General features: G+C 41.4%; 10 protein-coding genes and 1 pseudogene across 15 annotated transcripts in view; 5 read left to right on the top strand and 6 right to left on the bottom strand.

Annotated features, from left to right (window-relative positions):
• Nucleotides 1-24,062: 24,062 nt before the first annotated feature.
• LOC131696107 (uncharacterized) lies at nucleotides 24,063-24,671 on the bottom strand. The gene has a single exon (XM_058984638.1). The coding sequence runs from the start codon at nucleotides 24,669-24,671 to the stop codon at nucleotides 24,063-24,065; it is 609 nt and encodes a 202-aa protein (XP_058840621.1).
• Nucleotides 24,672-25,683: 1,012 nt separating this feature from the next.
• Nucleotides 25,684-27,768, bottom strand: LOC131696106 (uncharacterized protein K02A2.6-like). Its single transcript, XM_058984637.1, has one exon. The coding sequence runs from the start codon at nucleotides 27,766-27,768 to the stop codon at nucleotides 25,684-25,686; it is 2,085 nt and encodes a 694-aa protein (XP_058840620.1).
• Nucleotides 27,769-30,565: 2,797 nt separating this feature from the next.
• On the bottom strand, nucleotides 30,566-31,591 carry LOC131696101 (large ribosomal subunit protein uL22). The gene is made up of 3 exons (XM_058984632.1): nucleotides 31,567-31,591; nucleotides 31,172-31,265; nucleotides 30,566-31,110 (listed from the first exon to the last, which is right to left on the bottom strand). The coding sequence occupies exons 2-3, from the start codon at nucleotides 31,250-31,252 to the stop codon at nucleotides 30,631-30,633; spliced, it is 561 nt and encodes a 186-aa protein (XP_058840615.1). The 5' UTR covers nucleotides 31,253-31,265; nucleotides 31,567-31,591; the 3' UTR covers nucleotides 30,566-30,630.
• A 3,045-nt stretch (nucleotides 31,592-34,636) lies between these two features.
• On the top strand, nucleotides 34,637-35,396 carry LOC131696098 (mitochondrial import inner membrane translocase subunit Tim29-like). The gene has a single exon (XM_058984630.1). The coding sequence runs from the start codon at nucleotides 34,753-34,755 to the stop codon at nucleotides 35,371-35,373; it is 621 nt and encodes a 206-aa protein (XP_058840613.1). The 5' UTR covers nucleotides 34,637-34,752; the 3' UTR covers nucleotides 35,374-35,396.
• Nucleotides 35,397-37,685: 2,289 nt separating this feature from the next.
• LOC131696108 (mucin-17-like) lies at nucleotides 37,686-69,322 on the bottom strand. 6 transcript variants are annotated; one of them, XM_058984640.1, is made up of 9 exons: nucleotides 69,205-69,322; nucleotides 55,656-55,921; nucleotides 55,520-55,596; nucleotides 55,272-55,457; nucleotides 54,800-55,207; nucleotides 49,828-54,720; nucleotides 40,739-40,852; nucleotides 39,381-40,668; nucleotides 37,686-38,773 (listed from the first exon to the last, which is right to left on the bottom strand). In XM_058984640.1, exons 2-8 carry the CDS (start codon nucleotides 55,820-55,822, stop codon nucleotides 39,743-39,745), a joined length of 6,771 nt encoding a protein of 2,256 aa, XP_058840623.1. In that variant the 5' UTR covers nucleotides 55,823-55,921; nucleotides 69,205-69,322; the 3' UTR covers nucleotides 37,686-38,773; nucleotides 39,381-39,742. The 6 variants fall into 6 exon arrangements, with proteins under 6 accessions (XP_058840623.1, XP_058840622.1, XP_058840625.1 ...); XM_058984639.1 differs by having other exon boundaries at nucleotides 68,915-69,295; XM_058984642.1 differs by having other exon boundaries at nucleotides 39,677-40,668; nucleotides 68,915-69,295.
• A 2,202-nt stretch (nucleotides 69,323-71,524) lies between these two features.
• LOC131696103 (protein asteroid-like) lies at nucleotides 71,525-73,405 on the top strand (annotated as a pseudogene).
• A 1,414-nt stretch (nucleotides 73,406-74,819) lies between these two features.
• Nucleotides 74,820-81,144, top strand: LOC131696105 (uncharacterized). Its single transcript, XM_058984636.1, has 2 exons — nucleotides 74,820-75,079; nucleotides 75,180-81,144. Coding segments are annotated over exons 1-2 (5,967 nt in total). The 5' UTR covers nucleotides 74,820-75,077.
• A 4,977-nt stretch (nucleotides 81,145-86,121) lies between these two features.
• LOC131696099 (Fanconi anemia group D2 protein homolog) lies at nucleotides 86,122-90,709 on the top strand. The gene is made up of 2 exons (XM_058984631.1): nucleotides 86,122-90,487; nucleotides 90,550-90,709. The coding sequence occupies exon 1, from the start codon at nucleotides 86,239-86,241 to the stop codon at nucleotides 90,481-90,483; it is 4,245 nt and encodes a 1,414-aa protein (XP_058840614.1). The 5' UTR covers nucleotides 86,122-86,238; the 3' UTR covers nucleotides 90,484-90,487; nucleotides 90,550-90,709.
• A 1,582-nt stretch (nucleotides 90,710-92,291) lies between these two features.
• Nucleotides 92,292-94,173, bottom strand: LOC131696102 (NAD-dependent protein deacetylase Sirt6-like). Its single transcript, XM_058984633.1, has 3 exons — nucleotides 93,982-94,173; nucleotides 93,026-93,694; nucleotides 92,292-92,968 (listed from the first exon to the last, which is right to left on the bottom strand). Exons 1-3 carry the CDS (start codon nucleotides 94,075-94,077, stop codon nucleotides 92,669-92,671), a joined length of 1,065 nt encoding a protein of 354 aa, XP_058840616.1. The 5' UTR covers nucleotides 94,078-94,173; the 3' UTR covers nucleotides 92,292-92,668.
• An 8,953-nt stretch (nucleotides 94,174-103,126) lies between these two features.
• LOC131696097 (RNA polymerase-associated protein CTR9 homolog) lies at nucleotides 103,127-107,361 on the top strand. The gene is made up of 6 exons (XM_058984629.1): nucleotides 103,127-103,330; nucleotides 103,502-103,600; nucleotides 103,654-104,162; nucleotides 104,224-104,647; nucleotides 104,709-105,647; nucleotides 105,721-107,361. The coding sequence occupies exons 1-6, from the start codon at nucleotides 103,289-103,291 to the stop codon at nucleotides 107,107-107,109; spliced, it is 3,402 nt and encodes a 1,133-aa protein (XP_058840612.1). The 5' UTR covers nucleotides 103,127-103,288; the 3' UTR covers nucleotides 107,110-107,361.
• Nucleotides 107,362-128,389: 21,028 nt separating this feature from the next.
• Nucleotides 128,390-136,004, bottom strand: part of LOC131696104 (gonadotropin-releasing hormone II receptor-like) — a 13,368-nt gene continuing 5,753 nt past the window's right edge. Inside the window, exon 4 of the mRNA XM_058984635.1 lies at nucleotides 128,390-129,185. Coding sequence (XP_058840618.1) covers nucleotides 128,867-129,185 — 319 coding nt within the window. The 3' untranslated portion in view covers nucleotides 128,390-128,866. The remainder of the gene's footprint in view (nucleotides 129,186-136,004) is intronic.

The raw sequence follows: 136,004 nt of genomic DNA, 5'->3' as shown, positions 1-136,004 counted from the left end.
GCACGATTTTATATAGTAAAAAATCACGTTGTAAATTACTAATGGACTAATCCTCGGTTATATCGAACTGAAACATCGTGCGGGCGCGAAAGGTTATCCATCAAAAGTTGAGCAGGAGAAAATGAAACGAAAAAATCACTTGTAAAAACCATTCACCCACAACTTTCGTTCTTATTCTCAAAGGCATCGATTGTTGTAGTTGTACTGAAACCAGACCAGAACACAACCAAAGCTAAATTAGTATTGCATGTTCCAGTTCAATTACAGTCAGTCTGGAACTTGCCTCTTGTCTTTCGACTAGATCGATTGCTTCAACCCGGATTTTGGCGCCGGAAGCACCAGTTAATGGGGTCAGTTCTTGGCAGTGCGCAGCGATTTGCTTGCCCTGATAAGAAGCATATTTAGGTCGAGCGTCATAAAAATTAAGGGGAAGTAGGCACTACCAGCACTGTCCAAAGCAAACCCCAAGGTAGTCAAGGTTACAAAAAATAATGTAAATCGGTAGTTTGTTTTATTATAATATAGATGGCAAATATCATAGCACCACCTATAATTTGGACTTAGGACGTCAACCATATAGCCGTGATTCCGAAATTAGAAGAATGTTTCCTGTTTCTAGGGAACTTCACTCTATTTTCGTTTTCACTAACGTCGTTCAAATATTATCAGCATCAAGATTTAAATATTTCTATTGTTATGATGAATGGCTTATGAAACAAGCACCAGAGTTTCAGGAATCAGCATATATTGGCACATTCCCCATGTTATTCGGAGCTTTGTGCACCAGGGTAACGCATACAGAAAGACAGATTCCAACATGCCCCCTGTATATCTAAAAAACTGAAATATATTATTTATTTTTCCTTTCGGTTTCGCTATAAATCTTTTCAGTACAATATATTATGCGAAGAGTCAAGGAGTAAATATTAAAGCAATTAAAGCATTAAAGAGAACTTAAAAAGTATACAAAAAGAGGTTCTCTAAGTGCTTATGCCCTATTGAAAACGTTCCTAATGAATACTACCTACTAATGAATACAGTCCAATAATAAAAAACAGCAAACCGAGAAAAACGATTTAGGTTTTTTATTGACTATTAACAAACTAGTGTTTTATTCGTAATATTTTCCAAACAACACGGTTAGTTTTAACTGTGCATTGATATTTTTAGGGGAACTCAATTTTGCCAAAAAATTATATGGGACTGTTATGCTTTAATGGACAGAATAGTTGTAAAATTTATATGAAAATGTTGTGTAATTAAATATTTAAGACATTTTATGCAAAAAGCATTGCGTAAAATATTTCAATACTTTAACTGTTCCTACCTAAATAATCGATGTTTCAAAATCGTTCAATAAAGGTCCTTAATAGGATAAATTTTGGACGATGATCAACAGATCGTTTAAAAAACTCCATTACTGGACGATTTGGTGACGTTTCATTGGGCTTCTCATTGGAATGTCTTGCAAAAGCTCTTGAAAACTCATATTGTTCTATCTATGTTTTATGCGCTATACTAAGGTATATATTTTAAATATATGGCAATACCCACAAGAGGTGTAGTTTCAATAGAAATATGGATATAATTCAATAAATAAATTTATTGGTCGGGGAACGTTTCCATTATCAATAAATTTTAACTGGAATTAAAAATGTTTTTAGTGAATCTCAAAGTATATTGTTTTAATTTTCAGACTAAAAAGTTGTTGGTTGAAGCAATAATAATAAATGATAGAATTTGGTATTTGTAATTCGTAGTTTTATTAATTTATTAATTTGTAGTTTTATTAAATACAATTACACAAATTTTTGGTTTAAACATGCTAAACTTTTTTGAGCGTGGCTTACTTTTGTCACTTAGTGTCGAATTCTGGTAAAACGAAGTCGAAACGCAAATTCCTTAACTAAATTAGCAACAAGAAAAACATCGATTGCTTAAAAACACGTTCTAACTCGTAGCGTGAACGAAGAATATCATTTTACCGAAATCATCGAAGAAATGAAGCATTCGTCACCTTAATTTGCCATAAAATGTCTTCCAGTTTCCATCAAAAGAACATGTATATTGTTAAGCTAACATTAATATTATAAAGATATTCTTGGGCGATTGTCTTGAAAAAAACTAAACAATTTTGTCGATTGTCACTGCGTGTATCGCCCTTTTAGAAAAAACGCTGAATCACCACTTCGAGAGCTCAAAATATGGCAGCTGCTGGCAGCATTGCATGCTTAAAAAGACAGGCAAGCAGCGCGGGGCATAACGTGAGAACGCCAATTTTATGCCGGGAATGACCTTGAATGTATTAGTAGACGGGTTAGCGGGGCTAGCAGGCTGCAAATCCCTGTTCACCTTTACGATTCTAATCAGAATTGAATCGATCAATTGAATTGTCACGAGCCACTTCCCGCCGCAATTCATGTTGTAGCAGATTTCTAGCAAATTCGAATCTCGCGTACATGAAAATAATCTGCTACTTTTGCATGAAAAATTAACCATGATAACAAAAACTCAGCAACATCAACTGCTTGCGCTTACCTGCTAAAAATATAGCTTTATTCCGATTTTACCGCGATAAATCCTACCAAATTCACAGGATCACACTCGTTTTTCAATCACTTCCGACCGACCGAACTAATTCGTGTCTTTGACCCGGTTTTCCGAAATTCGCGATTCACGTAACACTTTCTATATTTTCGAGCGAAACGCAAAGCTAAATTTTGTATTTCACTATCCGTCGCCTGCCAGGATTGCACGAAATTGTGGAATCAAAAATTCTACTACCGTTTGTCAATCGATGCTGCTGTTCAACTCACCAACTTTAGCACTTTTGATCCTTTTCGCTGTGATGTGTTTGCTATGCAGGCCGTTTCTGCCAGGCGGTTTCTAGCAGCCGAATGTCGCGTGTGAAAATAGTGGAATCCATCGCTGTGAGCCGAATAGCTGGCATAGGTAGATCGAAATCGAAACAGCACAAAAGTCGAAAGCGAGATGTCGCGCAACATATTGTACGGTTGCATGTAGCGGTGGGATAACCGGGAAAAGCAGACCTCGTGTATTCGCAATTGAATGCAGATTGAAATTTTGATTTTTACAAGACTACGATACGAATGAACCTATGATGAAATTCAAATTTAATAATACTCGGTGGTTTGTTTGCTTTGTCAGGTTATTCGCAACGCTGATATCTTCTATATTCTATTATATTTTACATCCAACTAAAACGGATCAATCGCAAAGCTTGTCCAGCACTATTTTGAACAGGTTTAGAACTATGAGTATTTTTTAGGCTCTATGAGTATTTTGTCGGTTACATTGTGAGGGGAAATTTTAGACAAATCGTTAGTTTCTTCACTACGCTATATTTCTCCTTAGTGGAGAAAAGAGGAATAAGCCTATTTTCTTCCACTAAGGAGAAAATTGATTAAACCACATTTGCGTCTTTAATTTATAACTAAATTAAATCTTAAATTAAAAATGCTCCGTCCGAATACAGTGTTGGTGGACTTCAAATTTTGTCGTGTTCAACCCACAATTGTATCATAAAATTCTCGACAAACATATGATTACGGCCTAAAAGCCAACTGTCACAATCCACTTTGAATAGAAATTCCGGACTATAATCAAATATAATATATATGCTTCACGGAAATTACGAATAACCATCCAAGTAATTAAAAGGAACAATATCGAAGCTTTAAAGTTACTAGATTATTGGAGTGTTGTTAATGCAGGACATAGTATTCTTTATATAAATTTAAAATAATTCTGTATAGAACAGAACGCCTTAAAATAGGTCCAACATTTATTGTTAAGGGGCCTGCCAATTAATGGTAGTTTTAGAAATCACCCACTTAAAACAACCAACTTGACCAAATAGCCCGATAAACCCAAAAAATGTTCCAAAATCGTTCAACACAGTTCCAATGATGGACGTCTGTCACGCTGCCACGCTGACCGGGTGTCAGAGACATAACCCCCGGTCAGCGTGGCAAGCAGAAAGTTAGCAAAAGTTGAGCAAAGCGAAATTGATGCTGACAGAGTTTCTGCGATCATTTTGTGCGAGAAGTCTGGCAACGAATTCGCTCAAATGCAACAACCGTTTCTGACAGAAGCGGTTAAACCAACCGATGCTGCTCACTTTTATCCAGAATAGAACGAGAAATGTACGGCCAAGATTCGTGCTAACTTCTACCAGGTAGGAATTGACACGATCTTTACACAGTTTATGTCCGAGTTATGCCAGGGTTTATCTCGGTTCCTGTCAAAATTTGCCAGAAAACGCGAGCGAAACCGAGTTCGCCCTAGCTCAACTAACCCGACAGGATACGCGCAGAAATCTGACAGGGCTGCCAAAACAAGACTTACAGAAATCTAGCAGAGTGGTCTCTGCCAGAAAATTTGCTCACTGGGCCGGAGTGAAGTAGAATAAACTTTAGACTGGTTATACAAATGCTACAATTTTCACTATCTTTTAATAGGTTGCATTTAAAGCAGTTAATTCGTTATTTCTAATGGAAATACCGAAATATCGATACACGTAAATCGAAATCTAAAATATTCTAACATATTTATCCTCATATGGTAACCCCAAAAAGAGCATTCAATGAATCTTTTTGTAAATTGAATCATTAAACGAAACTGTCAATAAATCACACAAATGATAACTTTTTACTTTGTGCCATTCTACGTGAAAACACTGAGAACTGACATACAAGTAAAGTTTTCAACTAATGTAAGAAATTAAACTGTCGCCTTGAAATGACAACAGCAAGTAGCAACTTGCCACTGGTCGGCACTTCGATCGGCCAGCAATGGCCATACGGGACTTGTATGCAAACTTGGATACAATGGTAACTCATGCATGCAAACCTGTATGCGATGGTGTTTTTCAACGTATTTTCATTTAAATGTTTACACAGGTTTTTCGGGAAAGTTTGTTCTAGCTTATATGTCTGTTCTCTGTGGTGAAAGCGACGATATTGTTCACAAGTGACTCACTTACCATCCAACGCTTTTGGCAAGCCTCCTTCTTATGCTTGTAATAACAAAATTTCAATTCGATTCTTTGTTGATAAATTGATGGCCCTGAAAAGGGTTTTTTGTTTGGGCAGTGGTCGGAATTTACTTGGAGCTGGTGTGTTTGTGCCATCTGAGACGGCGTGCTTGGCGAACTTTTCTGACAGCTGCAAACGGACGGCCACTTCTTCTTGTACACTTTGACAATGTTCGGATCGACGTATATGGTACGACGATACAAACAAACTGATATTGAGCAGCAGCATACTAAGTTTTTATACCTGACAGCAGCACAATGTAAACTCGTCCTTTTTTGTGTTGTCCTCAATATGTAATCTCCGTAACTCCTCATCTTCGTTGATCGATACACAAGCAAATTGTGCTGAACGCGTCGGAGTGCCGTTTACTTAATAGCTGTAATGGAATACCTTGCTGTTAAAGTGTTGAAATTGGAAGAAAATGCTGTCCGTGACAAGAAGAAGACGAATTATCCCACGTCTTCAGCAGCTGGCTATTCGTAGCAACAAAAACAAGGGACCATTACTCAAGGTGGTGTATTGCAAAACATCCAATCAGTAGTACTGCCCAAGAAGACCGATCATTTTATTGCGAATGTTTCATAGTTTATGCTGTTCCACCGTTACCATCTTTCCCCTACGGGCATAAAATGGAAACAAAGGGGAATGTTGGGGTACGCTAGCGAAAGTTTAATTGTTTGAGCGCTTCTCTATTGCATTGTCGGTAAAGAAGGGAAAAATTATTTTCAAACATAGTGATTCGAATCACTTGTTACTTTATATCACCATTATTGATTGATTATGCTACTACTGAACTAACATTACACTGGCACGCTATTTCGTTTTCGTTAGACCTATGAAATCGTATAGAATATGCTCTGTGTGCGAATATCGAGCATATCTAGAACCATTCAATGTTTCATGGTTACTTGAGATACTGAACAACTCAACTAATCACGAAGTATTAATTAATGGCTAAATATATGTTCTGTATTTTTGCGATATAAATTTAGTACTAATGGCACTAGCGGGATTGAGTGCGTCTTATTGAACATACCTACGTATTTTAAATGTATAATTACTAGTTCTAAATACTTTCATTAATGAAAGTATTTAGAATTAGTTCTGTTGTACTTATTAGAATACTTAATGTAATTAATTTTTTGGGGAAGTACTTGAAGTATTTGAAGTACATATTGACGGCATTTAAAATATTTTGCGAATTTTTAAAGTTTTAAATAAAAAAAATTAAATTTTCTGTAGTTACTTGGGGAATACTGTACTTCCCAACACCATGCGAGAAGTCGTGTCTAATAAATAAATTTAAAACCAAGTCCCTCATCTCAAAAATGTAATTTCTGTATACCACTAAAGATTCCTATTTATATTTTAAATTGGTCACTTACCAACGTATTTTGATTTTGATGTGCTCGGAAAAGGTTGCCTTGACAGTATTGCTCATTAAGTCATATTTTTCTATCGAATGAATAATGATGAAAAAAGCAATGACGAACACTGATGTGACGGAAGACCATTCCAATGTTAACTGAAAATAAGTAAAAAGATATATAAATAAACATACCACTCTCGGTTTATCGCACATACATATATTAAATTCAATGAATAACTAAACCAACTGAGAAATGTTTTCAAAGTAGAGTTCTTTAGTTTAGACAAAAATTGCTCATTTTTCCACATGCATCGATAGAGGCCATTTATGTCATTTTTAGCTTAGCTGATAAAAGGTTTACAGAGTGAATATCTGTTAAGATGTTCATTCGTCCTTTTATTACTTTTCTATAGATGTTTAGAAAAATTATCAAAAATGCCTGTTCTACAACTTTATAGAACACATCATTTTAACCATTTTCGGTTGAAAAGTTTGTGTTGGGGCCGTCTGCAAACAAATTTGGAGCTATGGAACCATTTTATGACTAAAACAAGATTTATATTATATAATAAAACTCAAGATTCAGATTATGCAGTAAGATTCTTCCAAATATACAGCTAAACCCAACCATTATTTCGCAAAAATTCCAAGTTCGTAAGAATCTAATACTGAAACAGATATCACTTATAGTAAAATAACACCTCCTAACAAAGTTGTATTGATTTGCAGTCTTCGACAAAGTTGTATACTATCAAATTATCTTCCTTATTTTCGTATGCAGAAAGCTCAGGCCCGTAGTATGAGGGTGACCAACCTTAGAGCGGCGCTGAAATCTTGATCTGTTTTATAAAATAAGTGAAGATAAATCATAAATTATTGCTCGAAAATTGGCCACCTCCTTAATGTTGTAGAAAAGATCGCGAAGAAAATTAGATCGTTCCTCATCGTGAAGAAAACTCCATCCCGTACCGTGAATATTGAAGTTTCCTCAGTGCCGAGAGAAGTCCCCAAAATCATAACGTTCTCGGCTCCTTCTTTCATATTAAATTTCCAAGACCAGGAGCTGTTTTCTACAGATTCATACCAGCGCTTCCTCGAGCTGGCGTCTTAAAAAAATGATAGCCTTTACAAAGAATTTCATGTTCCTATATTTTAAAAGCAGTAAAAGCTGTCCCCACAAGGGGATCGTTTTCTTGTATTTAGTACAAAACATGGCGCGCGGTACGAACACGCAGACAAACCTTGTCAAAAAAAACATTTAATTAGGCAGCACAATCGCATGCGCAATACGTTTAAAAGCACATATAATTTCTTCCCTTGAACCCCATTCACCCCATGCATGATCAGATCGAATCAGTAACCACACCGTTGATCTCAACTATGTGAACGGACATGTAGACATAGTAGTCTTTCATATAAAACTTGTTAGTAATGTCAGTTGTTTGCTTTAAACAGGGGCTCACTATTCTGAGTTTATTTGGTCAAACATTCGAGGTATCTGTAACGGCTGCATTTTTTTCGAAAGATTTAGAGTACTTATCTTTGATCCGAAAGAAGATCGGACATTGCCCAATGGAGTTCAATGCGTATGAATTTTTGAACGAGAATCGGACTCTTGACAAATCTTGTTCGACATCCATTCCACCCGCTGGTCTTTTTCAAGAGAAATCATTTATACGCAAGCCTCAAACCCAGCGCAAAGTAGAAACATGAAGAATAAAAATGGTGGGACAGAAATTCCGGGAGATACAAGAACTTCAAAGACGAAAGAAAATCGCCTATCGTTACTCGATGTATGGCTTTATGCTAATTAATATTAACTCCAATCTAATGATTTGGACCGTACTCATCAATTCACTAACCAATTAACCGATCCTAAAAATTGTCTCCGCAGCATACTGGTCTTGATATACAGTCTCCTGTATAGATGCCCCGTCCGTCACAATCAAACACCTACCGTCAACTGATTCCACGAATGTACAGTTCAAGATTTGCGTCTAGAATTAACATAAAATTAACGAGAGTCAAACACGAGCGATTTGCGATGGAATCTTTTGGATATCGAGTTTTTCGGTAACAACCAGTTTTCAACCATCGGAAATAAATATAACGGTTGGTGAAAAAACAACTAGTCAAATAAATGCTTCCGATTGATGTATTATAGAGGCAGGTTGTATTTCCTAATAAATTGCTTGGTCAGTTAACCGATCCGCACGTCGAAAAAATACGTCCGTCGCCTTTAAGCATCTAGCGTTAACTGATTTCACGAAGTGTTCTAAAAAACGCCTCGTCAACCGCCTTCAAACATATGACTACGAATGATATTACAAATAAAACCCACATTGTTCTCCTTCTACTCTATATTGAAGTCTTTTTTTCGGGGAAATTATATTAAACATTACTACCCGGTAAGATTTGCCTTACAGACACTTAACTTTACGTCGATCGAGGAAGCTGTACACCACTATGCTGACGAAATTAAACGCGTAGTAATGGACGACGAATTCGCGTAGAAAAATCTGGTTTGCCAGGCAATCTGTATCTGGGGCTCAAAACTGATACATTCATTGCAGCCGAGACCGCCAACCAGGAAGCTTGCGTAAACGAGTGTTTGTAAGAAAAATAATGTTTCTTGAAACAACAGGATTGTTCCGTTCTATTTTGGACGAAATTGGCATTAAGGTTCAAAGAACTTTGGGTGAGCGTCTACACGAATTGAACGCTTGATAGTATGTGTTGGAAAAATGCGTTCAACTTTATAACCGGTTTATCCATATAAAGCATTTATTAAACTCTAAAAGACAAAAATCAGTCGATTTGTTAGATTATCACTATTCAAATTATGCAAAACAGTTGGCGGAAAACAATTGACCGGGCGGAATGGTGCTTTTGAAAAAGTGGCGGTGATCTTTTTGTAGCACTACCACACTGTGCTGGGAAACGCAACACAACTGCGTAGTGAAAAAACCACAGCCACTTTACCATTCAGCCCGGTCAATTGCTTTTCCACCAACTATTTTGCATAAATTCAATCGTGATAATCCTATAAATCGACTGATTTATTTTCTTCTTTTAGAGTTTAATAAATGCTTTATATGGATAAATCGGCGGGAAAGCTGTACACAATTATACCAACGCATACCACCAAGCGTTCAATTCTTACACATGCTCAAAATAAGTAACTCTTAAGGCAAAAAGGTCATGGCGTAATATGCAACCAACGGCGTGCATGTGTTGCTGAAGGAGAAGGGAGCGAGAAGCAGTTCTAAGCAAACTGGTATTCTGAGGCAAACAAAGTGCACGAGGTGGATGTACAGAATCTATTACTGTGGTTGCATTTAAACGCAGATGGATTTATTCTGATTCGGTCAACCGGAAACTTAGCTGAATATTTTTCTAATTTCAAAAAGAACAATAATTTTATTTTTTTTAATAAAATGTCAATCAATTTGCACGTATTTTTATTTGACCAAAATTTAATCGAAATACCCTTTATATATTCAATTAGGTTTCTGACATTTCAGCCAATATCGCTGTGAATATTACCAGTGAGCTACCACTTATCTAGGCCATCTTCTCGTTATAGGGTTTCTGCATTTTAATTCTACTCAAATCATCTATCTATCTAACGCATTAATACGTAGAGTAGAGTGGTGTCAAATAGGTATAGGACATTATCTTTGCTATGTTATTACAGAGGTCGCTCATCTTGTGTGAATTGGATCGTGAATCTACCGTGTGTAGAGAACATCGTTGACGACAGTCATTTTGGCTGTTACCGTGGATCAGCTGTATTAGTTACGGCCTAGGTTATGTTTTCGCGAGTTGTTCTGCGAAAATAGCATTGTCTCTCGTCCTTAGTACAGTACATTTGACCTGCGTTAAGCCAAAGAGAACTGAGCGTCATAGTTTTAATTTGGTATTTTTATTGGAAAAATTCATTTTTCGATAATTTACCATTATCATGGAAAGTTTAAGGGTTTCGATTACCATTTGAGTTCTTAGTAATAAATTGATATAGGTGTTTATAGTACTACATTGGATGCAATAGCGATTTTTAGGCAGGTACCTCCAACCCGGTCAAACCATTCGGAATTTGAATCGGAATCCTGAATGGAGTCGGTATGGATTCCAAATCAAATGCAACAACCGATTCTGAGTAGGAATCGGTTGTTGCATTTGATTTGGAATCCACAATGACTCCATTCAGAAATCCGAGCCGGTTCTGGAATGAGCTTAACTGTGAAATGGCGTTTGGTCTTCTTTGGCTTGATACTGTTACCGTCCCTTTTGTTCGTAACAAGTAAGAGACATCTGGGTTGGAGTTTTTTGGTAGTTTGTAAGAATTAGCGTGGAAGTATATAAAATTATTTTCCATTTGTTTATCTGGCTCTGTGTTTATATATTATCGTTAGTATAATTTTCTTGCTATAATTTTTGTATTTTTGTTTAACTTGGGATAAGTTTACTAACCCCGATAAAAAAATTAATAAACCCATAATTAGGCAGCGTAAGTTTTCGGAACACCATTAAATTGTTACCATTACCGTTTGAGAAACTACGGATGCACTGCTATATACCGATCTAGACCTCAAAAAGAGACCTTTTGCGTCCACTCCGGAACATCCATACCAGGTGTTGGGGCTTAGCAAAGGTTCCCTTAAGGAACCGTGATAAAGTGACTGGGCCAGTAGCAGCCGTACTTTTCAAACGGTAATATAAAAAAAATAAAACCCCCTTTTGTAACGGGAAAACCGCAACGCCCAAAAGACGGAAAAAGACCGCACTAATAGCCAGACCATATAAAATGTTCCCGAAATATTTGAACAGCCAAAATTATACCACCTCGAAGGGATATTTTGGCTGCTCATCACTACTGCATCCTGCACGTCAACGGGAGCGGGAGAGAATGATCGCAGAGTAATGGTAAGTGAGGATGGATATGAAAAGTCAGTTGATGATAGATCATCAGAGATAATGAACGGGAAAAAAGCCAGGCCCTCGAAAACCCGATCGAGGACGGCGGCGAAAAAGTGACCTTTGCCGTGAATAATATTCAGTTACTATAAATTGCCACAGTGCTAGTTTCCTTCGAGAACCCACGGGATCGAAACAGTTAGTGAGGGACACGCCAGAATAGGTATCCGATAACATCACCCATCGGAACCACACCGTCAGTCCCATCGGGGCACAGCGTTCAGCTACCGGCACGGTTTTGAAGCAGTCGCTGATGCTTGGGAACGAACCGAAGTACCCCAAATTCCTAACCACCACCTTCAGCAAGAACTGAATACGACGTGACACCCCTCGCTGCGGTGAATTGACGCGCATCTCCCAAGTGGTGGGAGCATCTGACCGACGGAACGTGCAGCTCTTCAGGCGGCACACTAGTCGAACAGCGTTATCTTACGGCGGTTGAACCGTCACATCGAGTAAGCAAGAAGGTACGATTCTCTCCTCTCCCACCCCAACGTTCATCAATGGGCCTCATCGATCAACCGACAGTGCGGTACCGATATTCCGGAATCGTGAAATAAAAAAGTTCTGTTATGTTAATTCTGTTTCTTTCCATTAAGAGTCAGTACTCCTTGCGTAGTTGTCTCTCGCTAATTTCACCTCGTAAAAGGGTAAGTTTCGGGTTGTTCGAGTCCTCCCTGATACGGTTGCCGACCCTAAGAGAAATAAAATTGAGCTAGTTGGGTCGAGTGTGTTAACCCGCACTTACAACACAGGCCATTTATTCAATGTAAGAACATATCAAGTAGGTTTTTTCTTACGAATAAATTAATGCTGAGCACGAGTTTTGTGTTGGTTTTTCGATATTTTTGTTTTTGAAAAAATGCGGAGATCAACATGGAACATACGCTTGGGGGCACGATAGGTCAGCCGTTAGGGGGCACCATGATCATTTCACAGCTAAGTAACCACGTGAGCCGGAATGAACAACTTCGATTACACACTCTGGGGACGACGAGGACGCCTAAAAAGTCATTCGAGAGTACAGCCAGACGCAGCTGCCGAAAAAACATGTTTTTTCAACATTTCCTTTCGCAGATTCACGATTTTTCGCATCATTTGCCACTTATCATGTTCTTACCTGAATGACGTTAATTTAATTCTTAAATAATCTGCAGTATTGATATTCTTAAAATAAAAGTTGAATCGATGAGTTTCTAGACGTACCCCCAGATTTTAAAAACATCGAAAAAAGTACCTTCCCCTTATTGGGTTTAGCTAGAAAAAAATTTAGCCACGCATAAAACCATTATTGCCAAAACGTTGCCAGATGTATAATCTTTCCAACGAGTGCTTGTTTGTCAAAATCAGTGCAAAAATACTATCGCACGTGTTCGCCAAAGAAAACTGATCTACTTGACCTCACTCTACTCTATTAACTGAAGTAGAAGGATAAAAAGAAGTGGTTTCGAATGAAACATTAACTTCACTCAATCATATATTTTGACATTTTCCACACCAGTTTAACTATTGTACTGTTTCTGAAGAACAAAGCAAAGAGATTGACACCGAGTGTAGGCCGAGTAATCAATGAAATTGTTATATTAATGTACTGAATAAAGTGTCAAAATATTTTTCTACATTCGTAGTTCTATCTTTTTGTTACTGTCGAATTAGATCTATCTATGCAGTTACTGACAGTTTTTAATTTCGTGACAAAAAAGTTCTCGCACCGGTTACAAAAAAGTTCTCGCACCGTGCCGTGTGTTATTGAATAATTGTCAAAACTCCTCACAGGATGCAATTTCGCGATATACTGCAATGAAACAAAACAATGGAAAAGTTCAATGTTCTCATTATAATTTGTTGGCTAAAAATACTCTTTCATTATTTATGTACTGCATCTCCTCTCCGAGGATTTTGTTGTCTGTAGTCGGTATGCTTACTAGAGAACCTCATATGCAGCAGTAATAAATCTTGTTTGCCGAAAAAGCGCCAAAGAAATTGATTGTCGGTTGGCTGACATGCAAGAATAGGTATAATCAGTAATCACATAAGAACAAAATCTTTCAAAAATTCAACGTATAGTCATTAGATGAAGAGCCAGCTTGGCAGAGCGCCCAAATTTATGTAACGTTTTCGGTAAGCGTGACTTATTATACAGAATAGAACAAAGCTGTAAAAACGCGAATTGTAGTCGCATCGAAGATAAATGTATGCCGGGTCAAAACACTCACCTTTCTAGCTCATGTACTACTGACTCAACAGTAGATAGATAAGAATAATATAACAGAAGGGTGAAGTATCAGCAGGGAAAAAGATTCAGCCTTCAATTTGACAGTGGCACGCATACACTTGTACTGCAACGTGTAGCATATATTTTGCAACTTGCCGGAGCACGCAGAGGATTTATATTTCAACCCATGCTACCACAATCAAAACATTCGAATGGCAAAGCTATTATCAGCCGTCTACTGAGAGAAAACCCCAATACTCATTCTCTTCAATGGCACAGCGAGGATTGTATTCTCTTTGCCCCCCAATGAATGCTGTGTGACCGTTGAAGAATGTGTCGGAATGTGGAAGCATGCAAACAGGGGTATATATTTCAAGTTTTCTCGCATTGGATTCTTTACGCACTTCCACTCATTCACAGAACCCCAAACTCTTCTTCCTAGTACACCACTTTGTATGACTGAGATGTAACAGTTCTGTGTGTTACGACTCCAGTGATATGATAAATATTTTGCTCCGAATGATTTCTAATAAGTAAAATAGCAAATATCCCCACACCGCCCTAATGTATACTATACAAATGCACTACGTAAACCTCTAATACACTTTTCAATTGCAAAACCTAGATAATTTGTTACCGTAGTTTAACTTTTCAAGGACGTGACATATTTTCTTTACTTTATACACTTCACTAGCAAACTATTTTCCCGATAAATTAAATTTTCCTAAATAATATAAGCCATCGAAGCATTCACCTTTATAATGCTTGTATTACTACGAACGGCTTTCAAAACTGCGAGATCATTGCTGCTAGGATGTAGAACAGATATCTCTGGTTTGCTGGCACTATTGCACACTACCACTGGAAAAGGGTTTTAGCTAGAACAAAACACACTGAAACCGGATTGTATGGTGAATTCTACATTGAGAGAGGTCTTTTTGAGGCGAGAGAGCATCTACAGAGTCGGCAGAAAATTACAACTATAGAGATGTATCTATCCTAGCGAGAGCGGACCTATCCAGTGTGATAACTGGCATAAGTTACTGAAGAGTCAATTATCCTAGGTCAACTATGCGAATATTACGCAGCAACGGAATACTTGAACATCAATAAATTGACAGTAGTTCTTTTAATAAATGTATCTACCATGGTTTAACATGGAAGCTTTGCTAATCAAACCGGTTAATTTTGAAGTAGAATACTTCTAATAGTTCAATACAGGGGTTCCGTTTCAAAACTTTTACGAATAACTTTCGCTGTACTGACCGAAGTAAATAGATTTTTGCGCTATCTGATCGGAAATATGTGCAACGAATTTGTATTCAATTCAATTGGGATGGATTTTATGAAAGCAATTATTATCTACACCTGTAAAATACCTGTACAGCAGTCGACAACAAAAAAGCGGTCTGCTCTCTGGGTCTGGGTCACAAATACAGTGGATAAAGAATTTGATTGAAATTTCTTACCGACTTAATTTTACAATTTAAGTTTGCCTGAAATCTGTTCCAATTTGTTCTTTCCCACAAAAATCAGATCTTATGTGTAGTATATAAGATAAATTCTGACGAAGAACATACCGCCGTTCGTTCGCTGTTGCTGGGAGAAATGCCCAAATACATCGTTTCGAAATCAACCAAGTATCCCAGTATGAAAAAAACTTCTTCTGTCTATGGAATCATATCGGTTCTCTTCAGGACTACCAACACAGTTTTATGCTTAACGATTCCGTTTCACAATTTAAACTTAACAAAAAAAAATTGATTTTCAAAAAAATCTGTATTGAATTGTAAAAAAAATGGTGTAATGTAAAATACATAACCGGAGTGAAGAAGAATGTCTGAATGTATCATCTTTTGTTATGCTAGGATATTTACGGGCCACAAAAGCGGTCAACTCTGTCTTGTTCGTAATATTCTGTTGAAGTTTACCTAGCTTTTTTGAGTTGATGTCTCTTTTGTTTAAGTCCACCAAACTAGCGCAGCATACACAGAAAACTTGCATTACCTAGCAGTAGGTAATTTTAAATCTGTGCATCCCACTTTCTCCAACGAAAAACGAAAGAGAGGGAGTCCAAATTTACCCAAAAATAATGAGATATTCCCCAAAGCCGACTAAACTTCATCCCATTAATTTTGAGTAAAAAAATCATTCCCTCTCCCTCGTTTTCCGGCAGTGAAATAAGGACAGCAAATTAAAATTACCTACTGGTAGGTAATGGATTTTAAGTGTGTATGTTTTTCTTGGTTTGACAATTGTGGAGTATAACCAGTAAACTATTCTACACTCAAAAAAAATGTAAGCGTTATGCCTATTGATTTTACACATAGATTTTTGCAATTAGCGGAGGCAGATAGACACTATTTTGTGGCACATAAACCTAATATGTGTATTTATAAGACATATTAATCTTACATTCACATTTCATAACTATAGGGCACATAGAACCCGATTCTATAACAATACGCACATATAACTTATGTGTGCGCATACATAGTTTATACAGTTGACACATAGAAGGCATGTGTGCGCGTGATAACATTAGCTTTTTTTTCTTCATATGGATTTTAAGTGGTTTGAAGCAAATAGAATTAACGTTTAGTTTTTTTCGGTGTAGGTCTCAGACCCCATTTTTTACGAATGTTCTACTGCACACCCAAAGAGCACTAGTTGCCTTGCTTATAACCTGCTCAATATGTGCATTCCTGTTTAGTTTTTTATCTAGCATCAATCCCAGATATTTTACCTCAGAGGACAATTCAATTATTATTTCGTTGAGCAAAAGTGTTTATAAAGAATATTTCCTTTTTCGATGGGATTATGATTGTTTTGGAGGGATTTATGTTCAGACCCTCCTTTTTACACCACTTCAAAGTGAATCTTAATGCAGATTGCATTCTATTTGAGATAACAGTGTGAAATTTTCCCCTCACAAGGATTACAACATCATCTGCAAATCCAATCACTTCGTATCCCATTTCAGTTAATAATTTCAATAGGGGCGATAGAACTCCACCTTGAGGGCATCCCTTATTTGTTTTCATAGTCAGTGTCGTGCTTCAGAGCGTGCTAGTTACTTCATGCTTTATAAGCATCGAGTTGATCCAATTTATTGTGTACCGTAAACCGGGGTGACTTTGATCATCGGGGTGACTTTGATCACTCGAAACTTTTTTCGTAGATCGCTTATTAAACCAGAATAGTCTACCGAAACATTTTCATTTAAAATGATTTTTACTCTAAACTTATAAAATACTGATTTGTTATACTTTTTGAGTATATTGTTCGGTTTTTGGGTACAAAAACTACAAAAAACCGAAATTTGACTTTACCTTATTTTTACGAAGCTTCGTAAAGTGTCTATTTTTTATAAAACAAATGAATCTCAGATTTGAGCAAGAGTAATAAATTACAAATTATTTTTCTTTAGAGTGGGATGTGTCAAATATATTTTTAAGAGTTTGCTTATTTTAAATACAATTTTTTGTGAAACTAGTCGGCAATTATTTCAAATTATTTCAAGCTAAAATTCGCAATATTTTTTATTGTCTAACAGTCCAACGTGTTAAAATGGATGAAACTTTTTGTACAGCACTGAAATAAAACAATTTAAGCAGTTATAAAGATTTTCAGAATCTTTTATTCTAGTTGGACACAAATACGAATTTTGGTTACTCGAATTTTACAGTATATTGAAATACTTTGTATAATACTAATTAACATCTATTTAACAATGAGTATCTTCCAGAATTAGTTTAAACAAACATTTGAATGAAAAACATTGACATCAATAACTTTATGTGAGTGAACATGCAGGTTATCAAAGTCACCCCGGAATACGAAAACGGACTTCAATTTGAAATCATTTTTGAGAAAATAGCTGGAAGCGAAGAATTTTAGGTAAAACCATCCAATATTGTTCTCCATATATCAGTACATGGTTTAAAAATGTTAAACTTGAAAAAAATGTATTGCGTCTAAAAATATGTAATGATTACTTCGAAAAGTGATCAATGTCACCCCGGTTTACGGTACCCAAGTAACCATAAGCATTAAGCCATTGCACTATATTGGCTATACATTTGCACTAATGTTGCATTGAAACTCCATTACAGCATTAACAACGCAATAAAGCTCTTTATTAGCATCAATAATGCATAACTGCACAGTCGACATATAGCATTATAGCTTGCTCTATATGCGTATATAAAGCTGATATAACGCGTACATGCTTCAAGGATCTTTAAAGCATGTAAGCTTTACAAGTGCATTTAATGCCATTATAGAGCCAATAAAAAGCTGATATAATGCTATTGTAATGCTGTGGGTTTATTTGTTATGCAACTCTTCTTGAAGATTATATTCGGCATATTTCATTTCAATCGAACATATGCAATATGGTCCACGAAGCAAACGCAGCGCACTTACCGTGAAGGACGAGGCAAGGTACCTCAGTTCGAGACTTACTAAAGGTAATTTTCGTAAACATTCATATCATGTGAGAACGAAAACCCATTAAGGATATTCATTACAATGCATTAGGACAGAGTCAATTACGGTTTTAAACAGAATATTTTATTTTAAAATTTTTCCTTTTTGCTCATCATACCGAAAGGAAACATAAGAAATGGTTTTAAAACCATGGCGGACAATGACAACCAACTGAAGCTTTTTAATAGCATTAGTAGTGCCAATATAAGGCTTTCAAATTTGACATTTGTACGCTTTTGCTATATAATAGCATTAGTACTGCAGAAACGAGCTGTCAATCTCCGCACAGTAATAGCACTATATTTCGCCTTTTCTGGCATAATATCGGCATTAAATAAGTATTTAGGGCTTCACGGCTTTTTAGGACAGCTTTATATGTGGATCTAAAGCAGATATTAGGCTACGTTATAATGCTTATTGGTTACTTGGGTAGATATCGAACCCATGTTTCCTCATAGCATTCCGCATTGAGCTAAGAGATGCATTGTCGAAAGTTCCCTCTATGTCGAGAAAGGCAGCCAGTGAAATTTCTTTTGTTACGATAGAATTATCCAGTTTTCCGACCAGGGGACCATTCATAAATTACGTAACGCAAAAATTGCCCAAAATTGACTCCCCCCTCCCCCTATGTAACAAATTGTCACAAATTTTTCCATCCCCCCCTCCACTGTTACGTAACAAATTCCAAGAAAAAAATTTTTTTCTTCGATGAAAACATGTTACGTAACGATCTAGTTAACACCCCCTCCCCCCTATGTCACAACTTGTCACAACTAGTCGTACCCCCTCCCCCCCCTAAAAGCGTTACGTAATTTATGAATGGTCCCCAGCATGTGTAACGCATCTACTGTTGATTTGTTATTTGTGCGAATTGAAACTTGCTCAGTCGAGATTGTTTCAAATTATTTCTAGGAATTCGGAGGTCAAGCTGATTAGTCTAAAAGATTTTGGAAGTAATCTATCGCGCCTTCCAGCTTTTGGTATAAATATTACCCTTGTTTGTCTCCAGCTCATAGGTATATAGTTTAGTGCTAGACTTAGCCTAAAGATTTTCGTCAGGTGTGGAATAAATACCCGGAGATTTGAATGGTTCAAAGGAATCAATCACTCATTCAACTTTTGCTTCTGTAAATATAGCACTACAGCATATATTTCATGAGCTTCGGTATCAGCTTCATTTGAGTCAGGCTCTGCTTACATTTGATTTTCTGCTTGTGTATTATTTATGGGAAATTAACCAGGAAAAAATGTTTCTCCATCATGATTCTGAGTGTTTCTTGGGAATCGATAGTGAAAGTTCGATCGTTTTTCTTCACATTACCTAACCCGTTTGTATGATCTTTAGAGAGAGCTTTTTGTAGCCTTGCAAAGACGGGAGTTTGTTCAACCCGTTGATAAATTAGTCTCCAACTCTTTCTTCGAGAATTTCTAATTTCTACGTTATAAACCGTTAGGGACTTTTTATACTCATCCCACCCACATCCTGCCTGTTTGACCCCGTTGAAGAGGTTCCTAGTAACTTTTCAAAGTTTCTCTAAGGTTTTGTTCCACCATGGCGCATACATCCTTATTGGATGTAGGAGTTTTAGTTGGACAGCTTCTATTATATGCATCTATAAGTTTAGACGTTAAAACCAACTTTTGCGAGGTCTGGGAGGGAGGAGGTGTTAGACATAACACTTTGCTCTGATAGAATTTTGCATGAACTGGGAAATTGGCAGGTTCCAAATGAAACTATCCGATCATAAATATATTTTTTTCGAGCATTTTGATGTCACCTTCAATGTGGTGACATATCGTAATCCTAAGTCTACAAACTGGGACCTCTTTTTGGAAAACTTAGCGACTAAATTTCATGGATATTTTCCAACAATTAGTCAACTAGACGACTTAGATGACGTCGTGGATACGACAAACTCATTCATATTAGCATCCTACGAAGAAGCTTGTCCACTTCGTACTGTTAAATCGACTAGGGGAACCCCTTGGTGGAGGGCTGAGCTTGATAGAATGAAGAAAGTTATGAGAAGAGCTTGGAACCGGCGTCAGCGTGATGACTCCAGGGCTTTCAGGTCAGCTCGTAGTGCATATAAGAAATGTCTTAGATCTGCAGAACGGGCTGGCTGGCAAAGCCTATGCACTAATGTCTCTAGTCTGAACGAGGCTAGCAGATTAAATAAAATTCTCTCCAAATCGAATGATTTTCAAATGAACTCCTTGAAAACCAGAGATGGTGTTTATGTGACAGACGAAAAAGATGTTCTTAATTGTCTCTTAGACACACACTTTCCAGGTTGTATCGATCCGGAGTTGATCAATGTTCACAGATCTCATTCTGGTGATTCGGACTCGTGGGCGCTAGCACGCACATTGGTTTCCACTGAATCGGTCAAGTGGGCAGTTGACAGCTTTGCTCCATACAAATCACCCGGAAAAGATGGAATACTTCCCGTGCTACTGCAAAAGGGATTTGATATTCTTAAACATGTCTTGAAAAAGATTTTGCTTTCCAGTCTTGCTACCGGGTATATCCCGAAAGCATGGCGAGAAATAACTGTTAGATTTATTCCCAAAGGGGGGCGCTCAAGCTATGAAGAAGCCAAGAGTTTTAGGCCTATCAGCTTAAGTTCTTTTCTTCTGAAAGCTTTGGAACGGATAATCGATCATCACATCAGGAACGTTAGTTTAGTTGAATATCCTCTGCACAAAATGCAACATGCATATCAGTGTGGGAAATCCACGATCACTCTGCTTCACGATGTTGTTTACAACATTGAGAAAGCCTTCTCGCTCAAGCAATCTAGCTTGGGTGTATTCCTAGATATTGAGGGTGCTTTTAACAATGTGTCCTTCCAGTCTATTCTGGAAGCGACGCGCGGTCATGGGATACCTGCATGTATCTCAGGTTGGATAAACACAATGCTTAGTAACCGCATACTTTGCTCGTCACTGCGACAGGCTGAGATACGGAAGTTGAGTATTTGCGGTTGTCCTCAGGGCGGCGTTCTGTCACCTTTGTTATGGAACTTAGTAGCTGACGGCTTGTTGAAGAAACTCAATGAGCTTGGATTTCCAACCTACGGGTTTGCTGACGATTACCAAATACTAATTACTGGATTTTGCATCGGAACAATCTTTGACTTGATGCAACAGGCATTAAGAGCTGTCGAACAGTGGTGTCGACAAGTTAAACTATCAGTTAACCCAAGCAAAACTTCAATGGTTCTTTTCACGAAGAAGCGAATAACAACCGGGGTTCGTCCCTTGCAGTTCTTTGATTCTGAGCTGCTGTGTGCAGATCAAGTCAAATACGTTGGAGTCATATTGGATTCCAAACTGAATTGGTCTGCTCACATTGAGTTCAGAGTCAAGAAAGCGTGCATGGCCTTCGGGCAGTGCAGACGAACTTTTGGAAAGACCTGGGGTCTCAAACCTAAATACATCTTTTGGATTTACACGACAATTGTACGTCCAATACTGTCATACGGATGCCTTGTGTGGTGGCAGAGGGGAGAGGTGGTGACAGTCCAGTCAAAGCTAAACCATCTGCAAAGAATGGCGCTCATGGCGTTGACTGGTGCTTTCACCACGACTCCGACTGCTGCTCTTGAGGCACTTCTAAATATCAAACCATTACACATACACTTAAAACAAGAAGCACTATCATGACTGCAGGTTACTGGGCTTTGGAACAGTAATCATGTTGATCTTGCTACCAGTCATACACGATTGTGGTCACAAATGGTTACATGGGGTGAAGATATTCTTGCTCCCAGCGATATTACACTCACTTGTAGTTTTCCTTACAGGACATTCCATGTTAAGATTCCCTCTCGAGAGGAGTGGTTGTCTGGCTTTATGGAAAGACAACAACAAACGCAAGTGGTTTGTTACACTGACGGTTCTCTGATGGAGGGACGTGCTGGTGCTGGTGTCTACTGTCGTGAAATGAGACTGGAACAATCTCACTCACTAGGTAGATACTGTACTGTATTCCAAGCAGAAATCTTTGCGATTATGTGCGGGGTGCAATCGGCCCTTCAACTGAGTTTGTCCGGCAGAGTTATAAACTTCTGCTCCGATAGTCAGGCTGCAATCAAGGCCCTTAGCTCAGACAAATCCCGGTCCAAGCTAGTGATCGCGTGCCGAACCCAAATCGAAGAACTAAGCATTGTCAACACTATCTACCTTGTCTGGGTGCCCGGACATTGCGGTATTACTGGAAATGAATGGGCTGACGAATTGGCCAGGGCAGGTTCAGCGATTGACTTCGTTGGTCCTGAGCCCGCGCTGCCAATTTCGACAAGTTGGATAAGGGAAAAAATACGGTCCTGGGCTTCGTCCGAGCACCGCAATTATTGGAGAAATCTACAAACGTGTCGCCAAACAAAGGCGTTTCTAGAACAACCATGCCCAGTGGTTTCGAAAAATCTCTTACATTTTTCGAAGCTCCACTGCGGCATGCTGACCAGGGCTTTAACCGGCCACTGCAAACTCAATTATCACATGGCAACTATTCAGCGCGCTGAGTCTTTTTCATGTGATCTTTGTGAATCCGACTACGGAACTTCATATCATCTGATATGCAACTGTCCAGCGCTAGCGCAATTGCGATTACGAGTCTTCAGCCGTCCTTATATAGACGAAACCATGTTTGGTCGACTGAAACTCAGAGACATACTAAAGTTTCTTATCCAATGTGGTAAAGAGCTTTAGGCTTATTCGCAGGCAAGTTGAACTACTTGTGAGTTTAATTTACCTGTTGTTTATTTTTTGTTTTGTGCTGTTTTTCCCACCCTTCCAAGTCTACTTCCCCACACCTCCTTGTCCTTTCCTTCCGCTCAGGAAATGATGAAAACACACGGCAAGGCACAAATCCCCGACTATGTACGGGGAACGTGCCATTTGAGCCAATATATTCTGATTCCTGATTCCTGATTCCACCATGGCGCATACATCCTTATTGGATGTAGGAGTTTTAGTTGGACAGCTTCTATTATATGCATCTATAAGTTTAGACGTTAAAATGTTTGACGAGATCGCCAGTGCTTCTTTAGTTAGTATTTCTACTTCAAAGCATGCTTTTTCACCCTGCAGTTGGGATAGTGCATGCATATTTGCGAATAGTGCTATTGACTCATGTCCGAGCTCACAACTCGCAATATGTTTGCGTATTTCGCAAACTGGATACAAGCAATGCTTAGCAACCGACATCTGTGTTCATCGTTAAGACAATTAGCTATGTGTGTCTGCGGGTGTCCTCAAGGTGGTGTGCTGTCACGACTTCTATGAAACCTTGTCGCTAATGGTTTGTTGAAGAAACTTAATCAGCTTGGGTATCCGACACATGATTCCGCCGATGATTATCATATAATGATCACCGGTATTTGCATTAACACACTTTTTATATGATGCAACAAGTCCAATACTGGCGTACGGATGCCTAGTGTACTGGCAGAAGGTAGAAGTCATGACAATCCCATCAAAGATAAACCATCTTCAGAGGATAGTCTAAAGAACGACCAACCCAATATATGTGTATCTGAACCAAGATGCACTTTCTTGCGCATACAAGCTTAAGGGTACTAAGCTGTGGAACTGTAACCGAATAGATCGAATCACACAATACTGTGGCCCCAAATGTTTTCTTGGGATAAGTATACACTTGCTCTCAGGTACCTTACTGTTGTGGGCCGTGTTCGGAGGTGACCGATAGAGAAGATTACACGACCCACACGTTAAAACATATACTTTATTAAAATATTACGCGGACGAAACAGAGTGGTAAAAATACGCTATATAACATTCTGACTAGCTAACCGGATGCTGTTCGGTGCGTCAACTGAGTGATAGGCGGGCTGCCACCAGTGAGCCCAGCAATTCCTATTGAGTTGTAGGGATGTCCACGTCTCCAACATCTCCCCTCCTAATACAGCTGATAGGGGTCGAACCATTACGGAGCTCTTCGGACACGCGAAGAGCGGCGAGGTGCCTGAACAGCTGAATCGGCTTCATTTGCAGATTGAAATTCTGATGTCGAACTTGGCGATGTTGAAGATGAAGAAGACGATACTGATAACTGTGACGATGACTCCGATGATAAGGTAGGCCTTCTCACCAAAGTATTTGGTGTTGACGATGGTCTCAAATTAGAGCAGCCTGTAAGAGGTGCTACTGGCGTTGAGTGTGCTAATGGATCCGTTGTGCGACGAACTGGGAGATTCCAAGCATCAAGTAGAATGTTGAGTGGAAGTTTCGTACTATCTGTCGATGTCGATACGTTGAGATCCTCCGATACAGCGCGATCTCGAAGCTGGTTAACATGGGACCGAACAAGCCTTCTATTGTCGAGCTGAACGTTGTACATTACACGACCTATACGTTCCAGTACTGTTCCTGGAGCCCAGTGCCATTGATTTTTAATGAAGACTTTTGCGTATACCGGATCTTTAGCTTTGAACTCACGCTTCAAGGGTCGGCTCTCGCTAGGCTGTTCAAACTGCACAGAATCTGGTGGAGGACGGAGTAGATCCAAACTGGTACGGATCGGACGACCGAACATGACTTCTGCTGGTGATTTTCCATCCGGAGAAGAAAAACAAAGTGTGCTCCGGTAATGTCAGCAAAAATGTACTGAGTGCTTCACGCATTGTCGCTCTCCCCTCCTTATTTGACCGTTTGAATGTATCCACAAACCGCTCAGCTTGACCGTTCAATTGTGGGTGAAACGGCGCAGTTGTGAGATGCTCGATACCGTTATCCGTACAGTAGGATTGAAATTCTGCACTGGTAAACTGTGAGCCGTTGTCGCTCACTAGTGTCTCTGGCATTCCCAAGCATGCGAACAGTTCTCTGAAGATTTTGATTGTAGCGGCTGTAGTGATGCTGCGAGTCTGCACAATCTCAGGCCACTTCGAAAAAGAATCCACGACGACCAAGTAGTATTCCCCGTCGATCGGTCCAGCGTAGTCAAGATGTACACGCTGCCACGGTTTTGTTGATTTAGGCCAAGACAAAGGCGCTGACTTCGGTGGTGTTTTCGCAGCCATCGCACATTGATGGCAGGATTTAACATAATCAACAATGTCGCTATCGAGAGTTGGCCAATAAACGTAAGACCTGGCAATCGCCTTCATTCGCTGGATTCCAGGGTGGCCACGATGAAGCTGCTGAAGACTGCGCTTGCGATGAGGCGAAGGAATAACAAGTCGATCGCCAAATAGTATGCAGCCTTATACCGTGGTAAGTGACTCACGTCGTGCATAAAACCGCTTGACCTCTGCATCAGTAACGGTCTCAGGCCAACCGTCAATCAGGTATCGATAAACTGCTTTGGTGATAGGATCGGACTGTGTAGACTGTTGTACGATTCTAAAACTCAGAGGGAGAACGGTTAGTGTATCTTGTGTAACTGACCTTAAGTCATTCTCCAAAGAGACCGAAGCAATCACGTAATCTTCCTCAGGTCTGACGTGCTGGTTGATCAGACGGGAAAGTATGTCAGCATTGCCGAATTTCGCTGTCGGGACGTACTCGATGGTGAACTCATAAAGCAATAGCGTAAGAGCCCATCGTTATAACCGGTTCGATTTGTAAACAGGAATTCCTTTCTTCGAACCGAAAATCCTCAGCAGCGGCTCGTGATCAGTCTGAAGATGAAAGCGACGACCAAACAACATTTTGTGAAATTTAGTCACTGCAAAAATTATTGCAAGTCCTTCACGATCGGGCTGACTATAGTTTTTCTCTGCTGCTGTGAGTGCTCTGGAGGCATGCTGTACCACCTTGAGAGTACCGTCCGGAAACTTGTGTGATAATGTTGCACCGACACCAACAGACGACGCATCTGCCGACACAACTATATCAAGCGCAGGGTTGTAGTGTGTCAACAGTAGATCGGATTTCAACACTTCTTTAAATTTGTTAAATGCCGCCTGGCATTTTTCCGTCCACTCAAATTTTGCATCCGCCTTGAGCAGCTCATCAAGAGGATACCGAAGGGTGCGCATACTAGGAACAAACTTGCCGTAGTAATTTATTGCTCCTAGGAAAGAGCGAACACCGGAAACGTCAGTGGGCGGTGGCATTTCGTTGATGGCTTGAACCTTTGATGGATCCGGGCGAAGACCGTTGCGGTCAAGCAGATGACCTACATATTTAATTTGCGGCTGAGCGAATATGCACTTTTCTACACGAATGGTAAATCCAAAATCGCTGATCCTTTGAAACACTGCATGAAGGTTCGCCCAGTGATTTTCAGGATTTACACCACCAACGACGACGTCATCTAAATAACCACACGTATGAGGGAGGCCTGCCAGCATAGTATCGATAAGTTGCTGGAATGCTCCCGGTGCTGCTTTGACTCCCGGTGTCAGACGGTTGTACCGGTAAAGTCCCCGATGGGTGTTGATGGTTAACAATTCACGGCTGCTTTCGTCCACTTCTACCTGCAGAAATGCATCCGACAGATCAATTCGGCTAAACACTGTGCAATTAGCCAATTTGTTGAAAATTTCTTCCGGTAGCGGCAACGGATATTGATGCGGTTGCAGGGCATTGTTGAGACCGGTGGAATAGTCACCGCAAATACGAATAGATCCGTTCGTTTTTCGGACGACAACGATGGGAGCTGCCCAATCCGAAAAGTCTACCGGTGTGATGATTTTTGCTCGTTCCAGTCGGTCGAGTTCGTTATCCACACTGCTATGTACCGCAAAAGCCACTGGACGCTTTGCACGAAAAACTGGAGTTGCACCTGGTATTAGTTCCAATTTCACTTTTGTTTTCGTACACAACCCCAGCTCGTTCCTAAACACCCTCGGGTATGCTGATTTGAGTGACTGCAAAGTGACAGAAAGAACAGTGACGTTGTTGCAGTACGTGCTAATGGGCAGTGACCAAAGATCGAATGCATCCATCAAATCGATTCCAAGAAGGTAAAGTGGTTTTTCAACAACGTAAAACTGACAGGTATGTTGTTTGTCATTGAACGAAATGTCACAACTGAACTTAAACAAAAACTGCAAGCGGTCGCCTGACGCTGTTGCGGCTTGTTCGTTTGCCGGTACTGTGGGTGGTTTACCTATTTTCTCCCACAAACGTTTCGAAATGATGCTTATGTCAGATCCCGTGTCCAACTGCAGACGCACATTCACACCGTTCAACATCACTGTAACAAAACGGCGCCTTTTATCGACGGTATTAATCACAAGACTTACGCTTTTTGTAGCATACGATCCCGGATGCTTTTTGTTTCGACTGGCTTTGGATGTTCGCTTGGCAGTGGAACAATAACCCTCACGGTGTCTGACAACACCACAATCTTTGCATTTGTGGCTCCTATGACTGCAGTCTCGAACGAAATGCATTCCTCTACAGAACCAGCAGGGCGTTGAGGGAATGTTTTTGTCGGGTCCGGCTGTCTCCACTGGCGGCTTCTGTTGATGTTTTGAAAATTGTTGTTTTCGCTTGATGAAATTTACCGATGACGGTGATGATGATGACTCGATCATTGCCGTGTCCCGCTTTAGGCACAACAATCGCTGACAATCTTCCGAAAGATGATCGAGAGTAATACCATCGCGTTCCTCAATTTTCGACAGTAGCCGCGTTCGTATTTCGCTGTCTCCTTCCGACTTTAGTCCGCAAACAAACATAAGACATTTGAACTGCTCCTCGGTTAGTTTGCTCAGCTCGAATTCAACAAATGTCTTGTTGATTTAACAAGCATATGTGACGTAATCGTCGGTCGGTTGTTTGGTAACCTGCAAACACCGATACCGTTTACTGATGACGGACTCTGCAGTGCCGAAAAGGATTTTCAGTTTTTCAACTGTATCAGTAAATTTGTAGTCCTTCGGTAATTTCGGCAGAATGTAACTCACATATCTTTCGTGCTCAGATGATCCGAGTTTTCGCATGAGCAAGCGGACTTTCGCTTCATCGTCCAGCCGGGCAGCATCTTGCTCGAACAAATCGTCGTATCTGCCGTACCATGCAGCGAAGGTTGTGTTTTCATCCGGATCGTAGCGAAACTCTTTGATATTGTTTGCTAGTGAATCGAGAATCATTTCAGGGTTTGGAGGGACCTGAATACTGATTGATGAGATGACACTCCGGAAGAAATCTTGCTGCTGCTGCATTAACTGTTGTTGCTGCTGCTGCATGAATACCTGTTGCTGCTGCATTAGCTGCTGAAAGAGCTGGTAGGATGCTTCGGCGGAAGACGAACTGGTACTTGAAGATTGCTGCGCTGATGGTGGACCGTTGAAAAATGGAGCCGAATGCCGTTGCATTCCCGGGTGTTGTGGGTTTACTCCTGGCGGTAGTGGACCGCCTGGCAAGTCGTTTCCCGGCTGATGCTGCTCCGGATTGAGGTTAGATTCCGCCATGCTTTCCGTTTACACGTGGGTGATAAATATTGGCTTTCGATCGCCAATTTAACTAAATTCTCGTCACCACTGTTGTGGGCCGTGTTCGGAGGTGACCGATAGAGAAGATTACACGACCCACACGTTAAAACATATACTTTATTAAAATATTACGCGGACGAAACAGAGTGGTAAAAATACGCTATATAACATTCTGACTAGCTAACCGGATGCTGTTCGGTGCGTCAACTGAGTGACAGGCGGGTTGCCACCAGTGAGCCCAGCAATTCCTATTGAGTTGTAGGGATGTCCACGTCTCCAACACTTACACTCACATGTAATTTTCCTTTTAAAACTTTCAATGTGAGAATTCCTCCTTGCGAGGAATGGCCGTCTTGCTGTATGGAGCAACCACTTGAAAAATGCGTAGTTTGTTACACTGATGGTTCTTTATTGGAGAGCCAAACCGGGGTTGGTGTCTATTGTCGTAAAATGGGTCTATACTAATCTCATTCGCTTGGTAGATACTGTACCATATTCCAAGCAGAAATCTTTGCGATTCTGTGTGGCGTACAATCGGCACTTCAAGAGGGAGTTAGCGGTAAAAGAAACTTTTTGGGCTCGGGGTTTTGATATATCGACTCATCCAGAAGTGTCTTTCATTCCCTTGGGACGAAGGATACTTCCGTGTTGTCTATGTTCTCTGTGTCGTTATATTCCTTATCCCTAATCTTAGAACTCTGAACTTGGATCCTTATCAGAATCAATCACTACAATTACAGACGGAACGAGAAATGTCACCCACCAAAACACTGCATAATGGCAATTGGAGCTTGCCGTGATTCGGATATCTAATATGTATATAATTTCGCGTGTATGAATTCATTTGTAATACCGTCTTTCCGGTTGCCCATTCGCGCTGATTTTTGAATGTTCGTGTTGAGTTGTACCATATCACCACAGCTCCCAGCAACTGCGCCCAAAAACGTTATTTACTGAATATGAGCGTTCTCTTTTTCACCCTTATTCTTTTTTACGACGAATAAGATATTCGTTCGAAAGCGATTCGAACGAATAGTAAGCCCATTTTATTTTGCTGTCGTAAGCGGGAATACAAACCACTTCCGAACGAAACTCGCATTCGTCATAAACAAGAATAAGGGTGAATATACTTAATATGTACATAAGTGGGTGCAGAAATTTTTTCGAGTGTCATGTCTGTTAGTCTATGTCAAAAGCGCATATACCCAAATTCCACGCGGCCGTTCCCGATTGAAAAGATCGGCCACGTTTACACGAAAATTTGCATAATGAAGGGCTGAATGAGAACACATGGTGTTCCAAAAATCAGCCCTGCGTTATGCAACATTTAGTGCAGGTTAATTATACCAGATGCAAGGGGTGCTAAATTCACCACCTTCAGCAAATTCATTTTAGATTAGAATTGATAAAATTGGTTTTATGAACTATTTGATTCATCAAATTGCCCTAGCATTTAAAGCAAAATAGGAGACTTATTGTTACCGCTAGAAATAATTTTAAGCAATAGGAAAATAAATACTATTTACACCAAAAACATGCTGGTAACCTACAGCGGCATTTTTGGCATTTTTCAAGATCCCAAAACCGAGTCAAGTTCTAGCCGCAACCGCTGCAAGCAGAAAACCGATAAATCTGTAAGATACAGGAATACATACGGGGAACGTGCCATTTAAACTAATATATTCTGAACCCAGTGAATCAATTCTCGACTTCAACTGCCGGATGCCGCACGGCCTCTTGGCTGGTTTTAATCGGAGCAAGATAATTGTAACTCAAACTCCTAGTGAATATCAGTCCCTATACTTGTCAAAACAATCGTCTATAGGTACCGAAAAGCTCTATAACGTTGTTCTAGTAATAGAATGTGAACAAATCTCTGCAGTTAGGTTGTTTACAGCGGGACAGACTCAGTAGAACCATTCGTATTTTTTGCAATGTAGATATACCTCGACAGCGGAGTGAAATTCGCCATTTATAATCTGGACAGTGCTCTGATCAGGAAATTTTCTCAATTCTTCACAACGTTGAATTTACAGAAGTGTTGAGCCACCTCAAACTTTGTATTCTCGATTTTCCATATACACTTCCGTCAGCTTAAGTAATACACTACTCGTTTCGCATCATCTTTTCCTTCTGCCGCTGGAGCTTCTTTTTGGACAGCTTCTTCTTGGCCGGTTCGGCTTCGGCAGTCTTGGTTACAACATCCTCTTTCTCCGTCAGCGATAGTTCGATGTGACACGGTGATGACATGTACGGATTGATGCGACCATGGGCACGGTACGTACGACGGCGTAGACACGGTGCTCGGTTAACCTGAATATGGTCAACGACCAACCGATCCACATCCAGCCCCCGGTAGTCAGCGTTCGCCTCGGCGTTCTTCAGCAGTTGCAGCAGGAACTCGGCGGATTTCTTCGGCCAACGACCGACCGACGTATTCCAGTGCTTAGCCTGGGCGCAACGACCGACACCTCCATTAAAGCGACGGAATGGAACGCACTCCTTCTTTTCAACGACGTTCTTCAGAAATTTCTGTGCACGACGCAGTGGCATACGCTTGATGGCTAGCGCCGTTTCGCGTGTGTTCTGGAAAGGACAAAAACAAGTTAAATACACTAGTTTAATCAAACTATATTGCAGTACATACCTTAAAGTGCACCCGTAAATTGGATCCACGAGCCTTGCAAGACTTGGCAGGATTATCTGGTTCCTTTGCGTAACGACCCATCTTGGAAGTTATCCTACAAGAACAAACGCAAACATAAGTTTATGCAAATGATATCACTTGTAATGTTAGCTAATTAGTTTTGCTACTTTTAACACAAACGCGTCAGCAATTAAGATTAAGGCCAAAAACCAGCGGTTCGAATTTCATATACGTTGCTAGTTCGTGCTCATGTACACCACAAATGTACACAAAGGTAGAAAACTTTCAACTAGATTTTATAGCGAATTCGAACTTATGAAACAAAATGTAAAACACTACGGTAACAGCTTTCCACCATGATTAATTTAAACGAAAATAAGTATACTTTTACACACTTTTTCTATGAAAAATTTAATAAATTTTGAAGACAACGCAGTCAATGCGTTCCATCACTAACCTTACAAGATGCCGGAAAGAGAGCTTTCAAATTGAATGACAACCGAGCTGTCATGTTAGTATTTCTCAACAACTTCCGGTTTGTATTGTCAGTGCCAAATTACAAGAAAATTATCGTCATATCATTCGGTCACAAGAGAGTCCGACTAGGCGTGGAATGGGTTTCTCCCTAATCGTGGTGAAGGAAGGGGTTGCATCTAGGGGATTATGGGATGATCTCTGAATGAAATGGATTTTTTTTAATAGTTCTCGACAAACATATGATTACGGCTTAAAAGCCAACTGTCAAAATTATCTTTGAAAGGAAATTTCGGACAAACCGTTACTCGCCAATCACAGATGTTGGTAGTATAGAAAAGAGAAAAGTTTTCTCTTTCGTTAACTGCTATGAACAGTGTTTAGCCCTAGGGGCAGATCACTCTAAGAATGTATAACAAATTTGCATCAAATTGAAAAAAATGCATTTAATTTCCATTTTTGCATCAGCTTTGCACTACCTCGCAGAAAAGTTTGTTTAACAAACGTCCTACGCTGATCCACTTTATTCGACGTTTTGTTAAATGTAGAGCTAATTTTTCTGTAGGGTTTTGACGTCTTACACGAAACGCAAACAACATTGCACGCAACGCAAAATACATTATGAATTTCTATTTTGATGGAAATAAATGCATTTAATTTCGCTGATTTTTAAAAATGCATCGCAAGTGATCTGCCCTAGGTTTAGCCAGTAACGGTTTGTCCGTAATTTCCTTTCAAAGAGAAATTTGACAGTTGTCTTTTAAGCCGTAATCATATGTTTGTCGAGAGTTCCTGGGACGAGACTTGCGTACACGCTCATATAATATAACTCAGCAAATAAAAACCGCAGATACTCAGAAACTTGGTAGTGAAAATCAGAAAAATTGTACTGACCAATGTCTGATCATTGTTCGGGACATTTGACAAATGCCAATACATCCTACATGCTACTCATTCCACAGACTAACAGACATAACACTCGAAAACAATGCTTCGCACGCTTTAACGATTTTTTAAAATATATTTGTAGTTGGGATTGTGACCACATTTGCAAATATGGCGCCATTGACATATGAGCAAGCATGTATGAGCTTAAAAGCCAACTGTCAAAATTCTCTTTGAAAGGAAATTCCAGACAAACCGCTACTAGCTAAACACATTTCATAGCAGTTAATGAAAGAGAAAACTTTTCTCTTTTGTTTACCACCAACACCTGTGATTGGCGAGTAGCGGTTTGTCTGGAATTTCCTTTCAAAGAGATTTTTGACAGTTGGCTTTTAAGCCGTAATCATACGTTTGTCGAGAATTGTTCCCAAACCTGAGGGGTAACCCATCAGCAAATGAGTGTTTGGGACCGTGAATAAAAGGTGAAACTAGGGTTCTGGGAAAATTGCTGGATCGATGTTTTTTGGGCGAATTCTCTCATAGTGTTATGTCTGTTAGTCTGTGCTCATTCTATGACTTGTTCTACCTTTAACGAAATTGAGTAGATATTAAATTAAAATTGAGTTAATACCAGCTCCGTGAAAACTGTTTGTTGCCTGAAGCGGCCACCAAATGCCAGTAACGCTAGCTACGTCTCAAATGTTCAAGGTCTGTTCACATTGTACAGTATAACACTGTTTAAAAGTTGGACTCAAAACAAGTAATTATTAACAATATAAGAAAAATCACGCTTTCTCTTGCATCGCTTCTTCTTCTCCACAAAATCCGAACGCTTTTATCACCTGAGTTCCAATTAAGCACATCAAAATGAAGTTTGTTTGCAATCGATAAGTTTCAGGTCGACTTAACAACAAAGATAAACTCAAGATAGAGTGGTCGAAGGTAGAAAAACTCTAGTAAGAGAACTGCGGAGGGAAAACAGTATTTTTGGCAACGTATGCCCCGGCATTGTATGGCAACACGTCCAATGTTAAGAGGATTGGCAATGTTCGATTGGATTCGTTTTTTGACAGTTAAACGCGAATCCAATCGATCCAAAATGGAGTCTCCGCAGTTCTCTTTCTAGAGTTTTTCTAGTCGAAGGTTTCCCATGTACCACCTAAATGCAACCCCTCGATGAATTCGGTTCACAACTGAAGCGAAGATTTACAATAAAGGACACAACGCGCGATCTTTGCGCCGTATTCCTGACAACCAGCTATTACTAAAATAACAATACATTTTAAGCCGAAAAATAAACTTTTATCGTTCGGTTATTAGTTGATGTGTCTAAAATAAGTGTTTGCAATTGATAATTAATTAGTAAACTAGTCTGATGACTGATATATTTTTCGTCAAAATCCGCAACAAAATATGCCAAAATATGAATGAAACGAGTAAAAAAATTTGTTTTATTTGCAATTATTCTGAAATTACCGCCATTTTCCATTAGGGGTATTATGGTGGTTATAAAAAATCGTTCCATAAATAAAGTTCCAACTCGAAACCGAGACCCAATCAGTACTATTTTTTTATTATTTCTATTATAGAGGTTTTAACCTTAAGGTCATTCGCCTCTTCGGGTTAGAAAAATCATTTATGAAAAGTTTCTAACTCTATGTGCGGGGTCGGGACTCGAACCCAGGTGCGCTGCGTACAAGGCAATCGATTTACCAATACGCTACGCCCACCCCCAATCAGTACTAATGTCAAGCTCTTTCATATTTTGGACTACGTAGGAGATTCAGTGAAGACTATCAGAGAGAAGGATCGGCTGTGTATGATACAAAGCTGACACTTTCCTATTAGCCGGATATATTCTTTCCTCGCGTGATCTGGAGAGTTTCATGAATTTACACCATCTCATGAAGGTTTAGCTTAACTTAAGAGAAACTGACGGATTTCTGCTAGCTGTCCGATTTTATTCCAAGCGGGATCAAGCTAACAATCGGAGGCCACGCGACTCAAAAACGACGAATGTTCCCACCTGTCTATATCATGCATCTTGTACGCACGTGCTTTTATGTCTTGTTTATGTATAACATTTCTATGTGTAGGTGTGTGAAATGTCAAAATAGAATATGTAAACAAGGCGAGCGCAGTTCATATCGTTCATATTGCACAAAAGTTATATAAATTTTTGTATTTCAAGTTAAAAGTAGAACAGTTAATCATTAATAATTATGGCATATCGTAAAATACGATTTGCGTCATCATTCGCTCGGAACAATTTGGAGTCTCTGAAGGAAAAGCGAGCTGCCCTTCAAAATCGGCTTGACGCCCTCGAGTTCCCTGAAAAGTACAAAGGAACCATCTGGGAAAAATGGGCCAAATACTGGAAGAATCTGTTCATCGATTACAAAGAGGTTGTAATTGACACCGGAAGAACCATGCACCAGCGTCCTGTTCGCAGTGGAATCTATCTTACCCTACTAGGTTCCGGTTATTATTGCTGTGCCAATAATCCGGACGAAAGTGATTTTCTGCAACGTTTTCGTAATTGCGAAAACGAGTTATCACTGGTTCATACCATCTGCCAGAATCCGGAAACTGTCGCCCACATTTTGTTCCTGCAACGAGCGTTCAACGAAGGAATCATTCGGCGGATATCACTCGGAGTTGTGTCCTTCATCTGGTTGGACAATTTCGATAGAGGTGTAGCGATATATAAGGCTATTTGTCCGTACCTGCAGCCACGGTACTTGACGTTCTGGGAGCGAATCATCGATGTGGGGTTCAACAACGAGTGGTGGATGCTAAAGAAGAAGATGGTGGATTATGATGTCAACGAAGAGAACATTTAAAGTTAAATAAATTTTAAAACATGTTTCTGTAGCTTTAATTTGATGATAACCTGTATTGATGTCGTATATAAGAATAAATATAGCTCAAGATATCCCCAATATGGTATGTAATTTTAAGGATTGATTGTACCTGTCACCTGTCTCAAACCGGCCCGAATCAAAATCGATTTCGGAATTCGCACTTATGAGCCTGCTTAATTTTATAAAGCCCTAAAGCTAGCCTACTTTTCGGGGACAACCCCGCGCTGCGGGTCTTGGTGTCAGCATGCTTGAACCTTGTTATTCGCAAAGGATCTGGGTTATTTGTCATAAAGAACATTTGGCACAGTGAAGGTCATTTGGTATAACATTTTGCATGTAGCATATTTTTTTTTCTCTAGGCTAATGGTCATTTGGCATAATTTTTAATTGTATGTTAAGTGAGCCATTTGGCATAATTTTGAAAAGTGTTCACACTGAAGACCATTTGACATAATTCCCTTATCTTCAAGGAAATAAGCATAATCTCAAACTTTGCTAGAAGTAAGGTCATTTGGCATACTTTGCAAACTTTGAGCCGTGTTACTGCTAAAGATCTTTTGGTATAACTATATTATTATGTTCAGGAAAACACTACTTTTGCATGAAGGTCGTTTGTTTATTGACAAAAGTTATTAGTTACCAGGGTGTTTCTTTGGAAAATACTTTCCTGTGTGTATTTTGGTGCTGCCGGAAATTGTTACACATCTCGTGTGGTTTTTAAAAAATGCCAATAAGCATGCTGACGAAATTCTCTTTGAAGGAAAATTTCGGACAAACCATAGCTCGCCGAGGAAGGTTGTTAACATTTGGCCTGTGTTAAGCCAAAGAGAACCAAGCGCCATTTTGAGGTACTTTATCCTAAATCGCTTTAACATCCAATGTAACACCAGGAACTCTAATATCTATTATGTTTTGGGAGCTCAAATAGCAAACGAAAGCAAGCAAGTGTTCTTTGACTTTCTACGTAAGTGGTAAGTTATCGAAAAATGAATTTTGGTACGAAAAATACACGAAAAAAATTATGGCGCTTAGCTCGGTTTGGCTTAACGCAGGCCATTTAATCAAATGAAACTTTCCTCTTTCGTTTACTGCAGCTGTGATTTACAATTGGCGAGTAATGGTTTGTTCGGAACTTTCCCTCAAAGTGAATTTTGACAGTATGTTTATTGGCGCTTTAAAAAAAACACGAGATGATGCATGTAGGCAGCTAACAAAAAAGCCCATATGTTTAAGCATAACGGACTAAAGAGTGGATCATATGTAGATTTGCTTGCGTTTGCGAGTGCGGCTTACCCGTCTCCTCGTCCGGTGGATTCTTAGAGACTGTGCGCCGCTTCGGTTTCTTTGTTGCATATTTAAATGAATGATAAAACTTGTCTCAAATGTGGCTAAATCTCATCACTAAGTTGCGAGCTGTCCGACAGGCTAATTCATAGATCCTATGATTGAGTAATCCGAGTGGATCATAGGTTTGTATGCGAGGGACCGCCGCTTCAGATAGCGGGTCAACGGCAACGTCGCCCTTGTTCTCGGTTATACATCTCAAACACTGGCACCCTTATTCTTGTTTACGACGAATGCGAGATTCGTTCGAAATCGAAAGCAATTCGAACGAATAGTAAGCCCATTTGATTTTGCCGTCGTAAACGGGAATACAAACCACTTTCGAACAAATCTCGCATTCGTCGTAAACAAGAATAAGGGTGTGGAGTAGTATATAAACCGATGGTTTAGTACGTATAAATACTTAAAAAAATTAAAATTTGCCGGAAACCAAATAAAACTAATTATTGTCTTGGATAAAGGGTACCGTAACGGGCTGGTGGAATTATATTTTTAACATTATATAAATAAAAAGAACAGCTCATGATATAAAAAAGGATAAGTAAATGATTTTAGTAACCGAAACTGAAAACACGTTAATTCCGGACGAATGGAGAAATTTCACAAGCCAGCAGTTTTAATGGTCTGGAAAAGTGATACGTTTGCGTACAACGGGAGCCCATTCTCTGGAGAAACCACCGTTTATATATAAAAATGTGCCTTCAATGTAATCACTTTTCAAAATTATACCAAATGACCGTTTTCCAGAGGTTTAAGCTAATTATGCCAAATAGCCCGTAGTCACATTTCAAAATTATGCCAAATGTTCGTTACGCTAAACGTAAACGTGCTTCAATATAAACAAAACGTAATTAAAAAAGATGTCTTTTGTCAGATTATAATTGCTGAACCTAAAATTTTTACCCCGCATGATCTTTCTTTTGCGTGCTATAAAACAAACATTTACATTTGATTTCATAATGTATTCGCTAAACATTTATTACTTTGCAATCACTATTACAATTTACTTATAAATACATATCAGTAATAGTAAGTGTAGTGTTTGTATGTATCGTTACGATAGTAGACGCGACAAAAACATCACTCCATTTCTATTCGTCGAGCTGGCGTTTCGAAAACGCTTCCGAACAAAGCATCGCTGGAAGTCACTAGCTTCACTCCAAACTAATGCCACCGTATAGATATCTTACACAAGATATCCGTCTGATGAGGCTTCGAAGACTTGTCAACGTCTGAACGCGCTACAGTAGTATGAGTTTTTACGAATAATTTCTTTATGTACGGTTTGGAAAGTATAACTATATACCATTATTTAATCTATGCTTGCAAGCCAACATTTCTTCTCTGCGGAGCGAAGCGTCCCACTAAAAACGATATTAAATGTCTGCCCCTCTCCAGGTCGAGATGGGGGTGAGAAATACACATAATACATATTAGAAGAGATTTTCAATCTCTCGCTGCTTACACAGTATAGTTTAGAAACTTATTTTACAATTGTCTTATATCCTATTTTTGTGAATTTTAAATTTCAACAACTGGTAAAACTTCGCCACAAATCTAAATTGATTCAGAACCGTTGATTTTCTTACGTGTCTGTTTTATTGTTTCCGAGTTGCGAAATTATGCAGTCCATTCCAGCACTTTAATGAATAATCGTTTTGCATTTTAAGAAGCATACAGTTTAATTCGCACAATTGATAAGATAAAACTCATACGCTGCTAAAGTTTCTATACAAGCCGTAGGAAGTTCACGAAAGTACATAGTATGTAGAGTGCAACGAAAAATATGAACACACGCATACTAGTAACACAAAATGGATAAAAAGGAAGAATAGGGGACCAGCATCAACAAAAAAGATAAGCATTCATAGTGATAATATCAACTAACAAAACTAAGTTTCCTTATCGATAATGCCTTCTTCAGTATGTACAAGTTTTTCCCGACGCTATCACGGGAGCACGAACAGCAACTCATCTTCGATTTCCATGTAACGTGCAGTTTAATCCCAAATTGATTTGATGGGTGTAAGGTGCTCTGCAAATAAAATAAATACAAAAATAAAAGTGATTAGAAGTTAATTAACCAGTAAAATGTAAACTTATGTGCGGAAAATGCTTATAACAGAATGTGGACAAACTACCAATAAGTCAAAACCTAGCGAAGAAACAAAAAGTTTGCTGCTTTTGTCACTGGTGATTGTTTGTTGTAACATCATCCACGCACTCACGAGTTCCGGATCTGGCTAGAAAAATCCGCTGATTCAGGAATTTTCGCTTCCGAGCAGTTGGGATCATTTCCTTCAAGCATCACACCTACACCATTGAATCACGTTCTGTATATTGTCATCTTTAGACTTTTAGGAAGCAAAAAAAAAGTACAAAAAGGTTTGAACTGATTATCAAACATTTTCGCTGTGAAAAGTCAAACCAGCATGTTGCTGTTATCATTGTCGATATATCATTGAATCGACTTTGAATCTGACTGAATACAAAAAAAATGTTGGAAAAACTCGAACACAATATAAAAATAGCATGCAATAGCGTTACTAAACACGTAATAACTTCCACCTATAATTAATCCAGGAAACGAGCCTAACGAACGCAAGAACCATTACCATTGATTTCAGTTTTTTTACTAGTACCTATAGAAAATGCTCGGCGATGACGCATTTTAGAAGAACGGATGCTCTGGTGATGACAAGAAAATGGTATTGTTGCTGCTACCGTTGTTATTGGTGGAGGTGGTGGTAGTCGTGGTTGTGGTGACACAACGTTCGGACAAAAAAGTTGATGAAGATGAGAATGAATGCGTGGAAGGAGTACTGCCAACCCAACTAGCTGGTGGTGCCATCTTTGGTCGTTGTTGTCGACCTTGGCCAGAGGTGATTGGTATTGGCAAAAATGGCAGCTCTACTGACGGGACAGCATAGTGACTTACGCTAACCAACTCAGCCTGTGCTAATGAGGTGAAATCTAGAAACGTTCCACTGCTGCCTGCCAGATATTATCTCTCGACTACGGCACTGCTGTTAGTGCCATCGAATACAGCGACTTCTGGATTCGATGTTTGAACAGGATTATTCTCCTCATCCCCTGAAGTGGGATTAGTGTGTTCTATTTCCATATCACTACTGTTATCGTTATTGTTGATCAGTTCATTATTAACATTCCTCAAAATTACAACATTCGGTTGTATGGGAATGATTTCACTACAATTAGAGACGTTATCATCCTCATCGTCTTCGGCAACGGTTGGAATTGGCACCGGTGCCTCGGACTCGTCATCACTAAATTGAGACGATATCTCAGCGTGACTGTTCATTTGAGATTCCGGAGTATTAGGAATGATCTCGTCAAGATCGTTCTCGTTATCGACTTCACGATTCTCATCATCGTCTTCGTCTGTAGTTTTACCATTAGTCTCTACCAGCTGTTCGGATTGACCCGTCCTGATTGACAGCCGATCTAGGTCAATCTTTACATCGCTATAAGATCTATTCTCGAGTGTATCAACGTGTGAGCTATCTGTACCTGTTTGTGCTACCGTTGGGAGTTCAATCACCGCCGCTGCCATCGCTGCAGGATCTATTCCAATCGCAGAAATTGCCGTAGTCGGAGGGAAAATCGGATTGATTTTGCTGGTCGTCGTTTTGGCAATGACCGGATTTGTTACAGTGATTGGTAGTTCTAGTGAGGTGGGCACGTGAGAATTTGTCGAGACGCCAATCACAGCGGCAAGACTTTCGTCTAGATTCGTCGAAACAGTTTCCAGCACCTTCTGCTCTGGCGAATGGGAGGACGATTCTCCGCTGCCGCCGTTCTTAGTAGGAACCTCAACGGTCGACATGATCGGTGGCTTCGTGAGGACTGCATTTGTTTCGACGGTAGTGTTCGGGTTGACCTGGATTATTTCCCCTGGTAGTGGTGTATCTGGAAATAAGTGATAGACAGTGCGCACATTAGGGACCGAATAGTCGCGGCTGATGGCATTATTGCAAACCTTGCAGATCGATCAACGATTCTGGTGCCACAATAATCTGAGTGCCCTCGGCGGCCACGATTCCCAGGCCTGGTTGACTAACTGCAAGTGCTGCCAGCAGCTCTTGAGCCGAACCTGTCGAGAAGAAAAGAAAACAAGGGAATAAATTTATCATCTACGACTGATAGAAATAGTTATATTCGTTGATGAAAAACAAGAATAGATTAAAAGCGATTATCTTACCCGATTCAACACAACAGCATATCGATGAATATTATTGTAATTCTTACTGTAGCCGTATCACATTCAAGCAAATGAATCGCTAGCTTAAGCATTAGTATTTAAGTTTATCTGCTTTTCAAGACAAACGACAAATGATAGGATCCTGTCCTATCCATTGCTCATATTACAGGTAAGGTGTACTGCCGTAATACATATAACAGTCCCACCTGCATAGGAAACCCAAGCAAATGGGACTGTTATGCGGATCACGTCAGTGTAGTTTTGTGATGCAGTTGTCGTACTCAAGAACAATCGTCAGTCCTCTAATATTCAATCAGATTCGATCAAATCCGACTTCTATTTGATGTTGCTGTCGTTATCGCGAATGCAAATGAAGTTCGTTTTAAAAAGCAATCCGTCATCGCAATTTCCAGCGAAACGCAAACGTCCAAGTCTATTCAGCGGATTTCTCGAACTACTCCGACAAATATTCAATTAATCTTCAACAACTGGAATATTTTCCTCTCGTTGGAATGTTGGAATTTTCTTTTATCGCAAGCATTATGTTGCTCACGACCATCACGGCTTTAAAAGCGGGACACTTGGCATAATACCATTTAGCGTAGAAATGGTCATTTGGAATAATTTTGAACCGTGCTGGAATTGGGGTCCCTTGATAATACATAATTGGCATGGTTTGGAGCTGAACTAAAATTGAGGGATATTCGACAAAATTCGTTATTATTTTGAAATACAAGGATCGTTGTAACTCATACGTTTGGATTAAATTCTCAGAACGCCAAAAATATTTTTGCAGATGCAATATTTTTTATCAACTTTGCATTTTAATCTGAGTGACGATTTTGCTTTTTGCGCTGAGGGTCTGGGTCAATTGGCATAAAGTCATTTGGCATAAGATCATTTGGCATAAGATCATTTAGCATAACGGACATTTCGCATAACGGTTATTTGGCATAATGGTCATTTGGCATAATTTTGTAAATTTATCACACTTAAGGTCATTTGGCATAACGGTCATTTGGCATAATTTTGAAAATTGATCACACTTAAGGTCATTTGGCATAATGGACATTTGGCACAACGTACATTTGGCATAATTTTGAGAATTGATCACACTGAAGGTCATTTGGCATACCGGACATTTGACATAACGGTCATTTGGTATAACGCACATTTGGCATATCGGACATTTGGCATAATTTTGGTCATTTGTCATTTTTTTAACTACAGGGTAACACACAATTTAAGACTGTGTCAGAAGTAAGGTAATTCGGCATAATTTTGAGCCGTGCTACTGCTGAAGGTCTGCCAAATGACCGTTATGCCAATGAAGGTCACTTCATTGTAATCAGCTCTCAAAATTATGCCAAGTGACCATTATGCCTAATGACCGTTATGCCAAATGTCCGTTATGCCAAATGACCTTCAGCGTGATAAATTCTCAACATTATGCCAAATGACCATTATGCCAAATAACCGTTATGCGAAATGTCCATTATGCCAAATCACCTTATGCCAAATAACTTTATGCCAACTGGCCTGCTGCCGAATACATGTTATAGGTGCTTTTGCATTCTTTTAAACATGAGCGTTTCTTTTTAAATTAAATTGGAGTACATCCAGCGTCCCGCAAGAAAGCCACCTCGACCCAATATTTCTCCTCTATTTCAATGTCGTCAATATCAAATTACAGGGACCCCGCCTCTTCTTCGCCGACGACATAAAGATACGGAACTCAACCGATGTCGAATTTCTTTGAGCTTCAGTACGTGGTGTGATTTAAACCAGAGCAAATGATGGACTGTCACGTTTATGCAAAAGAGAAGAATCTGGGCGGCAAACTTCACACTGTCTAATTTACTGAGCCCTTCGGCTCCCTTGTGCTATGTAGTACCACTTCCTTGTTAAGCTTCCGAGTTGTTCGCGAGCTACTCGGTCTAGTCCCCGACGATGGACCTAGCTTACTCCGACGGAGAGTTGTCCGGCGAGAGAAGTTCTCCCGAAACCGAGCCTACCAGCCAGGTGCCGAGGTCAGTCGGTGATTCCAGTGAAGCAGCGCGTCCGATTCGCTGGTGCTCCGATGACCCGTGACTGGTGGTGTCTCGTCGCGGTCTACTCAGTCTAGTCCCCAGCGATGAATCTAACTTACGCCGATGGTGAGTTCCCTGGCGGAAGAATTTCTGTCTACATTTCTATCTATCGCTTCCGGGTGGAACGTGCGTTCGGTTCGCTGGCGCCCTAACGACTACTACCCGGTGCTCTGTCACAGTCTACTCGACTAGTTCCCGGCAGTGGATCTAGCCTACTCCGGCGGAGAGTTTCCTGGTGGTGATTGCTCTCCCCAAACCGTTGCTCGCTGTTCATTACGCCATTTCCGTTGTAAGTCGGTCATGATCTGCGTCACAACTCTGCCAACCGCGTTCCACGTGTTTACGGCGTATGTCGTCCTTTAGACGACATCCGGGTTTGTGTCCGGTCCTTCCGTTTCAAGCATTTATCTGCGCGTGCTGCTCAGCGTTCTCACACTACAGGCACAACGGTGACGTTTCGTGCTCGAACCGATGAAGATACTTCCTGAAGCAGCTATTGCCCAACAGAAGCTGTGTCAGGCAGATATCCACCTGTCCGAGCTTTCTATTGATCCACGTCAATAGGTTTGGGATGAGCCGGTAGGTCTACCTTTCTTTTTCTTCACTATCTCATGCCTGCTGCCACCACGCCATCGAATCAAGTCTTACCATTTTTCTCCCGTTTATGGTATTTCTTCTATTGTAGTAGTCGATATGGAGCAGTATGCCAGTATGGTGCGGATAGAGATCATCCCGGCGATAACACATACCGCCTCCGTCGATATTGTTCTGTACGCGCTCACCATCAGCCCTAACGTCTTGTTCAGCTATTTGCGGTTCCGCGTGGTTTTCAGCATCGCACCCCGGGCGGGAACCCCATATCACAGCATCGATGACAAAACACTAGATAGCACACGTCTAGGGCTCCTTTTCGGGCCGCCGACGTTTGACGTCACCCTTACTATTGCGTTTGTTGCCTTCGCCGAATTTCGCAGGTGTAGTCGACGTGGTTGTTGAAGTTCAACCGGTCGTCGATTATCACTACCAATTGCTTCAGTGCACGCTTCGATGCAATCACGTGCCCTTCGACGGTGATCTGCATCCGCTGAACCGCTTTGCAGTTGCTGATCAACAACACCTCCGTCTTGTGGTGAGCTATCTGCAACTTGACTCCGTTCACTCAGTCCTCGATCGCGTCTATTGTCGCCGTCATAGACACCTCCAATTCTTCAAATACCTCACCCATCACCGTTAGTGACATGTCGTCCACGAAACCCACGATTTTCACTTGCCTGAAGAACCGCAGTGTCAAATCCCCATCGTACATCCCGTTCCAAAGAGTTGGACCAAGAATGGAATCGAACGCTGAGGAACACCCTCTGTACTTGCAATAACTTCTGCCCTTCGTTCGTCTCGTACAGCAGCACTCTTGTACAATATAATTTGGACTTCACCCAAATCTAGGCTGAAATTGCCGAAAACACAAAATGGTTCTTTACAAAGAGACTTTTGCTGTTCTGTCGTTCCTTCCTACGATTTCTGCCTCGATTCTGCTCGGCCGTGTTCCACTCAGATCACTAAACGCGACGGGGTTCTAATGCCGCAGATTGTGCGTTTCTGATCGCCCGCGGCACACGATCACGAATGTTGGGCACCGGGCGAATGGCGGTAATGTTGCACCGTGCAACAAGGTCACCTCTCTTCCTTTTCTTCTTTCCTTCGCACCGTTCCCACATTGTAGCACTTCGCACTTCCCTTCTCTCACTACAATCTTCTTTTCCGAGGTGCACTTTCTCGTTTCCTTCTTTTACGTTTCGAACTTGCCTTTTCTAGCCACAAACTACTTTTCAGTACCGCATTTTTCAGTTTCACTCCTTTTCCGTTTCGCACTTCCCTATTCTTCTACAATCATCTTTCCTTACAGCGACGCCTCTAGCTCCTGCGGAACAACGGCAATTTTCATGCTGGGGAGTTACTCATCGAACCTTCCTCCTTGGTCGCGCACATTAACGTTGCCTCCACCAACCCACGTCCGGCCTCTACCCAGCTGTCTAAATGCAGTCTTCACATCTATCGTGATCACAACACAGTATTTATCTCCTGTTCGTTCCGTACTCTCGAGCACTGTCCGAATTGCATCCACTCTTGATGCTCCTTTGCGAAATCCGAACTGCTCGCCCTCCGTGCATTTCGTTAGCCTGTTAAGCATGATTCTTTCCAGGAGTTTTCCAAGTGTACCCAAGCAAACATATAGGCCTGTACCATTGCCTGGTGGCTGCCCTGGCTTTGACAATAACACCAGCTTCCGTACTTTCCCACATTTCAGGTAGGTTGCCTTCATCTAGACACTTTTGCAGCACTATCCTGAACATGTCCGGATATGCCAGAGTCGCAGCTTTCAGCACCACATTTGGTATTCCATCAGGACCGGGAGCTTTCTTTGTTGTTGCTTCGATACTTCGGCATCTCATCGTTAGTCACTTGCCGAGCGTCTGCTTGCTCCTTCTTCCGGGTAGTTGAATCGTGCTTCGGGAAGAGACCCTCAACTATTATCTTCAGCTTACCCGAGCACATTGCAACTAGCGCCGACGTGCCCTCCGTTTTCGCCATCACGACTCAGTACGCGTCGCCCCAGGGATTGACGTCTACGTCTCCGCACAAGGAGCTGCTTGATCTCCTGTTTTAAAGCAACCCTAGTTTTCCGAAACGCGGCCATAGCTCTTTCTCTCTCTGGCTTCGATACTGCTCTCGGAGTCGGCCTTCTGGCACTGTGACAAGCAACTCGTAGCGTACTGACAGTCTCGTTCTGTTAGCAAGCTAGACGCCGTCTATTGCTTGGCTACAGTTTTCGCGTAACGTCAAAACTGTCACAATCCTTGTTAGATCAGCCGCATCCATGTTCTCGGTTCCGCCGTTCGGCTGCAATGCCTCAACGATGAGGTCTTTGTTGAAGGCTTTCGTCTAGCTATGTGTACAGGGTGTGCCAGCTGGATGTGCTGCCATTTTTCAGCCGATTTTCACAAGCAAGCAAGTTTTTAGGATATTTTATGCCATCTATTATAAACCAAGTTTAGAATACAACATCGATTAAATGACCACCCTCATTTGATACACAAAAGCAGCTTTTTTGCGGGTTTTTTGCATGACATTGAACAGCATTTCGGACTTATTGGACAGCATTTCGGGCTTAATCGCAATTTCAGCTCGTATATTAGGTATATTAGCCTTGAGTTCGTCAAGATTCTTAGGTTTGCTAGAATAAACTTTACTTTTCAAGTAACCCCACAGAAAAAAGTCTGGTACCGTTAAATCTGGAGAACGAGGAGGCCATTCCAGATCACCATTTTTTTAGACAACGTGTCCTGGCAATTTGCACTGCAAGAACTTGATTGCAGCGGCTGCGGTATGGCCAGGTACCCGTCTTGTTGAAAATAGGAATCTGGGGAGTTGCTACAGACCCGTACTTAAAGAAATTCCACGCCAAATTACGCATTGTCTTGTTTGTAAGCGCCGAATGCCTGCCATATTTTTTACGATAAGCACGTACAGTTTTCACTATTGAACGATCGTTTTCAATGTAAAGCGCTACGATTTCAGCGAGCGCGTTCTTTTGGGGTAAATCGACTCATAGCTAAAAAGGTACTAAATAACATTTCATAATTGTGTTTATCTGTCAAAATGGGGTGGAAATGGCGGAGCTTTTCAATGTTGAAATAGGATACATCCAGATGGTGCTCCCTGTATATTCCTCGCATACTCTTCAATACATGCTCACCGTCAGTGAAGGGCTACAGAACGTGACGTGACGTCGATGAGACTACCTCCCGTCTCTCCGAAATGTGCTAACGGAACCTTCATTGCACAATCGTACGACTTACATCGCTAGAGATTCCTGCAGGATATACGCTCTTGTGTTAGTTAGAGAGCCTGGGTTGTGGAGTGGACAGCCCAGGCGTTGAAGTCATCAACAATGACTACCGGCTTTCGGCTAATCAATTGATCGGATAATTAGTTTGAACTGCTCCACTGTCAACCTTAGAGGAGCGCAACAGCTGCACACGAAAATGACGCTGATTTTGGCGATCACGAAGCCTTCGTATGGGTGTTCTACCACTTCTTGAATGTGTGATCTGCCCATAACTTGTATCGTAGCCGTTCCCAATCTATCCACCACTAAGTAACCGTTATCAAGGGAGATTTGATACAGATCTTGGATCACAGCGACGTCACACATTGCTTCTGTCGTAGACTGCCATAACAGTTGATGTGCGGTGTCAGAGTGATTCAGATTTATCTTGGTTATCTCTATTACCGTTGGGCCGCAGTCTACCTCTCCTAGGCGGGCCATTTGAAGTCACCCGTCTGATGGTCATTTCCGTCCGCTGGAGTGCAAAGCATGCACTTCGATCTTTGGGTGTCGTGTCTCGCAAGATGGCCCGTCTCCAGCACATTCTGGATCTATTCGGGGCTGTGCAAGCCAAAGGCCAAACACTTGAAGTATTTCTCCGCCTGCTTATTCACTCGAGGGGCAGCTCTCAATGGGCATCTCGACCATCCAACCGTAACTTTGCCCACCTCCAGCGCCTTGTCAGCAGCGGGTACCGGTAAACAAATCATCGCTGTCAGAGTTCCCCTTCCATAACCGGATCGTCATGTGCACCTCGCCCAGGTTGCACTGCTGTTTCAGTGCACTGGACTAAGCTAGCGCCGGATTGACGCTCGCTCGAAAAAGCTCGAAGTCACTAAGTTGGTGTGGGATTAAGATGAAACGCAAATTCCAGAACTAGGTTTTGTGTTCTTCACGTGCAAAGATGGTTTTACACAATTTTCTCCCTAATGGAGAAAAACAGTTTTTACCTAAATTGTTCTTCACCAAGAAAAAATATACCTTTACGGCAATGTACTTAATGACATGGCGTCAAAATCCAAAACCATCTTTATCGTTGCGAGTGATCCGCGAATATTGCTTTACGTTGCAAAACTTTTCTGCGCAAACTTTTTCGCTAGGGAGTTCCACATCTCCTTTGTAATATTTTTGAAGTGGAGGTATTGCAGATGCCTTTCTACGCATCAGCAGGTATAGGTACATCCGCTGTAATCATCTCATGTATGCCACGAGTCGTCAACTGCATTTCCAACCGTTACATGCATTCGTCGTATCCTTCAGCAGCAACCTAGACTTTGGCTGCACTGCACATAGAAACTGAAGTTTTCTCCGTAATTCCGCAGTGACCGTTGAATTATATATCTAGAGAGGAGTGGAAGTGAGTCTCACAATGGATGCGGCGATGACAACTCATCCCTAACAAATCATCACACGGAATGGCTACTGCGGCTGGCGAAAATGACAGAACCGTATTACCAACTTGTGTATTATATTATTAATTTATGACAACTAGCCACGGGAAATTATATCGTCGGGATTATTTTCGTTGCAGATGTACTAAAATCGAAGCCCATCGTTTGACGAGAACTATTTTTGGTGAACACACGCTGATTCGACTCCAGAAATCGTCCGTGTAAATTTTGTGTACGATGATTTCAAATACAGCTGTGTAGCCATTCTTGATATCTTTGTATGCGGAAGCGTAAGAGATAGCGTCAAGTTACAATACCCTCATTTGAAGCGAAATTTAATCTTACTAGTTTTTATGCTTAGCAATTCGCCATGTATTCGAAAGCGGATTACCATCATTTCTTCAATTATCCCATCATAAACATACCCAGCCCAATCGAAACGACAACCAAAGATGTTAAGAATACGTGCAGTAGTTGAAAGCTGCAATCTACGGTCTACCTAAGCTCATATAACATAGCTTGATCGCTATAGAATTGATGTACAGGTAGAACTTGGTCGCAAAATAGACTATCGAACGAAAATATTGTGATATGCACCGTGAATGATATGAACGGAAATCGAACCCAACCTTCGCAACTCTTCTCTCTATTGAAGGAAAAATTTAACCACGAAGCTACGGTGCCACTGCAACGTACTTTCGAACCAAACCATGCTAAACTAGCAAATGTCCATTCAAGCTGATGACCCTAAAAAGCATCTTATCTAATGGCGTTCTACGTAATGACCCATATGAGAGTATAAAATTGAATAAATGACTGGTTTGAGAGGACTGTCAGCAGTTAGTTGAGGAGATGCTGGTGTTATGAGGATCTCTGTTATTCAAAATTGTAGAACAAGGATAATAGTAACAGTTTGTATCCTGTTCAGTAGGAAGAAAAAAAAGCTCTCCGTTTGCATCGCATTTACTAATGTCAAATAATAATTTGTTTTTTTTTTAAGATATAACACTACTCGAAACATGTATAAGCCTAAATTAACAATAAACATTGATATAAACGTACTTTCGATTCTGATCAGACAAATACATATTTTGAAAACAAATGTGAACACGCGATCAATAAAATATAAATATACATCTATTGTTATAGTATAATAATGTCAACGCCATCTGTACGTTATGCCATCATCCACCAAATGAGAGAATCTGTGAGTTTAGTGCAACTAACACCAATGAGAAAACAAGAATGCAAGCGTGTTTGTGCTGGTTATGAATCCGTTTCCGGATCAATTTCATCAATCAATATGTTACCTATATACAAGAGAACACAAAACGAGAAGAGAAAAAAAAATCTGTCTCAGAAAGTCTGTTCTGATTGTGCGTTGAAATAACTAACTAAGAAAAAAGTACAAACCGGAAATGCGCCCAAAGCTAACACATGCAACTGAAAGTGAATCTAACTCGACATGCGCGATAAAGTAATAAAATTGCCGCTACATACCTTGCAATAGAATCTGTTGACCATCGGGAGTGAGCAGCTGTGAGGTATCCCCACCGGCTGCCAGTGCCATCAGACTTTGCTGATCTAAAATGATTTGTTGCCCATCCTGGGTGTTGAGGAGGATATTCTGTTGGCCTTCCATCGCGCCTTCAATATCACCTGCAGCGGCTGCCACCATCGTTGCCTGATCGCTGCCGACTGGAATCTCTAGCACCTCGGCTTGATTGACAATATCCTCCACCGAGGCTTGCTCCGGTAGAGCGACCAATTGATTGGAGGAATCCAAATACAGCAGCTCGTTATTGACGGGGACGAAGCCTTCTTCTCGAACCGAACACAGATAGAAAAGATTGGCAGGGCCTCCAAAGTTTTCGGCCGGGACGGCTATCAGTTGGGATGATTCTTGTACATTGGAACCGGATTCTGCCGCCTCAACTGGTGCTTCCGTTGCAACCGCAGTTGCTGGGATGGATTCACTTGCTTCCGACGTTTCTATTTCTGCGGGAGCTAGTTCTCCCGTAGCTGTATCTACATATTCACTGTCTGGTTCTGGTTCATCGATAACGGCAGCGTCGGCTTCGTTTTCTTCAGTGGATACTGGTTCGGAAGTTGCTTCGGCTGTGGGAGATGCTGGTTTCGCTGGTGATTGTGTGCACGATTCAGCAGGCGTCACTTCGGGGGATTCTTCGGTTTCCGATTGTATCGTAGGAATTTCTTTTACTGATGAATCTGCTGCTGCTGCAACAACCACTTCCGCTTGGTTGTCACTTGGTGGGGGAGGTGTCGGGGTGGATGTTGATGGTTCCTCATCGATCGAATCTGCTCGAGAAACTTTGTCCGTTTTAACTGATTTAGATATCGACTGATGTTGTTGTTGCTGCTGCTGTTGTTGAAGCAGGTGCTGCTCTTGTCGGAATTTTTTCATACCGCTTGCTGTCAGTACTTTGCCTTGGCCCTTATCTTCAACCATCCCAAGACGCGTGAACTCTTTCAGTTTCTGGGGAGATATCTTAATCACTCGATGACCCTTCTTCCCGGGACTCACAGCCGAGGTAGTTGCTGTTTGGGGTGTTATAGGTGCCCCTTTGGAAGTTGAAAACAGTGGTTTACCAACGGACGAACCACCCTCTGAGAGCTTCTTAATCAGTGCTTTCTTTGGTGGAGCGATACTAGGTGAAGTTTTCCGCGGTTGCGACAAGTCTACTTTTTGAGTAACTGGCAAAACATCACTAGATTTAGCCAAAATCCGTGGCTTTGTTGGTGGATGAATGATTTCTTGGGATTGCACACAGATTCTGATAGGGGATTTCACTTTTATAGAACTCGTAAGATTGCTACTGCTTCGTGGACTAGCAGAACTGGATGACACCGGAAGCGACTTAGATGTTGAGCTACTGATGGTGCTCACGCTACAAACTGATGAAACAATTGGGCTTTTAGATGTTGAATGCGTGATCTGTGTTTGAGGTGTAACCGCTGCATGACTCTTGGCTGAAGAAGTGGCTGGAGATTGCGTGGTCAACACGGTTCCTTTACTAGTAATCACAATCTGGCCTCCACTGCTAGATTGGACTAGCTGAGCTGATCGTATCGGGGGTGAATGGGTAGGTGATCGCACAGCTTTCGGCGACAGTCGATCCACCGGAGGACTGATAGTAACGGTGGTGGATTTTATAGTGTGACTTTTTCTAGGAACCGCCGAAACAAGATCGCTTGGCTTTTCACGAGCTGGAATAACTTTCGCTGAACCGTTGCTGCTTTTAACGATCACAATCTTTTTCGTCATGGGCTTCGTCGTAGAGATCAACTTAATATCATCGTCGTCTTCGTTATCGACTGCAACTGGGGTCGTTAATTTCATGCTGTTTGCGTTGGTTGTAGTTGAAATGGTTGTATCGTCTAACAACTCACTGTCATCCATTACAATGGGGATGTTATCAATGTCGAATTTATCATCATCTGTCGATTGTCTATCATTGATCGGCTTGACCACGACCGGTTCGGCAACAACGATGGCAGCAACATTGACTACTTCGATTGTATCTCGCTTCTTTTTATCTGGAATGCCAACATTATCACCGGTTTTGGACAGGTCTTGCGTTTCAACAGCACTCAGAAGGTGAGTCTGTAGATGTCGTTTCCGAGGGTTGATGCTCTTTGCAGTTGATTGTACCGGAGAACTACTATTGGCTTTCGTTTCAGCCATTTCCTGGTCCAGAACGATGAGCTTGGGTGGAGCAGCTTCGGGAAGATGTATCAAAGCCTCAGCAATTTGTAGATCAGTTGCACTGGGACCCGCAGGCATTTTGGGGAGCTCATCTGCGGTAATGGAAAGATCATTTCTGAATTTGGGTCGTTTCAATTTCAGCGGTTTAGTTCCCACAAGTTTATCACTGTTAAGCACAACCTCGGACATTGGCTGGTCTTCTTCCACTGGGGTCTTTTTCCTCTTCGAACTTTTCGGAGACTTTGGCAATTTATCCTTAACCTCATCGTTTGGCTCAGGCGATACAACGACCGGATCATAAACAAGCTCGGAGTTTGATTTTCTGCCCTTTGATTTTATAATCATTTTAATGGGCTGCTGTTTGGTGATGGAAAGAATTTCTGCTTCCGGTTCTTTCTCAACAGTCTCAACAGCGGCTGTTTCAGGCTCAATTGGCATATCGGCTGTAGAATCTGCTGATTGCTGTTGCAGCTGTTTTGATCGCCTAGACCTGCTACTGGTCTTAGTTTCTTCTTTTAGTTCTTCAGGCGCACAAGCTGACTCAATCGTTTGCTGTTCGCCGGCGACTTTCATCTTTGACACATCAATCTCTTCTTCGTCTGTTTTGGCTCGCTTAGTTCTTCGGTGCTTCTCGGCCGCAACTGCAACTACCGGCTCATCTTTCAGTGCAACAGGTTCCTGTTCAGCTAGAAACACTGGCTCATCGGTTTTTACTCCTCTACCTCTACGCGAACGCGGAGTATCGAGAGACGCCAAATCGAGATTTTCCAGCTCTCCAGCTCTCTTCTTTCGTATTTTGGGAGTTGCTTCATCGACAAGAGGCGATACCGTCTCTGGCTTCGTCTGCTCTATAGGCTTCTCTTCTTCCACGACAGGGGTGCCAGACTTTCGTTGTTTGCCTTTACGGCCCTTGCTGATCGGTGGAGAAACACTCGGGGTCTTTTGTAATGATTCCAAAGCTACCTGGTTCTTACTTATCGATACCGGTAGAGAGTCTGTCTCTGTGGCTTTTGTTTCGTTACTAGAGCTGACCGCTGATTCTTGAGGCGTGTCAACCTTTGTGGGTGTGGACACTGAGAATTTTTGCGCCTGCTGAAGTTTTGCTCGTTTGGCTTTGATAGCTGCAAACTGTGAGTTCTCAAATCTAGTTGGTTCGATCGAGACAATCGATTCCTGAGAGTCGTCGTTGGTTGTGGTTGGAGACTCTGAGGTTAGTTTCGCTTCAGCTTCCTGCTGCTCGCGGAGTTCCGCTAGTTCTTGCTCGTGTGATTTTTTGACAAAATCCATCACAATCGCCTTAGACTGTTCCAAGGCTATGGCTTCATTTTCGATTATTTTATTTCGTGTCTTGAAGATTCGCTTACCACGTTCCTTCGGTGGAAGAGTACGATCTTCCTTTGATTGTGGAGTTACTTCCGTTGAAGAGGAAGATGGTCCCGGGGAAGGCATTTTTGTGCCCCCCGGTAATTCTGGTAATGTAGGAACAATGGCTTCACACAAAAGCGAATCAATTTCATTTTTCAATTGGGCATCCTTTTTTGCTCTTTCCTTCTCGTCATCTAGCATTACGCTGGTGCTGAGCTCTAGAGAAGTATCACGCTTGTTGGAAAGAGATCTCCTGGGGGATTTGCTGAGGACCACTTCCTCATCCTCCTCTTCCTTAAAATCAAAACAGGAAATTTCCTTTCTAGATTCCTCCGCCGCTATGGGTTGAGATTCCATAGCTACAACCTTTGTTGGTGATTCCGGCTTAAGCTCATCACTGCTGACAGATTTGCTGGAACCACGGGTAGCTCGGTCTAAAATTCTTTGCTTAGCACTGATGGGACGTTCCACAGCTATACTTTCACTTGACGTCGGCGTTTTGTCCGGAGCACTGAGAGATTCACCACAAGTCGCTGCCGTGCTGATACTACTCTCACTGGAGGACTTTTCGATCGCGCCTCCGGGTGTGATAACCGGTTGATCATTTGTTACTTCGATGAATTCTCGTTTTTGTTTCTTCGGAATATTGCGATATTTGATTGTAGCTCCGGACGAAACAGGTGACGATAGTTGTGGAGAAGACTCTGTAGATTTATCCAAACTGTTATCCGTTGTATTCGAATTCAGAGCGACTGCCTCAGCGATGGCAGAACGACTCCCTTCAAATGTAGGTGTACCTTTTTTTGAACTCTTATCTTCTTTTGACAAGTCGCCTTCTTGGTCATCCTGCTCATCCTCGCTCCAATCTGCCAGAAGTTCATTCTTCAGCTCCACATCCGGTTTGCTTTTAAAATCTTTCTCGGATTTGTCTCCAGGAGATACTGAAACATGCTTCAATTCCACGTTGGATACTTCCTCAACGATCGATTCCTCGGCCACTTCCGTTGAAACGTCCATCTTACCATCGTTTTCTAGAGTCATTGAAGTAACTGCCTTTCCGCGACCACGATTCCTTCGACGGTCAGATGTTTTCGGGGTGACTGTCGTTGCAGCCACCCTAGAAGTACGGCTAGTTCGGCCACGTGGAAGTTCTATCACCTGGATAACTTCTACCAGCTCTTCCGGGTCTTGAATGATTTCGACTTCAGTAACAAGTTCCTGTGCATCTACTGGAGTTGGCGTTTTGACGGGGCTCTGCTCATGGATTTTCTTGTCGGGAGTGAGAGCAACGGCTTTCGGTGCTGTAAAACATGTTACAATTAGATCAACTGGATTTAAAACAAACTTGCGCAATTGGAAAGTGTAGCAAGCAAATATTACCTCTAGGCGGTGGAACACTCAAAGGTACCATCGGAACAGCCCGACAGTACTTGATATGTACCAAAATCACATTCTGGCGGCCACTTGAGAATCCACATTTATGACAGTTATAGGTATGTGCCGGTGAAGCAGAACTATTCAGCGCCGTCGCAGAGCCAATAGGCGTTCCTAGATCTGTAGATGAATTAAGAGACTGGTACGGGGTAGGCAGTCTTGGAGTAGACGCCAGGGACGATGGCTGGCTTAAAGATGGTGTTGACGAAGCGGACGGTACACTTCGGCGACTGGTTCCGATACCGGTGGATGATGAAGCCTGGGCCAGAATACGAACTTCATGCTTACGTACCGGAATAACCGGTATAATTTTGCTCGGTGATCCGGTTTTCTTGCCTGGGCGCGGTGTCGTTACTATGAAAATTTGACAAATTCGAAATTAAATTAAATTACTTAGACACCATATTTAAATTCGTACCTGTGTTACCAATTTTTCCTTTTCCCTTAGATTTGTCCGGCTGGAAAAGAGCAGCATAGTTTTCCCGTTTCTGAGGCAAATAATCGGTAGAATTGACAATATTCGGGTCGCCTCCGGTCGCTCGCTCGGCATGCATAACGTCAGATGGAAATTTTTCCATATGTTTGTTCTTGGTGCGATATTGTTCTAAAGTCACAAGGATAAAATTCAGTCTTTAGGAAATAGTATGTATCAGACCAAAATGTTACCCAATCCCTTCCGAAGAAATTCATGTTTTCGGGCACAGTTATATTTATAGATGAAATTTGTGTTTTTTACAAATTCGCTGGAATAAAATGTAACATTTAGATACTTCCTGTCGAATGGTTAAGATACGCAACTTACTATGAATCTTCATCGAAGAATTTTACCACAACAAGCGGTCGGCGTTTGAGCGTGGACAGAAACTCCTCCGTCAGACGTTCACCAGCGAGTACTTCCCCGGGCCACCAGCAATAACTGAGTTTAACCCATACTGTGTCTCCATCTTTGTATTCATTGTCGTCATCCATTGCTTAGGTGACTCCTGTTTCAACTTCAAGGATTTCCCTCAAATTGGTACGGATTGAATAGCGTTCTTATCTCCAATGTCCCCGATGCTTGCTTCGTCACTGCGGATTGAAAATATTTCGTGTTCAATAATCTGTTTGACTTGTACTGTACAAAAGACAAAAAGAAATAACGAAATTTAATGTGCTCAGTGCCTACTACATTCCGGACCAGTTGAAAAATTGGTTAACTGGCTATTCAAAAATACGTTAAACAAAACCAAATACTAATACAAGTGTTTGACGAAACAAACTTCGATTCTTGCTTCGAATACTACTTAATTGAGCTTGCTGTTGTTGGATATGTGTCTGTTGCTGATTCTAGAATATTTGCCATATATACGCACTTGAAAATGCCACATTTCTAAGAATCTAGCCTTCCTTTTCTGGTTAACTGCCATGAAAATCGAAGTCTTTCAGCTACAGTTGCAGATTCCCTGCCAGATCAACAATTTACCGGCAACATTACCCGCAAAAACAAACTTGTATTTCTTGCGAACATCTTAGCGACCCCTGGCAATATAAAGTTTCTGTTTCTATTCGAAATCCAATTAGATACACGTTTCATCGTCCATAAGGATGCATCCGTTTGATTTGGTCAGCATCCTGAGCATACTGCTTTCCAACCCGCATTTTTGCCGTACTGCTTTGCTTTACGATCCGGCTCTGAAACTTTTCCGAATGCGCATATTTCGAACTGTGCAGCACAGAGTTTACTGAGCACAACAACGTCCGGCGCCTTGATTGCATCTTCCGGGAACCAGACGTTCCTTGAAATTTTTCAGAACTGCGCAGACGGTGGTATTTCGCTATTTTCAATTCCCGTGCGATCCACGTACCCGACCCTGTCGTGATTTCAGTACTTCTAGGTAGAACTAATTTACTCCTTTTTCCATCACGTGGGAACTCGAGTAAACACCAACCGACCACTAGGACCACTTCCCAGTCAAAAACAGCGGACCGATTTTAAATATGCAGAACTTTATAGTTGAATCCAAATGAAAAGAAAACGCAGAACATTGTATGCACAAATATATTGCAATTCGTGTTTCAACATTTTTAAATGAAACTTCAAAAATCATAACTGTTCATATTATTCGTAATCACCTCAAAATATTTATAAAGCGGCATAATGGAGTCTAAGGTTAATTTTTATAACATCCACTCTGAGGGATTAGTGTTCCCAGCGATTGAAGTGAAAGTTATTAGTATACATCTTAAACAAAATGATAAATGGGAATGTTAAGAGACTCCGATAAATAAAACACGGTCCAATCTCGAATTCGCGCCAAATCCGCGTGATGCATTAAATTGAGAACAAAAAACTCGCCAAATCCGCAAAATCGCGACATCCGCGAAAATCGTTTTTTAGAGAGTTGCCCTACTGGAGCTGTAAAGCGAGGTTCTCGGAAGGTCAATGTCATCCACTAAAACACTGCTTAAGGCCAATTGCAGCGGGTCGTGAATCACATTCAGAATCCGATTCTGTATGTGATATTCATTGTACGGTTCAGATATGTGCGGGCGTAGGGAATTCGCGATCCATATATCATGGCGAAGAGATTGAGCGTTTGTACGTTAATGTGTTCGATCGCGAGTGCGTGTGCTAACGTGTATGTAACTTTGCGTGTATAAATTCTATTTTATAGCTGTATATCCTTTCGCATATTTGCCTTTGTTCTTGGACGATCGTAGGATGCTCAGGTAGGACGGGAGGTAATATTAAGACCGGTAATCGGGCCAAACAGCTTGCACACCGTATCGAATGACAACGGCCAACGATGCGTGAACTTCGCAGCCTCCCGTGGCATTCTTCCCCCGCAAAGATATCCACAAAGCCACCTGGAGATCACCTGACCAACGCACCGAAAATCGAATCGATCACGTTCTAATCGACGGGCGATTCTTCTCTGATATCATTAACGTTCGTACCTACCGCAGCTACTCTTGAAGATGGCTGGGGGGAGATCCTTTCCGCCATAGGATGTACTACTATAGCGGGACTAGGTACAGCGATTCCGAATCGATGAAACGACTGGTTCGATGACGAATGTAAGCAGTTAGAAGAGGAGAAGAATGCAACAAAGAGAAAGAAGCGCCAACATGAGGAACGAGATCGCGAAGCGATGAAACAACTGTACCGCGTAAACAACACACGGAAGTTCTACGAGAAGCCGAACAGTTCGCGAAAAGGTTACGTTCCGCAAGCCGATATGTGCAGGTACTTAGACGGCAACCTTCTTACGAACGAGTGTGAGGTGATTGAGAGATGGAAGCAATACTATGACGAGCACCTCAACAGCGAAGCAGCAGAGGACGAAGGCGGTATGGCAACGGATCTTGGAGCACGCGCAGAAAACGATAGGCTGCTGGCCCCTGATCTCCAAGAAGTCAAGGAGGAGATCGGTCGGCTGAAAAACAACAAAGCTGCCGGTGTAGATCAACTACCCAGCGAGCTATTAAAATACGGTGGTGAAACACTGGTTAGAGCGCTGCACTGGATAATCGCCAAAATTTGGGAGTGGATGGAGGGTGTCGTTTGCCCAATCTACAAAAAGGGTGACAAGTTGGATTGCTGCAACCAGTGCTGAGCTCCATCACGGTACTGATTGCAAACCTGCTAGACAAAAGAGCATGAAACAGTTTGCAGTTAAAACCAAGGATGCAAAATGCCTACCTTTTCTGCGGCTGTAATTTTTCTGCCTACATTCTCATTTCTCTCTCGATGCTGCTGTCATTCGCTGGTGCAGGACGCCCAGCGCTGTACGGCTGCCTGTGTGCAAAGCAGTAACATGACAAAAAACTACTGTCTCCAGTACAGCCACCAGACGCGAGCGGTACAGCTTCTGTTTCCTTATTTTACATTTTTTAATATTTTCAATCTTTTTAATATTTTCATTCAAAAATTACGACAATGAATGCGGCTCATTTACGCCACGGCTGGCATCAACGCTTTCGTGTGCAGACCTCTCCCTTTGATTATGCAGAGAAAAATGTACAAAGCGAGAGAACAAACTTTACTACGCCACACTCTCACCGAGCAGTCGGAGTACAGCAGCAAAACAAAAATGTATTCTACTGCTGTACGGGAAAATGTAATCGGTTTGGCTACCGTTCTGGCAAGAGCTGTAGTGATGCGTCGCTGTAGCGGGCTGTACGGCTTGTACAAATGTAAATATACCGAAAAAAATGTAGTTTATCGGTACCGTTGGCATCCCTGGTTAAAACAGTAAGCGATGCTTATTGAGTTACGGTTCTCATTCCAATGAAATGACAACTGTCAGACGGTTCTCTTCTGAATCTCTCACTCATTGGAATACCAATACACAATAAATGGTACTCAATCTGTCTATCAGTTCAATGCGTTCTCTCTCGCACGGCTTCTGTGAGAGATAGTTAACTGATACACTATCCGAGGAAAATGGAAATGAAATAACGGTCATTTTTGTGGTGATACGGTCACTTCATATTTACCGTTACAATTCAAAGACCATCGTGAGATTGCACAGCACTGGCTGCAACTACCGCGCGATCACACTACTTAGCGCTGCCTACAAGGTCACCATTTGCAAGGGAGTTCGTGGGACACTACCAAGCGGGATTCATGGGTTCCCGCGCCACCACGGACCAAATATTCGCGAATCGGCAGGTTATGCAGAAGTGCCGCAATACAACGTGCCCACACATCATTTGTTCATCGATTTTAAATCGGCGTATGACACAATCGATCGAGATCAGCTATTGCAGATAATGCACGAGTACGGTTTCCCGGATAAGCTAACACGATTAGTCAAAGCGACGATGGATCGGGTGATGGGCGTTGTTCGAGTATCAGGGACACTCTCGAGTCTCTTTGAATCCCGAATAGGGTTACGGCAAGGTGATGGTCTATCGTGCCTGCTGTTCAACGTTGCGTTGGAAGGTGTAATAAGGAGAGCGGGGATATACACGAGTGGCACGATCTTCAGGAAATCCGTCCAGCTTCTTGGCTTCGCCGACAACATTGACATAATGGCACGGAACTTTGAGGTATTGTTACCAGACTGAAGCTGAAACCAGCAGGATTGCTATCAACGTTTCGAAGACTTGCTATCAACGTTTCGAAGACAAAATACATGAGAGGAAGAGGTTCTAGAGACGACAATGTGAACCTCCCATCCCGAGTTCGGATTGACGGTGACGAAATCGAGATGGTCGACGAATTCGTGTGGCTTATTGGTAACCGCCGACAATGATACCAACAAAGAAATTCAGAGATGGATCTTGGCGGAACATCGTGCCTACTTAGGACTCCGGAGAACGCTTCGGTCGAACAAAATTCGGCTCCGCACGAAGTTGATTATCTATAAGACGCTGATTAGACAGGTTGTCCTCTACGCCCATGAGACCTGGACTATGCTCGTGGAGGACCAACTCGCTCTTGAAGTTTTCGAACGAAAGGTGTTGCGTTCCATCTATGGTGGAAGACGGAACGTGGCGCAGGCGAATGAACCATGAGTTGGATCAGCTGCTGTAAGAACCATCCATCGCGCATACCGCAAAAATAGGACGTTTGCGGTGGGCTGGACACGTCGTAAGAATGTCGGACGACGGCCCGGTGAAGATCGTTCTGTAGGGCGACCCTACAGGAACAAGAAGCCGGAGCGCACAGCGAGCACGGTGGATCGACCAGATAGAGGACCACCTGGGGACCCTTCGAAGACTGCGAGGCTGGCGACAAGCAGCAATGGACCGAGTGGAGTGGAGACTGCTTCTGCATACAGCAGGAGACAATAAGGCTCTAGCCTGAACGGTAAGGTAAGTAAGCTTGGACGATCGTACGCTGATCGTGAATATGATACTTAATTTCCGGTTTACAGTTTAGATGCTAGAAGAAAGTGAGTTCTTCCATATCACTAGAGTTCCCGGTCATTCCGCCATGGAAAGTGTTGTCAGGATATCAGCGTTATTTTTTGATTGGTCCAACTAGATGTGTGGACCAAATTGCTAGGACGGAGGGTTATTATTTAAGAACGTAACCGATTCATGATCGCGTGAAAACGCACTTTTGTGGGTTCGCGTTTGCAACTTCGTAAGTACTAAAACGATCACCTTATTACCAGGGTGTTATCAAATTTGCGCGATCGTGGGCGTAGGTGTGCGTGAATGATCACGAAGCGTTTAAGCGATCGTATGTTAACGTGTTTGTCGCGTGTATGTGACTTCGCGTGTATAAATTCGATTTTGTATCGTGGTCTTGGACAGTCAGGTGGACCGTCATTCTGGTATTTAGTTTTCGGTGTACGGCTCACATTCTGACAGGGAGTAAGTTACCCCATATCCCTAAAGGTCCCGCTTGTGTCGTCACGGAACGTGTTGTCCAGTGGATATTAGAGCTTTCTTTGTTTAATCGGTATAATTGAGGATATGGACCTAGACTGTTGGTATCGAGGATAGACTTCCGGAAGTGATCGATTCACGTTCGTGCGAGCGCGATAGTTTGTAGGTTCACGCTTGAGACCGCGCTTGAAAATTTATAAGTGCTTATCACTGGGATATTATCATGGTTGCGAGATCGCGGGTGTAGGTGGATGATCGCAAAGGGCTCAAGCATTTGTATGTTAACGCGTATGTCGTATTAGGTGATTTCGCGTGTATAAATTCGATTTTATAATGCGGACCGTGTCTCTGATACTTAATTTTAAGTGTACGGTTCAGGTGCTAGAAGAATGAGTTCTCCCATTTCAGAGTTCCCGGTCATATCGCCATGGAATGTGTTGTCTAATGAATTGAGCGTCATTTTTTTATTGATCCAACTAAAGGCATGTGTCTAGGTTGCTAGGATCGACTGTAGAGACTTCCGGACGACCGATTCGAGATCGTGTGAGCGGTTGGGCTGTGCTTGAAATCGCGTTTGTAAATTTATGAGTGCTAAGAGACGATCCATAAATGACGTAGCATTTTTTTTGAATGATTTTTAGCACCCCCCTCCCCCATCGTAGCATTTCGTCACAAACTTCTATATACCCCCCTGATAATTACGTAGCTTGACGGTAACTCTCACCCCCTCCTTATCCCCGTAAAAAACAAAAAAATCAAAAACAATGTTAGTTAGATGAAACGGGTAAGAATGTCGTGACATCAGGTCAACCCCTGGTCCCCTTTAAAAAAGCTACGTAGCATGACATAACCCCCTACCCCCCTGTCGTCACACATCATCACAAAATACAAAACTCCCCCCTCCCCAATATAATGCTACGTCATTTATGGATAGTCCCTAAACGTTCACTTAACTATCGGGGTGTTTCGTTGATTAACTATCAGTCACTAATGCAACCGGGTTGAAGAAACTGGTGGCTGTTACCGATGACGTCATTCGCCAGCTCAAAGCGCTGGGAAATGAGTACGACACGGGATCCATGGTCGATTCATTTCTTGCTGGAGAAAGTGGATCGATAAACCAGCTCACCGTGGACACAAAAAATAATCGACAGTGTAAACCCACAATTTACAGATTTTTTGGAGTAACTGAAGAAATGATGTGATGCAATGGAAACATGCCCAGCTTTCGGGAAAAAGCAAATCAGCGAAACCGTAAAGAAGGCAGTGTAGTCCGTTCAGTACGAGAAAAAGATTCAAGCATTTCATGCCGGAACACCAACTTCAACATGTGCGAAGTGTTGCAAGGATCATCCTAGATACCAGTGTGAAGAGTGGTGAGTTTGTGGTAGCTTCGAAACTGTGCTTCGACTGTTTACGTTCATCTCATACAGCGAAGCGATGTGCGTCGAAATCAGTCTGCCTAATGCAAGCAGAAACATCACACGATGCTGTGCCGAAAGTATAGCAAGCAACCGAAAAGCCTAGTGAGAACCAGACAAGTAAACAAGAAGCGGAAATCACGCCGATTTCATCGAATGCAGCGCAAACAATCGTCTACATTGAACCGTTTGTTTTCGCGCTGCTACCCACGGTGACGGCAGATCTAAGGGAGGAAGTTGCATGAGGTAAGAATTCTTATCGATTCTGGATCTCAAGCATCTCTTATCACCGAGGCCTGTACCAAGCGCCTTGGACTTAAGCGTATAAAGGCTACTGTGGAAGTCACAGGTATCAATGGGGAAGCCCCCGGTAAGGTCAAGCTGATGATTTCTTCACGTTTCGACGAGAAAGGAAAGCTCGCCACTCAAGTGTACGTTATGGGAAATCCCTGCCGTGCCAACAATTCAAAGCATCGCATTGGAGGGTCTAAAACTAGCTGATTCGCAATTGAACAAACCAAGCTCATTTGACGTCATACTGGAAACAGATGCCTTCCTGTCCATATTGCAATCGGGACAGGTCAAGGATCACAACAATATTCCTGTGGCACAGTCTTCCATTTACGGTTGGATGGTCGCAGGAAGAATTTTGAAGCAATGGTGCACTGCACACACACACCACAAGGTTATCAACCTTCGTCAAGATGTTGACATCGATCGCACTCTGCGACTATTCTGGGATGACCAGAACTTGCCAATTCAAAGCTTTGGGCAGAGTAAGAGAAAGGGATCATCAAACATTTCGATTCGACTATCACATGCTCAAAAAAGGGTCACTTTATCGTCAGATTACCACTGGACGATTCAAAGCTTAAGCTCGGAGAATCACTTCACCCAACTACCAAACGCCTAATAGTCGTGGAACGCTGATTTCAAAGGGATGCAAACTTCAAGGAGAGATACGTATCGTTCATGAACGAGTTTCAAAAATTGGGTCACGGAATTAATACCAGAAGCGGAAACGGATCCTGATTGTCCAGCCTTGTTACTTGCTACATCACGGAATTGTGAAAGAGGCTAGACTTACGACCCAACTCCGAGTTGTTCTTTATGGTTCTTGTGCCACGACTTCCGGAGTAGCGCTCAACGACATACTACTGGATGCACCCAACGTTAATGCTGATCTATTCGAAACACTATTGAGGTTCAGGTCATATCCAGTAGTATTTGCAGCGGATGTTGAAAAAATGTACCGCCAAGTTTTGGTGCATTCCGAGGACACAGATTATCAGCGTATTGTCTGGAGAGATTCATCGGATAAACCGATTCAACTTTTTCGTTTACTCACGGCGACCTACGGCTTGAAGAATTCTGGATTCCTTGCGATGTTAGCACTGGAGAAGGCAGTAGAAGCATACGAACAGCAGTATCCAACTGCGATGGATTCGATCAAGTATCTTCCCTATGTCGATGATCTGACATCCGGAGCGGAGTCGAAGGAGGAGACCATACAACTGATCCAGCAATCAAGCCACTAGGAACGCATTGGTGAAGATGTGTTCATTTTCAAGGAGAATCTACAGAAGGACACACGAAATACGAAGCATCAGATACTGTAAGACTCGGCAAGACTGTTCGATCCGTTCGGATGGTTTGCGTCAGTGATAGTTGGAGCGAAAATCCTGTACCAACAGTATTGGCAGTATGATTTGAATTGGCACGACCAATTACCGCAGTGCGTTGAAGAATTATTGGTCGATATGAAGCAAAATTTATCGCAACTCGAACAAACAAGAATTCTCAGATGGACCAACAAATAAGAATTCTCAGATGCACCAACTATCACATCCGTATTGAGCTCCATGGTTTCTCAGATGCATCTGAAGAAGCATACGCAGCTGTTGTAGACCTTCGATATGTCAGTGATATCAATGGTGTCGATTTTGGGAATCCTACCACGACGACAATGGGGTCCCGTTCCCTCGCTGCAAAACCCTGCAGATTGCGCATCTCACGGAATAACACCCTTGGGAACTGTCAACCATTCTCTGTGGTGGTCCCGACCCATCTGGTTGGCTGAGGATTCTGTGCGGTAATTGAAAACGAAAAATACCAGACGAAGCATTTGACTACAGTACGCTTGAGATTCGTTAGCGGTTTCAATCTCTTAACGTTCCGGTTCGTCGGACATACACAAACTATGGAATAGAGAAGCAGATACTTGATCAGCGATCGGTATTGTGCGCAGCTTGTCGACAGTTGGCGTATATCAAACGATTCATTATCAACTTGAAGGCAACGAAGTCAGGGCGACCCAAACGTTCAGGTTGTGTTTCGCCCTCTGAACTGCATGATGCGATGTTAGAGTTTGCACGAATGGCTCAGTTCGAGGTTTACCAGAAGGAAATCAACTACTTTCTGCAGCATAGCAAAACTTTCCCGAAGTCGAAAATCGCCGAAATATGTCCGTTTCTAGATGGTGATAGCACCCTAAAAGCTTTGGGAAAACTGCAACAGTTATCAAATTCGTTTTTGGGTGCACTGAAACGGATAATTGCACGCCGAGGATATTACGGGTTCTGGTCGGATAACGGCACGAACCTGGTTGGTATCGATCGACAGATACAGGAGCTCTTTTCAATGATAAAATCTCACAGCAAAGGAGCAGAACGACATTCATCAGGGATTCATTGAAAGTTCACTCCGCCGTCTAGCGCTCACCAGGGCGGTATCTAGAAAGCGACTGTAATGAGCACCGGGGGATTGCTTCGACCGGTTGCTGAAAACGCGAAACTAACCTTCAATGAATTGTCCACAGTATTGTGCCAGATTGAGGAATGTCTCAACTCCAGACCGTTATTCTTAATCTCATCGTCATTAGATAGCTGCGAGGCTCTCACACCAGGATGGTTGGTCAGCTTTTGAATATACTGCCCGTACCAGACGTCAACCATGTGCCAATGAATCGGCTCGACCGCTGGCAGAGATTTCAGCGATACGCTGCCGAATTCTGGAATCGATGGCAGACCAGGGGAAAGTGGAGAACGGGCGAGGAAAACATCAAACCGCTGGCTCGAATCGTAGCGGTACACCCCAAGGTGCATCGCTGGTCAATCTACAATGAACTATAGTACAAGTGGAAGCAGAAAAAAAGGAAGAAAAATTTTCGCTTGATGTGCGCACGTGAAGAAATGAAGACGTAGTTTTTGTAACGCGGCCGTTTATATTTGTTCTTACAGTTTCCTGCAAACTCTTCCGGTGCATCTTTTCTTGGGCTCCGGTTATCGGTGGTTCAAGTTCTTTGCAATCTCTCTCATATACAGTCCGCTTATTCGCATTCCGTGACACTCTGCGAGATGGTAGCATTAGGATGAACGTACACTGATACTACCACCAGCGAGTCTCTGGTCGTCCTGACTTTGCATGTTACTGTTTCTATTCCTTGTGGCGTGGAAAGGTTCAGAGATGTTGGATGTAGTTCGACTCTGGCAGCAACAAGAACTCCCATTGAATTCCGTTGGTGATACTTGCGGAAAATATGGAAGTCTGGGATGTCGAAATTGGCTGCAGTATCCGGAAGATATTTCGAAATGTATACTATTGAAAGGTTTCTGAGGTTTATTACACTTGACTTCTTGTTTAACGCTCCCTGCAATTCAATTGAAAAAACTGGAGAGGCTATATCCTTGATTGACTATTATAATCGAGGAGGCTCAATGTACTCATCGGTTCTCCGAGTTGCTGTCTCGTAGTCCTGCGCAACTTCAGTACCTCCGCCAGACGTTGGGCTTTTTGTTCTAATGGGATCGTTGTTCTAATTTTATTGAACGAGTTCATTACCTGCAGTCGCTTCGAGTGGCATTTCCCTCATGCACTTCTCATTGAAGGATTTAATATTCTTCTTTTAGATCAAGCTGGGTGATAAATTGCTATCTCCTGTAGCTTCCGCGATGACCAGGAACCGTAGCTGGATATACCTTCAAAAGACTAAGTATTGTTTCTGACTTGTTGTTGGCCATTTCGCTTATAAATCAAAAGCCAACAAAATAATGAAGTACAAATGTGTACTTCTACTGTACTGTTGTAGGTTTTCGGATCAGCGAGAACTTAATTTCTACAAAGCTAGCAAACTGATGTTAGTTGCCAACAACGTTGTGGAAGTAACGCCATGGGTTGGTAAGCATAAAACGGAGAAGAGCGCGAGTAGCTTCTTTCATTTGATGTTTTCGATTTTTATTACCTGGAGAGCTGCTGATCAAACAGTGCTACGAGAAGTTTGGATACAGGTATCGAGGTGTAGTTAAATTGTCCATAATTGTCCCACTCCTACAACGGATTATTTCAATCTCCTGTCTATTTAGTCATTTTCGGGTCGTATACCTCGGGCCTTTTGAAGTGTCTATAAATCGCCATACGTTGAAGCGGTGGATCGCATTGTTTACGTTCTTTGTCACTCGTGGTGGTGGCACACGGGTTAGGGACACAATCGTGTCTAGTGGCGATTTGGTTGCTGTCGTGGAACTGTGTAAGACTCCGCCGACCAAAGAAAAAGTAAGCAATGGAAATATTTAACAGCATATATTTCTAAAAAAAAGATTTAGAGAAACAAAAATGTGTGCACTTTTAACAGACACACAATCGCCGGACCTACAGATCAATTACCAAAGTTGTAGAAGCAGAGTGTAGTCGCAAAAGCCTCGATCAACATGCTGGTTTTTACAAATCACCATGTGACAGCGTTTAGCTGTGTTTTAAACTCTCTAAAGATACTAACCTGTGTACAGCACATGATCGCAAATCAATCCCATAAAAATAGGAAATTCAACAGAAAATGGGACAAATATGTGATCATGGGCAGTGTATAGCCAAAAGTATTTATTCGTCTTTCACCGAACACGTTGAGGCATATATTTGGGTAATCGTTCCTCCTTTTCCAAGGAGGAATTTTTTCTACCAATTTTTTGCCAAAATGGCGCGTTTTGCCATAAATAAAAGGAATTCCGAAAGCGGAAACTAATGGCATTTTCGTTTTTGACAATGCACTACACCGGTGTAGTCGGTGCTACACTCAATCAAATTCCTTTTTTTGCACTACACCACAGTAGCACCAAGGTAAGAACACTATATCTTTTAACAAAAATATGTAAAACAAAGCAAGCGGCTGCCAGATGGTTGCGCTAGATTTTAGTGATAATCGTCGCTTACCTCTAGAACTACGTCGTAAGGGTTGTCTAAAATTCCCTGAGGGATTCTATATTTTCCCAGTTAGTATACTGCCGCTAGAAACATGTGTATAGAGATTGCCATAGCACATGGGACAATTATGCTTCTAGCGGCAGTATATTACTATTTGAAATAATAGGCATATCACTAGCTAATCTAAAAGATCAGATACGAATAGTACTATAGCTAACAAAATTGATAAGAAACTCTTGTTTATAAGGCAATGTTGTAGGTGTCGTCAACCATTTCTATAAACAAATGCGTTCTCTAGTAATCTAGGCAACCCCACGATATTGGAAGCATGAAAAACTATATAGATACTGTGGGCGCATTACATGTGGCATATACAACGGGACACACAGGCTTTGCTTTTATTTATTTACATGTCTTTAGAATTAAAGTTACAGGCTTTGCTTGACCTTTGAAGATCGGTAAGGTCACTAAGAAAAAGTTTATGGAACCCGAAACTTCGTAACAATATCAACAGAGATCTACAATGTCGATCTGATCTGGCAACTGGTCTTATCGTCGGCGTTGTTATACTAATCCAAGCTGCACAATTTGCAATTATTATTCATTTTTTGACGATTCTAGTTTCTTAAACATTGGAATTGGACTAATCAGCAGTTGTTGGACGAAAGCCGGATGTTGAACCTTTGTCGATATTTCAAAAGGTTCAGGATACAAATTCGCACTAGATGCTAAAAAAGCACCTACGGTGTTAGTTAAACTAATATCTAACACGAAGACCGTACTTTTCTATTAAAAATTACAGCTTAATATTTAAATATAATTCTAGAAACTTGCAAAATTTTTGTGAACATTATTTTGTGTATTCAAATAATACATTTAAATTCTAATTTGGCAATCCACATTTGTTCACCAAGTACCATTACACAAAACGTCATTATCTACAAATCGTGTTTTCGTAGCATTTTTTTTTTATTTTTATTGTATTGCATACCTTTCCGGCAGGTTGAAAATCGGGTAGTCAAATACGATCTGGCGTCGTAACAAAGAAACAAAATTGATACCTAGTCGATTATTCCTGCAAACTTTGTACATTTGGGTATTGAAATCGCAGTTTACTTACGGTATAGCCTAATTAAGCTTGCCTTGCAGTGTAATCGGAACTAATTATTAATGTCCCGTCGTTTCCACAAAACAAATCCGTATTCCTGTCCGTTTATTTTTTCTTATACGAATTTTTATTAACCAGCCATCAGGGCAATCAAAATTTGTCGCCTACTCGACTTTGACAGGGACGCGGTGTTTTTCATTCGCAAATTGTACCCCGTTCCAGGCACGGGCTTTTCCAACATTAGCAGAATTTTATTCGCGTGAGGCCACTGAACACATTGCACATATTTATAGCGATTTTACCAGCGGATTTGCACCTTTTTCCGTCGAATATTTTTGTTGACGACACTCAACCCGAAGTGAATTTTCCAATTTGCACTGCCATTTTGACGGCGAGGCGATGCGGTCGCGAGTACGTTAGGTCAGCAATTAAATAGGTCAACCGCAGCAGAGTGACGTTTGGTAGCGCATTGTAAATGTGTGGGTGGGTGGTCGTAAGTGGTTTTTTCCCGCCTGAAGATGTTAAACTGGACGAATGTTTCTTCTGTTACAGTCATTTAACACTCGCTAGCTGTTGTATTTGCTTTTTTTATTTCTACTGTTTTGTGAGCATAATAAAGCCATTGCATGCCTTTTGTAACCAACAGTGGGTCAGCAGGGTTGCCAAAATTAAATCAGTATGTTTGTACCAAAGAGAATATGTAAAGAGACGCAGAGTGAAAATCAGTCAAAACGGCAACACTCCCTTTACCATGATTTCAACACTAGAATTTTGGCAACCGCTTCTAATGGCAGCACTTTAAATGACTCCTATTATATTTTGAAAACAAACCTTTTGTCGATCGTTGTATTTGTTTATCAAACGATGTGCATTTCGAAACAAAGAGATGAAATAATTCTAAAGCTTGTTTTTACTCATACATATACTCTAGAATGCACCTTACAATCACGATTGCACTAAATTCTGACGGAAATTCAAATTTCTTTTTTGATAGATGTACAATACTTATCTCCTCCAACTCAGGCATGAGTAATGTTTATTTACATTGCACGATTGGTCTGCTCAATAAGGTATTTTTGGCTTCACACTATTCGTCTCTTTCCCTATTCTCTTTGGTTTGTACTAAAAAATCTTTTCATCTGTATTTACTCCACAGACTAACAGACATAACACTCAAAAACAAAGCTTCGCCCGCTTTAACGGTCATTTTAAATATATTTGTAGTTGGGACTGTAACCACATTTGAAATTATAGCGCCACTGACATATGAACAAGCATATGGGGGATAGACCACTAGTGAAAAATTGTTCCCAAACCTGAGGGGTAACCCACCAGTAAATGAGTGTTTGGGACTGTAAATAAAAGGTGGAGCTAGTGTTCTGGGAAAATTTTCGGATCGATGTTTTTTGAGGGAATTCCCTCATAGTGTTATGTCTGTTAGTCTGTGTTTACTCCTCGAAAAATCTGTGTTTATATCTGTATCGAATCAGTTGAGTCGTTTAACCTTTTATTGGATTATCTATCGAAGATATTAATTCCTGTGGTTTAAATCAGTCAAGAAAGGACCTGTTTATGGAATGGAAAAATAATTTTCTTTTTCATTTAATGACTTCTGTTGATATATAATATTATATACATTGAGTTGACCAATATAGATGTCGAATTTGCGGACAAAAAATTGAGAAATAACAAAGCACAGAGCATTACAATTAACGTTTCTGGAAGTAGACTTCAACCAGCCGTTTGCTGGGTGCTAACCTGTGTGTATTACAAACCTTTACCTTTCAGAGTGAGTGACCACTCTGTAAAATGAAGATATATTTTAATATAGAGGGCTAAGCTGAGAAAGCCAAAGAGGAATTATTAGTGAAACTGAAAAAAATATTTCTAAAAACAGTTTTTGTGTTACTATGTTTTAATTGCCGCAAGGTTCTACCAAATACAAATTAAATACGCCACACACTAAACCAGCCAAAAGTTGTTCAGTAATTTCTTTTGACGACATGAACAGTAAAGTGATATTTTTACGGAGCTATCAGCAAGTTTTTTAAAAAATTGCGGTAAAGTTTTCACTTTTTAGCGATTTTCAGTAATTTTTCGAATAATTTGCTGAAACCCGCAATATTTTTCACTGAATTTATCAGTACTTCTGTTTTTTTCGGTACATAAACATTATCCAGTAAAATACTGACTGATTGTTCGGCAAAATTGTACCAACATTACCGAACCTCGTCAAAAACTTACAAAACAGGTACAGCAAATCATCTGTCAAGTCGCCATTTTCAGAGGAAACTGCTGACTGACCAGTATTTTTTGACGTTTGGAGAGAACGGATTGCGGAGAGTTCGGTAACCGAATTGTTTTACTGAATTGATTACCGAACGGTTTGCTGTTCAAAACCCCAGCAAAATTTTACTGTACCCAGTAATTCAAATTAAGTGTGCAAGGTCCCATACAAACGGGTCATCAATTTTTGGCTCACCGAACAAACAAATTACACAACCCAATTCGTCTGTTTCGTTTTGACAGGCTTGATATGGCGAAAAAAAATGAAACTGGCAACGTAACCAAATCATAGTGTGCTGTTTATTTGCTTGTTTTTGTGCATTTGCGAACCAATAATACACAATCGGTATCCTTGGTATCCTTTTGCTCCTATTAATAAAACAAAAATTTGAACCAGTAAACTCCTGTACGCAGCAAACCTCAGGGAGTGGAATATATGTATCGGCATTGTACTTCATACTTAAATTGCGGAATTAAACCACTATGATTGAAAAGCATTTTGGCTTCCAGAACTGGTTTATGTGTAATATTAGAGCGAATAATAGTTTCTACAAAGCATCAAAAAAAAACTCACGGACAACCAACTGCAAATTAACCATGGATTGGTGTGTCGGGGAAGATCGCGATATTGTTGTTTTACGCAAAGGAAATAGTTCTTCTGGACAATATTCGGTAAATATTCAAATTTTTAATAATTGGAACTATATTACGAAGGTTTTATTTTATTATCAGAAGCGAACATGGGTGTCCAAGGTTTGACAACATAAATCGGTACAAATGCAGAGCGCTATTTGCAACCGTTCGAATTACACGACTGTGAACTGGTAATCGACGGTGATAACCTGTGCATTCAGCTTTTTGCCCGTTCGGAAGACAGAACCGGATCCTTCGAAGGGAATTATGACCACTATTTCCGCGCTGTGGTAGCATTTTTCGAATCGCATTCCAAGTGTTACGTGAGGCCGTTTGTGATACTGGACGGCGGCTATGATAAGAACAAACTAAAAACCGTGTGCGCTTTGAACGTTTCCTGGACAGGATTCAAATTATCAAGCATGTAAAAGTCGACCAATTATTCCGTTGTTGATTCGGGAAGTTTTTGTGGATGCACTGCGAGCGACAAAAGTTCCTTTTGTGTGGTGTCTTTTTTGAAGCGGATAACGAGATTGCAGTTTTGGCTAGGAAGCGCGATTATAATGTATTGAACTACGATAGCGATTTCTATATTCACAATGTTAAGTATATACCGTACGTAACGGTGACACATACGGTCTATCGAAAAGTTATAGATAATGATCACCACTATGCGATAGAGTTGGTGGGTCGTGGGAGCAAACGTAAGCATCGATTTCTGGTTAAACAGGGTGAATGTGAGATCCGAATAGATTGTATTAAAGAGTCGTACTGCTACCTGGACTGCAGTCTGTACACAATCGAAAATTTGATTGGTCCTAGTGAACGCCTCAAACCGGGTACGCTACCATTGTTAGCCGCCGTGTTTGGTAATGATTACATCGAAAGGCGCGTTCTGACCAAGTACTACACTTCAATGAGGGTGGGTAACATTAAATGTTGCCCCAAAACGATGGATTGAGGCGATACTGCAGTGGCTGCAGCTTCATTCCGTAAAGGCAGCCACTAGAGCTGTACTCAGTCATGTACGGGAGAGGAGTCGTGAAGGTTTGACGCGACAGTTTCGAGGTGCAATGTAGGGGTATAACTACGAGGAATGCAACTCGTATAAATACTTTAGATACTAGGAGCAACAGGAGGAGAAAGCCGATTGTGTTTCTGAGAAGTTTCTGGAGTACTTGTAAACGCCCGAAGCAGATAATCATCGGTACTGTGATCGATGAGAAAAATTGAAGCAACGTCGAGGAAAAATCTGTAAGTGGTCTGATGCGAGTTTTGCTAAATGTAGTATTTTATTTTTACTAATTTTCTTCAGGAATCATGATGATAAATCAACCGACAATGAAACTGACTCCATATTTCGTGATGGACCTTTATTATTCTAGTCAGTGCATACATTATCCGCAGGTTGAGGATATCACTAGACCAGAGAGCAATTCTATTTGCTAATAAGATTACATTTTTGCTCTCTTGAAAAGTGCAAGGGGTAAAAATTTTTGGTATTTAACCCGGGTCGTAAAAATGGCAAAATATCAATGGTTTAAATTCAAAAACGTTTTGTTGCCTGAAGCCGTTACCCATGATCCAGACGAAGAAAACATACCATTGTTCAGGATAGCACTTGAAAACTTTTCTGTGATGATATATTCACTATGGTTGATCAGCTTCTGACTAACCTTCAACAATACTTTGTAGGCCTGCTAAAAGCAGCGATGCATCCTGTGCTGCATGTAATCATACCGTTATTATGTACATTATTCAGCTGCAAATGGTGGACAACAAACGAACGAAAAAATCACGGGACCTTAAAGTGTTTTAAATAAATTTTAAATGTTACCTGGAGACCCAGAAGAAATTCTTTTATTTTTTGTGGGCTGATAGGACTGCAGCTTACAGCTTAGAGGATCTCTGTCCGTTCCGTGAGACAAAAGTTTGCAAAATCGGGCAAAGTGGCAGCTGTCTGCCAAGTGAACACCGGTCCTCGGGAGTACAAAATTTTGCGCCTGTTTGTCTCGAAGTATGTAACGTCAAGCCCTCTAATTTGTCTGGTCAAATGTATCATTCACTACTGGTTGTTGCAGAAGAAGGCAGCCGAGCCCTCCGCTATGTACCTTGCTAGACACTTTTCGCGCTATTAAATTCTTATATTTTGGACATTCATCGGAGAACAAACTATTGAAAAGAAGTGAAATATCTATTGATCTACAGAAGTCTTTTGCTAGTTATAAAGTATACCTAATGAGGTTCAGTTTGGATTCAAAGATATAGCAGAGGTACGGTATTCTAAATAGATTATGCATTGCAGAATCCATTCAGGATTCTGAACTGATTCCAAATAATTTTACCGATTGGTTCTAGTAGTATTTAGTGAGGTGGCGCGATACTGGATAAAACTTCTTCCGTATGATCCCGCTGGATGGATTGCAATGCAATGCTTCCCAGAAGCAAAGAACTATGAAAAAATACGAATTGCGAATACTAATGGCATTTTCGTTTGTGACCGTGCATTACACCAATGTAGTGTGCAGAAAGTATGGCATGGCTGTACATACTATTAAAAAGTCTTAACAAGCGACAAGTTCTAAATGTAGCTCATGGATTGAACATTTCATTGCGCTACAGTTTCGTTTATTGTGGTTTCTCTCTGGCTATAACCTTCCCAATCTGCTAACTGGTCCGATCAAAATGCCACAATCAAACATCCCTTTAATTTTGTTTTTGAACCGCAAAATGGAGAAAGTTTAAACTGAAAGGTAATTCAAGGTAAATTTGTATTTGGTTTGTTGATTGGCATATGGCAGGCAAAAAAGCACTGCTGAAAGGGAACATTTCACTTTGGCAACGTGAGCTTAGCGCAATAACATGAAGAGCCGATTTCTCCATTATCGCTCAATTTTTAAAGTGGGATTAACGCCTCGGCAAACCTGGTCTATTCTATTTGTATTAGATATATGGGATTATTGGCACCACTGCACTGAACCGTTAAGACACTGAGCGACTCTGCACGAGTGAGAGCTATATAGCATTCCAGTTCCGTGACAAATGGTTGGCATCGTGTCATTGTAAAAGGTACAGAATACTTACGAGCAATACTTATTCTACATTTAGCAAATCATCTTTCTCTAAAAATATTCATAAATTGTAAGTACAAATGAACTCTAAGCAATGTGTTAAACTAACTTGTTAACATTTAGGCCGAGGGAAGGCTTTGATTATCATTGTTCGGAGAGCAGATGAGATAGAAGAAAAACCATTAATGTAAGTTTAATATCGTTTATTTGCTTAAAATTGATAAAAATATCCAATAAAAATTCTAGTTTTGAGCTGCACTAAACAGAACGGTCTGCTTCCAAAAAAGGGTTTTTACTCATCCGAACAAAACTCAAAAATTAATGATGAGTACGGTTGGACAGGAGGAATCTAACCTAGATTCAACAGGCTATGACTGTGCACTTTGTGACAAGCCGAACCACGCCGACAAGCAAATGGTTTATTGCAAAACCTGTAAGCGCTGGTTCCACTTTTTCTGCGTAGGTGTCACAGAAGCAATTAAGGACGTTTCATGGAATTGCGAGGGCTGTCAAAATAATCCGGATGCGAATTCTGGCATAGAAGATGGAAATGAGTCGAACGATTCCATTCTCGACATTGCAAACGTTGGTTTCAAGAGCAATGAAATGTGGCTGGCCAACGAGCAGGAGCAAGAAAAGGTCGATCAGGACCACAAACGTGACCTGGAACTTATGAAGGAGATAAAGCGAAGTAATTTCCGCCGGGAGTTGAAGCGCCAGGAGCTGCAACATCTGGCAGATCTTGAACTTGAACGCGAGATATTAGAGATGAAGCGGATAGCTGATGAAAAGTTCCGGAAAATGAAGGAGGAACTGTCAATACAGTATAGTAGCAGAAATACTGCGGGGGCAACAGACATTGGCGACAAACTCAGTCGGGACGAGGCAAAAAGGGAAACATTGTGGATGGATTCGATGCGAAACCCGGGAAAACAAAGGCAGCAACCAATGCCTGCTGATTACCGTGGCGCTTATCCAAAAAGCTCCACACCTGCTGTCGAAAACCACCTGGGCAATCCACCGCCACGAAAGCTGGGCACTACTTCGTCGCGAAATCCGCACATACGATCCAAAAAGGTATTACAACGTGAGCCTTCGTTGTACGATAACCGTGACTCGTCGTGTGGCGATGATTCGGATAGCGAAGGCAGCTATGTAGAAGAACGATGGGAGCGACCAGAGAGAAAACTAACGAAAGCACACTTAGCGGCCAGAAAAGGGCCATTTCAGAAGCTTCCATTCTTTACGGGAAGGCCCGAAGAGTGGCCAATGTTCTTCAGCAGTTGGCACAACAGTAATAAAGCCTGCAACTGGTCAAATTTGGAAAATCTTGGCAGATTGCAGGACAGTATCAAAGGGGCCGCGCTCGAAGCGGTGAGAAGCAGATTGTTATTACCGGAAATGGTGCCAGCCGTCATCGAGACTCTTAAAAACCTATATGGTCGACCGGAACAACTTCTCCAGACACTAGTAGCAAAGGCAAAAAGAGCGGACCCCCCACGCATCGACCGATTGCAGACGTTCATCAAGTTCGGCGTCGTTGTACAGCAACTTAGCGACCACCTAACTGCAGCCGGCCTCCGGGACCACCTGGTAAACCCCATGCTGATTCATGAGCTTGTGGATAAACTTCCATCTAGCACTAAGCTTGAGTGGGTGCGCTACAAACGACAGCGAGCTATAGTGACTTTGGCAACATTTGCGGATTTTTTGTCAGAGATCGTATCGGAGGCCAGTGAAGTGACGCTCTTCACCGAAATGCAGCCGGAGCAAAACCGCCGGGATGCCAAGGACAGACGCGAACATACGCGCAGAGACAGACAACCGGAAGGGTTCCTGCACACACATTTCGGCGAGGGGGAAGACTGGTGTCCGGCTGTCCAAAAGCAGTACGACAGAAAATCAGAAGAGCTGGAGGATAAGCGTAAACTCTGTCGAGTCTGCAATCGGACAGATCATCGAATTCGCTACTGCGAAGATTTTCGTAAGCTCTCCTGGGACCAACGAATGAGGGAGGTAAACAGGTGGAAATTATGCAACATTTGCCTGAACGAACATGGTCAGACGCGATGTCGTTTCAAGATTAAATGTACCGTTGGGACCTGCCAAGAACGACATCATCCATTGCTTCATCCGCCGAACCATCAGCGCTATTTGACACCTGTGACAACAGATTGCAACGCCCATGATTTGCAGTCAAATCAACCAGTTCTATTTCGAATGGTTCCGGTCAGGCTGACCAACGGTAAGCGGTTCGTGGACGTGATCGCCTTTCTCGATGAGGGCGCATCCTATTCGCTTGTGGAAAGGGAAGTGGCAGAACATATTAAGCTAGAAGGGGAGTCACAGCCAATTCTGGTGAAATGGACTGCCGGAATGACACGTATGGAACGTGACTCAAAACGTGTTGATCTGTCGATCTCGGGGCGAAATTCGATGAAGCAATTCGCTTTGAAAAATGTTCACACAGTTGATCAACTAAAACTACCAAAGCAAACGTTGGACTACACGCATGTTGCAGCAAAATATAGTCACTTGAAAGGTTTGCCTGTGACCGATTATCGTAGTGGTACTCCAAAAATTTTGATTGGTCTGAAACATCTACATGTTTACGCCCCTCTGGAATCACGTATTGGAAATGCAGGTGAACCAATTGCAGTGCGTACTCATCTTGGATGGACAGTTTATGGTCCACAGGAAGGTGGCGAGTCTTCGACAACATTTTCCTGTCATCATGATGTTCAGCGAGCGGCGGATCTTGAACTCCATGAACTACTTCGGAGCCATTACGTGCTGGAGGAATCTGGAATATCAGTTACCATGCTTCCGGAATCAGTCGATGATCGCCGCGCTCGCAAAATATTAGAGGAAACTACCGTCTGGGTGGGAGACCGTTACGAAACCGGTCTTTTGTGGAAGAAAGACCACCCTGAATTACCGGACAGCTACCCCATGGCAGTGAAGCGAATGCAAAATCTGGAAAAGAAGCTGTCCAAGAATCCTGAATTGCAAAGGAACGTGTCCCAGCAAATCAATCAGTATTTGGAAAAGGGATACGCACACAAATTAACGGTGCAGGATACAGAGGACGCGGTACCAGGTAAACTTTGGTACCTTCCATTGAACGTGGTACTCAACTCGAAGAAACCAAACAAGGTTCGTCTGGTTTGGGATGCGGCAGCAGCAGTCAAAGGAATCTCGCTCAATTCAGCATTACTCAAGGGACCGGATCTACTCACTAACCTGCCCGTCGTGCTGTATCATTTCCGTGAGCGGCCAATCGCTTTTGGGGGCGACATCACTGAAATGTATCACCAGATTCAGATCAGGCGGAGTGATAAGCAGTCACAGCGGTTTCTTTTTCGAAACGACCCATCCGGTCCCCCACAAACCTACGTAATGGACGTGGCAACCTTTGGATCAACGTCATCTCCGTGCTCCGCGCAGTACATAAAAAATAAAAATGCGCGAGAGTTTATTGAGCAGTTTCCGGATGCGGTAGAAGCGATTATTGGCAAGCACTACGTCGACGATTACTTAGACAGCACCGATACTGTCGAGAGTGCGATCAAACGTGCAGTCGAAGTAAGGATGATCCATTCCAAGGCTGGATTCCGCATTCGTAGTTGGGTCTCTAACTCTGCTGCCTTTCTTGAAGAACTAGGCGAGCCTAGAACAGACAAACTGGTTCACTTCAGTTCCGACAAAACTACCACTACTGAGCGTGTTCTAGGGGTTTCATGGGATGCGTCGGAAGATGTTTTCGTGTTCTCAACTAAACTACGAAGTGATCTTGAACCGTTCATTACGGGAAGCAAGCGGCCAACGAAGCGCCAAGTATCCAGCTGCGTCATGAGCTTCTTTGATCCTCACGGTTTCCTAGCTCCATTTACGATTCACGGAAAGCTGATCATCCAAGACTTGTGGCGGAGCGGGTGCTCTTGGGATGAGAAAATTGACGACGATTCTGCTGACAAGTGGAACCGATGGACTGCGGCAATGCTGGCAGTCGATAAATTAAGAATACCCCGTTGCTATTTCTCTTCAGCACTCCCACAGGACCGCGAAAACTTGCAGCTACACGTTTTTGTTGATGCAAGCGAAACCGCCTACGGTTGTGTCGCATATTTTCGAGCCGTGATTGATGGTAAGCCTAGGTGTGCACTAGTCGCATCCAAAGCAAAAGTAGCGCCGTTGCAGCATCTGTCTATTCCTAGATTGGAACTACTAGCGGCAGTTATTGGTGCTAGGTTATCCCAGTCAATTAAGACAGGACACTCTTTTCCCATCACTAGAACCTTCCTATGGACCGACTCTCGGACGGTATTGGCGTGGATTCAATCAGACCACCGGAAATACAAACAGTTCGTGGCGTTCCGCATAGGTGAAATTCTCAGTCAGGTAGGCCCCGATGATTGGCGCTGGCTCCCAAGCAAAATGAACAGCGCTGATGTATTAACGAAATGGAAACCCGGTCAGCCTTTGGATTCAAACGGTGAATATGTGAAAGGACACGAATTTCTGCACCGTCCGATGCAATATTGGCCTCCTGAAGAAACTGTGACACCAAATCCAAAGGAAGAGCTTCGAGCCGTTCATTTGTTTCACGAAATAGTTTCCACTCAAACGCTTATTGACTCCACCCGCTTTTCATGTTGGAACGTTTTAATTAGAACGGTTGCCTGTATTTTTCGGTTCATTTCGAACTGTCGCACGAAAAAATTACACCAACGAATTGCAGCGTTGCCTGCCTCACCGAGGCTCTTGAAGGTTATAAACAAGCCATTGACAGCAGTAGTGACCCCACTTACCAGAGAGGAATATCGAAGTGCTGAAAATTACCTATGGAGAATGGTTCAACAAGAGACCTTTGGCGACGAAGTAAAGATCTTGTTCAAGAATCGCGGTTTGCCTCCCGAGCGATGGTACGCTTTAGAACGTTGCAGTCCTCTATTCAAACTATCACCGATGTTGGATGAGCATAATGTTATCCGGTTGGAGAGTCGATCTGCACATGCTGAATTTATTTCGTTCGAGCTGAGATTTCCGATTGTGCTCCCTAAAGACCATGACGTCACTAAGAAGCTTTTACTTTTCTACCACAAGAAATTTGGTCACGCTAATCGTGAGACGGTAGTGAACGAGATTCGACAGCGCTTTTATATCCCGAAATTGCGCGCAGCAGTACTACAGGTATCGAAGAAATGCATCTGGTGTCGAGTCCACAAATGTTCTCCAACATTTCCCAGAATGGCACCTTTGCCCGATCAGAGGCTCACGTCGAGAATGCGACCATTTAGTTTCGTGGGCATCGACTATTTTGGGCCACTCAACGTTACTGTCGGACGGCGGAACGAAAAGCGATGGGTGGCATTGATGACGTGCTTGACCACTAGAGCCATACACATGGAGGTTGCTCACGGTCTCACCAGCCAGGCGTGCATCATGGCCATACGTAGATTTATGTGTCGCAGAGGAGTCCCCCTTGAATTCTTTTCGGATAATGGGACAAATTTTCAAGCTGTAAGTAAAGAGTTTGGAAGGCTAGGAAGACAAATTGACATCGATTGCGCGGAAGCTTTCACGGATGCTCGAACGCAGTGGCACTTCAACCCACCTTCGGCCCCTCACATGGGTGGTAGCTGGGAAAGGCTGGTGAGGTCTGCAAAGGAGGCAATGAAGGCATTCGATGATGGAAGAAAACTAACCGACGAAGTGTTGTTGACTGTTTTGGCAGAATCGGAAGAAATGATCAACTCTCGGCCGTTGACGTACATGCCTCAGGAGTCAGCGGAGGAAGAGGCCTTGACACCTAATCATTTCCTTCGTGGACTGCCATCCGATGAACGCAAGTTGGAACCTGTAGCCGTCAACCCGGCTGAAGCTCTTAGGGACCAGTACAAGAGATCACAACAACTGGCAGATGTGCTGTGGCAGCGATGGGTGAAAGAATATATTCCTACCATCAACCGTCGGACTAAGTGGTATGAAGATTCCGAGCCGATTGCTGTAGGTGATTTAGTGTATATAACGGATGGAAGCAGCCGCAGATGCTGGACTCGTGGTGTTGTGGAACAGTTGATTCGAGGTCGCGACGGGAGAGTACGCCAGGCGATGGTCAGAACGAACAGAAGGATACTGCGTCGCGCGGTGACAAAGCTAGCGGTACTAGAGCTAGGTGGTAAATCTGGCCAAGGAACCGAGCTTGGACCAGAGTTACGGGAGGGGGGATTATTGGCACCACTGCACTGAACCGTTAAGACACTGAGCGACTCTGCACGAGTGAGAGCTATATAGCATTCCAGTTCCGTGACAAATGGTTGGCATCGTGTCATTGTAAAAGGTACAGAATACTTACGAGCAATACTTATTCTACATTTAGCAAATCATCTTTCTCTAAAAATATTCATAAATTGTAAGTACAAATGAACTCTAAGCAATGTGTTAAACTAACTTGTTAACATTTAGGCCGAGGGAAGGCTTTGATTATCATTGTTCGGAGAGCAGATGAGATAGAAGAAAAACCATTAATGTAAGTTTAATATCGTTTATTTGCTTAAAATTGATAAAAATATCCAATAAAAATTCTAGTTTTGAGCTGCACTAAACAGAACGGTCTGCTTCCAAAAAAGGGTTTTTACTCATCCGAACACAAATAAACCAAATAAGAGATTGGCATAAGTTTTTCGTCGTTATTTGCATGTGTTCTATTTGCTTCATATGATTCTCTTCGAATATCTATTATCACAATTCGAACCATAATTGTTGCTGGATTGAAAACACTGTTCTTTGCACGATTGTCAGCTACTTGAAATCCGAAATAATTATATTGCTGTTCCACATTCCGAAGTAATATTAGCACATAATCCTTCCAGCAGGATCTCATCGATATTGATCAGCGCCGATTCTATCTGTAAATGCCATGCAAGAGCCTCACTACGGTACCCGAAATAAAAATAACTCCTGGTCCTGGTGGAAGATTTGGATGAAATCAAAAACGCAACCGAAATTAAATGTCATAAATGTTCCAACATAACAACAAAGCAAAAGCTGTGTTGCTAGTTTAGCACTATTTCAACAAAGTATGCTGTCACTCTGACAGTGTACCTTGGTTGGTGTACCTGGGTTATAAAATGAGTCCTCGAAAAATCGTCAGAGCATTCCGTATTAACATATTTGTATTTGGTTCTACTGTATCGATTTTGTTGGCTATTTTCGGCACCGCCGACGCCGGTAAAACATGATGATGAGTTATGTTCTACCATAGACCATGCGGTAGACTTGGGTGCAACGCCCAACTCCTACTCTGCATAAGGCAAAGAATTCTTCACATTTCCTTTCGATCATGCCCATATGAGCCTGCCTAGTTCTAGTTTTCCGTTCTAAGTTTATAACTGATTCGCTCTAGAATACCTATCCGTCTTTCAATTTCATTGCTTTCGTTTCTCTTAGTCTCAAATTTGCCGAAAATAGCCAACAAAATCGATACAGTAAAAACAGTTTTTGTAACATCATTTTTCAAAAATCTGTATATCTGTACATACACACAAAAATCTGTTATTTCTGCATACAGATTCTTGGTCTGAAAATGGCTGAAAAATCTGTATAAATACAGATTATTCTGTATTTTTGGTAACCCTGTGGGTCTGGCGAATTCCAAAAGTGAAATGCAGAGGGTACTTCGTATCGTAAGAAGATGACTTATTTTTCGATCCAACAGCCAGAGATGCCAGATTTGGAGATATGTCTGTAAATGTCGTAAATGTCCAACCATTTAATTTTGACTTTTTGATGACACACATATTTCTAGAGCGTTTTTTCATTACATCATATCTAACAGAAACGTCAAACGGAGAAAATCGCGTGCAAAAATTTCCATGCAACTTTCAAATTTATTTAACAAATAAAGCACACAGAAGGCTATTAATTCTACTATCACCTCTATTATTTTATTGCATTTTGCCGATCTCTTTTGCTATTATGCTCTTTTACATATGTGGTCTTGGCAACACCGTTTGTAGATGACACATTTTACTGTGACGTTTAGAGAAACGGGCTTGTAGTTGTGATATATTTCATGTGCTGTATTGCAACCGAGAGTGTATATGAGGTTTGGCATTGGAAAAACCAGCCTCATGCTATGCAGCCATTTTGTCCTAGCCAACATCTGCCTTTGTTAAAATCAAAATAACCCAATGCTATTGCGCGGGCGACATGGGCCTAGAGGCGGCTAGGCCCATCATATGTTGACTACTGTCAAAGTCTCGACAAACATATGATTACGGCCTAAAAGCCAACTGTCAAAATCCACTTTGAATGGAAATTCCGGACAAACCGTTACACGCCAATCACAGAGGTTGATAATAAACGAAAGAGAAAAGTTTTCTCTTTCATAAACTGTTGTGAACTGTGTTCGACTAGTAACGGTTTGTCTGGAATTTCCATTCAAAGTGGATTTTGACAGTTGGCTTTTAGGCCGTAATCATATGTTTGTCGAGAAGTCTGTATATCTCCATAGCGGATGACAGGAGTGACACCCCCCTGGGAAAAACATACTAACTACAGTCGACTTGGAGAAACACAGTGGCGGCTCCAGGGGGAGGGTCTTGGGGGTACGGACCCCCCCCCCCCCCGAAAATTTTTAAATTCTTGAGAAATTTTAAAATTGTTTCTATTTTAAATTCATTCCAAGTTCAAAATCATTCAAAACTAGATTCGATTACCAAACCTGATTTTAATTAAATGAGGGTATTTCATATTACGTATTGCACAATGAACATTTCAGAGTTGAAATTTTGGACCCCCTCCGAAATTTTTTTCTGGATCCGCTCCTGGAGAAACATCACAACGCAAAACATCACATCTACAAAATATTAGCAAAGCTTCAGTATACTACACACTAAGCCAGCCAAAAGTTGTTCGGTAATTTCTTTTGACGACTACCACAGTAAAGTGATATTTTTACGGAGCTTTCAGCAAATTATTTAAAAAATTGCGGTAAAGTTTTCATTTTTTAACGATTTTCTGTAATTTTTCGAATAATTTGCTGAAACCCGCAATATTTTTCACTGAATTTATCAGCACTTCTGTTTTTTTCGGTACAAAAACATTATCCAGTAAAAAACTGACTGATTGTTCGGCAAAATTGTACCAACATTACCGAACCTCGTCAAAAACTTACAAAACAGGTACAGCAAATCAGTTGTCAAATCGCCATTTTCAGAGGAAACTACTGACTGATCAGTATTTTTTGACGTTTGGATAGAACGGATTACGGGGAGTTCGGTAACCGAATTGTTTTACTGAATTGATTACCGAACGGTTTGCTGTTCAAAAACCCAGTAAAATTTTACTGTACCCAGTAATTTAAATTAAGTGTGTATATGTGACATTTTGACTTAAGATTAAATTAACATATAAACAGTTATCATTTTTCTCTGTTATTTGTGGACGATAAAGAGTCAATGCTTAGCTTCTATTTGGCATAATAAACTCAGTTTGTTTACATATGTTAGATATTACGTTTTGAATAAACGGTATAGATTTGCGGTTTTTTGTTTATTTTGTTTGCAGATATCTACAAATTATTGAAAATGAAGGTTATTGGTTACGCTGGTTTAAAACAGCCCGGGGACAACTTAACAGCTCCCATATATTGAACTCATAAGCAAATTTTGTGGTGATTTGGTGATGTCATGGCGGCTCGAATGGAACAAAATTTAAAAAAGGCGCATCCCATCTATTATTTTCTATAGCTGTAAAAATTAACACACAAATGACGTAGGTTTTTTTTGGCGATTTTGACCCCTCCCTCCCCCCTCGTAGCATTTGGCCACAAAATTCTAACCCTCGTAAATAATGTAGCATTTACCTACCCCCTCCCCCTCGTCCCATGTAAAGCGCCCGGGTGATGAAAAAAAAAACATTTTTTTCAATTATTTTAAATACATGTCCTTTCAAAATGTTTGACGACTTTTATCAACATTTTCATTATAACAGCAAATTGCGTGCAAAATAAGCCCATTTCATCACAAATATAGTGTTGATAGTATTGTTTGGAATTTTATATGTCAAGGGGAGCATAAAGAGAAGTTCTCTCAGTTCACAATCCTGCAGCTGCCAATAATTCTAAGAAGCATACGTTCATCTAAATTACTAAATTTTGTTTGGTTGAATTCGAAGTGAAAATTTAATTCAGCTTCCAAACTAAGTTTAATAGTTAGCAACATTAACTAACTAATGTAGCAAGTTAAATCCGCATACAAAATCTTTTCGTATTTTTGCGAATCGTAAAATTTACCTCATGAAAAACCGCATCAAAAGTAACTTGTTTGAATTTAAATTTATTTCTCTTGGAAATAATGGAGGATCATTAAATTGTTTTCTCTAAACAATGGGTTTTAAACTTAATGCTACGTCGCACAACTTCTGACCCTACCCTCCCCCGAGTCACACTTCGTCACAAATTTGGTATACCCTCCCTACCCCCCAAAATGCTACGTCATTTATGCATTGCCCAATTCCTGGCAGCATTCTAAAACCGGGCACTACCGGTTTGCTGCCAGAATTCTGGTAAAAGCGCACAAATTCTATCCAAAACCAATTTTGCTAACTGTGTAGAAAATCCTACATATTTCGTTTATATTCCCAAAATTCTAGAATTCTTGACGTTCTAAATTAATTTGAAACAAGATGTCATATGTTCACGAATTGTTAGGCTTGGTGATTTACTTTCATTGGCCAAAATGGTTTTCATTCATATTTCTCGGGCAAAAAGCACAAATGATTTACCGATTACACACTTCACACAACAATAAAACAAAAAAAAACAACGACTTCCAGTTAAATTTATAATAAGATTTATGTACCTTGCTGACAGTTTCCAGTTAGGGATAAATTTATTCTCTAATAATTGTTTTCTTTATCCACATTTTGGAATACGCTTTTTCTAAATGTTGTTCTAGCTGCATTGACGGCGTGCGTAACACACGTAACGAAACACGCTTTTCTCTTGAAACTATTTCGTTTCGTTGTTCGTGGTACTCGTACGGAGAAGGCATACTAGCGCCACCATCAAATTAGTGGTACATATATGAAACAAGCACTATCTGTCAAGCTGTCCCCGGGCTGGTTTAAAATCACAAAAAAATCCTACCAAAAAAAAAAATTCTCGAAAAGTTAAATTTTTTTGATTTCCGAAAAAAATTCTGGCATCCCTGTCAACTTTCGCGCTTCTCGGATCTTCGGCTCGTTTTCATGTTTTTGCCTGGTTTCTTGAATCAGTACTGTGCACTGCATGTTTTTTAAACCTTTTAATGTGTCCTTTTAAAACAAGATCGTCCAGCAATGTTTAAAAATCGCAAATCCGCGCTGCTAGCAAAGAAATCATCTGATTTAGCAACGGTCGTAGAATCGGAACCAGGTTTCGGCGGGCCAAGTAAGCAGAAACAGAGTCGACCGTTGAACGATGATGAGCCAACGGACGATCCGGATCTCTTCGCGAGTAGTCAATTTTCCGTTCCGGCTAGCCAAATGAACAGCCAGCGCCGGTATCTTTCACAGCGGAGTAATCTGCAAAAATCGCAGAGTGCGCGAACGTCCCGCCGAGTGCCGACCAATTATTTCGAAAGTATCTTACTCAAGTGCCAACTGGAACTGGATGATCCGTTGTCTATTGTGCTGCGTTGCGAGCCGTTGGCTGTTGTGCGTCAGCTTCGTACCATGCTGAGAGCCAGTCCGGACTTTCCCAGGAATGTTAAGGATTTTGTGAAAGGGGTAGACCAGGCGAGTCGTAATAAGGAGACGTTTCGCAAGCTGCTAGAATGCTGCTTGTTGCAGAATCAAAACACACAGGAAGTGAAACCGATACAGGAGAGTCTGATGAAGATGCTACTTTGTGTGGACTTTATGCAGCAGGAGCTGATTACGGTATTGTTTGATTATGTGGAACGATCGGCTCAGGAGGAGCAAGGTGCAAATATAACGGGACTAGTGCTGTCACAGATTAAGTTTATCGACCATACCGTTCATGGAACGTTTGTGTTCAATAAGTACTTTGAGATGTTGGAGCGATCCTCAAACCGGCAGCTGTTAGTAGAAGCTATCGCTTCTTTGCAGGATGTCATTGATGTCACGAAACACGATACGGCCTTTCGCAAGATTTTGGATATGCTGCAGCGAGGAGAGGATTTATTCTCAGTGACAAATGTAACGGTGTTTTGCGAGATGTGTTTAAGCAACGCGACTCTTCGAATGACCCGGCAAAAGATTGTGGATTTTGTCGAGAGTGGATGTCCAGTTGAGAATTTTCCGTCCCTGGTGAAATTCCTACTAAAGTTCAACAGCATGGATTTAGAAGGCCTTTATGAGAACATTGACCAGATTCGACAGGTCATCGACAAGCTGGTGCAGCTGTCCGGGAGTGGTTCGCACGATAAATATTTACAGGAAGTTTTTCAAATAATCCATCAAGCTCTAACCGTTTCTGCTGTTTTGTATGAAGCTTGGATCAAGTTTTGTCGTCTTCTGACACACGAAGAATCGCATTCGGCACAGGATCTACTAGTCCTATTAATGATGCTGATGGTAAACGAGATTCGCAGTGGTACTATTCAAAAGTTGTTGATTAATAAGATTAAGAAGGGCCATTTCACAATCCAGCACATGAAGGAACTAACCAAGCACTTTGGATGTGTCTTGAAAATTCACGTGGATGGTGTGCTTGAATTCGTTGAAATATGTCTGAAGGAGAAGCAAACGGAAGTTTGCGAATTTGGGATCATGTCAATGAGCAGCCTTTTTTCAGCTCACAGTATGAACAATCGATTGGTTTTAAACAAACTGGTCGGGTTTATGTGTGAGATGGCATTAATAAATGAGGGCCGAAAAAACGATCATATGATTGCGGTTTGCATGGATGCTCTTTCGAGCATTCATCGGAGCTATCCAGATGAGATAAGAAACAACGCTCACGTTTTACTAAAAATCATGGATATATCGACGGATTTGAGCTTGCAACAGTACCGAACGGCTGTCGATCTAATTTGTGAAGCGATATGCATTCCGGACAGTCCCATCGAGAGTAATGATACGTGGGATGATATAAATATTGTTATTAAAAAACAGCTACTGAGTAACAACACGAAGGTTAAGAAAAAGGGCGTTGTCGGAGTGGTTTGTCTTATCTATCACATGCTGAGGAATTCGGCTGTACATACAGAACTAAGCTGTAGTTTTGATTCAGAAAAGACGATCCAATCGGCTAGCGAAATACCGACGGTTGCAGGGCGGGAAATTGGAAACATGATTAACATGATGTTATTATCCTCGAACGAATCAACCGATATTTTGTCCTTGTGCTACGATGAAATTGCAGAAATGCTACAAGAGTTTGAGCGGGGAGTTGGCAAGCCTGAGAAAGGGTTTTCCGTGTGGATGTGCGACGTTGTTACGAATGAGTTTCAGAATTATTTCATTATCGAAGAAGTACCCGCTGGAGATCCCATACATTGTGTGAAGAAACTTTGCATCAATGATACTACGGACCTTGAAAATACAAACGCCGAGGCGTATGCGATAGCCGTTAACATAACGGAGAATATGCTTGCCTACAACAGCCGATACTCTTCGATGTGCTTTTTCCTGTCTATGTTCAAATTGATGAAGACACTGCAGTCAATCCGATACGATGGTAATTTAGAGTCCATCAATGCTCTGTTAGGTTGTTCCGTAGTTGTACCATCTTTCTACGATGAACCTGACGAGAAAACGATGCTGGAAACCTACGAAGAGGATATTTGTCGACAGTTACTTGATGCATATTTCTACGTAGCTAATTGGTTTCGTGAGTTGATCAATGCGTTCATCTTGCAAAAAGATCCTCTCATGCATCGGAAGGTACTTCAGCGATTGTCCGCTCTGGTCAATCTCGAGAATCGCCTAGCAAGTTTACTACGAACCGTGGACTTCGATTACTACCCGCCAGTTTGTGACTTTTCTACCGTCGAACAAACGAAACCTTCCAAATCTGCGAAAGAATCGAATTCCAAACAGAACATTACTTTAAATGCAACAAAAACACAAGCAGATGCCACGGTGAAATCTCGATCTCGCGAAGTTTCCGAATTCGACACGGAACCGGCGCTGGCAAGGCATCGTCAAGGGTTCCGGATAATGGAAGGTCACGTGATGCAGCTGTTTCGGGAGCCGTTGTTACTCATCCAGAAACTTCCGGATGATAAAGTAGGGGCAAATCTTGGTCTCGCTGAGTATCGTTTTCTGCTAGAAATCTTCGTCAGTGCGACGGAATCAAAAATTAACAAACGTTCGATACAGACCTGTAACTATGAACTCAGAGATTTGTTGAATATTCTGCCAAGAGTCGTAGACAACTTCAAAAGAATAAAATCTAAACGTTTTGAGCTTAAGTCCGCAAAAGAATCAAACACCCAGTCCGAACTGAACGCACTGAACTGTTGCTTCAACTGGACACTTCGCCTGTTCACAACAATTCTCCAGTTGGTAAAAGTTGAACACACAGAACTGTTAGACGTTACTTTACGGCAAATGCAGAGTCTAGTTGCCTCACCAAGTGAATCATTTTCCCGTGAAAATGTGATTGAAGAAATTCTCGCCATAGAACTCACCCACAAAAATGCTCTGAAGGATATATTCAGCGCCAGCTGCCTATACAAATTCGCCACTGCCTTGAATAACACAGTGACAGCTTCAAACAGGTCATCAGCCGTAATCGCCACCTTTTGCCAAAAGTTCCTCTGCTCCAATTATCAACCAAAATCTGGCACTACCGCTCAGTTAACTTTACTGTTGCAGGGCCTCACGTCAACAGCGGATTTTCCCAAAATCAAACAACTCACTGTGGCGCTCGCGGAAGACTTGGCAACCGATAAAACCGACGACCGCCACTTTGTCAGCCTGCAACGCGGACACTATCCTGTCCTGTTCAGAGAACTCTCCAAAGCATTCGTGAAGTGCGCTCAAACCGGATCGCGAGCGAACAAAACCACCGTTCAAAAGTTCGTTCTTTGGGAGCAATCCTGTGAAATTCTCAAACAGTTTTCGGAGGTCGCCAAACAGGCAGACAATCCGAAAATGTATGCCTGCTACATGAAGTATTCGCACACCTATCTGAAACTGTTTCAACAGACAGGTCTCAAAGTGCTGGAGGATGTTCTAAAAGTATCCGCCGATCGAGTTAGTCATTTGCTGAGCACACTGCAGCACAGTACCCGCTACTTGCACAATATTTGCTGCCATTCGAAAAATGTCAAGGACAACAGCCTGACTGCCCAGATACCGTTTATTCGCGAAACTGTTGAAACATTGATCTACAGTGTGAAGGCTGTCTTGGTGGCCAATGGTTGTGCCTCGGTCTTCTGGATGGGAAACTTGAAAAACAAAGATCTGAAGGGAGAGCTTATCCTATCGCAAGGTTCCGAGATCGACATGGCTGAGAGTGGCGAGTCGGATATCGAGGATTTCCTCAGCGAAGATGAAACGGATGAACAGCAGCAAGGTGCCCTGATGAAGGCAGATTCCAGAGAGAAATCATCACAGAGCAAATGCTTTTAGAATTGTATGTTTGATAAGCTTCAATTATTCTGAAATGCATTGACTTCATTTTTTTTTTGCTTACAGACGGTCCAGGAGATTTGCGTCGTGAAACTATTTACGATCAACTGTAAATATAATAAAGTGGATGGAAAATGTTTATTTAGTTATTTATTTTGTTTTTACTAACAATTCAACTTACTGATTCTGTCGATGAATGGAGAACAGTGAGTCTAGTTATGTAAGGTATGCAAACTAGGTTCGATGGAGTCAGTCTTGGATCACAACCTCTATTCGGCAGTTTTCACGCTGCTACTCAAGTTACGGCGTGGTATGGCCTAACTAGTTTCGAATGGAGTCAATAAAGGTCTGCCGTATTCTTGATGATTACATTAGTAGCGTCTCTGCATTAGAATCGACAGACAGCCTTTGTTGAGTAAAGGATTAGGGAATATGTATACATATAAGGTCTTTTTCGCTTTTTAGATAGTTGATATTCGCGTCAGTCTTATATATTAGTTCAGGAAATGGAAGATTCGATGACAGATATTTTGATTCTATGAGACGATCAATCGACGGTATCTAAATGCCGGAAGAAATGAGCCGCGTGAGGCTGCAATTTTGTAGATATCAGCGCGAGTTTTGAAAGAAGCAATGAGGCACTGCAATTAAATTTGTAAGTAGCACTAACACATATATCTCATATATACAATACTGGAATGGCGCTGGACCTGTGGCCTTCGACTGACATGGTCCATTATCATTGGTTGGGATGATTCATGGTTGGTTGGTAGACGTGTGGTCCTACTTACAAGTGGATATATCAATTCGCTTGGGTAGGGAGACATGTGGATCCTGCTAGTTGTCGATTCTTTTGATCCTATGAGGCTATTAAGGAGTGCAGAACTGGCACCTAGGAAATAGTTAATTTCACAGGATTTGTTTCAATAACTTATTGCGACCACGCGCACCGGCTTATATAAATGATGAGTAGCCTTTTCGGGTCAGTGTGATCTGTTCGAGTCGAACCAGGTGGACATTCAGTTCGAGCAGTTTGAGGCACAAATCCCCGACTACATACGGGGAACGTGCCATTTGAGCCAATATATTCTTCTATAAGCAGAGATTATTTTTGTGAAACTTTAAAATGCCTTCACCCGTCTAGTTATTCAGCATAATGATAAAAGAAAAAGGATGAGGTTTTGCCTAGTCCCTGTCTTAATAATTACCAATAATAATAGAACAGGGATAATTGCATTCTGCTATAAGATGAAGGTGATGCAGCACAATTGTAGGAAATAGTATTCCCGAGTAAGGACTAACACTGCTAGTATTTTTACCTTATCCATTAATAGTCGATTAAACCGCTTCGGACTTTAGAGACATGTATGTATGTAAGTTTGTATGTATACCTGCATACATACATACATAAGTTTGTATGTATACCTGCATACATAGTTGTGTGTACGGGCAATGTATCACTGAGCAACATGGAAGGATAACTACTACAGTCGTGGTTCGCTGGTTGGACACTTTTTAACTGGACCGCTTTTTAGTTGGATCTCCGCTAGTTGGACCATCTGCATCTGAACGCCAAAATCTTATGTCAAATTTACTTTGACAATCAATCTGACAATATTTAGAGATGTGAACAGATGCATTTGCGCTGCCAACATCTCCTTTGGAGAGTTTTTGACATTTGTCAGTCGGTCCAACTAGCGAATCAAATTCGTTAGTTGAACAGGGCTGTGGCCCAACCAGTGAATCACGACTGTAGTGGTCGTTTTATAATATTTGTAGTTTTTAGTACTAGTGTACAATTGTTATGTGCTAGTCGTATGTCTATCTGTGTATGTGTTCGTCTGAGTATTTGTGGCAGCTGGGTCCGGGAATGGATAAATAACTGGCGTATATGATAGAATAATGTCCTTCCGGTGTTCAATTTATATTCTATTTATTCGGGAAGATCGGATTGGATAAATTAAGGTACAATTTATCTACCGACGCATGTTAATCGTCCATTCTTGGCCAGAAAGTCGAAAAAAGTGTACTATTATATGTATAAAGCTTCCAAGATTACTCAAGATATCTGCATCACGTCATCACGTTCGAGAAAAGGTTCAACTCAAAAAATAACAAAATTTAATGTCCGTTTGATTAGCGAATATATTTTTAAAATTACTGTTCAGCTCCATCATGTAGCGCTCTAAACGACCTCCTCCTTTTTCAACTTCTTAGATTTTAAAACAAAGTCTTCCATTTCGTCCTTAAAACTGTTGTTCAAACCCTGTTTACGAACGTTTGACTTTTCCCGTATGATTTTGGAATACTGTTTGTCCAATGCCTTCACATCCTCCGAAGGAATCGTCCACTCCAATGAACATGGATTATCTTTTGTGGGGTCGTGTTCCTCAGTATAGGGAGGAATTTCCACTCCAAGCCTCTTTGCGACTTTTTCAATTACTGTATCTACGTAGGTGGAGATGATGAGATCAGCTTTTTTGTCCTGAAAAATACTTTTTCAGCACCATGATTCGAGTACTTGTTGAAACGTGAAACTTACATGCTTCGTTGGTTGTAAATTGCAGATAACCAATTTCCCACCGTAACGCTTATTCCGCAGAGGTAGATTACCACTGGGCACTATCTGCAGTGTCGTACCTAGGCATATATTCAAATCTGCCAGGGCGGAATGCATAAACGCTAAGTCCAAGTCGTCCTCGGGTAAGTCATGCTCCCAATCTAGTATGTTATCAATCAAATTACCACCGCGACAAGCTCGAGAATTTTTAGTTCCCTTGCAAACTGCACCGGTGAGTTTTTTGCCCACAGTTGGAGCTGGTTTACTGCGAACATACTGACGTCGACACTTGAGACATTGCTCAATGAACATGTTACCGTGCAATTCAGCTAGGTGCTTGCGTTCTAATCCAGAACGCAAATGCAATCCATCGATGTTCTGACTTACAATGTATTTTACAAATCCAGCTTCCACCAACCGTTTCAGTCCCATATGGGTTTTAGTTGGAATGGCCTCATCAAAAGCAACATTCATTGTCGGTTTCTCACCTTTTCGTTCCAGCGTCCACACTCCTTTTGGACCCCGAAAATCAGGAATACCAGCGCTTGTACTTATTCCTGCCCCTGTGTGAACCACGACGTGTTCAGCACCTTGAATCATTTTGGCAAGTTGTTCGCATTTTTGATCTACAGTATCGTCGTCATCAAATACCTGCAATGTATCAATATTCATCAGTGAGTAGTAAGATGATAAACACTAGCTATTTTCAGAGCATCAATAAATCGTTCGAGTGAACTAAACGATAATAGTGAGTTATATTGATTATTACATTAATCTACTCGTACAAACGCTTTAAATTTAAGCTATTTTCCTTATTCTGATAACTAGCATAAAAATGGCAGACTAAAGTGTGATTAATAAATAATTAAATTACAAATAACATTTTTATTCCTAACACTTCGTCCAAGAATCCTTCCAAATTGATAAACTGTTCTTACCTCTGGTACTCCAAGGACTCCTTTATTCTGATAATCAGACAAACCGTCGGCATAATTACAGGACATCTCCTCAAGCCACAAGCATATAATGATCATACACACATAAATCTAAAACGCGCTTCAAAGCATAAAAATTATAAACAAACTCCAACGAAGCAACGCATAAGTCAGTCTGTGTTGTTTTGATACGCATGGAAAACAGTTACTGTTAATGCAGTGAGAGCTGAGGTATTGACCGATAATCATCACCAAACATTAGGTCGACTGTGCAGCAGCCCGCGCCAGTATCAATGACGTATAGAGTCAAGATGGAGAGAAAGATGCACTGAGAAAAAATCTATAGTATATATGACTAGACTTCCCAAGTAACCAATAAGCATTATAACGTAGCCTAATATCAGCTTTAGATCCACATATAAAGCTGTCCTATAAAGCCGTGAAGCCCTAAATACTTATTTAATGCTGATATTATGCCAGAAAAGGCGAAATATAGTGCTATTACTGTGCGGAGATTGACAGCTCGTTTCTGCAGTACTAATGCTATTATATAGCAAAAGCGTACAAATGTCAAATTTCAAAGCCTTATATTGGCACTACTAATGCTATTAAAAAGCTTCAGTTGGTTGTCATTGTCCGCCATGGTTTTAAAACCATTTCTTATGTTTCCTTTCGGTATGATGAGCAAAAAGGAAAAATTTTAAAATAAAATATTCTGTTTAAAACCGTAATTGACTCTGTTCTAATGCATTGTAATGAATATCCTTAATGGGTTTTCGTTCTCACACGATATGAATGTTTACGAAAATTACCTTTAGTAAGTCTCGAACTGAGGTACCTTGCCTCGTCCTTCACGGTAAGTGTGCTGCGTTTGCTTCCTGGACTATATTGCATATGTTCGATTGAAATGAAATATGCCGAATATAATCTTCAAGAAGAGTTGCATAACAAATAAACCCACAGCATTACAATAGCATTATATCAGCTTTTTATAGGCTCTATAATGGCATTAAATGCACTTGTAAAGCTTACATGCTTTAAAGATCCTTGAAGCATGTACGCGTTATATCAGCTTTATATACGCATATAGAGCAAGCTATAATGCTATATGTCGGCTGTGCAGTTATGCATTATTGATGCTAATAAAGAGCTTTATTGCGTTGTTAATGCTGTAATGGAGTTTCAATGCAACATTAGTGCAAATGTATAGCCAATATAGTGCAATGGCTTAATGCTTATGGTTACTTGGGTATTTTATGATTGTTTTGACTATTTGCCAAAAAAGTAGGAATGACGATGAGATTGGTAATACTAAACTTCTGTATCGTAAACAATACTAGAAAAATCGATTACCGCTCAACTATAATGCTGGTATTTATGACAATTTGATCATGGTCACTCCAACAATATTTGTCATCTTAAAACTGATAATGGAATAGTCTGAATCACTATTAAAATAAAGTTAAAATGAAAATATGAGCATCTTAAATATAACCAGTGTCATTGTTATAACTACTTTTTGTGTCATTGTTCTCTGCACAATGTATTAATAAGTCCCGAAGACTTAATGTATAGTTGTTATGAAAACACAAAGGTTAAATTAACTAAATACATCGTTTATGTGGACGAGACCCATGTCGAAAGCACCATTTGCGTATAGTGCTTTTCAGCTGACTATACTTTGTATTATTATCAACTATAAAACTGGTCAATTTTTGCGTTCCCAAATGTATTCCTACATGTCGCGGCCATTACAGTGAAAAACCATATACATAACATACGGGCGTGCTTTGAAGACTTTTCGATTTTTTTGCGATTACTATAATTTTGCGGTAAGGCGATGGCCTTATAAACCATCGCATAATCGAGTCCTCGCCGGAAAGGGTTCTTAGTGACCAAATGGGAGTTAGCACTAGACTTAAAGGTCTCTACACCAAGAATCGGCTTAAAAGTCTGACGAAACAGAAAGTCGCAACGGAATGCAGTACCAAGAGTTTGCTTTACTTATTAGTATTGCACCAGGTGAGTAAATACTGTAATTTTATATGATAATGAACTGTAACGTTCTCAAACCATAAATTTTTCGATTTATATTTTTAGCGTGACTGCAGAAAAATGAGACTAAAAAGAGCTTTTTTAAGATCATCATCGAGGATTATTCGATTAGATCGTCGTAAGTTTATCGAAGCAGTCCAATGCTACAATGAACTGTCCTACCGATCTATTGTGGAAGAAAGTGGAAGCAAGTACTAATATGTACCGTTATTGCTTCGGCTGGTCAACAAAAATCGCGCAGGCTGGCTACTCTTTTCAAAGATTAGCGCTGTCAATATCTTCCTGCGTATTCTATTTTGGAGAAAATGTATTTGGACCGTATCATTCGTCGATCAGAACAACAGGATTTTGCAGTCTTGCTTCAGGCTCACCAGAAGGCAAGCACCATTGATGGTTTTACCATCCTCGGTCGAGCGGTATTTGGGCACAATCTATTGTCTGCTGGTAAATTGCCACTGTGATTATTATCTAAATTATTATTTCAATAAAAAATATACGGAACGCTTTAATCCACTCTTACTATCCATCTAGTTATATTAACAGGCGTCATTTTCTGAATAACAATATCCTTTCTCAAAATAACTAGTCAACAAATGTCAGAGTCCCAATGTTTTAGTTATTACAAACAGGCCTTGGTCAGGATTACTATGCTTATTGTTATACCAAGCAGCCCACTTATAATAGTCATTTTGACAATATAGTGTTCAATTTCACTATTATGATAAAACGTTAGGTCAACATAACTACGCATATTGTTACACTGAACATTCCACTCACAATAGTCATGCTTGCAATAGAATGTTCAATATTACTATTATGGTACAAAGCTCGAGTATAGTGAAAGTGAGCATGGAAATAGTTAAGGTGAGCTAACGCTATAGTCGGTTAAAAACCACTATACTCGCAAAGTCTAATTAACCTCCTCATATGGTAAGTGTTACTATATAATTTTTCTTAGTGTGGGAACCGCCAGCTGGCTTCTTCTTATATTTTGCTAATCCCTGCTGAAAACGACACACCCCCACTCGACCAATGTTGCCAAAATATTTGTTTTGTTACAGTCGTGTCCAAAACTTAAATTGTTCTGATTAAAATATTCTATATTATGTACCAATTTCATGATCCGGTAAAAATCAAAGATTTAGTCTTTATATCCGCATTTAAATGATCACTACGATTTTTTCCATCGGAATTCAGCAAAGCGAAAAAATATATATTTGTTGTTGGCCATTACGAAAAATATTTCCATGTTCTTCATTTTTGTAAGTTGCTTTCTGAGTCAAGCAACCTCATTCACAAGATCAATCTTCTCTGTTCGCATTTATTTTAAATATTCTAAAACTACTTTTTGTAATATTTAATTTTTATTTAGTTTGTATAGGTGTATAGGTTGTCATGTCATTTTTCCGGAGAATACAGCGGTTGAAAATACACGCTTGTATTTACGCCGATGATCGATGCAGTTGAAAACTGTAAAACTCAACTGTATCGATTACTAAAGGAAGAACAAGAAGCGATTTCCGGGATAACTTTCTCACGGTTTGCTCCAAAGTGGGAGTACTAATTTCGTCGGCACTGGTACAAAGACAATTTTTACATGAAGTTGAAAATATTTACTCGGTTAGATTTCGAAGAGACATTTCCGCATTATTCCGCACACCGCGCTACCGGATCTCTCGGTAACCTGTAGAACTTCAGTTCTGGATAATATTTCGTCTGCCAGAAAATGCCTTGCACTTCATAATTACAGACGGACGTTATGGAAATAAAGCGGTATCTCGAGAAAACAAAAAAAAAACAACACTGTAAACAATCGTCGTTTTATGTTTTATATCATAATACGACAACACTTCCAAGAAGCCCTTTAGTACTTTTAGTTTCCAAGCCGAACATTTGCCAATGTCACTTTCGTCCAATCACGAGCTGGTTCAGAATTGGTTCAAAAACAGGGGACAGAGCTGGCGGATCCTATCCTAGATGGGAACATTTGACACTTGAGTGTATTAGTATTATACTTGCAAAAATAAGCATGGCGACCGGGGCCCTTGAAGTAAACATCAAACATTGGCGCACGATGAAAAGTGAGAAAAGGCCGAGCTTCACTTCGGATCTATCGATTAGAACACTTATGGACACTTTTTACCTAAAAAAAACCGATTAAATTAACTATGACCGAACCGAAACAAAACTTATGGCAAGGGATCATCCATAAATGACGTAGCATTATATGGAGGAGGGGGGAGTTTTGTATTATGTGATGATGTGTGACGACAGGGGGGTAGGGGGTCATGTCATGCTACGTAGCTTTTTAAAAGGGGAATAACTACTATCGTTTTTTATATTTTTAAATAGTTTTACGGGGACAAGGGGGGGGGGGAATCACAGTCAAGCTACGTATTTACCAGGGGGTGTATTTAGAGGTTTGTGACGAAATGCTACGATGGGGGAGGGGGGTGTTAAAAATCGTTCAAAAAATGCTACGTCATTTATGGATCGTCCCCAACAGAAGGGCCCGCTACGTCAACTGTTTGTGCTTTTCTTCTTCATATCCTCTTGTTTTTTCGGCTTCATTAAAGAAAAATGACAAATTAACCACCTTGGAGGAAAACAAATCGAAAATAATTTTTCGGCCAGATTATTGTACGTTTCATTGGAAACGAGTCATTCAGTCATTTTGATGCAACGAAATGAATTGGCGTATTTGATAATAAAAGCTCAAAAATGTCGAAAAATATGTATTACCCAAGTTTAATGTGTGCTAATTATTTACTTTAACTGAATTTGTCAATAAAATTGACCGAAAACTGTTCTTCTAATGTTTCAGGTTTTCGTATGTTTACAGTAAGGTTTTTACACAAGATTGCACCACAGACTAACAGACATAACACTCAAAAACAAAGCTTCGCAAGCTTTAACGGTCATTTTAAATATATTTGTAGTTGGGACTGTGGCCACATTTGAAATTATGGCGCCACTGCCCAAGTAACCAATAAGCATTATAACGTAGCCTAATATCAGCTTTAGATCCACATATAAAGCTGTCCTATAAAGCCGTGAAGCCCTAAATACTTATTTAATGCTGATATTATGCCAGAAAAGGCGAAATATAGTGCTATTACTGTGCGGAGATTGACAGCTCGTTTCTGCAGTACTAATGCTATTATATAGCAAAAGCGTACAAATGTCAAATTTCAAAGCCTTATATTGGCACTACTAATGCTATTAAAAAGCTTCAGTTGGTTGTCATTGTCCGCCATGGTTTTAAAACCATTTCTTATGTTTCCTTTCGGTATGATGAGCAAAAAGGAAAAATTTTAAAATAAAATATTCTGTTTAAAACCGTAATTGACTCTGTTCTAATGCATTGTAATGAATATCCTTAATGGGTTTTCGTTCTCACACGATATGAATGTTTACGAAAATTACCTTTAGTAAGTCTCGAACTGAGGTACCTTGCCTCGTCCTTCACGGTAAGTGTGCTGCGTTTGCTACCTGGACTATATTGCATATGTTCGATTGAAATGAAATATGCCGAATATAATCTTCAAGAAGAGTTGCATAACAAATAAACCCACAGCATTACAATAGCATTATATCAGCTTTTTATAGGCTCTATAATGGCATTAAATGCACTTGTAAAGCTTACATGCTTTAAAGATCCTTGAAGCATGTACGCGTTATATCAGCTTTATATACGCATATAGAGCAAGCTATAATGCTATATGTCGGCTGTGCAGTTATGCATTATTGATGCTAATAAAGAGCTTTATTGCGTTGTTAATGCTGTAATGGAGTTTCAATGCAACATTAGTGCAAATGTATAGCCAATATAGTGCAATGGCTTAATGCTTATGGTTACTTGGGTGACATATGAACAAGCATGTGGGGGATAGACCACTAGTGAAAAATTGTTCCCAAACCTGAGGGGTAATCCACCAGCAAATAAGTGTTTGGGACTGTGAATAAAAGGTGGAGCTAGTGTTCTGGGAAAATTGTCGGATCGATGTTTTTTGAGGGAATTCCCTCATAGTGTTATGTCTGTTAGTCTGTGACCATTTATTAAAATGTCATTCATCACTTTTTCAAAAGCACCATTCCGCCCGGTCAATTGTTTTTCCCCCAACTATTTTGCATGATTTGAATCGTGATAATCTAATAAATCGACTGATATTCTTCTTTTAGCGTTTAACAAATGCTTTATATGGATTAACCGGTGACAAAGTTGAACGCATTTTTCCTACGCATACTATCAAGCGTTCAATTCATGTAGACGCTCACCGAAAGTTATTTGAACCTTAACTTATATAGTCCAACGATTTCTCATATTCTTTGGATGATTCTCTGAACAGGTCGTTAGGCTCTTGGATCATAAGATATTTATTAGGGTTACGACTACTTTAGAGGACTAAATATGATCACAGATAACAGACGTTTAAGCTCGATTCGAATGAAATACGTTTGGCAAACGTTTGTAGATGTCAAATGACAAATGTCAAAAACTTTGCAAAGGAGATGTTGGCAGTGTAAATGCATCTGTTCACATCTCTAAATATTGTCAGATTGATTGTCAAAGTACATTTGACATAAGATTTTGGCGTTCAGATGCTTTCTAGTGGGACAATGGTCCAACTAGCGGAGATCAACTAAAAAGCGCTCCAGTTAAAAAGTGTCCAACCAGCGAATCACGACTGTAGATGTTATGTTGCAGGGAAAAATCTGCTTGCAAAATAATTTCAAGCAAATGTCGATGATAGTGCTGTGCTGATGCGGCATAAATTTCTGCCGATGAGGTACAGATTTGCGCTGAAAATAATAGAGCTCAAACATGACATGAATTATGTTATCGTTTGTCTGAGCTGTGTAAAACAATATTAACCGTTAACTGTTGAGCAGAATACTAACATTGCACTTGACCTCGTTGCATTTTGCATATTTGTTTCTGTGCATGTACATGCATCTAAGCAACATGTAAAATATACGTCCTAAAAGCACCTTGTATATAGCCAGGATATTACAATACTACCCAGACACTCCATTACAAGAAAATGAAAATCGTCATGAAAAGTCCGGTTCGAAATGACAGGCCATTGCCGGTTCGCGCTGACAGTTACTTTATTTCACTTTTAAAGTCCCGTCCCAGGTGTTTATGTCAAATAAAAATAACCCTGCGGGAAAACATGTATTCATTTTTTCTGACAGGGCATTATTAGTCGTGAAATTGGATATGTCGAACGCTTCTGATAGTGTCAAATAAAGACAGTCAACATATTTTATTTTCACGTTTCCTGAGTTGGGAAAAAAATTGTTGTAATCACGAAAATCAGTTTTATCGAGGTATGTAATAAAAACAGATTTGCTTTTTTTTCTCATTTAATGACCAAATATCACTGACTTTTAAAATGCATCACAAATGATCTGCTCCCCGAGCTGCTCCCAGAAAACATGTCTTCACAACATTCCAAATGTCTTAAAAATGAAGACATCTCTTCGCATGTGGCACCGCTGATTTTGAGAGGTCCTCTGTCGTTTTTTTCTCTTCTCGCTTTGGCACAGATCTGTTGATTCATGACAATCAAGTTTTGTCTTTGTCAATCGTCAATGTCTATCGAGCAAAATTAGAATCCAGCTTTGCAACAGAAGTATCAAAGACGGATTCCAATTGTGCTCGATAGCACTGAGAACTGACATACAAGTAAAGTTTTCAACTTGTGTAAGAAATTAAACTGTCGCTTTGAAATGACAACAGCAAGTAGCAAACTTGCCACTGATCGGCGCTTCGATCGGCCAGCAATCGCTATACGGGACTTGCATGCAAACTTGGATACAATGGTGACTCACGCATGCGAACCTGTATGCGATGGTGATTTTCAACGTATTTTCATTTAAATGTTTACACAGGTTTTTCGGGAAAGTTTGTTCTAGCTTATATGTCTGTTCTCTGTGTCGATAGGTAGACTTTTTTGACTTCGCTCTTTGCGTAACTGTTCTTTATAAACTTCGGTCGAATAGCAGGTGTTTAACACTTAAATGTACTAATTTAATAACGGGGGGATATGCAAGAAGAAAAACTATATCGAATATCGTGAATGTAATATTATCGTTCATAATTTTATGATTATTTGAGCCTCAAACACTGACTTTCGTTTCTCTTATGAACTCTGCTATTTGTTTTATATATTGTACATCATATATTGCAATGGCTTAATGTTTATGGTTACTTGGATAGAAGCACAAGTTTTGGTCAGTTGACAAATACAGTCAACGTTACTAATTAGCACACATAAAACTATTTTCCGGCGGTTTTTAGCATTTATTACCAAACGCGCCAATTCGTCTCTTCAAAATGGTGGCTACGGCTCATGTACGTACACGTGACATGACACAAATACTACATCATTAGCTGGTGGAAAATAATAAGCAAAGCCGACAAAAGCAAATGGGATTGTTTTCAACCAAGAACCTGCATTAGTGTTCGTGAGACCGGCCGACAAGAACTCAATGGCTATATGGTTATCATTTCCATCACAGTTTATAGAGAGCAATTCTCGACAAACATATGATTACGGCTTAACAGCCAACTGTCAAAACTCTCTTTGATAGGAAATTCCGGACAAACCGTTACTGGCTAAATACGGTTCAAAGCAGTTAACGAAAGAGAAAACTTTTCTCTTTTGTTTACTGCCAACATCTGTGATTGGCGAGTAACAGTTTGTTCGGAATTTCCTTTCAAAGAGAATTTTGACAGTTGGTTTTTAAGACGTACTCATATGTTTGTCGAGAATTTCGCAAAGAGTGAAGTCAAAAAAGTCTACCTATCTTGAGCATAATTGAAATCCATCTCTGATACCTCTGTAGCAAAGTTGGATTCTAATTTTGCTCGATAGGTAGACTTTTTTTGCTTCACTCTCTGCACACTCTGCGTACCTACTACTATACTAACGACTTTGACTATCATATTTCTATTCAGCGTATTTCAACGAGTTAGCAATAGTAGATGTCGAGTTGTTCTATAAACTAACACAAATCAATCGTTCCCGGTCTCTGGTGACTGTTAATGAAAATATTGTGTCAAAAATCCGTTAGCGGCTGTCATTTTCACCGCTGCCACAGCAACTTCTAGTCGTTCGTGTCTGCCTGTCGCGTTGTTTTTCGCTGGACCAGCTGTTTTCGATTTATATAATTTCAATTTTCACCGTGAAAAAGTGCTCTCGAGTATTCGGAAATAGTGTAAAAGTGTCACCCAGGGAGCCCGACAATGGCGGCACCAATTGAAATACCGCTCCGGGACACGGATGAGGTGAGAATCAAGGTTTTTCCGACGAGTATGCCAATGAAAATGACGCATTCGATTCTTCGACTGCGGTTTGTTCGTGGCTTTGGGTAGAAAGAATAAGAAGAATCGAATTTTTCGCATAACATGTTCGGGGCGTAGCGCTAGATTCTGATGTTTGTGTTTCGTTGTTAACAGGTTATCGAATTGGATCCGGAACAACTACCGGACGGTGAAGAAGTGTTGGGAATTCTGCGTCAGGAGCGGTCTCAATTGAATACCTGGGTCACTGTTGCGGTAAGTGTTGGAGGTATTGATGAACGATTGATTTTTGAACGATCTCTTTTCAGCTTGCATATTACAAGCAAGTTAAGACCGATGACTTCATCAAAATCTTGGAAGCGTCTCGCATCGACGCCAATATTACCTATCGAGATTTCGAGAAGGACCAGATGCGAGCGTACGATATGTTGGCGGCGTACTATGTACAGGAAGCGAACCGGGAAAAGTCAAAGGACAAAAAGAGGGAACTATTCATGAAGGCCACCCATCTGTACACTACGGCCGATAAGATCATCATGTATGACCAAAATCATCTCTTGGGTCGGGCCTATTTTTGTTTACTGGAAGGGGACAAAATGGAGCAAGCTGATGCACAGTTCAATTTTGTGCTGAATCAATCGCCTTCAAATATTCCGTCGCTGTTGGGTAAGGCTTGCATTGCATTTAACAAGAAAGATTACCGTGGAGCGTTGGCTTTTTACAAGAAAGCCCTACGAACTAATCCGAACTGTCCGGCTGCTGTACGACTTGGTATGGGGCATTGCTTCCTGAAGATGAACAATCAGGAAAAGGCAAAGTAAGCAAATGAATATAAAATGTATATTGCGCACATCTCACAATTAGCTTTTAATTTACAGATTGGCATTTCAAAGAGCCTTGGATTTGGATCCGCAATGTGTCGGAGCTCTGGTTGGTTTGGCTATACTGAAACTCAACTTGCATGAACCCGAATCCAATCGACTTGGTGTTCAAATGCTTTCCAAGGCTTACACAATCGACTCTACTAATCCGATGGTTCTAAATCATCTGGCCAATCATTTCTTTTTCAAGAAAGATTATCAAAAAGTACAACATCTCGCACTGCATGCCTTTCACAATACAGAAAATGAAGCAATGCGAGCGGAGAGTTGTTATCAGTTGGCAAGAGCATTCCACGTCCAGCAGGATTATGATCAAGCTTTTCAGTACTACTATCAATCGACACAGTTTGCTCCGGTTAACTTTGTCCTGCCGCATTTTGGTTTAGGTCAAATGTACATATATAGAGGGGACTCGGAAAATGTAACTAGTAAACCGAAATTATTAGTTAAGGTTTCGTACTAAAATAGTTTTTCTATTTAAGGCTGCTCAATGCTTCGAGAAGGTCCTGAAAGCCCAACCGGGTAACTATGAAACTATGAAGATTCTTGGTTCTCTGTATGCTAGCTCATCATCTCAGTCAAAGCGGGACATCGCCAAGAGTCATCTGAAGAAAGTTACGGAACAGTTTCCGGACGATGTTGAGGCTTGGATTGAGTTAGCCCAGATATTGGAGCAAAATGATTTACAGGGATCGCTACAAGCTTACGCCACAGCAACACACATTTTAACGGATAAAGTTAAAGCTGACATCCCGCCGGAAATTTTAAACAACGTAGCCGCACTTCACTATCGTCTCGGCAATTTAAATGAAGCAATGAGCAAATTGGAGTTTGCGATCGACCGTGCTAAAACGGAAGCTCAACACGATTCGCAGTATTACGATTCTATTTCGGTGACAATGACGTATAACTTGGCGAGGTTGAACGAGGCGATGGCCTCGTTCGATAAGGCCGACAAATTGTACAAGGATATTTTGAAAGAGCATCCAAACTACATCGATTGCTATTTACGGCTGGGTTGTATGGCACGAGACAAAGGTTTGATTTTCGTGGCGTCCGATTTCTTCAAGGATGCCCTAAAGATTAACATGGAGAATCCGGACACCCGTTCGCTGCTCGGTAATTTGCATTTAGCAAAGATGCAGTGGACGCTGGGTCAGAAGAATTTCGAAACTATCCTGAAGAATCCAGCCACTTCCAGCGATGCGTACTCGTTGATTGCATTGGGCAACTTTTGGCTGCAGAGTTTGCACCAGCCTAGCAAGGATAAGGAAAAGGAGAAAAAACATCAGGAGAAGGCGCTGGCCATCTACAAGCAGGTGCTGAGGAACGATCCAAAAAATATTTGGGCCGCCAATGGAATTGGAGCGGTGCTGGCTCACAAGGGCTGCATCATCGAGGCGCGTGATATATTTGCGCAGGTATGTAGTGATTGATTACTCGATCGATGACAAATGACCATTTATTTGTATTTGTTTATGTTGCATGTTGCAGGTTCGCGAAGCCACAGCGGATTTCTGCGATGTCTGGTTGAACATTGCACACATCTACGTGGAACAGAAGCAGTACATCAGCGCAATCCAGATGTACGAAAACTGTCTGAAGAAGTTCTACAAGCACAACAACGTCGACGTGATGCAGTATCTGGCACGAGCATATTTCCGCGCCGGTAAATTGAAGGAAGCCAAGATGACACTGCTTAAAGCACGTCGTGTTGCTCCCCAAGACACCGTGCTGCTGTTCAATATTGCACTGGTTTTGCAACGTCTGGCCATGGTAGTTCTGCGGGATGAGAAATCCATTCTGAGTGTTGTCCTGCAAGCGGTACACGAGCTGGGATTGGCTCACAAATATTTCAACTATCTGTCCATTCATGGCGACAAAACGAGGTATAACATCGCACTAGCTGCGACTGAGGCCAGCCAGTGTCAGGATCTGTTGCAACAAGCTCAGTACCACGTTTCTCGGGCCAGGAAAATTGACGAGGAAGATCGTGTGCTCCGCCAGAAGCAGGAACTGGAACGGGAAGAATTCAAACGGCGTCAAATGGAGGAAAGGTTGCGGATGGAAGAGATGCGTCGCAAGGCTCACGAGGAGATGCTTGTCAAGCGGCAGGAATACAAGGAGAAGACGAAAAATGCCTTGTTCTTTGTCGAATCGGGACCCGACCCAAAGAAAAAGGGTGGCCGTGGTCGCAAAGATTACATTTCCGATTCGGATGCTTCTGGTCCCGGTGGAAGTGGAGAGGAAGGTGGTCCGTCGAAGGAACGGAAGCGAAAGGAACCCGGAGAAAAGAAAAAGCGCAAACCCGGTGCCGGGCGTAAGAAGAAGGGCAAAGCTCCTAGAGGATCAGGTTCGGAGAGCGAGGAGGATTCGGCGCCGAAAAAGCGTGGTCGCAAGAAGGGCTCTTTAGGATCTAAGAAGATGAAGAAAATGGAAGAAGGTCTTTCGCAGAAGCAGAAATCGAGAATTGTTTCCAAGGCCACCGTTTCGACAAGTGAATCCGATAGCGATAGAAGCCGGCTCAAAATTGCAAGCGGTGACGATTCAGGTTCCGGTAATAGTGGCCCGAACGCAAAGCGTAAGCGTGTTATCGCTTCTGGATCGGAGAGTGGCTCGGACAGATCTCGGTCCCGTTCTCGTTCCAAGTCCGGTAGCCGTAGCCGGAGTGGTTCGCGTTCGGTTTCTAGATCTAGATCGAAATCGGGTAGTCGATCACGATCTAAATCTGGCAGCCGTTCTCGGTCAGGTTCCAGACGGTCAAAGTCAGGCAGTCGCTCGAGATCGGGAAGTCGCTCGGGGTCAGGTTCGAGATCGGGATCTGGCAGCCGGCAAGCATCTCCTATATCTAGAAAATCCGTATCAGGATCTGGATCAGATTAAAGCCATGTCAGTTATATTGTCTGTTCAAAAGTACACGATTTCTTGGCTGCTATTAGATTAGAGTTAAGGTTATAATCTTCTGCGCCTGTTAATAAAAGCAATCGTGTTCAGAAGAATTCGACATTAGAAAGTATGGTTATTTTATTCCTTTTGAAATTGATTAAATTGCAAACATAAATTAGGTATAAGATATTAACAGCATACATATGTGAAAATATGGAAATAAATGTTTTTGTTTAGTGCCCTTCACTGCATCACGATTTTAATTACAGTTAATCCCAATCTCCAATGTTACGAATTAATAAGTGCTTTCCGGGAAGTCGGACTGCCAGAGTAAAAGTGAATTCTTATATCGCATGTTGAAGTGCCGATTGTACGCTGGAATCGCGAAAGTTTCCGCTTGGCATACTATGAAGTTTCTGTGATAGATCGAATCGTTGCGTTGCGTTGTGACGTTGATTTTGGCGGATGGCATACTGCTTTCATCATATTTATTAAAACCAGCTCCCCCATCTTCATCGTTTATGCGAAAGAATAAAGGCTAAGATAGACGGGAAGTAATTCACCCTTATTCTTGTTTACGACGAATGCGATATTCGTTCGAAAGCGATTCGAACGAATAGTAAGCCCATTTGATTTTGCTGTCGTAAACGGGAATACAAACCACTTTCGAACGAATCTCGTATTCGTCGTAAACAAGAATAAGGGTGATTACCATTACCTACGTAACGGAAGGACAATGATTTATCGGACTCTTCCATAGGTGTCGTGGAGTTGAAGATTTAGGAGGGTTTGCTCCAAGCTAGCGATGCGACCTGTAAAGCATGGTTTCTTATTTGGCATCATCGAGTGCACGGTCTCTCGGAAAAGAAGGGATCTTGTCTAGATTTTAATCTCTAGGAAGCGAGCTGCCGATAGTAACCTAAGGGACTGATCTTCGATCATCTACTAAGTTTTCTGGTAGTGTTTTCACGCTTAGATCTGTTTGCATCCTCTCATCCTGCTACTACCGGTAGAAGGCTGATGACACCCTGTCGTTACTGGTCTAAAGACCAAATGCCATCAATAGTGAACAGACTCGCGTGGTGGCATAGCGTAGGAGATATGTGAGAACTATGTAGTGTTGGGAGCGATTTGGATCCCACAATCTCTCTTCTGTTAAGTCAGAACATGTACACAATTACACAAAACAAGCTGGTTTAATTCGATCGATGGAGTTCCGCGCTGGCATTTTGCGGCTATCATACCTTTGAAAAACTTACCGCGTCTTTCTAGCACTTCGATCAGTCCTTCGTATGGATGCTGAAGTTTGAAGTGATCAACTCGAACAAATATGTGATAACAATGTACGCAAATTGGTGGTTTCATATTGGTAATCAGATATAGATTTATCAGCAAACTCCAACGTCATTTTCGTTTTAACCTGGTGCTACATCTGGGCAGTGTAAAAAATGTGACCATCAGAAATCAGTATATATTGGCTCAAATGGCACGTTCCCGTGTGTAGTCGGAGATTTATGTCGTGTCCTCTCATCATTTCCTTGATCGGAAGGAAAGGTGAAGGAGAAGGGAGGAATTGGCATCGTGCGGGTGATAAAAATGACAGCACACAAACACACAGTTGGCGAGTTGAACTCACAAGTACTTCAAATCGCATGCGAGAATGTCCAGGCCCGGCGAAACATTTTTTACCCGAGTGGGTAGTAAGATTCGGAGTGATTTCTACTCGTGGTGACGAAAGTTCAGTACACCATGTCTGAACTGTGAGTGTAAGCGAAAATGACCCTTATTCTTGTTTACGACGTGTTATAAAGTGTAAAATGTAACACATACACCTTTGCAGAGAACTAAGTAGTATGAGATAAAATAGAGATGTCTTATGTGCTAAACACGCGTGCCTTATTCTCACTATATTTTAGCGACGAGCAAACGGGATTTTCAGATTAAATTCACCGGTAAAAGAAACAATAGGTTTGTTAACGTCGGATCTCGTTTTAATACGTACACTGAACCAAGATATCTCATATAAATTATTAGAAATATCACATAGCTCAACTCTGATGGCTACCGTATAATTACTATGTGTACCCATTAAAAGTTATGTGCCAAACATATACACTTCATTATGACACACATATAATAATCTATCGTCAATACGATACATTGTATATTAATGAAGGTTATTAAGGTGTTACCTGATCAATACATATGATTTGCAGATATGAAAATTTAAATTTCAAAATGGTGCAATTGTAATGTAATCAATTGCTAATTCTTCAGTTGTTTCCGAGCCTTTCAACTGCTCCGATCGTTATACTTCACAGTGGTGTTCGGTGTGTAAGTTTCAGTGAGTGAAGGGCAGCCTTTGTTCGTTTGTTGGCTGCCGTTCTGCTGGTGCCGGTGGCAAGTCCAGCGTATTGTTTTCGCTGGTGCGGAACAATCGACGTTACTTCAGATAAGTTTTGTCTTTTTTTCCGCTCGTTTGCTTTCTTTCCTTTTTTATTTTACCTTGCAATCTAATAATAAGACACATTCCCGTATATACAACGCTCTGCATTCGTGCTTAAATGGCCGAGGGCGAAATACCATCTGATATTCTCATGGAAGTCCCTGATTCCCCTAACACGCACATTGTCCCCCGTATAAAACAGTACCCTCTAGATTCCACTGGGCCATGGGTAGTGTACGTTCGGACCGGGGAGAAACCGGTTAATGTATTGAAACTTTCTCGGGATCTGACTGCTAACTACCCGGCCGTAGCTCAGATAACACGTGTTCGGGCAAACAAGATACGTGTTCTAGTGAATCACGTCGGCCAGGCAAACGCGATTGCTTGCTGTGAGCGCTTTACGCTGGAATTTAAAGCGTACGTGCCTTGTGTGGCCGTAGAAATCGATGGGGTTGTGTCCGAACCGGGCCTGAAATGCGAAGAACTGTTGGAGCACGGGGTTGGCTGCTTTAAGGACCCCTCACTCCAACAGATTAAGATCTTAGAATGCAAACAATTGTATATCGCAAACACCGAGGGAGGTAAGACTACCTACTCTTAATCAGGCTCGCTTCGGGTGACTTTCGCCGGGTCTTCTCTTTCCAACTACATCCTCCTTGACAAAGTTCGCTTACCTGTTCGCCTGTTTGTACCGCGGGTCATGAGCTGCAGTAATTGCAAGCAGTTGGGCCACACAGCCACCTATTGTGGAAATAAAAAACGAAGCGGCAAATGTGAGGGAGAGCATGGGGATGACTCTTGCGGCAAAGAAACTGAAAAGTGTATTTACTGCGGGGGCCCTTCGCATGCTCTTCAGTCATACCCTGCGTACAAACAGCGCGGGGATAAAATTAAACGCTCCCTTAAGGAACGCTCGAGGCGCTCTTATGCAGAAATGCTAAAGAATGCTTCGCCATCTCTCCTGTCTGAAAAAATCCCATTGCTGGTTTGGATCGCGTTGAGCAAGAATCTGACGACCCTCAGGAGGGAACATCTCTCGTTAACCCGGGGGAGTCCAGGAAGAGGAGAACTCTAGCCTCCCCTAGACTACCTCGTAAGGGTACCAAGATGTCATCCTCTGAGAGTGCGCCAACAACATCTAATAAATCCAACGGATGTGCTACAAAAAATCCGAAGCAAGTTGCTCCAGGGCTTGGAAACTTTAATTCTAACAAGGAGTACCCACCACTTCCAGGGACACCAGAAACCCCAAGTGTCCCTCTTTTTCAAACAGTCAGTCAAGTAATGGACTGTTGGACCCTGTTGTGTTGGTTTCTTAGGTCTGGCGATTTCCAGGTTCGTTATGCGACGAGTCGGTAAGTAAAAGTCAATCGAACGAATCTAAATAGCGGCTACCAGAGATTGCCGGAATAATCGCACGAAATGATCAGGCGCACAAGGATCCGGAAATTAATTCAAATAAGTCGGGGAATCCGCACTACTCTTTATTGAAACAATTTTTGCTCGAATAACTGGTTATATTTCAATCAAACGATCCGTTCACTATGGCGATATATTTCAAACTACTAACTTCCCTTTCAGTACAGCATTCGTTGGCTACCGTCTTATTAGTTTGTATGCATGTATGCGAAATTTATAATTTTCCCTTTGAGGGTTCGGCACCCATGCTATAAAATAAACGAATTCAAACATCCACCCCACCTTGAAATACAATATTTCAAAATTATTTCTACAGGCTACCTTATTCCATAAGTGAACTATGCACTGATTGCTATAATAATAATTTCCCTTTTGCTATGACTGCTACCACCGCACTATCACTAACACTATGATTTACAATTCAATGACAGTTCATATAAAAAAAATCATTCTAAAACTACAAAGTTGTGTTTACATCATTCCACGTGCTACAATAAAATTATCTTCTGAGGTTGGTTCCTCCATGGTTCTTGCTGTCTCCTCTTCTTCGATGGACTGGTTGTGGGTTGACTGTCCTTCCTCCGTCGACTGCTCGGCATTTTCGACTGGAAGCAGGCATATTTTTGTTATTGGACGCCTGACGATACCTCTGCTGGTTCTGAGCGACACAACACGGCTGAGGGAATCTTCTCCTGGATGCAACGCGACGATTCTTGCAAGCGGCCACTTAACTGGAATTTGATGTTCGTCGACAATTACAACCATCTTTCCGGGTAGAAAATCGGTGTTCGGGTTACACATTTTCGTGGTGCGCTGTAGTTCTTGTAAGTATTCCGTTCTCCAATGATGCCAAAACTTTTGATTCAATTGTTGCAGGTGCTGGTAGTGATCTAATCTCCTTAGAGCTATATGCCGTATATCGGGCTCTGGTAGAACTTGAAGACTTGCTCCTATTAGGAAATGCGCAGGCGTTAAGCATGATAGATCGCTTGGATCTTCCGTCATAGGGACCAGCGGACGTGAATTCATGCTGGCTTCAATTTGTGAAAGTAGCGTCGTCATATCCTCGAAATTGAGTCGAGTATTTCCCAGTTGTCGATACATCTGCTTCTTGGCCACCTTTACCGCCGCCTCCCACAGACCACCGAAGTGGGGAGCTTTTGGTGGATTCATGTGCCAGGTAATAGATTCCCTCGTACAGGTTTGTTCGATTACACTTCGCTTGTCCCAAAGCATTCGTCGTATCTCATCGAGTTCATTTTTTGCTCCTTCAAAGTTTTTACCGTTGTCGGAGTATATGTCACTTGGCCGACCGCGACGGGCGATGAACCGACGAAGTGCACAAAGAAACATTTGAGTCGATAGATCACCGACCAGCTCGATATGGACGGCCTTTGTACAAAAACAAATAAATATGCAGATGTACGCCTTAATCGCGGCTGCACGTTTGTATGGAGGTTTCAGGTACACTGGACCCGCAAAGTCGACGCCGGTAATGGTAAATGGTCTGCTAGCGGTGACACGATGAGCTGGTAGTTGCCCCATCTGTTGAGCTGCTGGAACAGGACTGGCTCGAACACAACGTAAGCAGTTTCGCAGCACACTCCGGACTAATCTCCTTCCGTTGACGGGCCAGTAGGTTTGCCTTATCGTAGCAAGCGTGGCCCGACCCCCACCGTGAATTAACATTAGGTGATAGGCCTTGGCAATCATGAGAGCATAGGGATGGAAGTTCGGTAGGAGGGCTGGATGCTTGGAAATGTATGGCTGTTCCGATAAACGTAGCCTCCCTCCCACTCGGATGGTACCTTCTGAGTCTAGGAATGGGCATAGTGAGCGTATGTTTGAATGTTTGGAAAGGGGTTTGCCGGATTTTAAATCGCGAATCTCTTCTTTAAAGGCATCTGCCTGGGCCAGTCGTACGAGGAGAGCATTTGCGGCTGCTGTTTGCTTTACGGTTAGTATGTGGCTGGGTGGGAGACTAACTATGGGACCTGGTTGTGTGCGTGCTTTAGATCTGACATTGTGCACGAACTTGAGGCAATATGCGATAATGTGAACCAAACGACTGTAGCTGGAACACAGTTCAAAAAAGGGATGGTGTGCTGGGTGTGACCTGACAACTGCTACCATATGATGCCTTCTGCGCTCGGATCCATGTTCGGGATAATCTGGAATTTGAGACTTTGGCCATCGATCCTCTGGTACAGATAGCCAATCTGATCCGTGTTTCCACAGTATACTGGTTATGAACTCTCTCACATCCATTCCCCTCGAAATCAAATCTGCAGGATTTTCTTTGCCAGCTACGTGGTTCCATTGTGCTCCCTGCGTCGTTGTCTGTATTTCCGAAACTCGATTGGCGACGAAAGTTTTCCATGTGTTTGGCGGTGCTCTAAGCCACTGAAGGGTAACCATGGAATCGGACCAGAAGTATGTTCCAAACACATCGATGTTGAGGGCTTGACGTACACAACTGTAAAGCTTGGCAGCTAAATCTGCTGCGCATAACTCAAGGCGAGGAAGCGTCACCCTTTTCAAAGGGGCAACGCGGGATTTTGAGGCGAGTAGCTCCACACGAATGTTGTCAGTTGCATTGATGGACCGTGCGTAAATGCAGCAACCGTAGGCCTTCTCTGAGGCATCGGAAAATATATGCAACTGTACACTGGCGTCTGGTAGTAAGGCATAGCGGTCTATGCGAAACTGAAACAACTCTTGGAGCTGCTGAACATATTTCATCCAATTTTTCTCTACAGTTTCAGGAATTTTATCATCCCATCCGCAAGGAAGTGACCATAATTGTTGAATAATCATTTTACCACGGATAACAACAGGTGAAACTAAGCCGAGTGGATCAAACAATCGAGAAATGGTGGAAAGTATCGACCATTTTGTTGGCTTTCCAGTTCCCAATTGCATTTCAGTATCAAAGCGCAGCGTATCCTTTTCTGGTTCCCAACATACTCCTAAAGTTTTCACTGTTTCGTCAGCATCAAAACGATGTGAATCTCGCACGGCAGTCTGATCGGTGGCTAAATCTTCTAGTACTTGTAGCTTATTTGATGACCATTTTCGCAGGGGGAATCCTCCTTTCGCCAGTAACTCAATGAGCTCGTCTCGCATGTGTATCGCTTCTTGTATGGTTGATGCGCCTCCAATAAAATCATCAACATAAAAACCTTTTCGCAATGCCGGCCCGCCCCTGGGGTAAGCGTTACCTTCATCACTGGAAAGCTGTTGAAGTGTACGTGTGGCTAAAAATGAAGAGGGGGCCATTCCGTACGTAACGGTTAATAGCTCATAAATCTGTACAGGCTGATCAGGACTGAAACGCCAAAGAATTCGTTGCGTAGGGGTATCCTCGGGGTGCATCATAACCTGGCGGTACATTTTCTCTATATCCGCGACGAGGGCGACAGGGTAGGTTCGAAAGCGCAATATAATCGAGAGAAGGTCATCTTGTACGACAGGGCCTACAAGCAGTGCATCATTTAAGCTAAACCCCGAGTTTGTCTTCACTGATGCATCAAACACAACGCGGACCTTGGTGGTTGTACTCGAGTCCTTGACGACAGGGTGATGTGGGAGGTAACATGCTATTGGAGCAGAATCTTTGTTTTGAACAGGTCGCATATGACCCAAAGCAAGATATTCCGACATAAAACGATGGTATTCGCCCTTTAGTTCCGGAGATTTTTCTAGTCGTCTTTCCAGCAGTTCGAATCGTCTTCTAGCAATCGCTTCTGTCTCGCCTATCATAGTCTCAAAGTTTGTGTGACGTGGAAGGCGGACTATGTATCGTCCATCGGGCATTCTCGAAACAGTTTTGATATAAAACTCCTCACATTTTTTCTCGTGGGGCGATCGATCCGATCTGATAGGTAACTCTTCTATTTTCCAGAATTTTTCCAGGTTTTCATTGGAGCGAATTCAATGAGACCGTCGTAATATTGCAAGAGATGGCATTGCTCACTGCTGGCTCGACGTTTAGGGCACCGGACACGAGCCACCCAAAAACACTGTCAACAAGAAATGGTAATGATTTGGACAACTCAATTCTGGCGGAGGATGTGAAAAATGTGAAGAAGTGCTCATTGCTGATCAGCAAATCAACCTCACTGCTACGGTTGAATTCAGGGTCAGCCAAAAGGACGTCGTCGGGAATCTTCCAATTTTCAATGGAAAAGGTTTGCGCCGGCAGTTTCGGGGTAATTTTCTCGAGAATAATAAAGTCAATGTTAGTTGTGAATTGTTTCCTTCTGGAACGGATCTGTGTTGTGACAGACTCTGTTGCCAGTTTTGGATGGCCCCCAACTCCATTCACGAGCAGGTTTACTTTGCTCCGTCTTAACCTGAGTAGTTGAGCCATTCTTTCCGTCATCAGATTAGCCTGTGATGCGCTGTCCAAAATTGCGCGTGCAAAGTGTTCCTTTCCATAACAATCGACCACCGATACCACTGCGGTAGGCATACATACGTTCTTCTCTCTCGCTCTTAAGGACATTATACATGCGAGCCACAACAAAGCTCCTACGCCACACACACCCTTCTCCCCTGCCTAGCCATGTATGTGACGTGAGCAAATATAAAAATACGTTTTTCAACACACTAACCTTGCTGGTGTGCCACGAAACTGCTACTTAAGGAAGCTAGAATATTTTCCTATGCAATCAATCCGAGTTTTTGGCGGAATTCCATCTGTAGCTCCTGTTTTGTGCGAAAATATAACCCCTCTTCACTTGGGGTTCCTTTCGAAACACTCTTTTTCTCGTTTTCATTGCACTTTTCAAATGCACCTTTTTCACACACCACTGCAAAAACACTCGCGAAAATTTAATCGTTTACTAACAAAACCTCAAATTTTCTGCCAATGTACAGATGACCAAAGGAAAATGTTTGGAAACTCTCATTTGTGCGTTTGAATTTTCACTTCAGATTTCAGTTTTTCCTAATGTAAACAAGCGAGTCGGTGCCTAGCAACGTGGCTTCCGCATATCTTCACCTTAAAGACACACAGCATAACGCGTCGGGTTGACTGACAGCGGTCGTAGCGGATATAACAGTTTCAGCCTGGTCTTCTTCATACTGGGTTACGTTCACAGAAGCATGTGTTGGTGTTCTGGCTGATCTTGAATCAGTGTACGTGGATCGAGGTTGACTCTCATCATAACCAGGATGAATCATAGTGTGGTGTCGTTTACCACATACTCTGCAGCTGTCTTGGGACGGACAATCACGGACGAAATGGGTTGCACGAAAGCAGTTCAAGCATAAACGTTTCGAGTTGATAACGTTCAACCGGTCGACAGGGGACATTTTAGAAAACTTGAAACATTTCAACAGCGGGTGTCGCTGCTCGCAGGCATGACATTTCAGAACATTGTTTGAAGCGTAGCTTGGCGAATTATTTCGAGCGGCGAATTTCGAAGTGGACACATGTGAACATACAACTGGTTGCGATGCGATAAACTGTTGGTTTACTGAGATGGATTCCAATACACGATTTCTTCGATGCAGAAACTCGACGAGATTTTTATAAGTAGGTTGCCTCAGAATAGATGCGTGATCCTCCCAAGCCTTAAGCGTGTCATCATGTAAACGTGTACACAGCAAATGTTCCAAAATGGTGCTCCATTGATCAGTTGGCTCCCCCATTTGATTCAGCCCTTTCACATGCCTTTCGAAAACGTCGACGATCTTGTGGAGCGAAGTTGCGGTTTCACATTCCATTCGAGGAATATCGAATAACGCTTGTAAACGTCTTTTTTTCATTAGATATTCGTTTGAATATCGGTTTACTAGCATATCCCAAGTGGATGCATAGTCTGCAGCACTAATATCAACCGACTCGATTAGCTGAGCTGCTTCACCCTTCACCGATGCCCTCAGATAGTGAAACTTTTGAATGTCGGGAAGGTCAGGGTTTGTGTGAATGAGCGCATGGAATGTGTCAAAAAACACACGCCAATCCTGGTCACGGCACCAAATTTATGTTGGACCCTGTTGTGTTGGATTCTTAGGTCTGGCGATTTCCAGGTTCGTTATTCGACGAGTCGGTAAGTAAAAGTCAATCGAACGAATCTAAATAGCGGCTACCAGAGATTGCCGGAATAATCGCACGAAATGATCAGGCGCACAAGGATCCGGAAATTAATTCAAATAAGTCGCACTACTATACTTTATTGAAACAATTCTAGCTCGAATAACTGGTTATATTTCAATCAAACGATCCGTTCACTATGGCGATATATTTCAAACTACTAACTTCCCTTTCAGTACAGCATTCGTTGGCTACCGTCTTATTAGTTTGTATGCATGTATGCGAAAATTATAATTTTCCCTTTGAGGGTTCGGCACCCATGCTATAAAATAAACGAATTCAAACATGGACTAATGAAATTTTCTGACATCGTGGACTTAATTTTCACAGCTTTCAATGTTTCTGATCCTCTTAAAAGCCTTCTGATACGTTTTCTCTCTATAGTGCAAACATTTTTGAAGCAGTTGACTACTAAATGGCCCCTCCTTGCAGCGATCGTATCCTTCGATGGCTAAGTCATCGAACGAGGTCACCGATTCGATCACTGTTCTACAGTGGAACAGCAGAAGTATCCTCCCGAAAATCGATTCCTTTAAATTTTTACTAAATAGTTTAAAATGTGATGCTTTCGCATTATGTGAAACTTGGTTAACTTCCGATATAAATCTCAGCTTCCACGACTTTAATATAATTCGTCTGGATCGAGAAAACTCCTATGGAGGAGTACTTTTGGGGATTAAAAAGTGCTATTCTTTCAACCGAATTAACCTCCCTTCGACACCAGGCATTGAAATTGTCGCTTGTCAAGTTCTAATCAAAGGCAAAGACCTTTGCATTGCTTCCATCTACATTCCTCCTAGAGTTTCGGTAGGGCACCGAACGCTTTGTAATATCACGGAATTCTAACTCGCATGGTACGGTATGGGGTTGTCTTCACGATGATAATAGATCAACATTAATCCAAGATCGTTGCGACAATTTCAACATGACCATCTTAAACACGAGAGAAATGACGCGGATTCCTACACCACCAGCCCGCGCAAGCGCGTTTGACTTATCGCTATGCTCGACATCGCTACAGTTAGATTGCATGTGGAAGGTGATCCCTGATTCCCGCGGTAGCGATCATTTGCCTATCGTGATTTCAATTGCTAACGGTTCAAGACCATCAGAAACTATCAATGTCTCGTATGACCTCACACGGAACATCGATTGGAAGAGTTACGCGACCGCGATATCCGCTAAAATCGAATCCACTCAAGAACTTCCTCCGGAGGAAGAGTACAGGTTTTTGGCTGGCTTGATTCTCGACAGTGCGAATCAAGCTCAGACTAAAGCAGTACTGTTGGTGACCCAACAAATAATAGACCGAGATATTGCCGGCTCCGTATTCAGATTTATTGAATAAAAAGTTCCTGAAATTGGACGGCTATCTTAATTCATTGTTCTTTAGTAAGACCCTGCGCTAACTTACGTTTAGTGATTCTCGGTCTGCTTGCCAATTTTATCGGTTATCTGGCCTACACCTATTCTTCGCCCAGGAAACTGCGATGTTAACAAATCATAGATTTAAGTAGATTTAAGTACATAAGTAAATTTAAGTAGGTTTAAGATTTCAATTCAGATTCCAATTTAGTTACCTTTACGCTCTCGATTAGTTCACGGCAATGATTGTTTTTATGATAGGTTAATTCCATTTAGCATTAATTTTAGGTTAGTTTTATATATCGCTACGTAGTTGCAAGCCTGATTTTCAAGCTCTTTTTACTTCCCTTCATAATCCTCCAAATGTCAATTTGGCTCATGGTTGAGCTCATGTTGGTTGTTGCCCCGTTTTCCCAGGGGTTTGTGTTGCTCGACATTGCGCAGATAACACTCCCCCCGGAGTGCGACCAGATCCTCCTTGGTCTGCACTAGCATCAACGCCAATGTCGAGTACCGCCAACTTCACCGCTGGACGTTCATATATCCCGTTAACTGTTTGAACTGTAGCTCGTCTCACCTGTCCGTCTTTGGAGTAACTTACAGCAATCACCCTCCCCTTTGGCCAGCTGTTCCTTGGAGACTTCGAGTCAACAATAATCACCATGTCGCCAACTGCAATCGGTTTAACGAGGTTGAACCACTTGGTCCTTCGAGTCAGAGTTGGAAGGTAATCGGCAAGCCAACGGTGCCAGAATATATTGGCCATCGTTTGTGACATCTGCCAGCTACGCTTCAGTACAGTGGAAGAATCGTCGAAGAGAGCGAGAGGCTTTAGTCCATCAGAAGACCCCAGTAGAAAATGATTTGGCGTGAGAACGGATGCATTTTCATCATCGAGTGGGATGTGCGTTAGCGGCCTTGAGTTGATAGTGTTTTCTATTTCTACCAACGCGTTCCTCAACACCTCGTCGGTTGGTAATGTAGGTAATTTCATCTGTTGGAGGTTATTTTTAACCGTTCGAATCATCCGCTCCCACGCACCACCCATATGCGGAGAGGCTGGGGGAATGAATTTCCATGCTGTGTTTGGAGATACTATTTCGGCAATTAGTTTTTCCTTGTTTATTTTTTGCAATTCACTGGTGAGTTCCTTGGATGCACCTTGGAAGTTTGTACCTCTGTCGCTATGAATTTCTACAGGAACACCACGTCTGGCCTTGAAGCATCTTAGGGCCATGATGCACGAGTCGGTACTCAACGAGTGGGCGAGTTCGATGTGAATCGCACGAACCGTTAAGCAGGTTATCAGTACTCCCCATCTTTTTTCCGTTCGTCGTCCTAGTGATACAGTCATTGGGCCAAAGTAGTCTATTCCTACGTAAGCAAATGGCCTAGTGAATGCTGCGAGTCTGGCTGCAGGAAGATCTCCCATCGCGGGAGCACACGGGGCGGCACGTTCTAACTTACAGCGTTGGCAGTTTCCTCGAAGTTTCCTGTACATTGTTCGAAGTTTTGGTATGTAAAAACGAAGCCGAAGCTTATTGATGGCTGTCTCGTGATTGCGATGGAGGAGATTTTGGTGGTAGTACTGAACGATAAGCTGGGTGATATGATGTGTTGGAGAAAGTATTATTGGGTTGTGAGATTCTAAGTCGGTGTTTGGACAAGCACTGGTCCGACCCCGGTTACGCATAACTTTCTTGTCATCTAGGTAGGGAGATTCACGAAGTAGCCGACTCTTTGCTGGGAGCCTCGGATGTATGTTACCATTTGCTGTTTTCAGGACTGCGAATTCCTCTGGATACGCTTCTTTTTGAACTTGTCGAAATAGAACATTCTCAGCTTGCAACAACTCTTCCTGCGTTAGTGGATAAATTCTGCAAACTTTCTGCCGCTTCTTGTTGCTCCTCGACTGGCACCTGCCCACGAGAGCTTTGAACCGATTGACCGCACGTAGTATGAGGGCTGTCACTCTATGTAATCGTACCCAGCTGGAGAATTTTGTGACGTCAATGATCCGTATGGTTGCTTTTGCATGCAGCAGCAAATGAGGTCGAATTTCTTCATCAGTGCTACCCAAACTCGCTGGCATTGCAGGCCACTCATTTGTTGGTCGATATACAATATAAGCGCGAATACCAATGGACGATCTTCCACCTTGTGGTGGGATAAAGAGTGCTCAGAGCTGTACGTGGAGAAGTTCATTGCATATAAGGCCATCCGGGAAGACGGGTTGCCCGCTAGCTATCAACAGTACGCGTCGTTAGAAAGGCGAATGAAGAGTCTAATGAAAGCCAAAAAACGCAGTTATTGGCGCCGGTTCGTCGACGGGTTAACGAGAGAAACAGCGATGAGCACTCTTTGGGGTACGGCTCGACGTATTCGTAACCGAAACAGTACCAACGAGAACGTGGAATATTCAAACCGTTGGATATTCGCTTTCGCCAAGAAGATCTGTCCGGACTCTTTCCCAGTACAGAAAACGTACCGCGCCGCGTCTCCTTACGATACCGCGAACGAAACACCGTTTCCGATGGTGGAGTTCTCACTTGCTCTCTTGTCGTGCAACAATAACGCCCTAGGGTTAGACAGAATCAAATTCAACTTGTTGAAGAATCTGCCTGACACTACAAAAAGGCGCTTGTTGAACTTATTTAACAAGTTTCTTGAGGGTAATATTGTCCCTCATAACTGGAGGCACGTGAAGGTCATCGCCATCCAAAAACCAGGAAAACCAGCCTCCGAACACAACTCGTATCGACCAATTGCAATGCTGTCCTGTATTCGGAAGTTGTTCGAGAAAATGATCCTATCTCGCCTCGACAATTGGGTTGAAGCAAATGGCTTACTGTCAGATACACAATTTGGCTTCCGCAAAGGCAAAGGGACGAACGATTGCCTTGCGTTGCTTTCTACAGAAATCCAAATGGCCTATGCTAGCAAAGAGCAGATGGCATCAGTCTTCTTGGATATTAAGGGGGCTTTTGACTCAGTTTCTATCAACATTCTGTCAGAGAAGCTGCACTAGCATGGTCTTTACCGATTTTAAATAACTTTTTGCTAAACCTGTTGTCTGAAAAGCACATGCACTTTTCGCATGACGATTTAACAACATCGCGATTTAGCTACATGGGTCTTCCCCAGGGCTCATGTTTAAGTGCCCTGCTGTACAATTTTTACGTGAATGACATTGACGATTGTCTTGCCAATTCAACTTGCAGACGACGGGGTGGTCTCTGTTACAGGACCCAAAGCTGCCGATTTGCAAGGACCATTGCAAGATACTTTGGACAATTTGTCTGCTTGGGCTCTTCAGCTGGGTATTGAGTTCTCCACGGAGACTACTGAGTTGGTTGTTTTTTCTAGGAAGCGTGAGCCGGCGCAACTCCAGCTTCTATTAATGGGTGCAACGATCAACCAGGTTTTCACATTTAAATATCTCGGGGTATGGTTCGACTCCAAAGGTACCTGGGGATGTCACATTAGGTATCTGAAACAGAAATGCCAACAAAGGATCAATTTTCTCCGGACAATAACTGGAACATGGTGGGGTGCCCACCCAGGAGACCTGATCAGGTTATACCAAACAACGATATTGTCCGTGATGGAGTACGGGTGTTTCTGTTTCCGATCCGCTGCGAACATACACTTCATCAAACTGGAGAGAATCCAGTATCGTTGCTTGCACATTGCCTTGGGTTGCATGCACTCGACCCATACGATGAGTCTCGAAGTGCTGGCGGGCGTTCTCCCGCTTAAAAGGCGATTTTGGGAACTCTCATATCGATTACTCATCCGATGCGACATCTTGAACCCGTTGGTGATTGAAAACTTCGAGAGGCTAGTCGAGCTTAATTCTCAAACCCGATTTATGACCTTGTACTTCGACTACATGGCACAGAGCATCAATCCTTCTTCGTATAATCCCAACCGCATCCGTCTCCTAGATACTTCTGACTCTACTGTGTTCTTCGACACATCCATGAAGAGATTCGTGGAATCCCGCCGGACCATATACGCCCGCAAGTGATCCCCAATATATTTTATAATAAATTCCGAGAAGTCGACTGTGACAAAATGTTTTACACTGACGGGTCAAATCTCGATGGGTCCACTGGCTTCGGTATCTTCAATGATAATGTCACCGCTTCATTCAAGCTCGATGATCCTGCTTCAGTTTACGTCGCCGAATTAGCCGCTATTCAGTATGCCCTTGGGATCATCGACACATTGCCTACAGATCACTACTTCATCATTTCGGACTGTCTCAGCTCTATCGAGGCTCTTCGTGCGGTGAAGCCTAAAAAGCAATTCCCGTATTTGCTGGGGAAGATACAGGAGTCTTTGCGCAAGTTATCTAAAAAATCTTACCAGATTACCTTTGTTTGAGTCCCCTCTCATTGCTCTATCCCAGGCAATAAATAGGCCAACTCTTTAGCAAAGGTGGGCGCATTAGATGGTGACATACGAAAGACCAACCTGCTTCGAAGATTTTTTTTAGTATATGTCGTCAGAGGACACTCAACAGTTGGCAAACCTCGTGGAGCAATGGGGAACTTGGACGATGGCTACATTCCATTATCCCAAAGGTATCAACTAAGCCTTGGTTCGGGGGGATGGATGTGGGTCGAGATTTCATACGTGTAATGTCCTGGCTTATGTCCAACCACTACACATTGGATGCGCATTTGCGGCGTATTGGGCTTGCAGAGAGCAGTCTCTGCGCTTGTGACGAGGGCTATCACGACATCGAGCACGTTGTATGGATGTGCGCCGGGTATTGTGACGCCAGGTCTCAGTTAAAGAATTCCCTTCGGGCCCGAGGTAGACCGTCCAATGTTCCAGTTTGTGATATTCTGGCAATTCGCGATTTCCCCTAGATGTCCCTTAATTATACTTTCATAAAAACGATAAATATCCCAATTTAGCCCCTCTCTTTTATTTCTCGTTTTTAGAAGTTTCCTCCTGCCTTGTGGAACCGATCAGCTCCAGAGTGCCACTATGTAACCGCCGTCGCCCTTACCACTATGCCTGCATAGAAGGAAACTGAAGCGAGAGCGACTCTAGCTCTGATAACTTTTGAAGGCGTACCCGCGGGTCCGAAGAATACCATCCGCCAATCCGACCTACTAGACTGAGGCGCTAATTTGTTTCGCTGATCTCCCGTTTGCCCGAAAGTTGGAAGTTTTGCTCTTCTCTCCCGGTCATTATATACGCCTTCTCTCCCCTGCCCTTGATACAACTGCTGCTACACTGATGTGGAAATAAGCCCCCCTCTGAATATCTTGACCAAGCATAAGCCTTCGTTAAAAAAAATCAAATTTGTCTTCTGTATTCCTAGTTTTAAGATAGCTGTAATTTTTACTTTTTGTTAAAACTATTGTCCTCCGTCTTGTAAATAGAATTGTATCCCTAGTTTTAAGACATCGGTGAAATTTCTCATAAATATTTATTCCCTCTTTTTTGTATCAAACTATATTGTTAGTTTTAAGATAACTGTAAAATATTTCGTAAAAAGCTACTCCCCCTCTTGTACATCAAACTGAATTACTTGTTTTAAAATTTTTCATAAAAAAATCTTTTGCCCCCTCTCTTGTATATAGAATCTTATTTCTAGTCTTAAAATAGCTGTAAAGTTTCTCTCCTTTATAAAAAAATATTTCAACATTGTAACCTCCTAGTTTTAAGATATCTAAAATGTAAAAACAAAAGAATTTGGCACCGCCAAGCTAACGCATTTGTGTCTATCAAATAAACGAAATTAATAAAAAAATTGCTAATTCTTGGAGAAAAATCTCAAACAAACAGAATGTAAGTTTGTCGTATAATAATAATTGTTGTGTCCCGTCGCTGTGCCTTTGATATTGCGAAATCAACGCTGTTACGAACGTTAAAGTGTTCAAAGTGGCTTAGTTCCTGCTTTAATAGATGAAGGACCACGGATCATATTAAATTACCAGCTGTGATAATTGCCTTAAAAGTGATAATTGCTCGCCCGATCATCAAAACGCTCAGTTATTTACAACTTTCATCTGTACTAGCCGCACGACTGTTATAGACAATAGAAGTGAAACACTGCTCACTACCAAAGCTGTCGAGATGACCTGCCGAAAATGTGCTGAATATATTAAACCGGACGAGAACGGAATTTCGTGCGGTGGCTTTTGCTCAGATCGGTATCACGCAGAATGCGTTGTGTTAACTCCCGCCGAAGTGATGAGCTGTAATAAGCACCGGAATATTCACTGGATGTGTACACCATGTACGGAAATTTTTAACGACGTTTGTCACATTCAAGCATTTCGTGATAAGCGCGAGCTGTTGTCCGACGCTGCTGCCATAATTCCTGTCCGCACTCCATCTGTTGCTTGTCACACACAATCGCAAACGGAAGAATGTGCTTCGGGTTTGTTTGAGGAGGTGCGTAAAATGAAATTGCAAATTGAAGGTGTTCAGCAAGCTGTAGCCGAAATTTCACGCTCGCGCTCTAATCTGCCTGCACGAGAGGATTCTTTTTCGGTTCAAACATCTCCTTTATCGTCAACAAGGTTAATGCACGGTACCCGGAATGTAATCAACTATGCCCATTCATCACCGTCTAGTACATATAACGTACCTCTATGTTGGCTATTCTTCACACGAGTCAAAAATTCGACGAGCGAAAAAGATATTTTCAATATGGTTACTACCGCACTGGGGCATACTGCTATAGTGGTGAAGAAACTGGTACCTGAATGGAAGGAAGAGGCTTCGATGCCTTTTATTTCATTCAAAGTTGGAATCGATGCTAAATTAAAACGAATCGCTCTTCGCCCATCGACATGGTCACATGGAATTTGTTTTCGGGAGTTTCACAATCAATACGGAGTGTGGGATCCGAACGATTCGCGTTAATTTTGAAATTTGACCTATTTTATGATTGTTGTGTAAAGTAACCTGTAAACTGTTGAATCGTTGGTTGTTTTTGTATATGCCTAGACTTAAGAAATTTTAGTGATGGTGCGAAATAGTATAAGTTTTATACGTTAAACAGTAATCTGTATGCGCTTGTCGCAAAGATGAAACTAAGTAAATAGATATAAATAGATATAATAAAATCATTCATTTAATAATAAAATTTTATTCATCTGGATTCATATTTACAGAAATGGAATATTCTTCAAGCCTCTAACTTGTTTGACAGAAACCGGTCTTTCCATATTGACGTAGGGAGCACGGATTGATTTTGTGGATACAGTTAAGTAGACAATTTAAGTTTTGTTCCATGTTTGTTGTGTCAATAAAGCTTCAACTTGTTCCATAAAACTAAAAGAAAAGCGTCTAAAAATATTGTAATATCACATGAAATCTATCGTCACAATCAATATGTCTCATAAGAATTTTACTTCACCCATTAATGCCCATGTTGTTTGTGGACAACAACGTTTTTAAACAGGTATAACTTTTGATTAAGGCAAAATTTGTTCGCAAAAACAAGTAACTATTGCCTTTCATTTGAGTACTAATAGATTCAAGGACCTGAAGAACTGAAGTTATTGCAATTAGTCTGATTGGATTTTGATGGAGCAGTGCTGCCAGGAACAGTTTACGTTGACGACGGAGAATGAATTTTTCAGATATCTTCGTTATGTTGCAATATTATTGAAAATTGATCAAACTTATCAATTTAGATTGTTTTTGGCTACATTTTTCACGTAATTGAACTATTGTAAATATTCTAGGAGAATTGTATTGAGCATTGGAAGCTAAAAATTGAGCAGCTTCTAGCACTGTGACTTCTCGAAATGTCCGGTAAGACCATCGATTCGTGAAGTTGAGCATATGCTGAAGGTGAACATGAAGCTCAACGTAGCAGAAGTTAACGCTATGCAATTCCATCATCTACGTCATGCTGGTTACTGATTATGTTCAAAAACATTAGTCGAGCAAAATTATTTGCTACCCAGAACAACTTGAAGCACGTTGTCTAAAATAATGACATTTTATACAGCATCCCAACATATATAGATAATGACAATATTGAAATAAATTTACATGACCTGGCACACGTACTAGCTTCGCCGCTATTAAAAAACTCATGTCAAAATACGTAGAGGTGGGTAGTGTTAAGGAAGATGCTTAGAGGAACTTCTTCCCGGAAAAGGGCGTCCGTGTGGTGAGAATGCGTCCGACCAAGCCTACACCCTCCTACTTGAAAATCTCTTGTAAATCAGTTCAAAATATTGCGTATTCTCAGCGAACACTTGTCACGTACGTAGGGCAGAAATTGAGCAGCTTCTAGCACTACGAGGGAAGCACCTTTATTTATGAAAAAAGGCTTTTCGTGTTTCTTGACCCCACCGTTTTCAAGAAAAAATGGTTTTGAAACCCTACATGCATGAGAAAAAAGTTGGACATGAAAGGTTTAAAATGTATTACCTAAAACCAATAGCTCTAAACGGCAATTCATATAGAATGTAATCAAAACCATCTCTCGAATATTTATGTGATTTGCATATAAAAGTTATGTGAAAAGCTATATGGAAAATAATTATAAGTGTTTTCAGATAAATTTTACGGGATTTCTGGGTTCAGTGTAGGTATACTTATACTACTAGTGAAAAATCGCAGCAATCGTCGACTGTAGACGCAAGTGATTTTCGTTATCCTTGAAAAATTTAGTTTTCATCGCCTTTCAATTGTGAATTTTCGATATTTTGGACCATTTGTGATTGCTTCGATCAAATAAATTCAAAATTCGGTTTCATCGTAGTATGATTCGCTTCATAGCTCGAAGTGCGGCCGAAATGTGCGTTCCGGTTATCAAATTGAGTTGCAGAGAAAGTGATGTGTAGCACGTTACGCTTCCGGCAGCGACGTAGAACGTTTTTTTGCAGTACACAGGATATAGAAAGGATCTTCGCATACTGGATACCGGTGAGACTATTTCATGCACCTTTTCCAAGTATTGTAAATATCATGGAAATATGGCCTGCATTAATCTCCAGCTTACATTTTTTTCGCCTTTTAATATCTCCGTCATCTATGAAAACTGTTTCGGTTCCGAGCGTTTTCTTTAATCAGATGATAGGACTATTATGAAATCAAAACGTTTGTAAGGACGTGGCCAAGTGTGTGGAGATTAGCTGGTCAACGTCATTGTAGACCGTGGCGAAGTCTGTTATAATAATGGATATCCTCAAATCTGCAACTCCATCTACGATTTGTGCAGGTGTTCGTGCTATGCTTTGCTATGCCGTGCTACTTACCAGCTGGTATCGTTTATTGCTACGCTACCATGACTGTCCAGCGCTAGTTGATATTGTCTTATGGCATATTCGTTTTTGACAGTGCACTACACCGGTGTAGTCGGTGCTACATTCATTCAAACTTGGGAGTAATCAGTCTATCTCTTTCTTTGCACTACACCGGTGTAGCACCAAGAAAAAACGAAAACGCCATTAGTTCTGAGTTTGAGGCTGGTGGCGCAAATAAAATTGTTTCGTTCGACACTGTAAATAGTGGGTCTTAGCTGAAAAGTAACTACTCGCGGATGTTATGAATCACTTATAGCATCTGTACGATTATTATCAAAAGTTAGAATCATTAGAATTTAAGTTATTATCGCGCGTGTCTGGCTTTTGTCTATAAGTTTCATATGTACTTGTACTTGTTTCAATTGTATGAGGCGTCCCAGACGCAGGGAACTCCTGAACACGTGAGAAATATATCTGATCATATGTCAGATAAGTTCAATGTATTCCAGAAGCATTGTGTGGCTCGTGGCGGGTTCGGTTACATTGTAATAATCGTGAAGCCGGATCGGTACGACTTACCTTCTCGTGTTAGTGGATGCCATAACTATCAAAGTCAATTTGGCGGGAGATCCGGTATGACTGTCAACTCAGCCAGTAGAGAAGCTAATTAAAACACATTTTTTATATCAAAATATTCGATTTACTTCTCTAGTTTTAAGGTTGAAACTGTCTGACAGCTTATACATCGTATTGCAACTGGTATCGCTTACTACTATCACGATGGAATAAATACTAAACACTTCAGAGTATAATCGTGAAACAATCTCATTGGACTTTCTTCATGTCAACAAGCGGCAACCATTGCTCATTCATGCGATGTAACGATTCTCACGCTCTCACGCTTCAAATCGAAGCAGTCATTTATCTATCCTACGCTGCTGCTAGGTGCTAGGTAAATATTTTATCATTTATCACTTTTCCTTGGCTGCCGCGTATTTTACTTGAGCATCATTGAGACATGAATTTCTTAAATAATTAATCATTACAACTCTGGGTGTAGGTAAAATACATCTTGTAATACCGTAGCTAAGTGTCTCGCCTAAACCACAAACGACTCACTTAGTAATAGGAATATTGAACTTTAATTTTACAACGGTCGACGCTGACTGGCCCGCTCCGTCATTTCTATAGCTTGGTAGGTCTCGTCCGGTGCAGCAACAGGGTCAGCGAATAGAACTTCCGGGCCAGGCTGCGCTTGTTGGCCGAACCGGCCTTCAGATGAATCTGGTTGACGTTTTCGTCCAGACTTTTGAGATCCTTCTCCAGCGACATGAGGGAAATTTCCTCCGCCAGGTTCGAGTGCGAATTTGACAATTTGTTATTGACGGTAAGGTTTGTGCTTCGTTGGTGCTGCGGTTGTTGCTGCTGCTGCTGCTGCTGTAGATTGTTGTTTCCATTCTGGTGGTTGCAGGTAGACGATCGTTGAAAATAGGCCGATCCTTCCCTAGTATGGATGAGGGATAGAAATAAAAAAGCGTTAATTTATCTGGTGTTGTTCGTAACTTAGAATTTTATATCTACAGAGACCCAAGCAGATGAGTAAATTTTTCAATATCTATCTATGTACATACAGATTTGAGTTCAAAGCATTTTATTTACAATAGCTCAAAAGTAAAATCGATTCTAACTATAATGACCGTTTCAAAAATTCGTAACTTTGTCTAGCTGGTTTTATAAAACAGAAAAGCGTAGAAGCTCATGTATTTATCATATCAGTAACGTCTTATAATCACGGCCGTAGCTTGGTCTTTTGGCGCCCTTGGCGGAGTCTCCGTTTTACGCAGCCTTGTTGTTTACTTTGCTTTATTTTTTCAATTAGACTTTCGAACAATTATTTGGTGTGTGCTTTAACATGGCATACTTTTTTTGTTTTTATTATAGAGGTTTTAAAATTAGGATCATTCGATCCTTTTTCGGATTAGAAAAATCTCTTTTTAAAGAAAATCTAGAAACTTTACGTGCGGGATTAGGAATCAAACCCAGATGAATTGCGTACAATACAATCGATTTACCAGTCCGCTTTCTCATCTTGCTCAATTCAGAAGCCAGAAATCGCTCTGCTGTTATAGTAGGGCATATACACCCAGGTTTTTTACGCGGTTTTTTAACGCGGATTTTCCAATTAACGCGGTTTTTTTACGCGGATTTTCCAATTAACGCGGGTTTTTTACGCGGATGTTTCAATTAACGTGGTTTTTGCAAATCAATTTCTGGCACCTACTCTTCAAGACCATTCCAAAAATATCCATATTGATTGAGTTATAGCGAATTTCGCTAAACCGAAAGTCGCCATCTTTGATTTCAAAATGGCGTCAAAGATCAATTTCTGGCACCTACTCTTCAAGACCATACCAAAAATACCCATATTGATTGGGTTATAGCGAATTTCGCTAAAACCGGAAGTCGCCATCTTTGATTTCAAAATGGCGTCAAAAATCAATTTCTGGAATCTACTCTTCAAGACCATTCCGAAAATACCCATATTGATTGGGTTATAGCGAATTTCGCTAAACCGGAAGTCGCCATCTTTGATTTCAAAATTACGTCAAAAATAAATTTCTGGCACCTACTCTTCAAGACCATTCCGAAAATACCCATATTGATTGAGTTATAGCGAATTTCGCTAAAACCGGAAGTCGCCATCTTTGATTTCAAAATGGCGTCAAAAATCTATTTCTGGAACCTACTCTTCAAGACCATTCCGAAAATACCCATATTGTTAGGGTGCGGGCCATAAGGAATCTTCCAGACCCGTCTCTTCCATCTTTCCGAAAATCTTCTAAGTCTTTTGCATTCAAAAGGACTTAGAATATTTTTTGCAAAAACCGTGTTAATTGCGAAATCCGCGCAAAAAAAAACTTTCAAAAATATTCTAAGTCTTGCCGATAGTTTTTTTTTGAGCGGATTTTCGAATTAACGCGGTTTTTTAACGCGGGTTTTCCAATTAACGCGGTTTTTTTTACGCGGATTTTCCAATTAACGCGGTTTTTTCTACGCGGTTTTTTTACGCGGCACGTATCCCCCGCGTAAAAAAAAACCTGGGTGTAATCAAATTTACCCGTGTGCCGCTTTGTTTATTTGCAAAAGCAAAAATTAATTCTTTCTACCTAGTGTGCGAAACGTGAATAAACGACAAGTGACAACGCAAAGCAAATTTAACCTCGTTGCTGGTCAACTGTGTTGCTGTTGACTTCTCGAAATGTCCGGTAAGACCATCAATTCGTGAAGTTGAGCATATGATGAAGGTGAACATGAAGCTCAACATAGCAGAAGTTAACGCTATGCAATTCCATCATGTACGTCATGCGGGTTACTGATTATGTTAAAAAAACATTAGTCGAGCAGAATTATTTGCTACGCAGAACAACTTGAAGCACGTTGTCTAACGTAATGACATTTTATACAGCATCCCAACATATATAGATAATGACAGTATTGAAATTAATTTACATGACCTGACACACGTACTAGCTTCGCCGCTATTAAAAAACCTATTTTAATCCACCTAGCGGTGCAATTGTGCCTTTCTCAATCATGAATCACGAGAATGTGTGCGTTGTTTATATTCATTAAAAGCTTTTAAATGCATATTTTACATTTTATTATTATACATCACATGACAACTATATACAGGAAAATAAATCATTATTCGAGTTCTAAAATTTTGAAAAAGAAAAAACAGCCACGGTAATATTGAACTGAAAAAAGGTGCAAAATCGGCAAAGTCCCAAAAAGTCGATTTTTATAAAAAAAAAATTTTCGAGATAACATAAAATCTCGACGTTTCATGCATTTTAAAGATGTTTGGCATCAAAAATACGAATTCGATTTCTGAAATTTCATGGGGTCCCCCCTTTCAAAAAAAAAATTGAGTTCCGGCTTATATGGGAATTTCATATGTGACCGGACGATTTAGTCTATATTTCCGGACCCATATAAGCGATCCGTACGAAATTTTATAGACATCTGTGGGGGTATTATAGCTATCATTTGGGACTAAGTTTGTGAAAATCGGCCTAACCATTTCCGAGAAACTGATGCGAGTTCGTAAATTTTGAAAGATGGCCGCTTTTCCCGGGCACTTCCGGAACCGTCTATGGTGGTCAATGTAGTCAACGAAAGTTTGGTTGGCCGTCAGTGACCTAGAACAGCAAAATGAAGTTGTTTGAGAGACATTTTAGCGAAATTTTTACCTTTTTTGCTTTCATCGGAGTATCGGTTTGAATCACAATTTGCTATGTGTTCGCATGCCACAACCTGCAACTCCGGAACCGGAAGTCGGATCGGGATGAAATTAAATAGCCATTTACGGGGACGCAATACCTTTCATTTGAGGCCAAGTTTAGTCGAATCGGTCTAGCCATCTCCGAGAAACCGATGTGACTGTTATTCTGAATTTAGATACTTCCGCCGGGGCTTCCGGAACCGATGATGGTGGCCAATGTGGCCAAATAAACTTTGAATGGATGTTAGTGACCCAATACTATCAATCGAAGCAGTTGTGGTCATATTTTGGAAAAAAATTCACCTTTATACATTCATTGCAGAATTTCTGAAAATCGACATTTTCTGCGTGTTCGTACTCATCACCCTGTAATTCCGGAACCGGAAGTCGGATCCATTAGAAATTCAATAGCAGCCTATGGGAACGTTGCACCTTTCATTTGAGACTAAGTTTGTCAAAATCGGTTCAGCCATCTCTGAGAAAAATGAGTGACATTTTTGGTCACATACACACACACACATACACACACACATACATACATACACACATACATACACACACAGACATTTGCCGAACTCGACGAACTGAATCGAATGGTATATGTCACTCGGCCCTCCGGGCCTCCGTCAAAAAGTCGGTTTTCAGAGCAATTGCAATACCTTTCTATTGAGAAAGGCAAAACTCATGTCAAAATACGTAGAGGTGGGCAGTGTTAAGGATGTTCAGATGAACTTCTTCCCGGAACTTCACAACGGCGTCCGTGTGGTGAGAATGCGTCCGACCAAGCCTACTCCCTCCTACTTGAACATCTCATGCAAATCAGTTCAAGGCATTGCATATTCGCAACGAATACTGGTCACGTACACAGGGCTAATGCCTACGTGCCAATTATGTGATCAGCCGCTTCCTACCTCTGAATGGAACACTTATCTTGACTTTTTTATGACTTATACTTACTTGGTTTATAGAGCAGATCAAAATTTCAGCGCTCTCCTAAAGCTGGCGGAAGTCAGGAGTCTGTAGGTGACGGACAGGGTATTTTCCGGGAGACTTGGTAAAACCAGTTGTTCCGGAAGACTTACATGCAGATTGGTTCACTGAGTAGACGATTTATTAGAGAATTAAACCCGCCTCTATTATACAACAATCCGAAGCATTTTTTTGAATATGTATTACTCCACCAACCGTTTTATTAATTTCCGATGGTAAAAAACTTATAAAAAACCTAAAAATTGGATTTCCGAAAAATTCTACTGAAGTTCATTCGCGATAGTCACTCATTTTATGTACATTCCTTTCACAAATCTTGAACTCTATATTCGTGAAATTAGTTGACGCTAGGTATTTGCAGGCGACCGAGGAGACTGTATCACAGACTAACAGACATAACACTCGTAATCAATTCTTCGACCGCTTTAACCGTAATTTTAAATACATTTTTAGTTGGGAATGGGCCGCATATGCGATTATGATGTCACTGATATATGCGCTAATATAGGGGGATAGACCACTAGTGAAAAATTGTTCCAAGTCTGAGGGATAACCCTTTTGTAAATGAGTGGTTAGGACCGTGTATAAAAGGTGGAGGTATTGTGCTGATAAAATTAGCGAATCGATATTTTTTGAGGGAATTGCATCATACTGTTATGTCTGTTAGTCTGTGACTGTATATCAAAACCACTATATTGAAGAGACAAGCTTAAGGTGCTGTGACCTGGTTGGTGGGTTGTTGACAACAGTGCATATCGTTAGAGTTAGAATTTCCAGTCCAATCTCCGTTAAGACATTTCGGTTATGTCCCAGATATTGACCATTGTATGAAATGCCTTAACCTCACAAATTTGACAAGTGCTGGTCCTGTTGTTTACAGTTTGGACTTACCAAATTTGGATTCCATTAAAATAAGCTTAGTGCTAATAATTATTTCCCAACAAATTTTACTTCAAAACTACTTACCGTTTCAGAGAACAGTAGAAGTAATTGATAAACAAATAATTAGCTTCACTTATTAGGTCTTTCATATACATTTTCCCACAGTAGAGAAAGGCACAATTTAATTGTAAGGCGTTCTAGAGAACATTTATACTTCTAATAACATTATTCCCAATATATCATTTCGAAAATACGAATAATCTCTAAGTTCAGAATGTAATCAACAGGACCACTACCTGTCACATTTAATGCATGACGTCACTGTGCAGTGACCAATTGCACACTTACATTTTTGCACATGCGAATGCAACAAAGATGCTTTTATGATCTATTCGTGATCAAGGCTTTTCCATTCGTGATCAAGGTTTTTACGTATTCGTGTCAGTTGCTACCACAATCGATAGCATTCAGTCATGCATCTCCCGTAATTTCCTTCGTATTCTTGAAGTTTTATTTTGCGCCGTGTCCTGGCCCATGTATAAGGGCCATTCCACGCGAAGTGATCAAAAAAAGATGCAAACTTGAAATCGACCTTCACGGATTTGAATCAAATTTGGTGGAATTGTTCATCTAGGGCCAATATATAAAAACCCAAATTTTTGTGTCAATTGAACCACCCCTCAGGTCATGGGAGCACCCTCCGTTTTGACAAGTTGCCAAAACCCTTGATTTTCTTTTGATCATATCTCCGGTTCTATTGACTCTAGAATCAAACGGTTAGATGGCTTTTGAAGAAAATTATTCAAGGAGTCTATAAAAAAATAAATTTTTGGCGGCAGTGCTGCCAACTATGCGATTTTTCAGTTAAATATTAAAAATTAATTTTTCTCCCGATACATGTATTTTAATTTTGAAAATTCTAATGCTATCGTGTTCCTCAGACATTTTTACATAAGAAACACTTATAATCTCAATATAATTTGACCGGATCCTGAGATACACCATTTTGAAGGTAAAAACTCGGATTTTCTCATATAAAATTCATTTTTTAGGCCGAAATTGAGAAAATCTTCAAACGGTCATAAAAATCGACCCTGATCTGCTAGAAGCAAAACAAAAACGTAGTTTTTCATCATTTTTCGTCTACTTCACGAAAAATCATGTTTGAACTCACAATACTCAAGTTGGTTTTTTAGTGTTGTGTGATTGCGATTTTATATGGGAAATTGCGATTTTCCCCTTCAATATGGTGTATCTCAGGATCCGCTCAAATTATATTGAGATTATAAGTGTTTCCTATGTAAAAATATCTCAGGAACACGATAGCATTAGAATTTTCAAAATTAAAATATATGTATTGGGAGAAACATATTTTTTTATATTTAACTGAAAAATCGCATAGTTGGCAGCACTGCCGCCAAAAATTTATATTTTTATAGACTCCTTGACTAATTTTATTCAAAAGCCATCTAGCCGTTTGATTCTAGAGTCAATGGAACCGGAGATATGATCAAAAGAAAATCAAGGGTTTTAGCAATTTCTCAAAACAGGGGGTGCTCCCATGACCCGAGGGGTGGTTCAATTGACACAAAAATTTGGGTTTTTATATATTGGCCCTAGCTGAACAATTCCACCAAATTTGGTTCAAATCCGTGAAGGTCGATTGCACCTGCCTTGATCACTTCGCGTGGAATGACCCATAAATAAATTTTCCTTCAAAGTCTCAGACTTTCCGTTTGAAACCATACACATTGAACTCAGTCGGACCATATATAGTCTTCTGTAAGATCAAAGCTAATTATTCTCATGATTTCGAAAAATAACTTCAGAATTGTACTATTCTGTCTGATGTAAGCAAATATCGTTCCTAGTAACAAGCCTTCTATGAAGGACTACCGCGTCTACATACCGACTCACAATGTTGAGATTGACACTGTGGTCATTGATTCGAGTTTGTTATGCAGAGATGTACTGAAATGGGCCATTGTAGGCCATTGCACTGGGAATTCTTATTGTAGAGAGAGTTCACATGATCTATTGCCGTACGCAAACAGCGCATGATGAATAGCGTTTCCTTAAAGTGCGCTTTTAGCACTTTTTTGCCAAAAACACTAAAAATAGCTACGCCATCCACCACGATAAATCTTCATGCTCTCTTAGATCAGA

Source organism: Topomyia yanbarensis, unplaced genomic scaffold (assembly GCF_030247195.1).
Source record: "Topomyia yanbarensis strain Yona2022 unplaced genomic scaffold, ASM3024719v1 HiC_scaffold_73, whole genome shotgun sequence".
Taxonomy (NCBI): domain Eukaryota; kingdom Metazoa; phylum Arthropoda; class Insecta; order Diptera; family Culicidae; genus Topomyia; species Topomyia yanbarensis.
Note: the sequence above shows the minus strand (reverse complement) of the source record. Positions and strands in the feature narration are given on the sequence as shown.

Coding starts and splice junctions, on each gene's coding strand:
- LOC131696099 (XM_058984631.1), top strand. CDS start 86,239: ATGTTTAAAAATCGCAAATCCGCGCTGCTAGCAAAGAAATCATCTGAT.
- LOC131696102 (XM_058984633.1), bottom strand. CDS start 94,077: ATGATCATTATATGCTTGTGGCTTGAGGAGATGTCCTGTAATTATGCC. Junction 93,695..93,981: donor GAGTCCTTGGAGTACCAGAG/GTAAGAACAGTT, acceptor GATACATTGCAG/GTATTTGATGACGACGATAC. Junction 92,969..93,025: donor ATTTACAACCAACGAAGCAT/GTAAGTTTCACG, acceptor AGTATTTTTCAG/GACAAAAAAGCTGATCTCAT.
- LOC131696107 (XM_058984638.1), bottom strand. CDS start 24,671: ATGTTCGGTCGTCCGATCCGTACCAGTTTGGATCTACTCCGTCCTCCA.
- LOC131696098 (XM_058984630.1), top strand. CDS start 34,753: ATGGCATATCGTAAAATACGATTTGCGTCATCATTCGCTCGGAACAAT.
- LOC131696108 (XM_058984640.1), bottom strand. CDS start 55,822: ATGGATGACGACAATGAATACAAAGATGGAGACACAGTATGGGTTAAA. Junction 55,208..55,271: donor AGGAAAAATTGGTAACACAG/GTACGAATTTAA, acceptor AAATTTTCATAG/TAACGACACCGCGCCCAGGC. Junction 54,721..54,799: donor GAGTGTTCCACCGCCTAGAG/GTAATATTTGCT, acceptor CATGTTTTACAG/CACCGAAAGCCGTTGCTCTC.
- LOC131696097 (XM_058984629.1), top strand. CDS start 103,289: ATGGCGGCACCAATTGAAATACCGCTCCGGGACACGGATGAG. Junction 103,331..103,501: donor CGCTCCGGGACACGGATGAG/GTGAGAATCAAG, acceptor CGTTGTTAACAG/GTTATCGAATTGGATCCGGA. Junction 104,648..104,708: donor ATAGAGGGGACTCGGAAAAT/GTAACTAGTAAA, acceptor TTTCTATTTAAG/GCTGCTCAATGCTTCGAGAA.
- LOC131696101 (XM_058984632.1), bottom strand. CDS start 31,252: ATGGGTCGTTACGCAAAGGAACCAGATAATCCTGCCAAGTCTTGCAAG. Junction 31,111..31,171: donor ATTTACGGGTGCACTTTAAG/GTATGTACTGCA, acceptor TGTCCTTTCCAG/AACACACGCGAAACGGCGCT.
- LOC131696106 (XM_058984637.1), bottom strand. CDS start 27,768: ATGTTTGTTTGCGGACTAAAGTCGGAAGGAGACAGCGAAATACGAACG.